This window comes from Simochromis diagramma, unplaced genomic scaffold, assembly GCF_900408965.1.
Source record: "Simochromis diagramma unplaced genomic scaffold, fSimDia1.1 OVJJ01000343.1, whole genome shotgun sequence".
Lineage (NCBI taxonomy): Eukaryota > Metazoa > Chordata > Actinopteri > Cichliformes > Cichlidae > Simochromis > Simochromis diagramma.
The window spans coordinates 6,985,931-7,101,331 of NW_024386831.1; the positions used below are offsets into that span (position 1 = coordinate 6,985,931).

The following is a 115,401-nucleotide window of genomic DNA, read 5'->3' on the forward strand; positions in this document are numbered from 1 at the left end:
ACCGCTGGAGCAAATATGCTCCTCACAGAAGTTGCTGGGGTTGAAATCTCCGAGTCGCCATGCTGCCGCTTACAGTCTGTAATTGCTAGGCTTCAGGTTTTACTGGAGTGATTTTTCCAGTCATCTATACTTCACCCAAGTGCTGAATATCACCCTCCATACAGCTGCACCACAGCGGGGCGTCTGGGTGCACCTTCGACAAGGCCACCCTCTGAGACTTCCTCACCTCTCTGCCTCTGTAACTCCACCTCAACCGAAAATGACTGCAATCAGTCTCTTAGTTTCCCGTTACATCTGCCATTTGAAATTGTGAGGCACCGTGCAATCATTCTAATCAAGCTGTTATTGGATGCCACACGGTGAGTCAAACATAAAGGAGCAAAGTGAAAAGTCCCAGTTTTCTTGATGTCAAAGCTGCTGTGTTAATCTTTTCTGCACCTTTGACACGGAGCAGAGCTTTAGCACACAAACCTTTGAGTGAATAGCTGCTGTATCTGGCTTTCACTTCAGTCGTGCTGCATATGCTTACTCACAGACTGCTCTTTACAGCACATCTTCCTCTTTTTTACATTTCAAATGCACGGTTTTCACTTGGAGCTTCTCTCTTACCCTCAATCCATTTAATAATGCGCGCACTTTAGCACAGCCTACTTCCATGTCCTTAAAATTGTACAAAACCAAGAAGGAGATCCTTTGAAATGCTACTGAAAGGAAGGCCAGCTTCATTGTAACAATCAGTGAGCGTACCATTGCACTTACTGATGAGGTTCTGCTCTTGAAAATGCAGCTCAAGTAAATCTAGCTGAAAAAAAGCTTGCAGAGGATGATGGGAGAGTGCAATTAAGCCAGCCGGCTGAGCAGGTGTCAGTGGGTTGTTTGTTACCAAACAAGCTGCTGTTGCTGACCATGTCCATCCCTTTATGGCCACAGTGCACCAATCATCTGATGGCTCATTCAGGATAACATGGCACCAAGCTCAAATCATCTTAGACTGGTTTCTTGAACAAGACAGCTGACTTGACTCAAACGGCCTTCAGTCAGCAGATCCCTGCAGAGGACCTTTGGGATGTGGTGGAACGGGAGATTCTCATCAGCTGGCAAATCTGCAGCAGCCGTGTGACGCAGTCACGTCAACGTGGAGCGAATATCTGAGGAATGTTTCCAGCAGCTTTTTGATTCTGAAGGCAAAACCCAGCATTCACAGGTTGTACCTAATAAAGTGTCTGGTGTGCATCTGAATGCACAGATTGCTCTAATGAAAAGTAGGACATGCTGTAAAGACCCCAGAGTCCCTGAACAGTGCTACGGCAACATGAGGCTCTGTTTGCTCCTGCCTCAAAAAAAAACATCACTCCTGGTTAATGTATTCAGGTCGCTGTGCCTCAATTTGGTATTTTTCTATTTCCATATAAATGACTTATTTGTGAATTTTCAAACTACTGGGAGAACTTGAGATTTTTGCTATTTTAATTCTGAATTTGTCCATTTTGGGGGGGGATGGGTCCTTGAAGCAGTCTGTGGGTTTGCTCACAATGCAAAGGTGTGCTTGGCAAAGCTTTTGGTACCACTGTAGCGACAGTGAAGTACTGACCCCCAGTGGTGAGCAGTGGTGATGCATTTTAAATCAAAGCAGAATGTGGTTCATTTTTCTCTCATTTATTCATGTAAGTGTGCAAAAAGTTTAGAGCGTCATTAAAGCAGAAACAATCTTCTAGTTACGGCAAAGACGACCTTTTCTGCTTCATGTTCAGATCATTAATGTTGGGGGCATGACTCACTGCTCGTCCACCTGGACTCACACTGAGCAGCCTCTTCCCAGTTCACCTGTGCAGGAACAGGACTATGAATGATTTACATGCAGGACTTCTTTGTGCCAACCTGGCCAAATCCCCCCCGAGGAATTTGGACAGGCTTTTTTTGGCAATGAGGCAAAAGTGAAGCTTTCAGCATTCTCACAGTTGAAGTCGATGGAGTGTGACGTCTCTGAAGATTAATGAGGGGAGCTTCTGCTGAGCGAGCAAGGCGACAGGAAACACGAGCAGCCGCTGAACGCCACTCTGATCACATGATCAGGAGAGTACCGCATATTCTACGGATCCACCCCACCCACCCAAAAAGTGTCTAAAAAGATAAATCACAGTCCTGTTATTTATTTTATTTTTTTTATTGAAATATAATCGACCCCTGAGGCTAGAGAAGAAGGCCACAGATCGTGCCTCGTCTAGCGCCTCAGTCTGACACAGCCAGTTAGAACACAACAGACCTGCCAAAAAACACGTTACACAACTTGTGAAAACTCCTTTTTTGCAAACCAAATGTAAAAGTTTCCACCTTCATTCACTTACAAAGTTTCGGGATGTATAAAACTGAAATCTGTTACATAATTTAAACAGAAGCTCTTCATTTACTCACAATCGCCCTTTCAGGATTCCTCAGGGATTTTGATCAACCCGAGAAAGGCAGCAATCAAATGTTTCTGGACAAAAAACAGATACCAGCAGGTAGTTCGCTTAGTTTAGCACGAGCCTCACCAGGAAATTTGAAAACTTCTTGGACCCAGTAAAGCAGAGCTCCTTATGCCTTTTCAGCTCAGGACCAAACAGGTTTTTCATCTTGGTCCAAAATATGAGACTCAAATGTGAAGAATCTCCAAGATAAAAAAAACAAACACACACAGTGGGGAGCTTCTTTTTTTTTTTTTGTCCAGGTCTGGGACACACTGAGGTAACAGACAGTAATAAATTATTTAATTCCTTATAAAACACACAAGATTCATATCAATAATACAAAATGGTATCAAACACACATGATGCAACATTTTCAACACATTCGGTTTTTCTTCTTTTTTCCTGGAGTCTGTTGCTTCTGTAATAGCTGGAGTCCTTTTCTGGAAACTCCTGATCAGTAAATGTCGATCAGTACTGTCAATGTTGTATTCCTCCTTTGGCAGAGGGCCATTCCCACTTCCACGCTCAGGTGAATTTGTCATTTAATAAATGATTTTTCACAGGCAGCCCTCTTAAATTCAAAACTGAATACCGCACAACGTTTTTTTAAATACCTTTTGAATATTTTTAGTCCCATCCTAGTTTTACTCTGTTACAATCACCACGGAGGCAACAGGCACACAGCGTTACGACACCTATCAGCTCGCTTCGTTTTCCCTATTTTTACATTCAGACGTTGTTACCGTGCTCCTCGCTTCTATTACTGATTCAGAAAGAAAACAACATGCCGATAGGAAAGTGAGAAATCGTATTAAAAGTGCAAAAAAAAAAAAAAGATGCACTCCTTCCTTCAAGAGTCCGTATTCATCCAGAGAGCAAAGTGTCAGCTGAAACTTTAGTGCGTTAACAGTACGAGCCATTTCGTATATTATTAAACTGTACATTCCTATCCACCGCACGACCACGAGCACCGAGTCACTGAGCGTGTTGTTGCTTCTAGTGTGCAGTTTGCCTACACCTAACCGTGGTCTGTGGCTAAGCTAACATGGCTTTCAGCCCTGGGAGCGCCGCGCCGCCGACACATTCCCAGGTTACCGTTTTTACCCCCCCCACACAGATTTATCTTATGACGTAGTCCTGAATTCAGTGGTGCAGTCTGAACAGCCTCGAGACTGAAATAAAGTGACATCACATGGTTTTGGTTAGTGGCCAGCGCAAATCACGAAGCTCTCGTTATCCCTTATTCTATTTCATTAAGACTTTCCTGGAGAGCTTCTGTAAAACAGCACTGAATCTGTTTACATTGCCACAGTTTGTGTTTTTAATATCAAATATAATCATATTTTTCTGTAATATTTCAGCTATAAAAACATGGGAGGAAAAGAAAAGTATCAGGACAGCTGATCGTACAGTACTTAACAGATTGCACTCGTTACCGACGACGACGACTGAAGAGGCAACCGAACCAACCGTCAAACACTTCGAGACAAAGTGGCTCCTGGTGCCGTCTGTTTGCACGTGAGAAACTAGTCCCGCGTAAGAGTGTAAACAAGGCCTTTAACAGATCGCCACGCCAACCGGTCTCAGTATTCTCTTTAACAATAATCAAACACTTGCTGATCTGCTCGTAGCATTCACTGACACATGTGACACGTTTCTTTCACTTGCCCTCTCGCCGCCCTCCAAACTGACATTTCCAAACCACATCACCACAATGTTCACGCTCACTATACTCACTGGGCTCACCGTCCACGTATCGACGACACTGCACAACATCTATTGTCGCCACTCTCGGCTTCGTCCGCTCTGCAGAAAGAGAACAGGGATCCAAAGCCGGCCTCGTCGGGCATCACGTCGGAGCTTTTCCCACCGGAATTGAAGGTGCGTGGGGACAGAGTCAAAACCACAAACACCGCTGCTTTTCCTTCCCTTGCTCAAGAGGACAAAAGGTTCCAAGTCCAAGGTGATTCTGACCTCTGTCTTTCCCGGACAGTTTGTCGTCTTGTGCCACGTTTCATAGTAAGTTCATAAATTAGATAACTATGTATTTCAGGGACGAGTACAGATGGGGAGAGGTTCTCAAAGAAAGAAGAAAAACCTTTGAAAAGGACCATATAGTGAGGGGGGCAGGCGTAGCGCTCAGTCCGAGGCATCGTGAGGGGCCGAGTCCAACATTTCAGATCAATTTCATCCTTCCTGGATCCATCGAGTCATTCCTCAACCAACCCCCAGTCCCTTTTGTGCTCCCGTAGTTTGACCACTGCTGGGGAGTTCCCTGACATCCAAAGGTTTGTTGGTGTGTGTGTGTGTGCGTGTGTGTGTGCGCGTGTGATAGATGATGGAGATGATGAGCTTGGTCACAATATGGCGCAGTGGAACCTGTGGGAGGCCGTGGAACGCTCCGCCCTCCACTTCATCTTCTTTTTCTTCTTCTGGTTTCTCTCTGGGACCTGTTGTCTGCAGGCAGCAAAAAAGAAGAAGAGAAGGCATAAACCTCTTTTTTAATCATTTGAAAGCAAAACTTTAACTTTGTACTTTATAATTATCTCATATAAATGATCATTTTTCTCCAGCTCAGGAAATCGTCATTTTAATCTCCAAATTTTACCCACAAGGTCAGTTTCCCAAGTTTTACTTTTGATTTCCATTTCTGACGCTGAGTAGTGGGAATCAAATTTAAAAACAGCAGATAATTGCAATGATCCCCCTGAACTAGTACATTACGCCCCTTTAATAAAACTCTTTTTATAACCTTTGCACTGTTTTTACTGAGCTCCAGGCTTGTGTGTCTAATGTTTTCCTGTTCTCATGTCTCCAGAAACGAGACAGAGCCGAGTCCACTGCTATAAAAGAACCCATAAATCCATAAATCAATGCGCTGGCTCTTGCTGATTAAGTTTAGCATTTCATGAGTGCTCAGGGCAGATCATTCAATATTCTGTGAACCTCCCTGGTGACTGGATGTCTAAAGTATGACCACAGGAGGGCAGTGTTGATTCATCGAGCTCCAAATGTGTTGCAAAGGAAGAGTTTTCTCATGAGTCAGCTACAAGCTGGCAAACGCACAATAAGAGCTTTCCACAAGTCTAATAATCGTCTTTTTTTAATAACGTGTGAGAGAACGCACTGATCTGCTGCTGTGTAACGAGCACGAAGCCCCGACACCACGAGAGGGATTACTTGTCGCTCTTCGGAGTGTTCGGCCAGACTTATAAACAGGATGTGACCACATACAAAACAAACCAAATTCTTCTGAAATTACACGGGTCAAGACAGGAAGTGGCTTTGGTCTTGTTTCCCTCCTTTTTTTTTTTTTTTTTCCATCCTTCCTAAAAACACTTTCACAGTCCAGCGTTGCGCTGCGTTGCATCACTTTAGCTTTATGGCCAGCTGATGCATTTTTACTGTTGCTTGATATGAGATTTCAGCTGCTCCAGAGTTTTGAGGTTTTCTTTGCCATGCTGTTTGTTATAGGTGACTGCAGATCAGACTCCTTTAATTAGAGCTGCATAGTCATGTTTTGTCTTTTGGTATCATCTATGCCTCTTTGATCCAAAACCCTTTTACCAAGTTTATAATTAACAGCACCGTCACAGATGTGCAGATTGGCCATGACATTCAAACTAATACCCCCTCCACACCATCTCACACGCCTTTAGGACAGAGCGCTGTTGTCGGGAGGATTTTGTAAAAGCATCCGAAATTCATGTCTTGTAAAACAAACCTCACTTCATCTTCAATGAGACGGGAACACGTCGGCGTTCCTTTGCAGGTTTAACCTGCACTCACAGTCGGTACCATGATTTTTGTTCCATCTGTTTTAATGAAGTGCTGCCTTTCACGCAGTGGTGACCCATCTTTACATAAAGTGCATCCCTATCCCAGCATATTTATTTCAAAGATCTGAAGGTCCTCAGGTTACCTTATAACACGAACCAGTTCATGAAAGGCTTTGTCCACGTTCATTGGGGGGTCCTTGGCACTGGTTTCAATATAAGTTATCTGAGGAAACAAATATGAAACATGAGCAGCTCAGTCAGGTGTTTAAGTTTACAGTAATGTGCAGTTCAAGTCTGTGATGGTTCTGAAAGACCAATAATGATTAAGTATTAATCGCATTCAGAACTGTTGCCCGTCTAAACAAGCTGAGAAGTAGCAGCTTGCAGGCCTAGAAATGCCATTTGCTCGTTTCCTTGAACGCTGGTCTTTTCTGCCCCCGTACACGACCTGTGTTTATTACAGACTAACATGAAAACACTGAAACTTAAAGCTTTGCATAATTCAAAAACCCTGATGCTGTTTGTAGGCGGTAATAAGTCATCAGGGACACGTGCTTAAGGAAAGACTACTTACATTATGCTTTGCAGCCATCTCCTGCCCCTGGTCAGTTGTGACTTTTCTTAGGTGGACCAAGTCCACTTTGTTTGCGACCAGCACCATGGGGAAGGCCTCCCTGAGACGATAAGGACACAGAGTAGAGATGCAATGCATCGCTGTATTACTGAATATTTTATCGATGCGTACAGATGTTTCAAACAGCCTTGAATGCTTAGTCATAGGAGGATATGACTAATTCTCGCTTGCATTTGAAACACTAACACACTAAAAAAAACAGACCATGTTTAATTTGGGATAGATCAGCTGCTGATGAGCGCAAATTTTGACAGACTCCAACTCATTCAGTTCCGTTTTTTTGTTTTTCCATTTCCTGCGTGTGACTCAGTTTTATTTGTCAGTCACGGTCGAGAACTGACGACGACAGATTTCAGCTTTGGAAATAACTGATGTTCCGTCGGTGTGAGCAAGAGCGAGGAAAGGAGGAGACCTTCATCTTCAACCGCCCTTAAATCACATGATAACCATACCCCTCAGCGCGGCCCGAGTCAGCGAGGGCAAAGTTTGGTCTTTAATGAATATGATGAACTACTTCCTCTTTTGCTATATTTAACAGAGTGGTTCACACAGACTTTCAGTTGAAATGTTGGTGCTTTCCGAGACTGCTCGTATAGCTTTTGCAAACAAACCTTTTGAACTGCGTACCCTTTGTGTTAATAAGGGCACACTAGGACAGAGACCAAGACTCTCTGTAAGATAACATGTGCCTTAAATGGAAAGGGGAACCTAATCGGATGCTATATATGACATCTAAGGCAAAATTTACTTCACAACATTTCAGTTCTTTGTCTCCCTTTGGACCAAACATGACACCGACAGCCCTGACTGCACATTTATGACACCGCCTGACACAGATCTGTCTGACGGTGTAATGAGACATTTATACTGAATGAGATTAACAGTATAAATAAAAGGTTCAATAAAATAAACTACATACAACTTGCCTCCAACTTTCACACAGTGCAATCAACGTTCGTGGCACCAGTGGTTTCAAGCGTTTCTCATGATTAAATACCTTCTCAGGTTGCTTGGCACCATGTTAGCAGTAACCATCCTCTGACTGAGGACTTCTGAAACCCCCCAGTCCAGCCAAAGCCAAGAAACAGGTTCAGTCACCAACACACTAAAAAGTGATTCTCTCCACCCAAAAAAATACTATCCTCTGTGCTTTCATGTAAGACACTGTAAAAAATGCCCACTTGGAAAAGTGTGGGAGTTTAAACTTGAAAAACTTTAAACTGCCTATATATGGATAAACAAATGCTTATAATGCACTGATACAGTAAGCGCACCATGCATTCATTTCTTTGTATAATCTTCAGCTGATAAGGCTCACTGTTATGACGTAGTCAGCTAGTTATTAAAGCCATGTTTTAATAACTAGCTGCAAAACTTGCTCCAAGAGAAACAAAGAAAAGAGGGGCTGCAAAAGACTTTGCAAGAATATTTAATTTTGTTGTCCAAGTGTTTATCTTTCTGCTCCTACCTGTCTTTGACCCGTAGTATGAGTTGATGGAATCGGTCAACGTGTTCAAAGCTGGCCTTGTCCGTCACCGAGAAGACGATCAGGAAGCCGTCTCCCGTCCTCATGTACTGCTCCCTCATTGCACTGAACTCCTCCTGACCGGCCGTGTCCAGTACTGTGTCCATGTCGGGACAAATGCATTAATACACTGAGAAGGGTCTCAGGGCTCTTCACTTAAATCACACAAGTACACGAAATACTCCCCGAGCATCATCTGATGCAAGGATCGCACTTTGAACATGCATACGTTCATTAAAAATACATCAGACTAAAACAAAACTGATCCACACACAAACATCAGTAGTATTTAAAATGTGATTTTTATCAGAGCCACTGTGGACGTCCTGTCACTACAACATGTGAGTTTTACTTTCATGCCCCCCCCACCAGCACAATCGCTGCACACTGGGAGAAAGACATTTGTCCATCTACGTGGGTCTGTGGGCCACTGTCCTTATCTTGAGTGCATTCATGGCTTAGCTACACGCTTGCGTAACAGTTGCATCACAAAGTGACATTTGCTCTTTGCAAAGGTCAGAAGTTCACTTATAAAAGACTGAACATATTCAATGATAGAAACATTTAGAAATGATCTGTTTTTCAGGTGTTTTTGCATCCTTTAAATATAAATTGAGTAATTATAAAGGGAGAGGATAAAATTATGGAATTGTACACAGTTTCTCTCACATGGAAAAACCACAGCTGATGTTTTATATAAAGCTCAGTGTAGACAGCTGCCGCAGGATTGTAATTACGGGCAAAAGAAGAACAATAACAAATGTTAACTTGTGGCACGATGATGGATGTGTTGTGCTGACTGAAACAAAAGGAGGGAAAAATAAGAAGCATAGAAGATTTACAAGCTGTGTGGTTCTTTGGAACTCACCGTCCAGTATGGCCCACTGTCCGTCTATTTCTGTGTGTTTAAGATACGAGTCCTCAATCGTGGGATCGTAGTCTGGCACGAAGATCTTCTGGAAAAACTGGATGGTGAGGGCACTCTTCCCGACACCCCCATCCCCCACCACCACCAGCTTGTACGTTGGCAGGTTGTCACTTGGCACGGCGCTGGTTGCCATGGCTACCCTCTACAGTGGCGGTAAAGGTGGGAAGTAGGTAGGATAGCAGGTGGCTGACGAGACGCACCTGGCTGGCTGAAATGCAGAACCAAGTGAGGGAGACGAGGGATTGACAACAAAGGGAGGGAGGGAGAGAACAAGCCAGAGATGTGTTAAGATTTTTATTTCCCCCCCCAGGCTGGTTTTACATCACCATGGAGACAGAGCACAGCCAGGAGATGTAGATCAAAGCAGAAAGAGGAAAAACAAAGATGGGAAAACTAGAGCAAGAGAGGCCAAAAGGCAGAGTTCAGCTCGGCTCACGCTGGATTATTTTCATAGCTGAGTAACAGTAAGGTCGTCCCAGAGCTGCACCCACCAGAGGAACAAGCTCAGCGGCATGTGCTCACGGGCTGAAAGCCCAAAGCAGCGACAACACAAGGTGGATTTACACATCGGTGGGTTACAGCTAGGGCTGGGTATCGTCGCCGATTTTTATAATTGATTCAATTTTGACTCAAATGATCAGAATTAGAATATTTCTGTCTCAGTACATGTCTAGATTTTTATATCCATGTATAGAAACAAAGCTGACACGTGTGAGCATCACAGCAGATGACTGTGTCAAAGTAACCAAAGATAAAAACATGAAGGCGATTTTCCTGGCCTGGCTTTTTATAGCAGATAACCCTGTTAAAATATTCTGCAGTAGTTAAGAAAACCATGAATCAATATACGAACACTGAGTCACTTAAGCAGCATCAGGTAGAGCTCTCTCTCTCTCGACACATACACACAATCATCACAACATAGGCGAGTGCTTCCTTTGCAAGCAGCTAAAACCACCACACAGGAAAATCCCTGCCAAGCAAAATACTTCGGTTTCAAATTAAGAGCTTTCCTCTAAAATACAAAAAAGAAAATGCTGTCATTCTGCTGCTGCGTGAAACAGACGACCATTAGAGCGTGCATATGGCATCTTTGTAAGCTGGCACATTTTAAATCTAAGCGTTCCTGCGTGTGCTTCACAAGTCAAAACTAAATGAATGACGACAACAAAGCCACAGAAATATGACGGCTCAAACACAGATGTACAGCTGGAGCTTCTAATTACTTTTTAAGAACAAAAATGAACTTCAACATTAAGGGGTTAAACTGAAGCTTTCTGTGGGAGAGGCGTCAGTGCTCAGTATATCAAATCATTCAGAGGCATTCTGCACTTAAACCACAGGAGAACAGCCTGTTTGCTACTCAGTCGTCGCCTTGTTGCTGGAGCTTTAATATCCACCGTGCTATCTCAGTCTGTCGTGGCAGAAAGTTCAGACCACAGCTGTCCTCGAAGCTCCCAAATCTACAAAGAATGAGTCACGAGAGGAGAGCGGGAAAGCGGGTGAGAGAAATCGGAAGCAGGAGTGAGGCGGAGGAAGTCGGGCCATACGAGGACAAAGTTGACAGAAATGTTGTAGCGTGGTGTTGAGTCGCTGCACAGAGAGCCGCTTTAGTTCGCTTCCTGTTTTTGATGCGTGACACTGACTGCTCTTAACTCCAGGCATACAATTAAAACAGTTTTTTAAAAATAATCTGAGCAGACAAATAATCGCACAACACTTCCTTCATGGAATTAGATCTGCACAGGTTGGAACCAACTTTTCCTCATCATTCACAACACCCAAATTACAGCCACAGTCAGCCCAGACGCTGCCGACCTTCAGTCCAACCCAGAGCCATCGGAAGCTTGGAGATGTGTGTGATAAATCTGGGGTGACCAGAAACAAGTCGATCAGAGGGACCGCTTGGCTCGAGCAGTTTGAGGACAAAGTTAGAGGTTAGAGGAGGAAAAGATGAAGAGCACCGAGAAGCTTCATGGATGTAATGAAGGAGGACATGCACAGGGTTGGTGTGACAGAGGCAGATGCTCAGGACGGGTGAGCTTTAATAAATTTGCATTTTCCTCTGCGTGCCCTTCCTAATGCAACCCTCCCATTTACCTGTGCTTGGAACCATTACTAGGAGTGACCAACACCCATGAGACCGGGTTTGTGCGTCATCCCCTCCCAAACCTAGAATCTTTCACATGTCAGACAAATAACCACCACACCATGGAGCCCCAGAATTTCATCACAGGCTCTACAGGTCGCTCTTCCAACTGCTGCTTATAAAGAAAAAGCATCTGCAATCTTTTAAGAGTGTGCATGAAGATAACCTGCCAAAGAGGCCTTTCTGTCCAGAAAGAGCGTTGGAGTAAATCTGCAGTTTGATCCTGAGGGTACAAAGAGCAGGCCTTTTGAAACAGAACAATCAGAGAGAGTCGTTTTACCAGTAACTGAAGCATGACGATAGGAAATCTTATTGTTCTGGATGGTTTTGCTGCCTCTGGACAGCTCTCTGTCATTGACTCAACTATTCATTTTTTTGTATCAGGAAGCATCTGAGGAGAATTTGAGGCCATGAGTATCAAAGCTGAAGTTGAACTCCAAGTAGACCTTGTAACAGGCTAATGATCCTAAGCACGCTGGCAAATCCACACTGGAATGGCTCAAAAGCAAAAAAAAAAAGACCCAGATATGAATCTCATTAGAATGTTGAAACATGAGGCACGTGCAGGAAAATCCCCACACAGCTCCAAACTTAAAGGATTTTTCCACAGAAAAAAAAAAAAAAAAAGTGTCTGCTGATGTTATAAAAGCTGATTTGATGATACCAGCACTGCTAATCTGTAGATACCAAATATTTTTAAAAATGAACAATTTTAAATAGGATGTACCCTTTTTAAAAACAAACAAAGAAAAAACAAACATTAGTTTGGGGAGCTTTCCTCAACATAAATAAAATAAATTATCCAAATGGTTCTTATTATTTTGATATCATTCCAGACTCTTTGGCTAGAAATGAAACACCTCCAATGTTCATAAAGAGAAATTTGCTCCAAGGTCATTTTATTGGTAACATTAAGTATATGACATTTTATTGCAAAGATATTAAAACATGCACCCAAAGCCATCCAAATACATATAACACATAAAATTAAAACCAGACTTTCACATTACAACGAAGCCTGCAGATTTACAGTTTTAATTAAACTGCAGCAAGAGATAAAAGCATAAAAAAAAGAGAAACATTCACCCACTAGCATCAACACTCCTACCACCCACACACCCATTCCTCCTCCATCGTGCAGGAAACAGCTGTCAGCTGGCTAAAGTCCATCCTTTCCTGCAGCACAATGGAGGGAAGGAAGATGTTTCCTTCCTTTGCAATGCCAAGCCAGGTTAAGCAAAAAGATTCTGAGTCAAATTCCTGATGTTAAAACAAAAAAATAAAAATAAACTCTTCAGTCGTTTAGATGTCTGGATGGCTGTCAAAGCCACAAAATAGGTGTCTATTCCACTTTAAAAGCCATCTATGACTGAAGAAAAACAAATAACCTCATGAAGCACTCTGAAACCACAGCACACATTACAGCTGTGGTTTTTACACCAGTCATACATTTGGTGTTCTCAATGAAACCAACTCACGTCTAAACCTTATCAGGTTCATCTTGATTTCACTCTTAGACTATTTGGTGGCATCTCCCTACAACTGCATCTGTGCCTTAGAAAAACAGAACGACAGGTGACATCAGAAACCACACAGAAGACTCTGTGGAGAATCTGTTTATTACAAACTAGCCAAACCACTTAACCCCAGCACAAAAGAGACAAATAACCCTTAACCTTCGCCTGACTTTTGGACAATAACATGCATCGAGAAAAAGAGAGCGATAACATGAGGACTAAAATGTTTGATGTGTTCAACAGAAGTGTGTTAAATTTGTAAAATAAGGACAACGTGTTACAAACCACCCAAAACAGTATCTGCTGACACTTCTGAGTTATCACTTCACTTTAAACAGACTGTACTTGTGTTTTACTCAAACCTAGCATCAGCTGCAGGACAGAGATGCTAACTAGCCAACTGTAGCAAAATATAATATAATATATGGCCGGGAAGCATTAGCATCAAAGGGTTTGTTTGTTTTTTAAATATAGATTTGTCTGTCTGTGAGAACGTCATCTTCGACTGCTAAGTTAAGTGTTGACGTGTTTTCCAATCAGCTGTGCGAGGCCCTTCTACTCTCCATTCTTGTGTATTTGTGAGCAGCTCGCTCACTGGTCAGGTTGTTGTTGCGACAGTCCTCCATCATCTACCCTCAAAACCAGTTTTGTCCTCAAAGCTGCAGAGCAGGAGTTCAGGATGAGAGACTGTCTCAGTAAGGCAGCTGGTTTACTGCCTACTCGTGTTAAGTGACAAAGAAGAAACATGAAAGTTGTGCTCAGATCACACATGCATTCCTCTGTGGAAAACCATCCCTGTTGTATTTATAACATTATGATTTTAGGGGAGGAATTATGCTAAGAAAGCAGTCACGGTTTATAATCCTAAAGAAATCCTAGAAGGCAGCGTTTAAGGTTTAACAATCCAACTCTAACCCAAACTCATGTCAGTTTCCCACTGGGCTACACGAGAAAGTCGTTCACTCCTTTAATAGATTCTTTCAAAATAAGACACACCTTTGATTTCTCACTTGTTCTAAAAGCATTTCCTCCCACATTCATTCCAAGTTGTTAAAAGTACACCAAACTGCACGTTACAACTACAGTTTTCTACAGTGTGTCCCATTACACGAGTCCAAAAACCACAAAATTAAATCACAACAACTATGATTTCAGTAAATACCCTGTGGGACACAAACAGGAGCACTCGCTCATGTCTTCACCGAACTCGGCAGCCCCAGCTGACCATAAAATGCCGTTTCCCCCCCCTCATCCCTCACACAGCCAGTAAATCTGCAGCACATCTGCTTACACTCTGCTGGTGTGTGCATTTACACAGAAAATGGATGAAGCTGGTGTGTTTTGAGCCTCATATTCTGCCCTCGCAGAAAGTCTCCCTGGGCTCGAGACGTGGCTAGTTGCTGTTGGGAAAGGATCAAGGGATTTCCCTCTTCACGTGGGAACAAAGCAGCTCCATAACTCACAGAAGGAACACAGCAGTGCACGCCCCGGTCTGCACTGTACTGCTGATATCAACGCTCATCAATCAGATGAAGTGTTAAACCATAATTCACCAAGTTAAACATGCGATAAAGTCCACACAGATTCCACTTTAACGTTTTAACTTATCCATTTCGAAAATTTACATTTTGCTGAAGTTGATCAAGAATAATAATCGTTTATGTTGAAACTAACTTTTTGTTGAGAAACAGGGTTCAAAAAGTAGGAAAAGCAGTAATTCACCATAGAACTGCCCGCCACTGAATCCATCCACAGATAACTCCCCAACGGGGTGAAATCAGTGCCCGACCCATATTAACCATGTAATGATCTAATCGCATCACAGTTTATAACAGCCAGTTATATAAAAACAAATAATTTATTTTTTTACTATAAGCTGGGAAAAACTTCCTTCAATCGTGCATGTTTGGAAAGCCATAAAGACGCCAACCAGCTGATCAGAGCACAGAGCAGCAGAGAATAAAGGAGTGCATAAATAACTGCGTTAAAGAAAGAAAACTGCTTATATATTTAAAAATATATTTTTTTTTAAACCCTTAAAACTAACAGCTAATAGCTGAGAATGCCACTACCTCTAATTAGAAATTACAGTCTATAATCAGTCAGCTTAAAATAACAGCAGTGTGGATCTCACCTGTTCAATCTGGGAGAGAAGGCACTGCACAGCTCCCACCATTTATAATGTGTGACAGTCCTGCCATCTAGCCAAAAATCTAAATACACAAACCTGCTCAGGGACAAAATAATAAACATCACGCTGCAAAAAAAACTAGTGCAAACAGCCTGTGAGTCTCATGTTAACAGTGTTAATCCTCAAACAGGAAACGCTAACATTATTAAGGTAACGCCACAGTCCAAGGACAAGCATCACACCGACTGGTTCAGGACACATCTGTGGCTCGAGCCTTTAATGGCGGAGCGAGCTGCTTGGTTGGTAAAATACACGGCGGTGTGTTACCTCACCACCGTGTATTTTACCAACCAAGCAGCTCGAAGCCAGAACGAACAGAGCAGAAATGAAGATGAGAGAAAAGTGAAGTTAAAGCCATGTTATAGCTGGAGGAGAACAGCGATCTGAGGTCAGCTCGCAGGTTACGTTCCCACCAGTGAACTGATCCCCCTGGGTGGGGGGCCAGGGGGAGGCGAGGAGCATTTAAGGGGGTGACTGTGGAATAATCACACAGCCAGTCATGTACACTGGGCACTTTAAAATGTTTGTGTGAGACAGACTGGGTGGGAGTAGTTGCAGTACAGGACTTTTCTGGAAAGGGTCGTGTAAGGGGTGTGGGGATGCTGGGAAGGATATGTAGTGACTGACACCATCCAGCCAGGAAGCACATGAGTAATGGTTTTCAAAAGACTGTCTCTGCCCATCAACACTAAAAACAAGCTCTGTTTTCAAGCTAGAACTGGCTCAGCACCATTTCCAGAACCTTTTCCAAAACGCTGGACTCGTGCAGACGCAGCAAAAGCTGCACAGAAACCGAACGTGCAGCCTCCGTGTGGAGTAAGATGCCATCCCCAAGCCAGCGTCTTATTGCACAGCTGAGACTGCTTCAAAGTAATGATTATTTAAGCAGCAGCAGGCTTTGATAATTACACTTCACAGTCAGATGCTTTAAACTCATTCTGGCAGTCGGTGTTTTACTGTACGACTGCCTCCAACAGGAACACATCAATCAAAGTCTCCCGCCTTCGACGCATTTCCTCCAGTAACACGTTTCACGCTCAGATCTCCAACACCCCACGGCTGAGAGGACAAAGTGCGAACAGCTCGCTAAATGACTAATCACATGATTGCAGGTCACAACCACTTAGCAGCCTCTGGTCTCAGAGCATTGTTGGTGACCCTATTTAAACATAAACTGCACAAACAGATGATGTGCAGCCTGAAAAAACAAAATAATCCATAAATTTTCAACAATGTGTGTCAGTTTGATCCAGAGTCACTCCCAGTACAGAGACACGCTCCTGTCATAAATCAAAGCAGCTCCGGGGCGCGGCGGCTTGGTGTTACCATAACAGAGCATGCAAACTGCTGTCAGGGAGCAGCTTTAAATGTGGATGTTTGCAGTGCGTCTTTGTACTAGAAGAAAGATGAAATGCTTTTAAAGTTTGTTTGGTTTTTTTAATATTTGATTACGCAACAGTTTTAGTGGTCACTACACTGCATACAGCTCATGAAATAGAAGGGCGATCTCAGAAACACAAATATAACGTTGTCTGTGCTTTGTGATGAAATTTGTCAATTTGCTTGCTAGTCAATATAAAATGAGAGTATCTGTGACTAATGTCACCGCCCATCAGTTAGGAAAGTCCTGTTGTGCAGCCTCACGAGTGTTTTCAACATCACCTTCTTGAGGTTTTGAAATCATATGACAGAGCAGGGAAGTGTTTCAAACCGGGCAACCGTGGCCAAGGAGGTTGGGAAGCGCATCTGTAACCGGAAGGTCGCCGGTTCGATCCCCGGGATCGCTCTCTGTCCTGGTCGTTGTGTTACCCTACCGCCTACTGGTGTTGGCCAGAGGGCTGCGATATGGCAGCCAGTCTGCCCCAGCTACATCTGTAGCTGCCTCCACCAGTGTGTGAATGTGAGAGTAAATGAATAGTGGCATTGTAAAGCGCTTTAGGTGCCTTGAAAAGCACTATATAAATCCAATCCATTATTAAATAAGACTGGGGAAGTGTGGCCCAGGTAGGAACTAAACTGGTTTGGGAAGAGTCATTACATCCCCCATTTACCAGTAATACCTTATTTAGTAAGGTAAATAAGTAAAAACATAGGAAAAATGATGGATAATCTGCAAATAATGCAGATTACAGCCTCAATAAAATAGTGATTTTTATTTTAATTGTGCAATTCAAATCATGAGCATAAAGAGAAACTCGGGCTTGTTTTTACACTCGTGTAGCTCCCGTTTCTTCTATCTCAATACGACTTAAAGTGTGTAGTTTATTGCTGGGCTTCAGTACAGTTGCATCCATAAATCAGCACATCTCCAGAGGCGTGCTTTTCCTGCAAGACTCGATATTGTGAAATAATAAAAACATCCACAAGCAAAAATACAGGCAAAACAAGTTACTTTCCAAAGGTTTTGTTCACTTCCAAGTACTTTTTCATTCTTTGTCGCTCAGTTTTATTAATTTTTTTTAAATCCACTGACACTGAGTGCCCACCAGTATTTGGACTTGTCTCACACTCTCTCACACTCTCACACACACACACACACACACACACACACACACACACACACACACACACACACACACAGGATTGTCTTTCATTTCAGGAATAAATCCTAGTTTGCTTTTTTTGTGGAAGCTACTGTTCTGCCTGTGATGGTGATACTGTACATGCACACCGCCTCCTCACTTTTACAGTCTCTCTCTCTGCTCTTTACAACTTGGTGGCCACACACAGAAAACAGCACTGTGTATTTTTATCCTTAGAGAAACTTTTAGCTTCTGTCTCAGATCTCCTTTAAACGGCTGCTTGGTTTGTGATAGATCAACGCATCCTAAACTTTGAATATGTTGCAGAAGCACCTGAACGCGCTTATTTCGAACACTGAATTTAAAGACAAAGGATCAGGCAGGAGGTGGCTGTTTGTCAGCTGATGTTATATTTATTGCATTTTCAGCATTTTCTTTTCATTTGAATTTAGTTAAAAGTAAATAAAATACAACCAACTGTTGAGCATAGTTCAACCTTTTGAATTCTGACCTAAGTGACTTTCAAACTTTATGCTGAAGAGACACCAAAAACAACTGCAACGACATCCAAGACAATTTCGTCTCGTCGGCCGAGGGCACTTTTGAGCGCACCGCCTACGATGACTTTGTCTTGCAGTAAGCTCCAGTAGCATATAACCTGCACTTCCATACAAACACTCTCTTACTTCCTGTGGTCCACATCTAATGTTGGGTCACAGGACACAAAGTTGCTCTCAGAGAGCTCTGACTCTTTAGCTTGCATCAGTTCACTCAGCCCAGTAAATGAAACCCTCAAGCAGAAGTCTGACCTGACAGTTGTGTGTGTGTGCGTGGGTGATTTTGGTCTGAGTTTTCTCTACGGAGTCAAGTGACCAGCTTCATCCTCATTATGGCCTTTCATGCACTTTTTGTGCAGTTGCAATCATTTGGGAATCACTGCTGGACCTCATCAAGCATGAAGGATACCATCTCAGTACATGACAGGGACAGAGGATACAGGCTGTGAAGTCCCACATAAAGCTGGACACCTGGTCAATCTAGTCTGCAGCCATCTGAATGTAATTTACCTGCATGAAACGTCACAAAACTGTTCAGAAAAAGTCAGAAAAGCATCCAGCACTGTGCCCACCATCATCATCCTCATGAGGAGCAGAGGGAGGTGGAGAAGGAGAGAGGAGAAGGGTTTGGCCTTTCTCTGAAGTTCTGATGAAAAGATAAAGAGGGATCTGTCTCCAGACAGCCTAATGAACTGATGATTTCACTTTGCTATTAATAGTGGTGTGTGTGTGTGTGTGTGTGTGTGTGTGTGTGTGTGTGTGTGTGTGTGTGTGTGTGTCTGTCTGCAGGCTGACTGGTGCTTCTGAATGATCTCATCCTATGATTTGATGTATGAAGAATCTCTCTGTTCTCTCTGTCCAGCGGTTAAATCTGCACACGATTTCTGCCTCACAGCCGGACACCACTGTGTGTGTGTGTGTGTGTGTGTGTGTGTGTGTGTGTGTGTGTACACAGCTGCTGGAAATAAAGAAATAGAGTAAGAGAAAAGGCAAACACTGTGTTTATGACTCTTCCCTGCTGGAAACGTCTGACACACGGAGCCAGGGCCTGCCTGAGTGTGAGGACGCCGACAGTAACCGCCCCTGAATAACGGATTTCGGCTGCTTCATCCTTTTCTTCAAGTTTGCACTGAAAAAGGAAATTCCGCAAATGTGATGCGGTAGGTCGTACGCTCATTTACAGCGAGCTAATCCCCGCCGACCGCCTGCCGTGCTGTCATTACTCGAAGTAATCCTGTGGCTGTTAGCTAGGCTACAGTAAGTTGTTGGCTTTCGCGTTAACGGCAGATTTCACCCGCGGGAACACCGACGCCCGCATTCACGACCTCTAGCGTCTCACACTCACCTACAACGAGCTTCCCTCTGGCGCAACGGCGACGTGTCCTCACACCGACATGTTTCTCCTCATCCTCCAGCTCGACTTCAAACCACCGCCGCCCTTTCGCCTCAGACGAGAGTGAACTGCCCACATCTACGAAACAATACGCCGAGTAGCTAATCTTTGTATTGCAACAGCTGATGCTAAAAATAGATGCGCCCCCGAAGGGGTGGACAATGGTTTTACTGTTGAGACGCGAAAGGACTACATGTTGTTTTTCAGTGTGATATTAAATGTGTGTTCATGATTATTACAAAAATATAAGCCCTCTGTCTTTTCCCAGGATGTGTTTCTGGTGTTAAAATGTATAAAAACCACGAGGCAGTGACGGAGTACCCCCTTTTTTTACTGAAATGGACTGTTCCCTTCTTCAGCGGAATCGTTTAAAGGGCTAGTCCTGTCAAACTGACCGTTCCTAATTTAGGGGAAGTCAAACGGATTAATTAGAGGACTGAGTGTTGATGTTGAAGCTTGTTCGGGATTGTTGGGGATCTAATTCGCTTATACGTCCACGTATGTGGGCCTATATAATATAGTTATATAGAGTATAATATAATTTCATGTATATATAAAGTATTAATAAGCATTAATCATGAAGCAAGGGTTTCAAATATAAGACCTGAGGGCCAGAATCGCACAATTCTTTGGACAATGTGAATCACGATATCATTTTTGGACATCTAATTGTATTTTCGTAAGGTTTGCAGCTTTTCCTACTCATGAAGACCTCCCCCGTTCCCATTCATACTACACTAAAATAGAAATACACGACCAATGAAATGACAGAAAGTTCCCGTTTGTCACTATCTGCTGTAGAAAATTCTGATTTTCACAGCAGATTCACAATAACACTAACAAGGTTTCTTTACATTTTACAATTTGCATTTATTTCTTACAATTTAAGCCTAAAGAGTCATCCTCACAGACTTCTTTTATTTACTACAGCAGTATTTCTCTATTAAGCAAAAAGAACTGAGATGCACTGTTGAAATTACACTTTTTTCTTATATTAAAATATGTCAGGGTTTAAATGTGAAATTAAACTTCTTTACACTGACAGAAAGCTGAGTTTTAATTAGTTAAACACCGTGTAAAATGAGTTTGTCATCCCTGCCATGTCGCTTTGAGCAAAGACACAACTCATCCCTTCTTGTTTACCCACTTTGTGTCGAAAATTATTTCATAATGTACAGAAAATATAACACACGATTATATTAAATACTTAAAAAACTTACAATATAATATAATATGAATACATATTATATGATGTCTTATACAATACTGAAGGTACTGTTCCATATGTGATACCATAGCAACGAGCCAAAACACCAAAACCCTAAAACTGAAGGTGTTACTGTTGCAGCGATGTGCAGGGCTTTGACTGCACACTTTTTTCTTTTAGTTTCCGTATCCATGCCCACATACAGCCTTTTCAGATGTTAGTAATTGGCAATTGCAGTATGTTGTTGTTTCATTATATAATTCTCTCACATGTGATAATCTCATAGATTAACTCCTTTATTTTTTTATTACCAAGTCTTAACCTCCAAACTAGGAGACAAACTGAAAACTGTGATAGAAAATATCAACATCGTCCCTTTTTTTCATTTATTTTTATTTTTGTATCTATTGATTCATTTACTGAATATTTACTTTGGTAATAATAATTATTATTTTAATAATGACTTGAGGTTAACCATGAATTTCACCTGTGTCATTTACGTGTATCTGTAACAGTGTATCTGTTAACAGTTTTGTGTAAACATGCCCATGCAGGAAAACAGTGCACTGTTAGCTCATTTTTGCAAGAGGTCAATAAAAGCAATCAAGAGAACGGGAGCAGGACTGTGCGTAAATGCAATGATAATGATTGAAGGTAAAGAATGTGTATCACTGAGAACAGATAACTGCACATGCTCTAAGGTTCATTTCTGGCACTTAGACGTAGTAACCACTGTTTGTTTTATAGATTTAAAAAAAATGACTAGAAGTTACATTTGAGCCATCAGGTTCATTCACAACACTTTGAAAAGACACAGCATGTCGTAATAAAGTGTAACTCTGAAAGGCAAGGTCTACAGGGTTGTCTAATTTAAACAGAGGCTTCTCATTAGTCGCACTAAGCAGTAGAGCTTAAAAGAGGAAACTTTATACCGTAAGCTTGTTTGGAGGAGGTGAGTGTATGCTCTCAATATCAACCTGGAGCCAACAAAGAGTAAACACTCAAAAAAGCTAGTACTGTATCTCATGAGAGAGATCGAGGCTAACATTGTTCATGAGTGGGCACATAGACTGCATATTCAAATACAAGTGTGATTACTGATGGGTCTATTTAGAATAAAGTAATAACTGACTTCCAGTAACCCTCAGAAATATGTGTGTGAGAGAGAGAGAAAGATGTAAATAATTCAATTGAAACGAGGAAGAAGGAGCCGATATGCATTTTACCTCTGAAAATAATCAGATGTTAGACATTTTACAACTCACATTACAGTGAGTAAGTGATGGGAAATGAAGTCGTCGCTCTCTGGCAGCATTTCCAGGAAAGCCCATTTTAAAAGCATGTACTCAGACACACACACACACACAGCCAACATGCACACACAGTCATTCTTTCCATATGATTGATGTGGTGGTAAATGTGATATTGAATCGTTGTTGGTCTTGATAATATCTCATCAACACTTGTGGAAGGAAGAAAGTGAGGAAATGAATTTAATCTCATGTTTTCCTTGTTTTGATAAATGGGCTGGTAGTTAGTAGTTACTCAAGGTACCTTTTTCTATACTTGTAAGCACTCTCTGTCACGGATGCATTAAAGTGTCACGAGCTAACAGAATGATCACCCAGGTGTGAAGCACTGTAAGAGTTCAACAGATTTATTGACAAGTTTTTTTTGCACAGTGAAAAGGTAGTAACAAAGCTGATGGTGGGGCATTTGAGTTCCAGCGGGGGCAGTCAGGCAACACAGGCTTCCCAGGGCGTGCGCACACACACAAAACAGGGCTCATGGGAGTGGGGCTTCATAGCAAGAAAGGTTACACAGAGAGGTTATCCAAGACATAAAACACACAAACCAAACAGAATCAAGGGCGTCTCTTGGCTGGTGCAACGCTGTGACAAGCTTGAAGTAGTTAGCCTAGTCATAGACGAGCAGAAAGTGAGTCAGTAGAGCTGATTGCAGGCAGGTGCGTGCCTGAAGGAAGGCGGAGAGGCAGGAGGAGCTGCACTGAGGCAAGGTGACCACAACACGCCAAAGAGAGAAAATAAGAGAGGCAGGCCAGCGCGAGAGACTCGAGGAAGTTGGCACAAAGTTCAGTATTGTACCCAAGGATGCTTCATCATGCAGGCTTCTTCTTCTGCCTGCTTCCTCTAGGGGTCACCACAGTGGATCATCTGCCTCCATCTCACCCTGTCCCTAGCTTCCTCTTCTGGCACACAAACCCTCTGAACATCCTCCATCCTGTTCCTTTGTATTTGGCCGACAGCAGCAGAGGCAGTCACTGTTAACCTGCATGGAAATCTCATCTTTTATATTCATATATGTTGCAGTTACAGACACTCATTTTAAACACGGTCTGTGTTTGAAAACACGAGATAACTGTATGTGCATTTTAGTCCTATAACCTGTGTGCGCACTGTTTTTTTGTTCTACTCCAGCCTTTATGATGTCAGGCTGAGTACATATCATTAAGAGCAATGTTAAAGCTGTTACACAAAAGCTCCACCAAAGCTTTTATCTGTAAGAGACACCCAGTTAGAACAAACTTGGCTTAAAAGGAGGATGGCCTTAAACAGACACCGTGTAAAACAGCTTGTTTCAGACACAGGATGAGTTGAGGAGCTGCATAAAGGCAGAGTAAAATTTAAATAAGGATTATTCTGAACTGTGAATCATGCAAAGCTACTCTGAAGCACAGGAATAAAATATCTGGAAATAAGCTTAACTTTAATTTAGCCTCTCAGATGCAAGGCTTACATATGTTTAGAAAACAATGGTTGCCCTGCTCATTCTCGATGTGAAATATCTGAGCTCTCCAAGTTTTCTGTGACATATCAGGCATCGATTTGACAGTTTCCATATATCCTCACATGTTCACAAAGGTAAACACGGTGCTGTTCAGATCTACACAAGAGCAAGATCTCCGCTTTGGTCTTACCAGTGTGTTTATGAAGATGTGAGAGTCATGCCCTGTTGAAACCTAAAGATTTATTGATTAAGGCTATAGTCGACTTGTAGGAAGCAATCAAGAGGTAGTAAATCGGTTGGCTGGAATACTGATTTAGTCATTAATTGAGAGGCCTCACTGCGAGCACAGGCAGCAGGCTGATGGGATGTTAATTTGATAAGCGATTGCTTTGCATCTACTAATTTGTCCTCAGATTCTGCAGGTTGAGCCTTTCTTGTGGCCACCCTACACCTCCAGTAACAGATTGCACTTAAACTGCAATGCCGATTTCCTCTGAAGGGGTATCAAAGGGTGTTCTTCATGTTCATCTTGCACAGTGCCATAAATACACCACTGACATCTGTGTGCATGTGTGAGCAGAGCAAGACCTTCACCACCACTTGATGGATAAACACGGATTTATTTCGGGGTCAGAAGGAATGCAGCTTGAAATTAGCTCTTGTTTATTTAATAAAGTGAAAGGAGTTGACAGTACAGGCTCCAAGCCGTCTTTAGCCTGTGTTTAGTCCTCTCGTGCAGATCTTAAATGCCAATATCTGCCTGCCTAAATCTTTCCACAGTCATAGGGACGTAGCTTCTTCCAGCATGTAGTGTGCAGAAGACCTGAGGAACCACCACAGAAGGGCCGGGCATCAGTCAGAGGACTGACACGGTCCTGTGTGACGTGCATCACCATCAAGTAAAGCCTTATTTAGGGTTATAGCTCAGTAGAGGAGAATGTGTATCCCCCTTTAAACCCACATCAAACACACACACACACAAAGACACATACTTCTATTGCCTCCTGCCTGTTGCCATGGAGACACTAGTGAGCCCTTTCCTTATACCAGGAACAGACTGATTACATCACAATATGCAGACGCGAACAGCGCACACACGTGTACTGTAAAGTGATTTAATTTTACCATTCCAGTCTGTGAAACAGTTGCTGTGCCCTCAGTGTGCACACAAGCTTATGTTGTCATCGCTCGACAACATCTATTTATCTCTGTGTGCGTGCGTATGTCATTTATAAATGTTTACCATGAATGGAGTCTTGTTTCCAGATCCTACAGATCCCTGCAGACAGTATGTTTATGTTTGATGACGTGCACTGGTTTCATATTTGTGTTTTCATAAGGAAACCATTACAATAGAGAAGGGGGTGAAATTAGCTCAAAGAACTGAGAGTGATGAGGGGAAATATGAGCTTACTGTTGGGTGATTAAACTAGATAGAATAGTAAACCTTATTAAGAATGAGAAAAGTAGACTGTGATTCTCTTTCAAGCTCCATGCAGATGCAGTGAAAGAGCCTGAAAATGTGCTCAAAGGATGTTCTCTACCAAACTCATCGGAAGACTTCCAATAATGTTTTAACTTCTTCTCCAAACAGTTGTCACATTGGTGCTGGAGCCTCCAACAGGGTGGGCTACACTTTGAGCATCTGAATTAACAGGTGTCGCTTACAGCGCTGGTTTAAGCTGAAGTCTGTTCATTCTGAAGTGGGAATAAGAGTAAGTAAGAATAGACTGTTGTCAAGAATAAACGTTGATGTTGTTGTGTTATTATGATGCACTCCTCAGATTCGGCATCAGTGTTTAATGTAATATTTGGCACTGAGATGTTTTAGCTCAAAGAAAAAACTTGGAGTGCCTTCTTTCCTCACAACAAGTAAAGACACATTTACATAACGCTGCTCTGTATTTATTTAGTTGTTTAGTTTTGGGTTGGTTGCTTAGTGTCTCACCCCCCAAATGGCTCAGGTGTGGGGGGTAGGGATGGGTATCGTTTAGGTTTTATCCGATACCGGTGCCAAACTGGTACTTTTGAAATGGTCCCGGTGCTTAAACGGTGCTCGAACCGCTGCTTAAAGAATGGAGAACACAAACTTTGTCCAAAAACCTCTCATGTTCAGCTGTTTTCCACTTTTTATTTGGTCATTTTAGCCTTTTTGTCCAGGGTGAAGGGAGTATCTGGCATCAAACAAGAAGACAGCTGCATGTAGCTATGATGATGTTTGCTAGTTCACCTTACATGCATTAATGTAATAACGTGGTTAGCCTACTCAACGTAAATTACACACGAACAACATTAAGCTACTCACGCAGAGAAGAACGGCTGCTGCTGCATCATCATCCTCATCATTTCTGCTACACTGGCAGGGCTAGGGGCCAGGACTCTCCTCTTCGGGTTTGTGGGGGATGTTGCTAACTCTGGGTCCGATAACAGGCACCACACCCACAGTAGATGTGCTCGGTGTGAGGTCTCACAGCAAGCTATCAAATACGGTGCATTTCTCGGCTTTTAAAAAAAACGCTATGCGTCGCCAGGTGTTTCATCGGATTTGAGGTGTTACCTCCTTTGACAGTATCACAGTATCAGCTTAAAGCACTTGTTGCTGCTGAGTTTGCATCCTTTGCTGTGAAGTACAGCCAGACTTTTGACCACTTCGCCTTGGGCGTTTTTAATCTGTAGCTCTGCTCTAAAAGAACGTACGTACCTCGCCCCGCCTACTATCCTTACAAAGGTAAAATGATTGGCTAGAATTCAAAGTGTATCACATCTCAGGAAAAAAAAAAAGCACCGAAGTAAAGCACTGAAATGTGCGCTGCTTTTCGGTCTGGTTACTACCGTTTATGTCAGAACCGGTGCCATGATGGAACCAGATACTGGTACCCATCCCTAGTGATGGGTGGAGGAAGGTGACGGGGCGGAGGGCCCAGCTTTGGTCCCACAGGACCGAGGTGAAGGTTCGGCAGCTTTCAGAGTTCATGTCTCGATGTGTTCCCTGTAACTTCTCAACAAGCAAAGTTAGGACATGTTCGAGCTGACTGACACTTTGATGGGACACGACTGCTGAGTCTGCAGAGTCCAACCGGTGGCCAGAACATTCAGTCACATTAAACAAAGGATTGGACTGAATAATCAGGACCCGGGTGCCAGCAGCACTTTTACAGATCTTATTACAAAGATTGAAGAGCTGGTAAGTGCAGGTAGGCCGGGGGTTCTCCCAGAGAGAAGAGAAAAACAACCAAGGTGAGTTTAAGATGATTTTGTTAAGTCTTGTAATTGGATTTAGTTTGGATTGGTTTCCAGAGAGGTGGAGAGGGATTCGATGGAGAGTGGAGCAGGGAGGTAAAAGGATTAACTCAGGCTCTTTAAAGCAGCAGGGATCCATGGAAGCTGAGGAGTAACTCTCTCTGGAAAACAGACGAGAGAAAAGGGTTAAAGGGCACAAAACATGAGGATGAACTAAAGACATGCGAGTCTTAAATACCACCGTGGGGGTGACAACGGCCTGGGCGAGAGCAGATTTTTCCTCTCCAGACTTTTGTGGATTACATTTCATCACCGCCCACTGTCACTTTAATTTGTTTTAAGGAGTTCAGCTCCAATCAAACGTCACATAATTCTCAGAAACCTAGATAATAATTTCCTCCCATCTGCTGAGTCCCCCCTACACTCCGACACCTCCCAGCCATAACCTTGACATGCCTATCCCCATCTCATCTCCTGCTTCACTTCACCTCCTACATGTAAACTTGTACCTTTTGGTTCATCATTCCAATGCTCTTGCTTTTGCTTCATTACTTCACGATAAACAAACCAGTTAAAGTCTATATTTCCTTTACTGACGGATTTGTTTGCGAGTTTATCTGCTTTCTCATTTCCTGGAATTCCTACATGAATATTGTGTTTTTCCCTTGACTAACTAGCCATGAAGCGACTTACAGTACTCCATAAAAAACATGTGGTTATTGGTTACTCCTGTAAAAGCTGAATGTTGAAGCTGAATCACCACATGAGTATTTTGTTCTCTGTCACTTCCTCTGTCTGCTCCAGAGCTAAAACTACTGCACATCTTTACCTCACAGTCAGAGCACAAACCGCTCCTTAAGAACCAAAAGCTGATGACTGAATGTGCTGAATGTAGCACAGGTGAAAAGAACCGTGGCCATTTTATTAGGTTCAACTTTTTAACATAAATATATATTCAGCCAATCACTTGGTGCATTTAAGCATGCAAACGAGGTCAAAACAACCTACTGAAGTCCAAACCAATCATAAGAATGGAAAAGGAAGGTGATTTAAGTATTTTGAACAAGTACGGATCCTTCCCGCCACGTATCAGCAGTTCAGGCTGCTGGCAATGACGTGGCACACATCTCAAACTGGTTTCCTGACCATTTCACTGTACTCACACGACCTCCACCGTCACAGATCTCCAACAGAGCATCTTTGGCAAATCTCCAGCATCTGCATGACACAGTCATGTCCATATGGACCAGAATCTCAGAGGAATGATGAAAGCAGAATGAAGTGGACACTGAGTGTATGGGTGCAGTTATTTTTAAGCATTAAATAACTTTAATTTTGATGGTCACTGAGACAAACAGAACAGGATGTATAGATTCAGCAGTGAAATCTGAGTAAAAACACTTCAGGCACAGAAAGGCCCGAACCAACAAACCTACAACCTTCCCTCTCTGTGGAAGAGTAAAGAGCTATTTTAAGGTAAATAAAGCTGTGCAAAATACTGGGTGCTGAACTTCACTCTAAAAACTATTGTTTAAGCTCAACAAAAAAAATTAACGCAACAGTTTCCATTACTCTTTTTGAGTTATGATAACTTATGTTGAAATTAGATTGAACCAACAAACTATATTGAGTTACGGGAATTAAATTATCCTCCATAATCAAAGGTGATTTTAATTACCATTTACGTAATATTTGGTAGCTTAAAAACATATTTTTAAGTTGTTTACTCATAAAAATTATGTTCCTCCAATTACTTTTTCCACATTATTTGAAATTATTTTTTAACAGTAGGCATTTCAACACTTTGTATTTAAAGAGTGAAAATAAACCAGAAATTTAGATTTATACCATCACAGCCAAGTTATAGAATATGCCTTTTATGTATTTAACACCACAGAAACAAATGTGTTCAATTGGTAAAAAATCTACTTAGAAAACATTTTGTTGCAGTAATACTTCCATGCAAGTGTTCAGTAAATGTTAACTTTCAATGCCTACCAAACTTTACAAGATCTTGCATCTTTCTATTACACAATGCAGCAAACACCTTTAAGATCAATTTTACAGATACAGGATTCAAAACAGTTAACAATTTTTGAAACAGAGTCAACATCTTTAACATAATGATGGTTCCATCAAGGTCAAGGAACAGCTTCTGAACAACTTCAAAAGTATATTTCAGATCCTTGCATTAGCTCAGATTGAGAGCATATATTATGCCCATGAGCAAAACACAGCACCTTGGAAAATTCTGGCCCTCCATGATTTTTGTTTCCTCCACCACAATGGTTGCAGTCTTATGGTTAGATCCAGGGGTGTACCGGTCACTGATGATGGCAGTTTTCATCACCTGCCTTAAGTTCTTTGGTGTCCTTGTAAAGCAAATTTTAAAAAATAGGTTAGTGAATTATAGATTAGACTTTTATACTTACTGAATCTTAATGAATTCAGATGATCAATGGAACACACACACACACACACACAATGCTGAATTACTTACACCAAACTCCATGAAAAGGTCCTCGTCCTTCTCTCCAAGGAAAGTGATAAGGCAGCAGATGGCTACTTCTCTGCGTGTTTCAATTGTATTGTGCTATTTAAGAAAAAATAAAGTATGAGTATAAAATACATGGGTGACTGACAACAAAGTGCATTTCAAAGCTACCCAAAGTCTAAATAGTTGTCCTACCTCAAGAAGCATGTCCTTGATCTGCCTGATTCTCACTCCCTTAGCTCCTCCCCTTGATAAAATGACATCCATCAGTTTTGGGGTGCAATGGTCAAGTGTAGCCATTCAAGGCTTACAGTGGTTATTCTCTTGAACTCCTCCTTTATCTGTAGACCACACAAACAGAAGAATTAAACCTTGCAGACTATTAGCTATACTGCATTAATGAATGCTGTAATACATTATTTAAAGAGGATAGAAGTGATCTAAGGCTACCCCAAGTTTTGAGGGAACAAAAACAATCTTGGTGAAGACAAGGGAGACTTCCCCACCATAACCGTGGTGTAATCTCTAATGTTTTAGCAACCCTGTTTTTGCAGAGGTTTCGAATTTACACATTGTTCACTCCCAGCCCATTTTGTAAAAAATGTGTCCCAACTTAACAAAGCACTAATGACCCTAGATTATTACACTATACTAACTGCTTACATAAAGTCTTAATATTAAGTAGATTCACATAGCCTATGCCAGAATAATGCTATTGGAATGACATTAACAATATTTCACACAATCTGATTTTTAAAAAAAAAAAAAAAAAAAAAAACAAAGATAGCTACAGCTCTTAATATCAGGAACAGTACTTACTTTAAGCTGTATCACAATACTAACCAAAATCATTTACAATGTAATATTACGTATAGGTCATGCAAGCTTTATAAAGACATAAAATAGGTGAGCCAGATGGAAAAAAGAAGCCTCTAGGTTATCCCTCTGACAAAACTATTCACAGTTTAAGGCTTCTAATTTTGGTAAAAAGAAAAACAAAATCAGCCTAAAATCGAAATTAGATTGCACTGTGTAGCAAAACTTTAACCATGCTTTTCCTAGCCACAGTTGCACTCTCTAGCTGAAGACTTTTGTCAAATGAAACTTTATAAGTCTTATCCTCTGCTGTGCTAAAGTTTAGAATGGCTAGCATTAGCTACATGTGGTAGTGCAAAGTATTTCCTTATCTGTATGAGCATCACATCATACACAAATCCACTACAGGTGACTAGCACAAATGCTTTGCTTTGGTAGAACTGTTATTTGTTAATGAAATGTTACTTACCTTGAAATGTCTTTTACAAAAGCTTGCACCATGCAACCCAACATGTGTGAATTTGCCCGGGCTAGTTAAGTCGGTAGGGGAGGGAATTTGAAATCAGAAGTTACAGTGGAAAAAAAATAAGTTATCTATTCAATTTCTTTAAGTAATTACAACTTGAATTTTATTTTGAACCCACTAACATTGGGATTTAATTTCAAATTACATATAAAATTAATTTAATGTAATTACCAACATTATTATTTCAACACAACCCAAAAAAATAAAGTTTGCAACTTAGAAGGTCTATCTTAATCAATAAATTAGAATTTTTATGTTGCAGCCATGGATTTAATCAAGTGGTGGTAAAAGGCCTGATGAATTACTTTTTAGAGTGTTGAAACTAATTTTCTGGGTGAACTGAAATAATTGCTCGGTGTGATCTCGGGCTATACAACTACACCCATCCTTATAAAAGGATGCCCCACCCGAGCACACTTCCATTTCAACACCACCAGCTATCACATACAATCAGCACACAATGTTCTCCCAGCTTTGATGAAATCTCCCTCAACACAGCATGTTTTCACTGTTTAACCAACAGCCCTTTGCTAGTAGTAGTAATAGTAGTAGTTCTTTTTTAAACGATTATCATTAAAGTTCATCACTCTATCAATTCATCACATGAAACCGACTATTTTCTCACTTTTGGTTGCACAACTTTCACTTCCTCCTATACAGGGCAGCCCCTGGATGGGGAACAAGTAACAGTCTATGATTCAGCCTGTGCTGCTGTATATTACTGTAGAAGTACCTATCTAGACTACATTACTAACGTCTGCCTGTTTGATGTTTTACGGGAATTTTCCACAGAGGGCGAACCGAATTTTTTAAATTTCTAATATTTCATAAAATTATTGCCAAGCCTCATCAATCCCAGCTCTTCTCCTGTGCTCATCTCTGCATGTAAGCCTGTTAATATTAATCAGGTCAATATTATACCAGCAGCGTAACCGTGTTGGACTCTTCTGCTAAATATTTCATTACTTTGAATTATTAGATTCTACAGAGGGAAATGTGACCGCATACTGCAAGAGACATCTTTGAGGCTGCTTTCAGGCTGACACCAAATTCACACATGCAAAGTGTCAGCGACACATTTTTAGACGCATGACCGAGCAAAGCCTTGAATAGCTGCTGCAGCATCTCCTTCCTGCCCTTGATGTAAAGTGAGATTATCATTTAAAGCCGTCCTCCACTCCTTAACCTGTGATCCAGTTTGCAGCAGGCTATTTTATTTAGCCGTTCTAGGAAGAGAACGGCTAAATAAAATCACGGCTGGACACAGTGAAGCAACGAGAAATCTGCTGACCCTGTGTGCGGTAGAGCCGCATCAGCTGGCTTAACACAGATATGGTAGCTGAAAAGTTTGTCGTGCACAGTGAGGTTTGGTGATAAAGCTGCAGAAACGTTGTGAGAGGCTTTTAGGCTCAAATGTGGACCATTAGCAAAGGACAGAAAATGCCTGTGAGGTGACCAGAGCTGTTTTCTGCTCTTTCAGCACAGTAACAAATTTGGAGCTTCAGGAAAACAACAGAGCTGGGTTTGGTGTTTAATGTGTGCACAGTGAAGGCTAATTAAGTAGAACTCATGCACACTTAGGTGTAGAGCAACACTTGATTAATATGGAGTTTTAAAGCCAGAGATATTATTATTTAAATCACAGAGTCACAGTTACTCGTGCTGAAATTAGTCTGCGTAGCAAGCAGTAGCGGTTTTTTGATGCGGGCGACACGGGCGGTTGCCCGGGGCGACAGTCACGGGCATCGTGAAAAAAAAATGCTCGTACTCATGCTGCCCCGACATCACGCCAGCGCATATTGGGAATGGCAGAGGCACCGATCGGTTTTCTGTCGCCCATTTGCTGGGAGTAAGGGCGCCCTCCGTTTGCGAGGTGCGCCTGCTGCTTGCTGCACAGGGAGGAGAGGGCGGGGCGGCATCTAATAACCAACTCGCAAAATAAAACAAAATAAAAACAAACCAACAAACACGAAAACACCAGACATCATGACACAGACTTATAATTTGCAGACTTATAATATTTTTTTTCGACATTCTGTACGCGAAAAGTGAGCGCGAGAGCCCTCGGTGCGCCTGCTGGCAGCTGAAGTCAAAGTAAACTTTATTGTCATCTCCGCTACATACAACAACAACAATCTTTGTACAGTCCAGTATATAGAGAGAAGAGACGACGAGGCTCCAGTTACAGCAGTGCAAGTAAACAAACAATAAATATAAGAAGAGTAAGAAAATAAATATACACTTTAGGACTCGGGGTAAAGGGATCAATAACAATTTAAATTTATAATTTACAGTTTGATGATTTAAAGTCTCACACACAACCCGTCGAAAGGGGAGGGGGGCCGGCTGCTTCCAAATAGAGCACATTTCATTCATAATGTTGTAAATCCAAGCCCATTATGTATTCATGATTTGAATCCTGGGTTGTGCGAAATCCCAGAAATAAACCCGAGACAAAGTGAATCTGTGAACTAAGGTGTAGGTCTATTAGGTTATGTTGTGGTGATCCTCGGATTGAGGGATTTGTGTTCATACTGGAGTGCAAAATTAAAACCAGTGGAAGATGGACAAGAAAAGTTCAAAGCCATCAGGTGCTCAGTTTAGAAAAAGATAAAAGAAGAGGAGGAGAAACGAGCAAAAGATGCAGGTAAGCAGATGTGTGATTGGATAATGGCAGCTCATCCTGAAACAATCAGAATCAGAATACTTTATTAATCCCTAAGGAAATTATGTGTGTTAGAGTTGCTCCAAGAAGAAATAGTAAAAATAGTAACAGTAACAAACTAAACTCCAAATAATACATTATGTTACAGATTGGAATATTAATTAGTCATTGTCAATTGTTGATTTGTCCTGTTCTCATTGCATGACGAATTATGATGGCTGTTTGGTAGCTGTTTGCATACTATGCATACTCTCTCTCTCTTTGTGTGTGTGTGTGTGTGTGTGTGTGTGTGTGTGTGTGTGTGTGTGTGTGTGTGTGTGCGTGTTTCTCTGGTGAAATTCAGTATGGTTCTGACAACAGTTTTATGTGGGGGGGCGCCAGAGACAGTGTTCGCCCACGGCGCCAAACAGGCTAGGACCGCCACTGGTAGCAAGGCTATAAATTGGTCAAGGGTTAGAGAGACAATCTTCTGAAGTCTGTTCTATTAAACATGCAAATGATTTCGACCTCTGTCTTAAACGTTTTCCCTGATGTCATGAAGAGCACAATAAACTGGAACAGCAGAGAGGTCATATTTTTGGTTGTGTTGCTTTTTACCTCGCCGCTGTGCAACAGGAAGCAGCATTTCGGATGTAACCTAGTTGTCCAAGCGCAACTTAAAACCAAAAGAAGGGCACTGCCAGCCAACAATACCTCAGCTTTATTCATAGCAGTCAGTATTAACAGAAAACAAAGTGCAAACCCATACAAACCACATACCGTCAGTTTGTACAGCACTGTTTTATCATTTAGAGGAGTTGTTTTTTTATGAAATAAAACAAAACCGGATGATAAAATATATGTTGTTGAATTTTTCTTTTTTTTCTCCTTTGTATCATGTTTTTAATTTAATTTTAATTTCAGCTGAACTAGAAATTCAATAAAGGCTTTTTTTAAACAATTATTATTATTACTATTATTTATGCATTTATTTATTTGTTAGCCAGAAATGTTACTTATACCGTAATATGAGGTGTATAAGCTTGACCTGTTGGTGCTGTACACTCTTTTCTGTCACTGATATCTTTAGTTAGACTAAATGTATAATATGTATGCAAACAGAGCTTTAGAAATGCATACTGATTAAATATGTTCTGCTCTTCTAATGCTTAAAAATCAATTTGAGCACAATGCATTAGATTTAATAATTAATGTTAAGGTTGAATAATAAATAGGAAATGACTTCAATTTAAGTTCATGCAGCTTATTTATTTATTTACTACCTTTAGTAAATGTATTCACAAAGGAACGTTTAGATGTTGTTAAATATATAATTTTTTAATTGTTTAACAAACGGAAATTTTAAAAAAGAATTAATTAGCAAGACCACTTCAGAAAAACAAGTAATTGAAGACAATAATAACAAAAATTCACGTCAAATCAATGAGCCTTCTAACTTTACCGTCGTGAAACTGTCGTGAAACGCCATGACGACAGCTAAATCGCTTTCCGGTCACTGTTATGTCTCCATGCCGTGCAGCTGTCCTTGGAAAGTGTCTCGTGTGCGGCTCGTGGTAAAGATGCGGAGAACAGGTGAGTGTCCACCGGAGCGGAAACTGAAGCAAGTGTTTCAGACGCGCTCGTGCTAAATGGAGAGAAGCGGACTCGTTTACGGCTCTGTGTGTAAACGAGTCCGCAGGGTTAAGGCTGCTGACGTCATGCGCAGTAAAAGCATCATTAACAGGCTCGTCGTTGTTGCCGTTTGCAGTGAAGTACTTCACGTTTCATCAGTGACAGCCTGCCTGTGTGTGCTTCAGAAGCTGTTGGTGTGTCTCCGACGACACGACCGCGGGCAGGTGTGAGGCAGGTGTTAGGTTGTAGGGTTAGCTCGGTTGAATTCATCTGTTTGTTCACAGCGAGTCCTGAGTGAAGACAAGACTGACTATGATTAAGTTTGACCCCAAACTACAAAACAAGTTAGTCTGACTCGTCAGCGAGTTTAAAAAAAAGTGCAGAACTGCTTCTTTAAAGTCCATGAATGATGACGTCATTATCACGGTTGCGGATTTGACTCGATCCTGAACACTAAGGTTGTTATTTGGGACTGTCACCACACCAGGTTGTCTCTGTGTGACTGTAAGTATTCATTTTAATGAGGTACTACAATACTGCATGTACTACTATACTACTACAGACCATAGAAGAAGAATTGTGCTGTCTCTCATCTTTCATTCAGGTAAACAACACTTATGATAGATACTTTATCGATCTCTCAAGGGAAACTACTACATTACAGCAGCATGTTACTCAATAAACATATTTTTAAAATGTAGAGATTTAAAACAATAAACTTACAACATAAACAACATCCTGCTGCACACTTTAAAGGATCTGAGCTTCCTACAGTAACTCCACTAAGGTTTAAATGTTTCCATGTTACAAAATACAGAAGAGATGGAAGTGACCAGCCAATCACAGCCTGAGGCTTCAAGTTTAGTTGATTTTCAGCTTGTTGTGCGATTCTAAGGCAGCTCAAGTTCATTTAACTAACATGTTTTAGGTTGTAGTACACTGTGATAACCACGTCGTGTGCACTGATGTTGCGTTAGCCCGCATGATGGCGCCCTAACCTCGAATGAGATCGTGCTATGTGACATGTTAATGACATGTTAAGTTCCTGGGGGAGGATGAGTCAGCACAGTGTCACAGTTTTTATATATCTGTGACATGCAGCTTGTTTTCATGGATGTATCGTCTGTCCTCTTCACAGATGTCACCAACTGAAGCTTGCTGCTGAAAACAACACGGGAGCCAAAAGAAGGAAGAAAATAAAAGCCATGGCGTCTCGTTTCCTGAAGTACTCCGTGCTTCTCCAGAAGTACCGCACTCCGCTGCTCATTGCGAGCTGCGGTGGAGTCTTCGCCGCCAACATGTTCTACCACGTTTTCCCTGACGTCTCCTACCGTCAGCTCTATCAGGCCTGGCACCGGGGGGAGCCGGTCGTGCTGTCGGAAAAGCTGGAAAATCTTTTTCAGCAGGTTTTAATTTATCTTATTTTTTCAAGATCACACTTCAGATATGTTTAAAAGACTTCAGCTGTAATATGCATGTGATTGTCGCTGGAATGATGCATAAATATTTGTAGTTGCTGATGAGAGGAAAATAGCAGTAAAGATAGACGCAGGCGTCTTAGATTAATAACCATCATTATACACAAATCGTAACAAATTGTTCACAAAACATGAAATTTGTTCTTTCATGAATTTCATAAAATTCACATTTCTGCTTTGTCATTTGTAGGTGCTGAAGGACTATGGCGTCAACTCACCCAAGAATGTCTCGGCCTTTGCGTCCTTTGGCTTCCATCCGGTTGGCGCTGGCATCCCGTGGCTTCCTGCGGGGGCCCAAATCGGCATCCCGGCTAACTTCAACAGCACCGCCGATGACCCGAGTGGAATTACCAATCGCAACATTTTCATCAACGGCAAAACGGTGGACTGGAGCAGTGAGTCCGGTTCGACTCTAAAGGAGGCGCTTGTGTTTTCCCTCGACGCGCAGAAGTTCGCCATAGCGCGCGAGGTGGCCCGCTTGCAGTCCGGGGGACCCGTCATGAGCGCTGCTGTCGCTCCGTTCTGCCTGGGAGGGGTTTGGGTGTACAGCGTGGTGCTGAAGCAGGTTTTCGGGCTGTACGGCGGGCCTGCGCTGCTACGCGGGGCTGTGAACATCGTTGCGCTTGGCATTGGTGCTGTTTCCTACTTCCTCACCTCGGACGCCGTCAGCCAGTGGCTTGACTATAGCTCGGACCGACGTGCGGCCCGAGTGTCCCGCGATTACGCCAAAGGAGGGGTGGAGTTTTACGATAAAATTCTGTCCAGAAACAAAACGCTGCGCTCGCTGATGGGGCAGAAGGGAGAGGATATGTACGCTCCCAGTGGGAACTTGTTTCCTGCTCACGTCTTTCAGCTGAAACACACGCCGTACACCTCCAGGAGGGAGCAGATCCTCGCTCTGCTGAAAGAGGAGAAAGTATGAGAGGAGGGCTAGCGATGGGAACTAAACTAGCAAGACTTTGCATGTTTTTTCTTAAAATTATGTCATCACGGATGTGCTGAATGTAATTTGTAATCAGCAAAGTCCTGAGGGGTCGTGTATTTGCTGACTTTATGCAACAACGATGGCGTGTAGGGCACAGTGTACCAATAAACTGTTTCCCTGCCTGTGTTTGTGGTCATATGTGTGATCAGTCGTATTAGTCAGATGCCGATAAGTGCTATTCCTGTTTCTCTCACCCAGGTGCAAAAACATACTCGTGTACATGCATGCATTTGTATTTTTGTTTCTATAATATGCTCTGGATAGATTTAGACTGTGGGCTGCTGACAGGTTATGCCTCTCTCTGTAAAACAGAACATTTTAAGCACATAATCAGTGCATGTGCAGATTAGTTTCTCCCATGTGCAATAAATGCCTCGACATAGCAACAGGTATTACAGGAAAAGCCATAAAGCCTTTGAATGAAAACAAACGCTGCTGTGACAGTGATGTACGCTGTCTTGTTGGTATATGTATGATTTCTATACATTTTACATCAGATAAAAACTTTGGTTGTAAGATTCAGATAATTATTTTTTAAAAGCGAGACATTTTAAATGAGAATAAGAAAGAAAAGTGCTTCTTTGTGCCCCCCTCTCCCTGTTAATGCCCTACCTGCCCCCCTGGCAAAACTTTGCAAGACCTGCACAGTTTATAGCTGATGTTTGCTGGAGCTGTGGCTCCAGCAAACATCAGCTGATACTAGAAATTAATAGCAAATAAATTCTAACAACAGCTGATCAAGCTTATACATGCTGCTGTTGTTTAGCAGCTGTAAAGCTGCTGGTCATGATGTCGGTTTGGATATGTGGTGAGAGGGAAACATGAAGATGAAACCAGGAGATGTCCTTACTGGATCATCAGAGCTGTGATGGAGAAACAGGTTTACCTTTTAGGTGACATGAATGAGTTGAAGTTATGAACTGTTTCTGAGAGACAAATAACACCAGGATCCTTTTCTACGCAGCTGACAGCTGGTAACTGTGCAGGGGCGGGTCTAGCAAAGTGTTGCCAGGGGGGCAGGTAGGGCATTAACAGGGAGAGGGGGGCACAAAGAAATACTTTTCTTTCTTATTCTCATTTAAAATGTCTCGCTTTTAATAAATAATTATCTGAGTCTTGCAACAAACGATTGATAGATTGATGCATATATACCATCAGAACAGTGTACATCACTGTCACAACAGCGTTTGTTTTCATTCAAAGGCTTTATGATTTTTCCTATAATGGTGGGCCAGTCTCTAGTCAAAATGCCCGGGACGATTTTTTTGTCCCAGTCCAGCTCTGTAAGCAGCTCATCTGCAGTCTGGTGTTACCTACATCTTCCTATTCAGAAGGCAGAATTTCCGAGTTCTGAGTACAATCGAAAGCACCACGACTGCAGTTTTTGTGTTGGATGTAAAAAGCGCACATGACGCTGTGACGTAGGCTAGAATCATGGCGGAGGTCAACGACGGTCCAGGCGTGGGATTTCTCTCGTGGAAATGTGCACATTATCTTTTCCTTTCTGTTGGTAGGTGGCACAGTGCACTGTGGCAAGCAAGCTAGAAGACTGGCAAAGTTATGGAAGCAACACATTAACAAGAGAAGTCTGAGTAAAACCAAAGTTACTTTCCCTAGTAACTAGTTACTTTGAAAGTAACGAGTAACTTGAAGTAACTGAGTTACTTTTGATAGAAGTAACTAGTAATGTAACTAAGTAACTTACCCAACACTGCGTGCACAAATGGAACAAGGTAGTCCTACACATTTGTGTAAAGTGTGCATTGAAGGACAAATCCTGGTCGAGAACGACTCCATGGTTCCTCACAGTGTTACTGGAGGCCGGGGTAATGCCATCCATGTTCTGAGATGTTTAGCTAAGTACAATAACCTCAGTTTTATCTGAATTTAGAAGCAGAAAATTCAGTCGTCCAGGTATTTGTCTTTATGATATGCCCACAGTTTAACCGCTTGATTCAGCATGGATAAACCAACATGGGTATCGTCTGCATAGCAGTGAAAATGTATGCAGGTTTTCTAATAATGTTACCAAAGGGAAGTGTGTATAATGTAAACATTATTGGTACAGCAGTGCCCTCTGTTGGCCAAATATGAACAAAGGACAACCCCACAATAAAGAAGTCCATGTGCAGGGCAAGGTCCACATTTCAGCAGCTTTGGGAAAGATTGTTATGCGGAGTTTCCAGCAGAGGTTAGGGGTGTTTTCCATGGGAGGACATCATGGCTGATAAAACCTCTGAGCAATCACTGCCGATTCTCTTGCTGTCTGCTCTCCTCTGGCCAGTGATTCCAATTTTAGGCACAGCAGTTTTTTTCCTTAGAAATGCATGGAGTCTGTTTCAGATTAGAAGCTCCCAGCATCTCACTGGAAAAGGGGATGTCATTAAAGTGTTGGCTCGCCACCTGCTTCTGTAGCGAGAGTACAGAGCAGGTGAAAGAGAGCCTGGAGAGGTGGAGGTTTGCCCTGGAGAGAAGACGAGTGAGAGTCAGGAGAAGGAAGACAGAATACATGCGAGTGTGAATGAGAGGAAAACTGGTAACAATGTGAAAAAGTTGAAAATTGAAATTCTTGAAAATGTCTTAAAAGTAAAAAATATGTCAAGTGGGTGGAGACGAGTGTCAGAGGTGAACTGTGACAGGTGGAGAGCAGTGGGAGTGAAAGGGAAGGTTTACGAGGTGTTACTGAGACCTGCTGTGATGTGTGGCAGGGACAAAAAGACAGGAGGCCGAGCTGAAGATGCTGGACAAGATTAGAAAGACATCAATCAGATCAAGTTCAGTGTTTTGGAGACACAATTAGAGATGCAAGGTTGAGATGGTGCAGAGGAGGGAGAGTGGATACACCGGGCAAAGGATGCTGAAGATGGAGGCAGGAGAAAAAGAGCGAGACGATGCCAGAGGTTCATGCATAGGTATGATGGAGGAGGTTGCTGAGATAGGGTGATGGAGCAGCTGAAAGGAGAAGAAGAAGGGTCACCATCTGCTGCTGCCTTTGTGCCTTCAAAAGGAATCTGAAAGTCTCAAACTCTATTTTAGGGATTCTTCCAAAAAGAAAACACCTGATTTAATGTCACGATGATAAAGATGGAGAGTCCAAAATCTGCCAAAGCTGCCTGCAAAAGCCACATAATGCATAAAACCTGACATGAGTCATTCTCATCAAACCATTCAGTGACCTCTTAATCAACAGGAATGCTTCACCGCCACATAAAAGCATTGATTGTATACAGAGATCCTTAAACCTGTAAGGGGACAATTACACCTCCCAGTTCAGAATAAATAACTCCTAATGGCTTTAAAGAGAGGGCTACTGTAAGCATCCACAATTTGCGCAACTAAACTGTTTGGTGATAATAATCTTAACACAGCTTACGGTGACTCAGGACTCATCACATGCTCACTCAGATTCCCTCAGGTCATCTGTCTGCATATTAACAAGGTTCACATATAACATTTTAATTACACTTCCAATCTTATGCCCCATGGACTGAGCTAAATATAGAAGCATGCAATTAATCGTGTTGTAGATAGATGTGCAGACAGATTTGTTGTTGTTTTTTAACATCGCTGTCCTTCAGTGACACAGAAGTCTGTTTCACCGTTGAGTGAATGGGATCGTGAGCAGGTGCATGCTCTGATAAAATCCAGACATAAGATGCGTGAAGATGGGAGAAGTGGTGAGGCAGAACGAAAGCGTGGCTGCATTCTTCTCAAAAACATCCACCATCCTCTGTGCATTAGTGCCCTTGAGCAACATGCTGAATTCGTTCCAGCTCTGTGGTTATGCAGCACATTGTGGGCGTTGACATGCCGCAGTATTCATTGGGAAATGTTCTAGCAAATACACATGATATAAAGGTGTTTTTGTTTGTTCTCCATCAGTTCATACGATGCTGGAAAAATGATGAAGTTCAAAAGAAGGCAGGGGAGTACTGAAAACGAGACAAGAAGCTTTGACAATTCTGCTCCACTCCATCAGCTACAAAGCAGCTTTTGAATTATGCAGATCAACAACACTGGGGTCATTGTCTTCTTCTTACTACTGCGCTTCATCAGCTTACCTCATTGTGTTCCCCACAGAATTATCCCAACAATGGTCCATTGTTTGCCACAGCGTGGCTTGTTTCTTTTGCTAACCACTTGAGGGCGGTATAACCCAGATTACCAACCTACTGTCTTTTAGAAACAAAGGATGGGAAACAGATTGATGAATTGATGAATGGGCAGCCTTGGATTTGAAATGAAAGAGAACATTTACTTTTATTCTGAAAAGCACAGCTTTTTGTGTCCAGCAGAGAGATACAGAGCTCCCTGCAGAGCAAACATGGAAGGTGGAAAAGCTTTGTTTGTGTTTGTTTGTGTGCAAGTTAAGGGGTCGGGCACCTACTCCTGGTGCAATTTATCAGTATGTATACAGAAAAATAGAGACATCAAATGCATTTCAGGTATGCAGAACCACCTATATATCCATCCATCCATCTTCATTCGCTTTATCCGAGGCCGGGTCGCGGGGGCAGCAGCCTAAGCAAAGAGGCCCAGACCTCCCTCTCCCCAGCCACCTCCTCCAGCTTATCCGGGGGAATACCAAGGCGTTCCCAGGCTAGCCGAGAGATATAATCTCTCCAGCGTGTCCTGGATCTGCCCCGGGGCCTCCTCCCGGTGGGACATGCCTGGAACACCTCACCCAGGAGGCGCCCAGGGGGCATCCTTGTCAGATGCCCGAACCACCTCAGCTGGCTCCTTTCGATGTGGAGCAACAGCTGCTCTACTCTGAGCCCCTCCCGGATGGCCGAACTTCTCACCCTATCTCTAAGGGAGAGAGATAGGGTGATATATATATATATATAAAATATTTTTTATTTATTTATTTATTTTAATGCAATATAAAACTCTGCATTTAAACATTGGTTATTATTAATCTCTGACTCTCTTCCACAATGTGTCTTTTGTCCTGTCCCCCTCTCTGAGCCTGGTTCTGCCAGACGTTTCTTCCTGATAAAAGGGAGTTTTTCCTTCCCACTGTCGCCAGCTGCCCACTCATAGCGGGGTCATCTGACTGTTGGGCTTTTCTTTGTATTATTGTAGGGTCTTTACCTTACAATGTAAAGGGCATTGAGGTGACTTTTAGTGTGATTTGCCGCTACGTAAAATGCTGATTGTTCTGTTATAGGGCCAAGCGTTCAGGAGTCGTCATTATAACAACTTATGCTGCAGTTACAATTAAGAAAAACTTAAACTTCAGAAACATATTCGACACATGTTACTTTATTCCCAACATTCTATGATAAACATTATTACGTGTCATCTCCTTATGTCAATGACAGCGGAGCTTTTTGCCCGACATTACCACTGTATCACATTTGATATGTGAGTTTTTGTATGTTTTGAGATTTCTACATCATCTGTGTGATTTTTCCCCTCGGATAAACATAAATTAATTGCACTTTATGGTTTCAAGTAATAAACTGGAAAATAAAAGCTGGTAGCAGATATGATACATAATAAAACTCATTTATGGAAATTAATATTGATTTTTTTTATTTGTCAGAAGGTTCAATAAACACTAAAAAAACCAGAGCTTTGTCCATTTTTACTGTGTCCATGGAAACGTCACAGCTGAAACTAATTGTAGAGAGTACACTTCTGTCAGTATTGTGTTTGGTAAAACGCGGTCAAACTTATTGTACTTTTAAACACATTAATATGAAGTAGATGAAAGAAAAATGGTTAAAGATAATATACAGGAAACATGTTTGAGATGCACAAAAGTTGACGTGTCTCACACCAATTTCCATCAATCTATTAACAGACATGGTAGACAGCTTCAGTTCTTCGCTGAAGCTGTCAACCATGAGGCCAACTTCTGGTTAACTGGCAAACAAGCTGACCCTTTAATGTTACACTAGCTGAAAAGAAACTGAGAAGCATTCAAAGTCATTTTACTCTGTGAGCCACATAAAGCCTACTTTGATCTAAATGGGCTGGAACAGTGGAACTCCCCTTTCTGTAGCTATTTTAATATAGGAAAAAGAATTGTAATTTCAGCAGTATGTCTGAGTTTTTGTTCATGATAAAGAAATGATGCTGTAGTAAATGAAAGAAATCTGTCAGCATGGCTCTTTGGGCTTAACTTGTAAGAAATAAATGTGCAAAATTGCAGAAAAAGCTCTGGTATTTCATTCTCCAGACTGTCCTGTCATCATAATATAGAAAGTTTTTCTTAAATGACAGAAAACTTTTTTTTAAAAAAAAATCTGAAATCACCAAAATAAAAAATAAACAACAAATCTTTATTAGTTTGCGAAAAACAAGACCTTTTCTGTAATTTAACTATCACTTTATTTACACTGGGTTAGTGTGAATAGGAATGGGGGAGGTCTTTATCATTAGGAAAAGCTGCAAAACCTTTCAAAATAAAGTTAGAAGTTCAAAATGTATCTCCTTCACGTTTTCCAAAGCAGTCCAACTGGCTGGAGTCCGATACTGGCCCCGGGCCTTATGTTTGACACCCCCGCTCTATGGCATGGTATTGCCTTCAACAAACGGTTTGGTTATTACGCCCTCCCTTAACCCCTTTAGTGTATCATATTTGATAAGTCAGTTTTTGAGACTCCTTGATCACCAGGACGTTTTAAGCAACACGTTTTAAAAAATGCCGGATTTAGAAAATGCGATTCAAATTAAAAGTTGTTTACGCAAATTTATATTTCATTAATTAAAAAAAAGTCGGAGGGTTCGAAGAACACTGAATTTCCTGGTAACTTTGTCACGGTTCAGACTTTAACGGGGTGAAAAGCGTCAGATTTTGCGGCACTTCTACCTGTGTGCGACGCGTGGCCCCGCCCCTGTGCGTTCGCTTTGCGCAATTACGTCGCCGCGCTGCCGCTGCTGTGCTGCAGGGCAGACAGGCAAAGCAGCTGCGGAGACAGCGGGGAGTGCTGACAACAGCGCACAGGCTCGTGCTGGGAAACTCAGAAACGCAACATTTTCCTAATTTGCGGCTTTAATGCGCGGCTTTCTTCGCGCCTGAAACGTTCACTCTTTGTTTCGGTGCATGCGTGGGATTATTTTCTCATTCCGTCGGCCTGAAATGACTGCTGGTCCCCGCGTCTAGCCAATGGTTACCGCTGGGGGTCCTGTCCTGTGGATTATCCGTCGTCGCCGAGCCAGTCGCATGGTCGAGCCCGGAGGAGGCCCCTCTCTGCTGGATGGATGTGCGTGAATCAGCGCGGAACTCTGAGCCACTGATGAGCGCTGTGATAAAGATGTCGCCTGGATTTTATCGGCAGCGGCTGGACTGATCTTGGATGTTCGGGCTCTGTCGCCCCCCCACCCCCCCTGTATACACAGACCATTTCCTCACATAACAAAAATTGTATTCCTTAAAAACTGGACGCCCCTGGAGCAGTTTATGACGGTAAGAAAGACGCTCAGTCACAGCTTTTTCCCCCCTCTTGGAGCCAGCTGACGCGGGTTAGCTAGCTAGCTTAGCGCTGTCACTTTTATCCAAGTTGCTCCCGCACACACTAAATAGCCAGAATTGCGAAATAACAGCGGGAGAGCGCTGTTTCAAAAGGCACGTTTTGCAACTGCGCTTGTGTTTGTTCAGTGGAATCTCATAAAAAGCCCCAGCACATACACATTTTCTCCCACAGCCTTAATAGCCAGCGGTTGTGTAGCTTGCTAGCTGTTTCTTAGCTCATTCGATATCTCGCAGCTTACAAGCTGATCCAATGTGCGCAACATTAGTGCGCATTTAAAGGCTTATTTAATCAATGAAACTTTGTTAGCAGCCTCCCCGGATCCGTTTCATGTGTTAAGATAAACGGCTCGTTTATCTGCCAGTCACCGGACAGCGCACAATAAGCCCTTTAATGAGCAGTTAGAGCTCTCTGGAACCAGCGCGGCGTCATTTAATGTTGTGGCTTTAAATATGGCACACACCTCTTATCGAGCGATAGGCACCAGTGAGCGCTTATTACACGGTTCCTGCGTCCCGTGTGTTGTTTGACGGGCTCCGTGGATTTATTTTAACGTGTAACTTGGTGCATTCAGCGACCACAGAGCTGGTTGTGTGTTTTTGGTCAATCGTTGCTAAATAATTGTTGGTGAAGCAGCGTTTGTGTACATGTCACATTCCTGAAATGTCACGGGAGGGGGGCCTGCGTGGACGAGCTGCTGAGACGCAGCCCGTGCATTCGTATTTATTCTTTTTTTTATTTTTTTAATGTGAATAAAATGATGGAGACGATGTGCTGATCGGTAAGGTTTTAATGTAATGGATGTAAGGGGGTTCGCTGGGATGAGGCGTCCTCATTTTTTCGATGACGTAATCCCCCACCATCCGTGCCACATCTTTGGGTCGCAGTCGGTTCCTCTGCTGCCTGCTGCTCCCCAGTCTGCTGCCGCTGCTGAGATCATATGTACCCTGCTCTGTGCTGTTTATCTGACCGTGTCTCCGTCTCCCTTCGCTCCCTGACTAAACTGTGACATGACTTTAGAGTGATGTCCTCTGAATGGGAACCAGGAGCTGGGCTCAGTGTTCTCCAAAACAAACCCAGGCATCCAACCTGCACGGCATACTGTGCATAAACAGCAGTCATATAGCAGTTCGTGAAACTGTCATTGCATTCAGTCTGTTTTGTGTTCCTGCACATGAAATTTTGTATGATGGTCGTATATATGTACTGATTTGTGTCCATGTACGCAATGTGAATGTTTTCACTCTTTTAAAGGGTAATAAAGTGCATATTTGGGGGGTTTGGTGAGAGAGCCTCCTCTGCTCCCACCAGACAGCACAACTACAATCCCATAATTCAATTAAGTTATATTTGCACAGCGCCAAATCACAACAACAGTCACCTCAAGGTGCTTTATATTGTAAGTTAAAGACCCTACAATAATACATACAGAGAAAAACCCACAATCAGACAACTCTCTATGAGTTAACACTTGGTGACTGTGGGAAGGAAAAAATCCCTTTTAACAAGAAGAAACCTCCAGCAGAGCCAGGCTCAGGGACGGGCGGCCATCTGCCACGACTGCTTGGTGGGGATGGGAGAGAGCCAGAGATTAATAATAACTTGAGAGGTGTATAAGCACATAGTGAGTGAAGAAGAAAGACTCAGTCCATCATGGGAGTCCCCCAGCAGCTTACACCTATTGCAGCATACCTAAGGGAGGATTCAGGGTCACCTGGTCCAGCCCTAACTATATGCTTTAGCAAAAAGGAAAGTTTGAAGCCTAATCTTAAAAGTAGAGAGTGTCTGTCTCCTGAATCCAAACTGGAAGCTGGTTCCACAGAAGAGGGGCCTGAAAACTGAAGGCTCTGCCTCCCATTCTACTTTTAAATACTCTAGGAACAACAAGTAGGCCTGCAGAGCGAGAGCGAAGTGCTCTAATAGGGTGATATGGTACTACAAGGTCATTAAGATCAGATGGGGCCTGATTATTTAAGACCTTGTATGTGAGTAGCAGGATTTTGAATTCTGGATTTAACAGGAAGCCAAAACAGGAGAAATCTGCTCTCTTTCTAGTCCCTGTCAGGACTCTTGCTGCAGCATTTTGGATCAGCTGAAGGCTTTTCAGGGAGTTTTTAGGACATCCTGATAATAATGAATTACAGTCGTCCAGCCTGGAAGTAATAAATGCATGAACTAGTTTTTCAGCGTCACTCTGAGACAGGATATTTCTAATTTTAGAGATGTTGCACAAATGGAAGAACGCAGTCTTACATATTTGTTTAATCTGCACAAATATGGACAGATTTTCAATTGTTATTTGAAGTACTTTATTAATCATCCTTAGGAAGTCCATTGTTGGGTTTTGGAATTAAAGGAACGGAGTTATGCTTAGACAAGAAAAACTACTCCTGAGGTTTAGGCTTTAGAAGTACTAAAATTACTGGATTAGGATTAGCTAATGGGTTAGGTTTTAGGTTTCTTTCTTAGTTGCCAGGGAAACAGGACCCTCTAAATAAGCCGGCTGATACTAGACAACAGCTGTAGTTACAAAACATGCTTCCTATTGAAATACATGTCAAAGTCATGCTGACTGGCTTTGGGGGGAAAAAAGGAGAAGTCATGTCCATGAGCTCTTTCTTTTTTATGTATTTATTTTTTGGGACTATTTCATGTTTAGATTTAAGGGCAGGCTGGCATACAACACATGACTTACACTTATTAGACACAGAGCTGTTTCGACAGGAGCGTTTCTGTGTGTTTTTGTCCCCTCCAAAAAAAAGGTAACAGATTGCTGTCCAGAAATGTATGCGAGCTGCTGTTTGGTGTTGGTCTTGACCTGAATCCATGTGGGAATCCCTGCTCAGGCTGCTAGTTTCTGGAGCTGAACTACTTATCCTGGGAATTAGGCCTGTCATGCATCACATTTTTATTTGGGACAGTATTCCAGGCTGTTGATTGCGACCATATCGTGTTAAGCCGTGGAAGCAAGGATTATTTGGCATTAGAGACTTGCTGGCTTGTGCAGTCATTAGTACTGCAACTGATGCTGGTTTTGTTATGAATTGCAGGTAGCAAGATTTAGTTTTAAATATGAAACGTAAATATGTGATACTGCTTTGAAAACAAGCCAAACCACGATGGGGTTTGAGCTGAAGATGCGAGTGTCCATCCGTTTACCGGACAATCCATAATCACGAAGCAGAATCCCACCCCGGACGCTGGTGCACACGGTGGGAGTGGGTGCTGTGCCGTGGTTGTGTTAGCATCTAAATACGACTAAGTACAGCAGAGCAAAGTTTGCTTCCATAAAATAAAAATGCACTCATCGTTTTTATTTTTATACACATTATAAATTCATGAGCGGTGTTCTGAGGAGAATCCTGCTTTGACCCCGTCTGCTCTGCCCGAATCTGAAGAGGTTTAAGCAGCGGATAGACACAGTTGGTGGAGCTTAGATCGCCTGCGGCAACAGCCCTGCTTTACTTGAGCGCCACACCTGAACCTGCCATCCCTGCGGTGTACATTAGGAGGGTGTGTGTGTGCGAGGAGGAGAAAGACATAAGGGGTACAGGTGTGGCAAGGGTAATTGGGATAAACTGCACCTGCTAGCAGAGGGCAGGGGGCTCCCGCGGGAGCACCTTTGGTGTCAGGAATGATCAGATCCCCAGGTAACCTGCTCAGATTTGTGAATGATTCAGTGAATGTGATGAGGAGGCAAACTATAATTTATGCATTTATGGGCGCCACAGACTGGAAGACTTTGAAAAGACTTGGAGAAAACTTAAGCCTGAAGACGGTGTGTCAAAACTCAGAGGTTTAATCATAGATTGTAAGACTGGAGATGCTGCAGGGTCAACATTTGCAAGAGTACAACAAAAATTCCTCTCGGATTATTTCCCATCATCCTCCTGGTGGAAATTTACAAGATGTCGAACAATAGAGCAGAAACAGAACAAGCGCTTGGCCACAGCTGTGCGTGTGTGTGTGCGTGCATGCATGTGTGTGCACGCTCTATGGTTTGTTCTGCAAAAAAAGAAAGAAAAAGAGAAGACGCAGCAGAATGCGTGCACGACTCTGGCTGAGCGAACAGAGAGCGTGCCATCCTTCTGGCCGATGACAATATTTACATGGCTAAACTTCATGATTTACATGAGCCAAGATGAAAAAAAACAGATATTAAACATATGTTATGATTATCATTAGAGTTTGCAACGCATTTATTTTGCTCATAATTTTCTATTGTTCAATAAGACTTTAAATATCTGATGGTCTTTTTACTGCAGTGAGTGCATAAGCGTATCCATGTGAGCATAGGGCTGTTTAATTTCACTCGGGAGCTTTATTGTCAACAAAGTGACAACTACGTCAACCTCTCATGCTGTGTGACAATCAAAACAAGCCAGTGATATGGATGAGGATCACAAAATGCTTGTGCTGGTGATTGCCAGAGTAACCACCAGCACAAGTGTTGCACATAAGTCAGAAAAAAGTGACGCGCGGAGGTCGGAAGTGCAGCAGATTTGCATCTATTTCAGCTTGATTAGTCCTCTCATTGTCAACTTATCATCACATCATTTCTGTAACTACAGGGAAGGTGCATAAAGATGTCAGCCCCTCGGTTAAACATAGGTCATAAACCAGCCCACCTAGCAGTTTGGCCAAAGGTCAGCTGTTCTTGTTATGTGTACAGTCAGGGTTGGGCTGGGAGCAGCAGAGTGTTGGGGAAATGTGATTTTAAAGAGCCCAGAAAACTCAACAATTCTTGAGGACTTGATGCTGAGTTTCTGTGCTGTCATAAAGTCATGTCTGTTCAGGGGAACGTCCGTCTGACTTTATCTTTCCAGCATTTCTTCCATCCTCGCCTTCTCCTTTTGTCCTTTCCTTATTTTCTTCTGCTTCCTTCCCTCCTCCTCTCCTCGTCCGGCTGCCTGCTCTTGTTAGTCTCAACGTTGGAAAGCACACCCTTTCTCTCAGCGTGGTGCTTCTCCACGCTGACAGCTTAGCGTTGCTGCTAACTGAGAGTATTGGTAAGAAGATTGCTGGCTGGGTGCTGCAGGCGAGATACGTTATCATGCTTTAAAGATGCTAGCATTTGCAAGCCTCAGATAAGTAGGCTTGGAAATGTTGCCAGAAACGCTGTGGAAAAAGCCCGTCAGAAACTTTTTGTAAAACTCGAAACATTTTGAGGCCATATATGTAGTTATTGTCATTTTTGCCCTCTTTATTTGATTGACACCAGCTTCCTGTAACCTTTTGCTCACAGCCCTGTTCATGTTTAGCCAAGAGGACCAGCGACCTTTCGTTATGACCCTTTGGACAGCTCGCAGTCCTGTTTGCACACATGAAATGGAAGTTTAACCATTGATCCACAGAGTTTGGCCGTTTCACTTTGGAGTATCATGCCAGCTTTCTGCAGTTACCCGTACGCCGTCAGCATTATCGCGCTGGACTGAACTTCCTTTAGTCTGTCAGACTGGCTGTGCACAAGTGAACCAGCAGCCATTCATTCACACAAATATCCAGCCAGATATCTCTCAGAAAGGCAGCTAGTTAGTGGTCTGTTGCTTGGGCGGATATGGCACGACTTTTTAGCGAAAACCGTCTCCCGAGCTCCAAACACAGCTGTGTTTATTTGGCGCGAGATACCACAGCTACAGGACGCCAGGATGAAGGTGCCTCGGCAGATCCAGACTTCCAAAATGGAAAGCGGATAGCGGCACATTTACAATGACACAGATTTTTGATTTTGATATGCTGCGACGAACGAGTTATCAAATGGTGGATGAGTGTGACAGGCTTCTAGCCATCTTGTGTGAATATCAATGGAAAGTAAAGCGGGAGGTTGACATGCACGAGTTTTTCAAAATCGAAATCCCAGACTAAAAATAATAATTGTCTGCTTGTGAACAGCGGGACAAAAATAAAAGCTGCCTTGTGGATTGGGTGTAGCTGTTCTTGCACTGAATATTATTTGCAAATGAATGCTGTATGTTATGACTGGATGCAGGTGTTGTAGCGGTTCTTCGTGATATATTTTGTTGGCCATGTTTGATTTACTTCTGAGAAATCTTATTCTTTGTCCAGCTTCGGTGTGCTTGAGTCACGCATAACTAATCGGGTGAAACTGCATATTATGATAATGGTGCTCTCACTTAGCGGGGGGGTCATAATGGTTTGATTAGCTGGAGCAGCATGCTGTCCAGGCGAAGGGGAGGTGGATGCAGACCCCCTACTGCTTAGGCAAACGCAATTAATGCCTCATAGAGCTGCATCGATTACTCCATTGCTTAGTTGAGGAGAATGAATTGAAAATGATGATGATTTTAATCTTTAATTAATCCATTTGAGTTATTTAAAAGACATCCAGATATATTCTAAATGTAACACTTACTTATCCTGCAGGCTAATGGACAAATAAAACTGGACATCACCGATGGACACATTTCGAAAGTATCTATTAGGTGATAAAATTATTGTTTGCAGAAATGCAGACGGGTTCATTTTTAGGGTTCAATCAGAGCAATCGCTGATATTTGAGTAAGTAGTAACTGTCTTTGAGCTGAGGTTGGCATGCAAAAAATAACCATCACAAATCAAACGTTTACTTTTACAAAGTCAAAATGTTCCGTTATTCACAGCATGTAAGTTGAAGCAAAGTCTAAGCTTTGTCTTTGTTGGATGATCTGGAAGCTTTAAGTGGCTGTCGTGCTGTATCATCACATCAAGCCGGCCTGGATCATCCACAGTCCTTTTTTTCCCAGCGGAGGCCCTAGGATGAGACTTCAAGGGATAAAGATCTCATGAAAAGCCTCCCTTCACTGCATCCCTAAACTGTTCTTGGCATTAGTTGACGGAGGAGAACGCAAATGCCCGATACAGCCTTTAATCTGCCAGCGCCCTAATTAAAAGTCTGTGTGATGACTGGTCTTGTCTAATATAAGAATAGTGCAGGTAATACTCTGCAAGTATGTGGTCTTCTCGCTGCATCCTGCGTGCTCTACCCAGGCAGCATGTTCACTTATACCAAACTGAGCTTTTCCCAGAAGTGAAAACGCATCTAAACCAAACGTATGAGGATGATTTGTAACAGTTCTTCAGACTTGTTCCAAATTTTGTGTGTTTTAATGGCTTTAGGAGAGGATCCTGTTTTTAAAAAAGAAAAAGGTACTTGAGGATTTTGGACAGTAACGTGTTTGCGTACAGGTAGGACTGAGTTTTGGAATCATACCCGTTGTTATGGAGGACCACAGAGTGAAAATATGGAAAAAAATAATGCGCTGGAAACACAAACTTTTCTGTCTTCTTACCGTCTTCAACGTGATTCACTGTGTTCTGACACCCACACTGCTGTAGACTTTGGAAACATTGTGACTCGAGGCGTCTATTGTAATTCAGCATCCTTTATTGGCCCTATTATGAGTCATTTGTGTTCTAATAGGGCTGTGCAATTTATCAAAAATCCTATTCAATTAAAATTATGATTTCTAACAATTATGAAAACAAAGATGGAAATAAAGCAATGATGGGGCTGCCTTGCTTTGACAGTACAGCTGCTCTCATTTAGTCTTGTGTTATAAACCCAGCTCACCTCTTTCCTTCGCAACGTTTGAACCTCTCCGAAAGGCCAGACTGACTCCCTGAAAGGCTGAGGCCAATTTAAACCAGCCTGAGACACGACAACTTTGGGCAACAAGACCGATAAACCAATCCAACGGCCTGGAAACTGTTTCACAGGGAGCCCAATTAGAGGGTGAGATTATAGCTGTGAGACAGAATGACTTGGATACATGGAAATCTTCGTACAGCCACTGATCACTTGAGATGGATAAACAGGCATAAACAGAGAAATGACCGTTTGATAGGTGTGGAGACAGAAAGGAAAGAGGGTGACTTCCTGGCATGAGTGGGCGTGTCTAATGTGTGAATTGATGTTTGTTCTTATTGGTTACATTCATGAGTTTACCAATACCGGTAAACTTATAGCTCTGAAATACCAGGAACTTCCTGTGATCCTTTCCATAAATAAACTCAAAAAATGAACTGAACTCCTTCTAGAACAGTCCAAGTATTACCGGGGAGGTACTCATCTAATGCAGCTATTGGGTGTCTAGAACCAGTTGTAGATGATTGTGCTCGTTATTTATTTATCTGTCTACTTCTCTGCAGTCTTCTTGTTCAGACTGCTGTCGTTCAAATTATCGGGAGTGTTGGCGAACTTTGTCAAACCAGTTAGAAAATGCGATGTTAATCGTACTTGTGGGTAATAACTCCGCGATGCCCTCAATCTGCTGCGTTTTGGGAACGTCTTTGTAAAACGACTGCTGCACCGGTGAGATAATCGTATCTGACGTTTTGGGGAAGTTGTCTGTTGAATTTGGAGAGCGCTCTGGAGCGAGCAGAAGAAATGTAATTCACGTTTGCCCTGGCAAAAGGAAGTTTTATACCAGTTTATGAGTAAATCTGCTACATCCTAACATTATTATCAGGATTCCTCTTCAGTGCTGCCCCACCCCCGTGTTTACTATCCTCAGGTATGTGAGCACAGCTGACTCCCTGGTTATGTTCCAGTGCTTGTTCAGACTTGTGTTTTCCTTCACTCTCCTCCATCCCACATCCATTTAACCCAGCAGCAGGTAGACACGTGTGCGCTTACACATACAAGCCAATGAACATTTGAGTTGTAGATCGATTGCCACGTGCCCATTTTAACCTGCCACCTGTGCAACCTGAGCTCGGTGTGTGCGTGTCACCTTCAGATCCTCAGGTCTGCCTTTGAAACAGCTGCTTAAAGAGCCTTGAATACCTCGGGGGGTCAGAGGACACAGTTGCTTAAGAACAGTGGGTCAGAGCCAAAAATGGATTGCTCTTCTTCTGCTGTGCCCTCGATGTGAGAACTGCATTGAAGGGCTTCTGGGCTTTTGTACTTCCTCTGTAGACAAAGGGAATTTTGACGTGACTGAGTTGCAAAATCCCAAATTTAGCCCGTTGTAATGTTTATCCTGAATATAATGTTTTGAGCTATTTTAAAAGTAATGAGAACGGGTCATGGGAGATATTTAGCCTACCTTAGTGACAGTAAGAGTGCTGTTATTTTGGTGACATAGCTAACATCTCCAACTTTTCAGTCTTATGCCATCTTTTTTCAGACATGCAGCGTTATTTTTGTGCTGCACTTGACGGGCTTATTTCTGGAACGTCAACGGTTTACATGGTAAAACCTGGTTTTATCCGCTGCTTGTTGTTGTTGGAGGTCTGTCGAGGAAGCCCGGAGTGATTCCGTATCCAACCTAAACACTCACTAAAAGAGGAGTTTGAAAACCTGGGACATTACTATTTTTACTTCGTGCTACTTATTTCCTCACCGTCAGGCCTGTTTTCTGTCCAAAAAAATCCTCGTTGGTCTTGAATCATATTCCACAGGACCAGCTTGTCCAAGACAAAGCTGTTTGTAAATTCTCTCTCTGTAATTTGGTCAGTTTTAGCCAGCAGATGGCTTGTGCCAAATGTAAATTTATAAATTTGTGCTGTGAAAATGTTTTCACTGTGCATATGAGTCGATGCAGGGACGACAGCGATGGGGGATGTCAACATGCTTAAGTTGCTGCGCTCCTTTGTTTATTCCTGGGCCTCCGCAGCCTTTCTCAGCTGGACTCAAAGCCCGAGGATAGAAACGGTCCCTTCAAAGAGCCGACTTTGTTTTTTGTTCGTTTGTGACAATAAACCCCGATTATAGCTGACATACACTAAGTACACACATCAAAACTGTTTACTCGTATGCCTTCACACACACACACACGAACTCGAGTGTCATCTCATTCTTATTCCATAGGGTTTAATATGATTGGCTGTAACAGCTTCAACTCTTCTAGGAAGGTTTGCCACAAGGTTTAGGAGTGTTTACGGGACTTTCTCCCAGAAGAGCATTTGTGAGCTCACACCTTGATGTTGGACAGCCTGGATCGGCGTTTCAGTTCATCCCAAAGGTCTTCTGTCAGGTTGAGGTCAGGACTTTGTGCAGGCCAGTCAAGTTCTTCCTCACCAGTCTCGCTCATCCTTGTCTTTCAGGACCGTGCTTTGTGCACTTTGTTCCTTTCACTGCACCTAATGGGCCGAGCCCCACTCCTGAAAAACACCATAAATCCCTCCTCCACCAGACTTTACACTTAGCAGCGCAGCCAGGCAAGTACCGTTGTCCTGGCATCCACCAATCCCAGACTCGTCCATCAGATTGCCAGAGGGAGAAGCGTGATTGGTCGCTCCAGAGAACACGTCTTTACTGCTCTAGAATCCAGTGGCTGCGTCTTTACACCGCTGTATATGACACCTTGCATTGCGCTCGGTGATGTAAGGCTTGTGTGCAGCTGGTCGCCATGGAAACCCATTCCACCAACACATCTATGCATGCGCTGTTCCTGACTCTGCAGAAAGCCGGTAACCTTTGTGCGGCTCAGCATCCGCTGACCCCGGTCTGAGATTTTATGTGGCCTACCACTTCACGGCTCAGTTGCTGCTGTTCCCACTCACTTTCACATTGTTATAGTACCGCTAACGCCTGATTGAGGAATAATTTATATATAATTTCAGCAATTTAAGCCTACGAGGCAGCCTCTGGCCATCCACAGTCCAGTTTCATTGACCTAATGCTGTGTTTCTGTCATTTTGGCTTGAGCAGAGCTAAACTGTTAGTGAGCTGGGACTTTTAGGGAGGGCTGAAAGCACACCGCAGTAAAGTAAAGGGATGTTATTGGTTAGAAAAATGAGGCACGAGAGCTTTTTAAAAGTAAAGGTTTTATCCCAGTTTTCTTGTTTTCAGGATCATAATTTAAATTTGATGAAAAGCCTCCTTATAGATACTTTGCAAAGAGCTAATAAAAAGCTAAAATTGTCAGATTATAACCAGTTTGGAAAGTACAGCTTCCCATATTTTACTTTATTTTATAGTTATTTACATGGACTCTTGAGGAAAAATCCCTTGTCTCCCGATTCTGCACATTCATATGCAGAGATCTGTTTCTGCAAATTAAGCTTGGTAGTAAGTCTATGGAAACAGATTGAGGCTATAGCGAGCGATTTCCATTTAATCCTAATTGTTTGCATTGGTGCAATTCTGTCCAAACAAGGCAACAGGTCAACACTCGTCACCGGAGAGTTTGAAGGGCTGCTGAGTCAGCCTCACGCTTTACATAAAGGCTGCTGAGTGTACGCGGCTCTGTGCGGCTTCATTTCAACAAAAGGAAGTCTCGTGTCTGCGACGGTCGAATGATATTACTGTGAGCCGCTTTAGACAAAAGCACGTGTGCCGCATGTATGCAATTTATCGACTACGCTGCGCTCGTCACTTGTTAGCAGTGTTGCGACTCATCCTGCTAAAAGAGACCAATGTAACTGTGGTCAAACACTTTGCTGCTGTTTAAACCCTCCTCAGAATACCATTAAACCCAGATGGTGTTGAAATTTGGACGTATATCAGTTAAATTTTAAGTGTGTGTGTGGAGAGAAAGCTAAACAAAATGGACAGCCATAGCCTGAGAGAAAAATGTGTGTAAGATTTGAGAATGAGAGGATCGAGAGAACATGAGAACAAGAGTGTGTGAGTGAGAGAGAAGCCAGCCTCGCTGCTATTTTCTGGGGCAGGCCATCAGGCTGCGAGGCAGCAGGGAGGGATAATAACAGAAGCTGTTACATTCTTGTGGTTTCTCTGATTTCAGCATGAGGCAGGGGGCTGGCTCCGGCTGACTCATGGCCGCTCTGCCCGCTCTTTCTCTTTCGGCCTCTCTGCCAGCACTGGAGCCTCTAGCCAGAGGACAATACATGACATTTCGTCACTTTAATCTCAGACATGTTAATTACAGGACCATAAATCTGAGCTTTTTTTGCAACTCCCCTGAGCAGAAACCTACCGACTGATTAAAACTGGCTAAGCTTCCACTTCCACGGTGAGCGGTGGCAGTAATTTCTCTTTATAGTTTGGTTGTTCGGGCTTGTTGCTCGGGCTGATTAAAGGCTGATTTTTAGTGGCTGCAGCTGAGGACAGGCCCCTTATTTAGATATTATGTATCCTAGGATATGACTGTTCGTGTTTCGTTCGTATTGATCTTTAGAGGAGCTGGTAAATTGTTATATGTACCCTTTATTGATCAACAGCACTAGATTGACACTGAGCTGTTTGTGCTTGTTGGATGTGAGTCAGAATCGTAGAGCTGAGGCTTTACTGAACAAGCTAGAAAAACAAAACCACAGACATGTGTTCGTATGGATTAAAGCCAGTCCTTCTACATATTAAAAAAACAGATGTGCATCCTTTTTGGGACATTACATTTCAGACGCTAAGACCTTAAATCATTAGCGGCCTTTAAAAACCCATCGGAAATCATATGCCTCTTTGAAGTCATGTGTTTTTAGATGCTTGGTTGCTTTCAGAACCGTTTTTTGTCATTTCTCTTGTGCAACAGCTTCGCTCTGAAGTTGAAGCTCATTTTTAGGATCCGACATCTAAGTATCAGGTTGCACTGATCTCTTTTTGTGAAATCAAATAAATGCGGGGCAGGTTAAATCGAGTGCTCTTTTGCTCTTTTTCGTACGTCAGGCGTGCATCGCAATACTCGGATCGGTGACACGGCTGCAGCTTTATTGTCGCACAGTATTCCACATCAAACCCGAGCGAGTGCCGTCTGAAGGCTGTCCCTACTGCGTCAGGACATTTACAGTTCACTGGTTTGAGCGATGCTAGCAGAAATAAAAATTCAGGGGAAAAAACTCGCTGCTTGCAGATTTGGATCAGCTGTTTGAGTTTAGCACATAAGCATGCGTCACATTTTTTTCTGCAAAGCAGATTGTGGCCTGAAAGGCGGCTCATCCACACAAAAATTCAAACTAAAGCACCTCAGGAGATGCAAAAAAAAAGGCAACAAATTGCTGTCTCAGTATTTTTTCACCAGCAGCTAACCTTATTTTTTAAAGCGTGGCAACATTTTACAGGCTCTGAGGTGACTGTCAGGTAGGCCCACGCTTTCCTGTTTTGGCCCTGTTTACCAACCGCAATGTGTTCCACCCACCTCCATCTCTTCATCTTCACCTCTTCATACAAGCCGTGGTGGAGAGACATCCCCTAACACCTCTCCCACACACATGCTTCGTGTTATTTAAGCTATATAATACATTCAAACAAGCTGTTTAATCATCAACACTGCTTTTGAATCACATCTTCCGCTCGAATTGGCCGTATCGCAGCAGAGCGTTTGGCTGTTTTTCGGCGCATCGAAATAGTTTGAAGTTCTTTATGATCTCCCCCAAGCCCACTTATATTTAAATTACCTTTAAGGTTTTGTGTCTTCAGCGCTTACCGTACGACTAGCCACAGCCCGGCCTGTTGTCACCTGTCTTCACATTGAGTTCGAAAGCCTAAACCACAGCACTCGAAGGACAAAACCATTCTCATGTAAATGTAACGTAGCATGCAGAGGACATCCTGAATTTGTGCACGTGGATGTATACACACACACGCCAGAAACCACGAACAGAAGCTCAAGCTAAAGGTGTTTAGCTCAGAAGTGCACGTATGTGATAAAAAAAAAACCTCTGAGATGTTTTAAAGACTGCATGGAAGATCTTGCTTGCATGTCCCTCTGTTTCACACTGTTGGCCATCACTGCAACAAAGCGGCGAGTGGAAGTGTTTCACTTTACCCAATTTTTGTGCCCTTGTTTGATTTAAGCCTGTGTCTGCAGAGAAGCATAGACAGTAGATGCACAGCAGTAGTTGGTGCTGAGGACTGCGGCTGCACTCATCTTTCTTTGTAAATTCCAGCGAATGCAGAACAGGCTAAATGAAGCACCGTTTAACCAGAGTTTGTGAAACCCGGTTTGAGGTTGTTGTGCATTAGGCCAGGCCACAGCTGAGTGACACAAGGCATGCACATCTGCACTCACACTCCCAATTTCAAGATTTTTCCCTCTCTTTGGTGCCATCGCTGCGTCGCGACAGGGTGACAGGCGAGATGGCAGAGTGTAGTTTGGAGCATTCGACTGGTGTCCTCAAGAAATAAAGTGTATTATTCATGTTATTTACATTATTTATATGCAGATGTTTAATTTGCATGCACATCATCAGGGTGGGCTCAGTATCAGCAGAGCCCCCATCGTAGCGCTTGTTTTTACAGCATGACCTAATGGTGTGGCTGGATTTTCTGCTTCTCACCTTTGTGTTTGTAAATGAAATGCATGCTGCGGGGGGTTAGGCCTGTATGTTTGGGTTTGAAATGCTAGTGCATGTTAGTGCAAGAGTCAGCCGCTCTGAAGGTTTTGCATTAAAGCAGCAGGTGTTTTGTTTTTAATGCGGTGTGCTTGGGAATAAGGAGAAAAAGGAGTGGTTGTATGGATGCACATATATGGAGCGGCACTTACGCTACCTGGCTTGTTTTGCATTAATATCCATTTTGGCTGTTTATGTGCTGATGTTTGTATGTTTGCTGCATTTGCATAATTTGGTGCGGTGAGAATCCTCTAGGTGCAGGTTTGCATAAATCTTTAGGGCCTTTTGTCTCTTTTGTAATAGGACCTTAATAACTCATTAACTGTGGGGGGGGATGATCCTGCACACTGATAATATGATAATATGGTCACATTTTGGTAAAGCTGCCGTAATAGTTGCAGAAACGTCCAGGGAAGAGAGAGCTGTGTTGCATCTAAAGGCTGTGCTCAGTGCAAAAAGCCTTTTCCTGTTTTCTGAGCTGCCTTTGTGTCATTTTGAATGTCAGCCGCTGTTTAATTAAGTTCTCAGCAAGGAGCAAAAATAAAACATGCGCATCTTCTTGGAGAAAAGGCTGGAGTAGTGTAAGGGGACACCTCTAATAAAGAGGTGGTTTGAACTTTGATGAGATGAGTAGTGATTGGTTTGGTGTTTGACTGTTTTGACCTGAGCAGCTACAGCTTCTGAGAACAGAGTACAGGCTCGTCCCGAGGGTGACGGGGAGTAAGTGAATCATGTCGTTTTCCTGACTGTCACATGCCGTCCCGTCTGAGAGGCTGACACATTATGTTAGTTCCTAGCTGACAATGAAAAATCTCGTGCCTCAGGCTGACTCCTCACATCTGCGTTTTCATTTACAAAGTGGTATTTGAAAACAAAACTATCGCCACCTACACGACCATTTTAACACCGTTTTAGGATTAATCCCAGCTCTGCAAAGCTTTGCAGACCCACATGTATGTGTTTTGGCTATCTGCTGTTACTGAGGGTCAGAAATACTGTATGTGGAGCGACCGGTAATATGGGCGACTCTCGTTCATGTTGTTTGCGTTAGCTCTGCACGTGCTGCAGTCGCCACAGACCAACAATTAGTTTGTTTTTAACAGGTTTGACTGAACTGCAGCCGTTTCTTCGTTTTATGCTGGCCTTCTTGTTAACGTCTACAGGAACATGTTTGTTTGTTTTTTAACTCTTTCAAGTCTATCATAGGCTTTATATTTTAGCATGGATCTATCTTTATATTTTACATGCTGTAGTGCCATATCTGGGAGCATTTTAAGTTGCTATACATCAGTACAACCGTTATATCCCAAATTTCAATAATACGCCTGCATAAAGTCCATAGTAACTGCATAGCTTGCAAAAAAGTGCAGTAAACTACAAAAAATTGAAAATCTTTTTTGTTTTTTTTCACTTATTTCTAGTAAGAGAAATTTCAGAGGTGTAACCCTTAAAATTGTAAATGCAAAAAAATTGCCCAAAATAGTTTCCAACCACAGGAAATTCATTTTGAGTGTCTTCTTAGTTTCGTTTTTGAGATACACCAATTTTTATAAAATGCAGGAAAAACAAAAATAAATATTGTTGTACACAATTTGCAAAAAAAACAGCATATGCATCAAAATAAAACAAAATAAATTATTTGCATCAGTGAAATTAAGCCTCTCAGAAACTATACAGAAAGGCTTAAAGTCAAACGTGACTTTTACAAACACCAGTAAACCTTTGAAAGGTCACTTCCAGTTTTTGCAGATAATGGCAGACATGCGATAGTTCGCACTGATGTAGGAAGTGCTACTAACAGCTGATCGAATTGCGTGTTTCAGGACGATTATGTTTTAGTTGTTGCCAGCGCTTTGTATGCGATTTTTGCAAAGTTGTGGTTGCAGTTGTACCGGGATTTAAAAGTAGTTACACAAATTGGAGCGTGCCCGCTCCGATGGGCTTAGGATTTGAATATTTACCAAAAAAAAAGCGATTTTTACCTGCCTCCAAATGAATATCTTGGAATATGTTTTTACTTCCATGACTTACTTTGAGGCAGTTTCCACTTTAATGAGTCAAAGATCTGCCCACTAACAGCTTCACACTACAGTATTTTGTGTTTTTGGACAAAAGCTGCTTTCACACGATCAGAGCATCGGAGCACTTAATGCTGCATCTGTTCATGTTTTCAATGTATGCATGTTGTTGGAATTTGAGCTGAAGTTGTCACGTGAAGATATTTTCAGATGCAGCACAAACAAATATGTTTCAGACGTGTGTCAGCTTAATTGTTGTGGCAGCAGAGTTTGGTGATGAGGCCACAGACGCACACGGTTCAGATAATCTCACACTGCTTATACATAAAGAGCCTGCTCCTGTCTACTGTAGTGTGCTTGGCTTCTAGCGGGGTTTCTGCACCTTAATGAAGAGAGGCTGATTAACTTACAGCTTATTGACTCCACAGACTGTTAAACACACACTCGCTTACAGGACCAGATTCAAGGAACGGGGTTCAGCTTGGCACAGACACGGTGAATGTCAGCGGTGGTTTTACTGATATCAACATTAGATGCTTGTAGTTTGCTTATTTACTCATTTATTTATATTTCAATGCTTTTGGGTGAGGACTGCGGGTCTGTTTTACCTTATTTTACACTCTGTTATTTTTGTCTGTCTTACAAAAACACTTAATTCAAGCTTATGTAAAAATAAAGGCTCAATTTAAAAAAATTATCAAAATATTTAATCAGTCCTGGTGATTAATCTCCTTTTCATGGCTCAAGCCTGTTTGGTGGGCACCAGCATATATTATATTAAAATAAAACCTGCTTATTTTTTATTGGTTTATTTTTTTTTAATTAATAATTTGCACAGAAATGGTTTAAGTCCATGTTTAACAATTATTTTAATAAAATAGTTCAAACAAATCCTCCCCTGTGTTTGAAAATAAATTAACTTCAGATGAAGTTACAAATTTGAAACAACTTGACCCTTTTTAACTGTTAAATGCACGATGTGGAGATGTGTTGAGCTGTGTTTGCCACTTAAATCACTGGGATCTTTTGAAGGATCGTGTGAAGTGCTGCATTGTCACTGAGCTAATCTATCTGCCTTGCAGCAGGAGGGCGTGCGCTTGCTATAGAACACCTGGCCTCCCTGCTGGTGGGGCAGGAATGTGCAGGGTTGAGGTGGATGCGGGTGGAAATTTGCAGAGTGTTCAGAAACCGACCCCGGTTGCACGTAAAGGCGCCGGCGTCAGCAGGAAAGGAGAAATGTGCAGCTTTAATCAGACCTGCATCTCTCTCTCTCTCGTGTGTGTGAGAATATTACTGCACAGAGGAGGGCCTGCTGTTGTATAAACGGGGGCACGGGGGCCCTCCCCTCTCACATTCTCAGTCCAAACTTTCCGTGGTGTGTTTAAAACATCAGTGACCACTCTGACAAACCCTAAGTGGTATTTTATTGTTGTCCAGCTAATTCATTAGTGCCGGTGACAGACAAATGTGGTCTTTACATCACCCACTCCTGGCTTATCTCCACTGACTTCCTGTATGTGTTTACAATTGATTTTGTGGATCTGTTTTAAAGCGACGCCTGCGTCTGGCCCCGAGCCTCAGAGCACAAACGATGACCCGGCGTGATCCAGTCTGCAGCCGTACAGCCTGAGGTGCCCTTTTACGGCCCTTATATCTCCTTTTTTTTTTCTAGTTTCCTTCCATATTTTCATGTTTTAATATTTTTATCTTTATCCATTTTTAATGCATTGTTTTGTTGTCTTTTCTTCCGCGCTGTTTTTTTTGGACCCGTCCTTCAGCTGTTGCTCGTCTGTTGTTAAGATTGTTTGTTTGCTTTCACCTGTTCATTTAGTAACACCTGTGCTAATGAAATCAGTTTTTAACCACGTGTAGGATATTTGTTGGCATTGTTTCAGTAATTTTCTCACACAGAAATGCTGCTGTGTATGTGATGAACATTATGAATAGATGAATGATTATTTGGACTGTTAGCTAAAAGCAGGAAACCTCAAACCTGAGATAGTCGCCACTGATACCATTGCAAAAATAACAAAATGCGACGTGTGTTTGCATGACAAGAAGAAGAGAACCCCAGATGTGAATGTCTACTGTAATTCATTTATTTCTTTTACCGTACTCAGACTATGACATGTTTTATTTCTCCTCAATATTTTAAGAAAGTATTCAGTGTGCACTTTACAGATGCAGATGTGTTCACGGCTGTTGTGCAAACAACAAAGCGATTATTTGTCTCCAGGCCTTGAAGAGTGCCGTAGTTGAAGCTAAATGTTGTTTTGCAGACAAATCAAGTGGACAGGATGTGCTGCTTTTGTGCATTTGTGGTGGAACGACCACTGTTTTGCAACCTTTCTTTATTCCAGCGCAGCTGTTGAGATTAATCTGTCCTCAAATAACTCACAGTGACGCAACACAGAGAGTAGATGTTACTCGCTCACACTGTTAGCTCTTCTCTTAGCAGAAAATGCACGTTAGCGGCTTCTAAAGGGGAGACGGTGGCGCCAATAACTCGGGAAAAGAAGCAGAAGAGAAGCGAGAAGTGAAAGATGGAAGGGCCAATGGGAGAGGGGAGGTTGTGAAGACGATGACATTATAATAAATCTAATAGGACGATGAGATGTCACTCGAGATGCTTGGAGAGACGAGGGACTGCAGCGGGAGAACGAGCTGAGACGTCTCCTCTGTGTTATCTTTGATTCAGCAGGAATCTGTGACAGGTGTTGGCTTTTATCAATGGCTCTGTGTGTGTTTGTGTGCAGAAGTAAATGGCTGCTCTCTGGCACTGATGACTGTAATTTGCATAATGGACTCACGCTCCATACTGACACTTAAAGACAGGATGAAGAGGAGGCGAAGAAGAAGAAAAGTCAGGGATTTGGTATCAAAGAATATCGGAATGTTTCTGCATTGTTTGGAAAATCGATTCACAAATTTAGGATTTATTCTTAAATTCATTAGAAGGAAGTTGCTCAGTTACTGCTCCGCCCTCATGCAGTAACTGGTGGACTTGCAATAATAACAGTAATGCTGTGATTGATACTATGAAGAGACTTGAATGCTTCAGTACTAACGAGGTAAATTACATGTATGTTAACAGTGCTGCTCATTAAACTGGTGCAGTTCTGGAGGATAAAGTTTTATTCGCTTTTTCTACGTCACAGTCTTGTTTCGATCACATTGCCCGTGCACACAGCTGGGACTGACTCTGCAATTTTTTAATAATGTCATATATAAAAACGCTCATGTGCAAATAAACGTGCGCCCACTGTGTGACGCTCTGGGGAGTCCTTCATCTGTTTGGACCCAAACTCCAGTTGGCGGGCGGTCATCCTTCTCGCGCTCCTCAGCGACCCCCTGAATGGACGGGCAGAGCAGGTTAGCAGCGGCTGGATCGAATGTTCAAGTGTAAAATATTCCTGGGGAGGTAAACCATCTAAAAAAGTGAACAGACTCTGCTAGTTCGCCTTTAATAATTACACGCAAATTACATCTGAATGTTTTTATATGAGAAGTATTGGGCATGACTTTCCCATTTTTGATAGTTCTAATTATTGTTGATTGCCTAACACTCGACCTTTAACACTCGGCTTTACTGACTGAATGACCTCGTTTTATCCTTTTGGCAAAAACCTATTAAAATATGTTTTTATTGTTATTAATTTAGTAGGTTTTCTGTAATCGCGTTGCCCCGGGGCTCGGTAGGAACGTTTAATTCAGCGGTTTCTCATTCATGTCTCAGGAGCAGGTTATTTTCCTCTTTTTCTTTCTTGTAACTACAGGTGAAAGTGCACAACTGATGTGTGAATCTTCAAATGGAGCTCGTGATCTCAAAAGCATTTTGTGAGGTTTAAATGCGAAACGCTGAATCTCTGTTAGCTCGACTAAAATCACAAGCGCTTCCTTTTTCATCAGAAAGCTTTAGTGTTGCTGAAAGTCTGTGTCGTGTCAGGTTATTTAATATAATTCAGTGATGAAATATCGAGTGTGAAAGAAGTTAATAAGAACTGAAGCGGTCAGGAAGCTCCAAAATATAAATAACTTTGGTTTTTGGTTTCTATGAGATGCTCTTTGCGCAGCAGATTTGTTTGCTCTAATTATATTTTTACATTTTCATACAATCTGTAACGTGTGAATCCTTAAACGTGTGTCTGCTTTAACTGTGCTCCGTGCTCTATACGTAAAATGAAATGTCCCCCTCTCAGGCTGTTATTGCTCTTTGGTTTTGTAGCACACGTTGGTGCACTTGTGTTGAAATGCCCGATGAAGTGCTTCTGGAAAGCTGAGAACTAGAATGGACGGTGTAGTTTTTCTAATCAATGCAGTCGGGCCGGCTGAGTCAGGATTTTCATTCATGCTCTCCGAGAGGTTTATTCCACAAGGGCTCGGTAAGGTTCAAGCAGAGGTTTGCAGACGTTTGCAACTCTGCACGGCTGAATGATGATGGGTTTGAGACCAAAGGGGGCAGAAACTGAACCGGACATTTATAGTTTATAGTTAGCGCAGTTGATTTGATTTACTGAATCTGTGGATTAGCAGTGTCTGTTACAGGCAAACTGAACGCGTGCAACACAAAGTCTGACTTGGCTCTGGTACTGCTCAGAGTTGCTGTTATAAATGATATTCTAGCTTCTTGTTGGGTCTTCATACATCTCTCTTCTCAAGGTTATTTGCTGCCTCAGCTTTCTCGCCTCGACTGGCCCGAGTTTTTGGACTCCCAGACCATCAGAGACGCGCAACAGCCCGATGCTGTTGCTGCCCTAAAATCACAAGTGGTTCCTAGATAGAAGAAGTAAAATCAAAGGGTTCATAGTGGTGGTCTGATGGGGGAGAAGGGAAAGGATGTAAGACCTGGTATAGGAAGTGTTTTTCTGTCTTAATGCCAAACAATAGTTTATTTCCTCATGTTTATTTATATAGCACCAAATAAAAACAGCAGTTGCATGAAGGTGCAGGTGAAACCCTCCAGTGTTCAACCGAGCGCAGAGCCACTCGTTCTTATTCTGATTGAAATCGTCCACGAGGGCTTTAAAGTAGTTTTTCTAATCATTTATAACGAAAACGGAAATCGCAGGCTGTCTCCAAACACGCACGCGCAGTGGCACACATCTGTAATTGACCACCTGTTTGTGTATGACCTAGTTTACGCTGTGCTGTGAAGCTGTTATGCACAATTCCTTTGGGATTCCTAACTGCAAGCCTCTTATTTCAACTGTTCCAAAGCAGCACAAAGGGACAGAAAAACCATACGTAGCAGTTCCTTTGAAGGAATCGGGATTATAAATAGAAATGTAAAAGGCAAGCAGAGTTCAGCTGTGAGCCCGTATTTGAGCTGGAGCAGACGGCGCCAGTTGTGAAGCTTTCGCTTTGAGGACTTCGGCGACACTAGTATAAATAAGAGGCACGGGGAAGGACGGTGCTTCAGCCCTGTTGGGATCTGCTTTATTATGTACACAAGTGGTGTGCATGCTAATAACAGCAGAGCCATGTATACAATGTGGAGCAAAGGTGATACTTTGGTCACTTTTGCCTGAATGTGGGTAAATGCTCAGTTGTTGGTGAGCCGACTCACTGAACAGAGACCTGGCGATTGTGTGGCAGCACTCAAAGCTCAAATTTATGCAGCTGCTATTTAAAAAAAAAATCATAATGAAGCTGGACAAACGAGGTAAAATTGGGACACTGGAGCCGGGTGTGCTTGCAGATGCAGAGAGGATGTTGGGAACTGCTCTGTGTGGAGAACGAGAGAGAAGAGAGACACAAACCTACAGAAGAAATCACGAAACGCAGCTTTAAACTAGAATGTTTGTGTGTGCATGCTAATATCAGCATGTTTATATATGCGTTTACATTAAAGGCTCATTTTCCTGTGCATGGACAGGAAGGCTGCAGGAGCGTCTGTGTTTGCAATAAGCCGAGGGAGCCGCAGGAGCCCACCAGTGAGGGAAGCTTGAGGGTCAAGGGCCCTTGGTTAGACACACACACGCATTTCTGCCTGTTTGTAAGCTCCGCTGACTTCGGAAGCACGCTACAATAATTGCTTCCTGCAGTTCCGGAGGCTTCTCTCAGGGGAGAGTGGCTGTCCTGTCCAGCTCAGCAGAGCAAAGCTGGAAGGACCACAGCGGAGCAGAAAATTTCAGTACGGCGAGAAGAGAAAGAGTGGAAGAGGAAACGGTGTAGTAGGACAGGAAAGAGATGAATAAGGAGGAAGAAACTTTTAAAAACCTATGAAAAACAAATGAGCTTAATCTATTATCCAGTTAGTCGACTCATTGATCCGTACCACGAATACTACTCAGACAAATTACTTTATCTATGTGCAACACTTTTAACCGTTCCTTCTATACGCCAAGGGCTGCAACCCCGGCAGATGGCTTTCTGTCACTCTGTGACAGGAAGTTGTAAAGAAGCCAGGTAAAAGCAAGCTGCACCACCCTGCATGGTCCTGCAGCACTGTAAAGATGGAAAATGGACTGAACAGCAGACGAATGGAGCGACGTGTAGCCACATCCTGCACAGACATATGGATGCTAAGGCTGATGCTTATGTCATAGCAACACTATGCAAACTAATCTAGTTTGATATGTTTGAGATGCTGTGCACGAAGGCACCGATTAACCAGTTTAGACTGTTTAAGTGGGTTCCTACTTTTATACTAGTTGACCGGTTAACTAATGAGCACCTCCAGTTTAATCCATCCAGTCCTCAAATGTGTCCAGATTCTGTGTGTGGCTCAGGCTGAAAATAAGCCTGCTCGCTGTGGCGGCTCAGAAGACAAAATAAAAGCACTGTTGTTGAAAGGAAGCAGGCACGATAATTGTTTTATCTCTTTTATCTCGTTTTCCTAATCCATGGAGGCCACAATTTTAATTGAATAGACATTTCGATTAATTGCGTCACTCTAGTAAAAGTTCATGAGAACAAATCGAACGAGATAAAACCTTGATGAAAATCATTCTTGACAAACTATTTTCATTTATATTTCAAACAATGGTTTTATGCCGGACTTTAAACTGATCATTAAAGCTCTCAGGCTCAGGTAGGTCACGTGAGAACGTGATTCAATGGTTGCAGACAGGATGGGATCATCCTGTCTGCAGTTTTGAAATTGTCTTCATGTGGATAAGCAGAAGAACGTTAGGACAGGAAAAGGGCAGGGCAAGGCGATACAGCCTGTGGAGTGTGTGTGTGTGTGTTTATCCCACAGCTCGTCCTCGGAGAGAGCCAGCGATAGGAGCACATTGCTCCGTCCCTCCCTTCCTTCTGCATGGCTTCATCCCTGCATCCGTCTCCCTGCTCCATTCGCTCTGTTTCCCAAGCTCGCAGCGCTGTGGCTGGCATCATCGCGCATGCTTGCCCACGTCCGCGTGCGTTTGCCCGCACTGAGGCCAGCGTGCTCGTTCCGCTGGCAGAATATACCGATCCCACCAGGAGCACCTACAGCACGACCAGCTCTGCATCTTGCAGCACTTTGTGCTCTGATGCTGTGGCAGTTCTTGCCCAGGAAATTGTGAGCGGACGTGGTAAACTTTGTGACCCGCTGATATGATTAAGACCGATACAGACCGATGTCTTTGTGTGATCAGTTTGGTTACTGTGACATCATAAACAATCAGCTTGCTGCACATTGTGGCTTCTTTTTCCTCGATAGGCTAATGCTTTGCTAGTTCTTCTGAGATTGTTACTGAACATCAGAGATAAATTTATGAATTTAAAAATTCTTTGTAATTAAGTAGCTGGAGGCATTACATACATGTTCCGGTTTAAGATGTCAGCAAACGGTGAGTAGGCACAAGAGATCGCGCTTCTGGGTTTGGTCAGGTCTTCGGGGATGGCAGAGGCGGTTGTGCTTTTGAATCGTATAATTTTGAAATTGTTATCAAAGACATGCCTTTCTTTATCTTTGCATGGAGGAGGGGAGCAAAGGGCAATGAGTTAACTGAAACTAAAATAATAAATGGATATTTTTCACCAGCCTGTCATTGAACAGAGGAGTTTGACATGTGAGAAATGCTTAGCTGGAGTTTCTGAGGTTTCCCTGTTAGTTCAGTGAAGGCGAGATGCTTTTGAATTTGTTTGTATTAAACACCTGCAGCGTCATGCTGTCTGCAAACACGATAGCTATAATTTGACTTATATCCACCAAGGTCTTCAAGTCAGCTTAATGATTAAAAAAATGACCAAAAGAAAAAACACCTCATAGCTTGAGCTTGTGTATTGAAGGTCAGTAGATTGATCTGATCATTTAAAACTGTGTGTCTTACTGCCAGTGTTTGGACTGATGAGATGTAGGCATATAGGGAAGGATAATGTTACAGTAACAGGTTGTAACTGTTTCAATCAAAAACATTTTTCACTTTATTACATTTACAGACATTTTACCAAAAAATGATCCTATACATGCATGATATCCACATAAATTGTGTCAGGTATATTAAAATGAGTCTCAGCAGGGTAGAATTACAAAGTTAAAGTCCATTTAAGGAGAGCAAAGAAAGCTAAATGAATATATAGAATAAACCATTGGCCCTGGTGGACGTTTGCCCTCTTGGAGCACTTCTCATATTTTTATGCTTTCCTGAGTTGTTCTTAACTCACTGGACGTTCAGCACGATGAAGTAATATAATGTGACCACAGGGTGATAGATGCTTTCTTGAGATGTCTGTCACATGTCATTGTGTCTATTTTTGGTCTATTTTTGGATGAGGCGACTGTCAGAACTTCCTCTGTGCATATGACAGATAGATTATTGTGTGTCTGTGTGTGTGAGAGGGAGAGTTTGTTAGCGGTGACCTGAAGTATAAATGTGCATTTATAGAGAGCGCACCATCTGTCAGTAGGTCATCCTGGTTTGTGCTCGTGTGTAGTGATGAGCAGCTCGGAGAGCTCTCCCCATCCACAGATCCGTCGCTACAGACACAGCAGCCCGCGATGACAGCACCGTGACCCCTGTGGGTTTGTCACGTCTGCAGTCATGCTAGATGACCTAAAAGTAAAAAAGCAGGATGTGGACAGGAAGGGCTTGGAGCTCATTGCAGCATCACATCATTCCTCTGTTTCATTGACCAGCCTCTGACAGACGGCTTTAACGACGACTCCAGACAGTCTGCGAGCCACCGACTTCTCATCAGAAGCTTCACAGAACTAAACTGTTACTCACTAATCAGATAATCGGACAGAAACACAGTTTATTGTAAAGGAAAAGTGAAACACTGTGGGGGAAACGGGCCCGTCTGATTTCTCTGAAGCAGCTCAGAAAATTCAGAGTCGCTATTTCACTTGAAATTGACAAACAGGAAGCTCAGCAGCAGCAAAGGTGACGAGGTCTGCTTATCTCTTCCTGTGAAGCTCTCCAAGTTACATCGCAGGTCTCTTCTTTGTGTAAAGTGAACCAATCATCTTTTTTTAAAACCCTCGGTTTGCATGGAGCAGCCGTCCAGAACAAACGTGGCTTAAAGGAAAATAGAACTGGTCTGAGATAATGAAGACTTACTCTGGATAAGAGCTGCTCTAGAATCTGAGAATATGCATCATAATGTATGAAAATCATGTGGAACAGGTGCCCGTGATCTTGTCTTTACTCTTTGAAAGAACTGTTCATCTACGGAGATTACAAACACATTTAGAGTCACGTGAAAGAGTCCTCAGCAGGGTGTAAAAGCAGAGAAATCCCACACCTTCATGTTTTACCTTCAGTCGACATCAGTGACTATAGGAGGTTTACTCATTCGTCGCTTTGTGTGAAGCAGGTCCGTCATTCGCTGCTCTCGCTCTGCTGTAGCCTTCGTGTTTTTGTCTTCATGTTGGAAGTGAGAGCTGCCTCCTCCTCCTCATCATCATCAGCATCAGCATCACCATCAGCAGTGTGTCTGCACAGATCACACAGTGAGAGCTGCACCTACTCAGCTGTGCTCTGCCGTCACAGGGCGCCTTTTTTTGTTTTAGATAGCGGCGTGCTAACAGCGTGCTGCATTAATTCTCCCCACTAAGATTAAAACTGAATTGTTCTTTGTTTGGAAAGATACCATCACGTGTGCTGTGGTTTTTGAAGCTTGTAATAAACAGGGCAGCATGGCCCCGGTTGTTGCATTATTCTTCACTGACGAAGTCTAATTGCCTCTTAAAATAATAAAATGTGTCATCCTGGGTTGTCCCGTGAGTGTTTGAGGTGGCGGGCTGCGCCGCATCACCCTGGCAGGGAATCTGCCGCTTGCGTATTGACATTCTTTTCCCATGAAGCACTCGCTCGCCGATGCTTCGACCTGCTTGCACGGGCTTGCGCGGCTGCCGTCGCTGCGTGCCGTATTGTGCATCTGTTTGTAGATGGATCGAGCCTTGAACAAAGAGGTTTTTGTCCCCTAAAGCGCACCTTAAGTTTCGTGGTGTTATGCATTCATTACAGGCAATCTTAGATCTTTGGCAGATCGGACCCTGATCGAGCCCCGTTTTGGTTTTGCTCTCACTCATCGTTTTCTCCTCTGTGCTGTGTCCTCTCTTGTTGCAGACCCTGGTAGGAGCGTGATGAGCGCGCGCTTCCGCTTGCCTGCTGGCAGATCCTACAATGTCCGGGCGACTGAGCTGGAGCGAGACAGGCAGCACACACAGGTTGTGTGCAACGTACTGCTGCTGGACAACACAGTCCAGGCCTTCAAAGTCAATGTAAGTAAACCCCCTTCAGTCCCAACCGCCTTGTTTCAGTTGTGTGTGCGAGTTAAAAGCACATGGCAGAACATTACATTACTTGTTTGTTTTTTTTAAGTGTTTTCTCAATAACACTAAAATTGTCCCCAGACGAAGACGATCTGATGAAGACGGTGGTCTCGTCTGCTCTTTCTTTTTTTAGAATTGAAAACTTCCAGTATCAAACCCCTTCCCCTTTCTCTCAGACCAACTTTCCTACATACCTTTTTCCGTTACTGTGAATTTCCCCTCAAGCCCACCTCAGATTCATCTGAGAGTCGGTGGGGGGAAAAATCCCTTGTGTTTCGACACATCGGCAGACATTTAAAACGCAGCCCACTCTCTCTCTCTCTCTCTTTCTTGTGTTCTGATGATACTAATGGGTAGGGTTTCACTTGTCCCACTGGCTTCAGTTTGTTCCATTTCTGGCTTTGAGGTTTGATCTCAGCGGTTGATCAGTCGGTCTTTATCTCGCTTTACAAGCATTCGGTCTCACGCAGGCGAAGCTCGAGGGGAAAATAAAGCAGGGTGTCTGTAAGCGAGCGCGGTGCGTGCGCTTCAGACCAGGTGACGAGCCAGCTTGTGACTGATGTTACGGCCGTCTGTCTCGGCTCTCCGTCTGATCAAGCACCGTGACAGAGAGACACACAGTCAGTCGGGAAATTCCCTTTGAGTCACAGCGCAATTCTTCTAATAACATCCTCTCAGACGCATCACTTCCTGTTAGCGTTGAGATTTGTGTTTACTGAAAGAAAAGCACGAACGACAATATGAACATTATATCTGATGAGTGCTGATGTGATAATGAAGTCGTACTTTTTACTCTGTGCGTTATTCCACGCTACTTTGTAACTGCTCGTTCACTTCCTGTCACTCTTGTCATGCAGATGAGTCTGAGCCACGTATGTAAAAGACCGTCTGTGTGTTCAAGCTTAGCCGAATGTGAGAACTTCAATGTAGTGTGAGCTCTGTCGGCCTCTCTGCCAGCTTCATTGATCAGGCCCCCGCAGCAGCAGTAACTTCCTGGAAGGACAAGCCATCCCGAGAGCAACAATACTTCTATTGATCCTCTCTGTGGCCGACTGGCCGTGACTCCGGCGGAGAGTGAAAATCCAGAAGCAGCCTCTTATTGTCATGGGAACCGTGGGGGCTGGTGGTGTGCGAGTGTGTGTGGGTTGGCTGTGGGAGGCACATGAGGGGCTTGTATTGATGATCGTATAGATGGAAAGCCGTAGGCTGAAATAATATCAGTGTAAAGTGTTATTCCAGATATTGTTGTAGCGCCGAGCGTAATTTAAATGTCATCTAAAGAAGGGTCGATGAAATTTCAAGCATCGAGCGCTTGGTTTCCATCATTTCTTGTCAGTTTTGTATTTGTTGCGCTTCAGTTTAGGATGGAAAATTCAAGAAAAGCACCAACGATCAATGCGACGACTGTATTTTAGACAATAACTCAGCGAGGAGGTCAGGTATTCAGATTTACGTTCAGATATTTATTCTAACTTTTGTCTCTTAATTGCATTCATGCTGAGCATTTTTTTTTTTTAATGATTACGTTTTAATTTGTAATTTTGAGTAACTGTGGAATTGCCCTGTTTTCACATTTAGTTTGGGGAAGAAGCCTCGTTAAATGTCAATGTGTCACACTTTCATAAATTAATGAACAACAGCCTCTGGACTTACAGTTTCTGCACAGTCAGAACATTTCAGACATTATCTGTGTAGTTCTCACCTACGTAATTGAGACTCACTTAAAAACTGCCTAGCAACAACACTCAGCTTACTTAATTCTCAGGAAGAAAAATATCAGATCGCCTCCTCCTTTTCCTTCGGGCTGTTCCATCCTGCACGCCTGCACGGTGCAGGTACCAAATTTCATATTCATAGTTTGCAACCCACTGCAGAAGTAGGAGAGACCTGCCAGAGGCATTCATCGCTGAGTAATAGCTACACCCATGTCGTCATCGGAAACACGATCACTAATAAAAGCAGTTTGATCTGCGTTCACCTTACGTTCAGACACGGCGTGGAAAATGAGGCAAAAACCCACAGCAACCATCAGTCACACCAGTCAGTCACCACTGCAGCGTTTAATAAAAAAGAAAAATACAATGATATCACGCGTTATCCTCACACATCCTCACATGCGTGCTTGGAAAACCCACCTCCCCACATACAAAAGCAGGGTTAGCAGCATGGTCAATTCACAGGAAAGCAGAACCAAAGTAACCACAATACCCAACATGAATATTCAGCTGTCTGTAACAGCTATTTGGTAATCAGGCAGCTCTTAACAAAGACCCAAGTTACTGGGTTTTTTTCCCAGGCTCACAGTCAGTCTTTCGTTTGTCACACATGTATAGAAAGCACCACGAGTCCCAGTTTGCATCATTGAAATCACTACATTTGGATATTTCATAAACAAAAATGTCTGTGATTAGGTAATATCCCTCTACTCTACTGCTGTACTACATACGGAGATCGATGAGTTGAGATAGCACTGGGATCATCTGCCCAGTAGAGAAAAGTACAATAACAAACTTAAAGTATAAACCATCAAACTGCTTCTTTAAAAGAGCCAGCTGCTGCAAACAAGCTAATCAGAGCTACACACTACTACTGTTTTCTGTTTTTATGTGTGTACCACAAGGGCAGTCCTGTGAACTAAATGTACTTAAACACACTAGTAAGCAGACCTGACTTCAATGTAACAGCAAAAGCTGAACTGGCGTTAGTCAATGAAGCGCCCGGCCCACTACAACTGATTTAAATGGCTTTAAATGGGGCTTATTGTGCTCACATTTCTCTTGGACATTCAGTATTAGCCCAACATTATTCCATACCATACCCACTTTATTTATAAAGCACTTTAAATGCAGGCACGACAGATACAGAGTGCTGTATGCACACAATAAAAACGATTATGAAATAAAAACGGGTAAGTGCTCACACTAGGTGGAATAATGGACAGGCTCCGCCCCCTCTGAGCTTGGATTTCTGTTTCTGCTGGTCAGAAACTTTGACATGGACTCTGCACATGCAGGCAGTGAAGCGCCGCCACGACAGGTGTGCTTGTTCTTTTTATTTACGCGTTTCATTTTGAACCAGCTGCAGGCGTGACTGGAGTGTGCTTCTTTAACCCCAGACGTTGGTGTAGATCCATCGTTGAGCTCAGCTTGGTAACTGCACTTTTCTTTTTTTTTTTTTTATTGGGATTTTAGAGGCCAAGCAGAGTTTTTGCCACCTCTCCCCCCTTTCGGTTATTGTATTTCTTTTTTCCTTTAATGGTTGATTCCTGTTCTTTTATTAATGCGTCATTTTTGATTCCTGATCAGTTTTTCTCTGTGGAGCCAAAAAGATTCGATGAGCTTGGAGATTTTATTCTGATGGAGTGAACAACCACTCGCTCTCGACTTCTCACTTCCTCCGTGTGTTTTGGTTCTTGCAGCCAACGACAGGACAGCAGAATTTGCATGTGTTGTTGTTGTAGTGCTGACAGTTTCATGGAGTTGGTTATGCTCGATGGTGAGAAAAATGAGAGCGTAACGGTAAATGGTTCGCTCCACCTCTGTGACTGGAAGAGCCAAAATAGTGACTGCAACCACGCTGCTTAGAAACCAGGGAGGTGTGAGGGAGGTGTCACACTGCATGTGTGGGCAGGATGTGCTATACGTGTGCGCTCTCGCATGTTTCTTGGCCTCAGCACGACGTCCTTTGTTTTAGGGCTGTTTAAAATCAATATTAGCAAAACAAGGCTGCCCACTAATTTTAAAATGAAGATCACTGTTTGCTCAGACGAGTTTTCACCTCCGTTGTGCATCAAATGCCGTCGTGCTTTTTGGCGTTGACTCGGTGTGTTAAACGAGAGCTGGTGCTGCTCATTCAGCGAGGTGGACGGACGTGCAGAGATCACAGATCGGTCCCTCGGTTCTCATCCTGAAAGTCTGTGCTGAGTTTACTGGAAAAGGAAAACGGCTATAGATGTCAGCGCCTCCACCTTCACGTTGTTCCTTTCCTGCCTGGACAAGCTGCCTCATACTTCCTGAAATTCCGTCATTCTTTAACACACACACACCCACACACACACCCATCTTGTGGGGACATCTAATTGACATAATGCTTTCCCGAGCTTTTAGAATAGAATAATCCTTTAATTGTCCCAGAAGGGGAAATTTGGTTGTAACAGCAGCCAAAAAGACAGATATACAAACAAACAATACACAGGAAGTACACAATTTTTACATATTTACATCAAGGACAGTGGTTACTATATACAGAGAGTATTGTACAGTTATTAAATTAAATAAAAATAGCTACAGATAAGAGGCAAAGCAGGTTGTAGTGCGAATCGGTTGATTAACTTATTGCAGTTACAGCGCAGATGTAAACATCTGTTTGTTGGGAGCAGTTCTGATTGTACAGTCTGACAGCTGCAGGGAGGAAGGACCTGCGGAAACGCTCCTTCATGCATCTAGGATGCAGCAGTCTGTCACTGAAGCAGCTCTGCAGCTTTACCATGAAAGATGAATGCCTAACCCAACTGTAACCCGTCACTAAAACCACATTTGGAGTCTTAAAAATGCCTTCAAGCTCGTGGGGACTGGGATTCTGGTCCCCATGAATATAATAAACTTCCTATTTTTGGTCCCCACAAAGATATGAATACACGCTCATGCACACACACACACACATTGACACACTCAGTTGTTTCCTGTGGAAGGACTTCAATAAAAATGTCACATTTTTTGTTAACCTGTCATAAAACAGTGGAATTTCCCCCCGAGTGTTTGATGTTCGATGGTCCGCTCCCCTCCAACCCTGAAGACGAACCCCTCGGGGTGACAGACTTATCAGAGCATCTTTTTTCCCCCCTCTCTCGCGCTCTCTGCCCCTCCTCTGCTCTCAGCCAATCTCTTGTGCTCTGATTGCTCTCTATCACCATGTCTCCTTCCTCTCTCTTCATTCTCACGCACACAGACGCTGTTTCAGTCCGCGGTGCGGGTGAAGGGCACAAAGAGGGTTTGTCTCACCCGCTCGCATCGTCAATCACTCGGTTTCTCTTCTTCCATGCTCCCTCTCTCTTTCCCTCTCAGTGACTTTCTCTCTTCTTACGTTTGCATTCTCTTTCTTTTCTTTGAAAGTCTTTCTGCATTTCTCTGCTCTTTCTGACTCGTCTATCCAGAATGTGGAGCTGCTGTTGCCATAGTCTGTGTAGCTTGTTGCGTAAAAGTCCAGAGGAAGCGTGTGTGTGTGTGTGTGTGTGTGTGTGTGTGTGTGTGTGTGTGTGTGTACACGCTGGTGCTAGTCTCTTCTGGTATTCTAAAAGCGTACGAGCCAAATGTGCGATTGCTGTGAGAGCAAACAGACATACATTGTTAAAAGTGAGCCAGGAATACACACAAAAGGCAAGCATGCCCGCTCACACACACACACACACACACACACACACACACACACACACACACACACACACAGGCGATGGGTTTCCTGGGATTGCAGTGTAAAAGTGCACAGAGGGCTCCCACATCGAGCTGAAAAGCTGCTTCGTACAAAGGAGAAGCGTACACACAGAGTTTCTCATGGAGGCAGCAGACACGTTTATCAAGAGTCTCCGAAGGAAAGTGTCACACGAGAGGCTAGCATCGCTAGCTTCCTCATTCTTTCGGTTAGCCGCTGTCAGCTGGCTGTAATCATCAGACTTTTCAGGCACTTGGGATTTCCACCAGATACTTTAAAGCAGCCAGAATTTAAAAACTGATTTTATATCATCCTAAAAAAATTAGTATATATCAAAAGCCCTTCTAATGTATTTAAAGAGGCATTAATAGAGATTTAAAATGTCCCGTTTTTCGAAATTTAAGGTGTGGTGATGATGGAAGGGAAATGTAAGAGCCTTGATGTTGATGAAGCGCTGCTCCCTTCATCTCTCGCCACAGCAGATCATCTGCATCCATCTCACCCCATCCCCAGCATCCTCTGTCCTCCTTCACTACGTCCACGAACCTCCTCTGAGCTCTTCCTCTTCTCTTCCTGTATTTTCTTCCCGTCTCCAAACCATGCATCACAGCCATCTTGTGCCTCCTGCAGCTCCCCAGACACTCGTCTCCTCCAGCTCCACTCTGCCTGTACTCTCTTGTTCACCACAGTTGCTTTGGATTGTTTCCTCCTCTCTCTAGTGCATACCTCCACCTCTTCAAGCTCCACCTGCTCCCGATGCACACTACAGATCAGTGTTGTCTGCACGCATCATAGTCCACAGAGACTCCTGCCCGACCTCATCTGGCAGCCTGTCCATCAACACTAAGAACACTTTGTTTGATTTTGAGGAAAACATGTTTCATTTGTTGGTTAACACATGAATTCAGGAAGAGACAAAATATGGATGAAGGACAGCCCACTTTTCTTCCATGTTTAGCCCATATTTCATATTAAAATCACAGGTACTGGGAGCTAGCATTGGTCGCTTTCTAAGCAGCTGGGCGCAGTTACCTCAGTACGAGTTTGAGTCACAAGGCTATGAGAAGTGAAGGTGTCCCATGTGACTAATATACTTCAGAACCACTGCGCTAGCTTGTGCCCTTCCTCCTGTTGTGTTGACGCCTGCATCAAGCTCTTTATAGCTAACCTCCCAGCTAGCCTTTTATAATCAGGGAGACGCTAACATCGGAGACGTCCCGGTTTTTGCATTCTCCCATTTCTCTTTCAACTCTCAAAATACGTGCATGCTGAGCTGAGGCTGTATATAAAGCATCTCGACGTCACTCCTCGACATGGTTGTGATGCTAGCAGATGAGCTAACAGTATAGAATACCAAATATACCAGCTAATTAATGCTAGTGAGGAAAACGTCAGAAACTTGGTCAACAAAACAGCAACACTGTCTTCTTGGGCCTTTAGTGGTGTTAACCTCACAGGTAACAACAGCATGTGTCATTTGAAAAATGCTCCAGAAAGCAGGGATGAGGTCCGGTTCAGTGACTCTGGCAGCTATCGGCTAAAACCAGGATGCGTCTGCCTGTTAGCAGATGAGTGATGGCAAAAATGATCACCCCTGCAGACTTGCGATGAAGGGTAAATGCATTATTGGTAGCAAAGCTGTTTCTAGAAACGTGTTTATCGGTGATGTCAATCTGGGCTCTTTAATATGGGAGGCAGCCTCGGGTGCGCTTTAGAGGAACAGCAGCCACAAAAGGGCCGTTTGACGCAGTGAAATATGAATTTGCTACTAGAGTAAACAGTTGTTTACCAGGTTTTAATGCATTATTAAACTGCAGATAAATATTTTTTTAATTAAACCGCTCATGCTCGTTTCCAGCTCATGCTGCCTGATAACACTTTCTTATTTTTCTGATTGGTGGGCTTCTTATTAGGGGATATCCCTAATGTGGTCATCCTATCTTCACGTCCTTATTTTAAACTTCTTCTAATAAGCAATAAGCACGTAACTCGACAAAGACAAGGAAAGCCTAACCGATCACCTTCGACAATGTTCTGACCAAATTGGCTTTGTCCACAGGTTTTCCTCTCTGCAGCGCTCCTCTTCTTAAATGTAGCCATGTTGAATTTTTCATGTTCACCTGAGTGTGACTGGAAAGGCCAAAAAGTCACCAGTTCTCTCAGTACACCAGCAACTCACACATAACAAGGCTTTGACATTAGTAGATTGCACACATGCAAGTTGTCCTAGAGGGCTGCCATGTCAACTGTCAGCTAACATTGTGTCTGTTTGCCCCCCACACACACAAACAGTGCGTTGTAAAACTGTGTCAGCAGGGCAAAGGGGTGTGTGTGTGTGTGTGTGTGTGTGTGTGTGTGTGTGTGTGTTTTCTCCCACGGGAGCTCTGATGGAGCCACACATTTGTGCCCTGCCTCCTCCTCCTCCTCTTAAAGTTGCAGCAGATCAGGTGTGACTTTCTGCCCCACTTGTGATCCCGTGGCTTCTCCTCTCACCCTCGCTGTTTTCTCAGGAAATGATGTGATATTAATGATGCGTTTGATAAGTGATTTCTCACATTTTACAGCCTTTTAATTGGCTCTCTGTGGACTCTGTGTTTAGGGAGAAATCCCCCCTTTCCTCTTCCTTAATCCCGATCAGAAACCATCTGTAAACGAAACCTGCTCACCACTTCGCTTGAAACTGATGTTTATCTTGACGTCTCGTGGAAGCTCGAGTGCAGATGGGTAGTTTCTGTTTCTTGTTTTGTTTTTTTAAACCTGTCAACATCAGTGACTCTCACATGAAACCTGTTTCCAGGAAGGTGAATCAAGGAGATCGTGTATACAACTTTTGTCTATCATTATATGTTGGTAGTAAATAAAGCTCAGCGTGGATGACCATGTTTTCCTTTGTTCTCTGCAGAAGTCGGATAATGGCCAGGTGCTGCTGGATGCTGTCTTCAAGCACCTGGAGCTGACCGAGAGGGACTACTTTGGCCTGCACCTGACTGACGACTCATCAGATGCACCAGTTAGTATGACAGCTGTGTGTGTGTGTGTGAGTGTGTGTGAACTGTTTTCACTCAGGGATCGGCACTTCTGTGGAGCACTGATGGGCACTGAAACTATGCAATGTGTTGCTGGGTAAAGATCAGCAGCAAATTAAACTTTATCAGCCTAAAGTTTGAGTCTCGCAGGCCAATAGACTGATCCTCTGTGATCCTCTGGGCGCTCTGAACACCTGTGGTGAGTGGTTCCTAGCTGTCACTGTGTAACATTGATTGCAAAGAGGGCGCTGCACCAAAATCCTCCTCGCGATTGCTTTGATCGATTGCAGATTGCTGTGGCTGACTAGTCTTTAAAGACTAGCACTACAGAAGGTTTGCCTTCAAAGTAAAAGTTCACCTGACTGCTGCAACCAACACGTTTAAAAAGGTGCAAATTTCACTTTAACATTCAAATAGTCATGCAAAGTACGGTAACAGTTGCCATGACAACCCGATGACGACCTGATAACAGCCAAAGAAATCACAAAAGAGTTTTTAGTGCAGCATCTTATGTCTCTTAGCAACCAATTTCACCTAGCGACTGCTAGCAGCCAGTGACGGAATGCTCACTTTACCTTAGCAACCAGTCGTTGCCAGGAGGTTGCCGACCGGTCTCTGTGAAGCACGCCTGAGAGAAACCAGTATCAGTTTAATGGTGCTGTGTTTTTAGGGGATTTAATAGAATTACATTTGATCTTTAAAACACGACAGACCCGCCTCCTGCCGCCTTACTCGGTTAGCTAGTTTCATTATAGTTTGACTTTTTGGTAAGTTAGGTCACATGTGTTTACTAAAGAAGTGATTCATGTAAAGCAAATTTAAACTGTGCTGATCCTGATCCTGTATTTTGTTGGGAAAGTTGGGAGTTGATAAGAGCGTGTTTAAGGGCCAGTGTGATGAAATTAAATCATGTCTGCCTGCGAGTAATGATCAGTGTGTGTGCGTGCGTGCGTGCGTGGCCACTGGTAAATAATTGAAGTTGTGTGTTCATGCTTCATGGTGTCTCTAAGTGTCTCTCTATCAATATTTTACAGCGCTGGCTGGATCCCAATAAGCCCGTCAGGAAACAGTTAAAAAGTATGTGAAATCCTCCGCACACACCAGCTCAGCTAATTCACTTCATCCTGCAGCCAAACACGTTCACTCAACTCAAACTTCATTACACGATATTATTAATTTTCTTCCCAGCTGGTTGAGGCTGCAGCGTGCAGCGTGGTCCCAGCAATGGTTAAAAATCCACTCGCCACCTGAGGCTGATGTCTCTCGTCCACGCTGCCATTTAAAATTCTGCCTGTGCTTTGAGCCATTATTAAACTTAATTTCAACTCCGCTCTTGTTTTTAGTAACGAGTAATATAATATGTGACGTGTGGAACAATTAAGCTTGAGTGGAATCTGCAGTCCTCCTCCAGCCATGTTTGAACTGCGCTTCAACTTTATTTCATGTCGATTGGCTCATTGACAAAAAACACTGCAGCTCTGTTTCTGAAGCAGCATGAGCGTATGTGTGTGTTTTACACTTATTATTAATTATCCCATTATCTGCATCACTAGACAAAAATACACATGCATAATGTTTCCTAAAGAAGCCCCTGAATAGAGAGCACATGTTCATTTATATCACAGACTGACACTCTCCGATGAACATTTCTCCCCTCTAACTGCTCGTCTCTGTTTCTGCAGGAGGGTCTCCCCATAACTTAAGCTTCAGAGTCAAATTCTTTGTCACAGACCCCAATAAACTTCAGGAAGAATACACACGGTAAGAGTTTCTAACAACACGACAGGCTAAGAACAGCAGCAACCACTCGGTTTGTTAAACGCTGACATTAAAGTTCACTAACAGAGGAATAAAGGCTCAGTTGTAAACGAGATCCGCTCCTCACAATGAATGAAGTGTTTTTGTCATTTGACAGAGCGTCACAGAAAGTGCTAATCAAAGCAGAGCAACTCGAACTCGCTGCGTTGATGTCGTTTCATTCAGAAACGGAGCAGTGATCTCTGCGAGCAGGAGCTTTGCAATGGAAATGGTGTTTCTGTAGATTTGTTAGTTCTGCGTTCAGGGTCAGTCGTCAGTAATGGCATCAGCATCAACAAAACGCACACCATCAGTAGCTCTTGTAGTAGCAGGTGTTTAAACACACTAATGCAAAAAAAGTCAACTTTGATGCTCTGAAGTGTTTCAGTCTGAGCAGCAAAGAAAGAGATTTTCTTGGTCCAGAAGATTTAGGGACAGGTTTACGTGTTGGGACATCCCAAACTGGGGTTTGGCATTTAAAAAAACAAATAAAACAGAGTACTGTCTGATTGCGTGTAAAAGGTGGGAACTCTTGATGCTTGATGCTGAAATGAAGCGATCTATGAGCGCTGTTTTGTCCCGTTTAGTAAATCTGACCTGGCTGCAGACCATTAAAGGGAAACAATGTGTGCAGTTTTTAATAGGAGAAAGATACCTGTACTGGCTGAGATGCTTTTTTTGAACCACACACAGCAGGAAACATCAGTACAGTCCCGGAGTTCCCCCCCCAAAAATGTCATTCTGTTAAGTGAATCTGTACAAAATATGTGACGTATGCGTTTAATCTTAAGTGAAGGAAATAAACAGTTGAAGATTTTTTTTTTTAAGGTCGCCCACATCAGTTTTTCTCTGATTCTTCAAAAATTCTCACATGAAGAATAAAAAGATTTAAAAACAGTGACCCTAACCCCAATAACAGCTGTATTTTCTCTCTTAATGCAGATCAAGAAATATTTTTTAAAAAGCATCTTTTTCTAAGATAAAATGTTCTGCAAATCCACTGTCTGCTTTGTGCACGTGCAGAGGAGCGATCGCAGCTCTGCAGAGATCGTTTCAGCCTCTCTGAGCCTTATCTCGGTTTTGCACAGAGCTTGTAAAAGTGAATAGAGAGCCTTGGATCTGACGTGCCCGTCTGATGCATTGTACATTCAAGTCACGTTTAACAAGCACTCCTGACAGCAGTGTAGTACACAGAAAAACCTTAACAGTGTTCACGTTCAGGTTTGAAACCTAAACTATATATAGATATATACACACACACTTCACATCCACCCCGCAGAAGTTGTAACTGTGATAATGTTCCCACCAGGCCAGTGCTGTGTGCTCGTCCTTACATGACAGTATCACTGCAGCTGTGCTGGTGTTTCACTGATGACTTGTCCTCATGCTCTGTTCCTCCCCCTCAGGTACCAGTATTTTCTGCAGATCAAACAGGATATATTAACTGGAAGGTGAGTGTGTTGTTCTTTGTGTACACAGTGTTGCTGACTCAACTAGGTGGAGCATTCTGCCTCAGGCCAAATGCACTCATACAGGTGTGTTTACGGCATGAGAACCATTATGTAGATATTTTTAACAAGCCTACGCTTTAAAGGGCATTTCCCATGTTTTATTTTTGACCAGGGTAACTTTGCATGACTTACAGTTAATCTGTATTTTTATGTTACTGGGCCTTGGTGCAGCAGCGTAGGTCATCTGAAATCTGAAACAAGCCGCTTTAAGGTTCCCCTCCCCTGTAAGCCGGGGGTGTCAAACATGTGGGTCGCGGAACAGGTCCGGCCTGCCAAAGAGAATAGTTCGGCCCTCTGAAAGTCGTGAATTCATTATTAAATATTTGTAGATCAACACAAGCTCTTTAAATCATGAAGGATGTAAAAGTCGTGCTGTAGTTTAATTCCAAAAACACACGGAGGTAAAAATAAAAGTCACCTTGCGTTCATTTCGGGGCGTTTTCTCATTAAACGCTCATTAACCGTGAGAAATCGGCACAGGTGAGCATCCTCTTCTTCGTGGAGGGAAAACGAGGGCGTTATTATGCGATGGTGGCATTTGTTCGACCCCATAGATCAGATGGCGTTGTGCGTGAGTGAAATCGAGGTTGACACCTCTGCTTTCAGGCAGCCTTCTGATTGTTGCACAGTGGGTCCTGCTTTAAAGCCAAGATGTGGGTGACTGGAGGAAATATGAGTTAATGCAGCGCACGTAGGCTCATTGGGCAGTCGTACAAGCACTCACGACACGCTCATTATCCTTTTTGTCAGTGAATATAAGGCTCGCTGCTTCCTCTTACTTGGTTCTTCACACAAACTCGAATAGATTTTTCCCCCTCCACATTTCTGTTGCTGTTATTGATGATAGCTAATCTCTGCTCTTTGAAATGAACTGTAATAACTTTTGTATTGATCCAAGGCTGAAACGTCTGTTTAATCTGTGTGAATGTGTGTGTGTGTGTGTGTGTGTGCGCGCGTCTTCCTTCGACTTCCAGATTGCCCTGTCCTCACAACACAGCCGCGCTGCTGGCTTCCTACGCCGTGCAATGTAAGTAGCGCTCCCTCGGTGCTCCAGTTCTACTTAACAATGGAAAGGCAATTCATTAGGACTGTCTTTAGCTGCACACGCTCTTAAATGTAATGACTGTGGTTGCCTGAGTGCATTTATAACTGCTGCTCTGAAGCCATTACATTTCAATTAAGCCACGTGCTGATATTTGATATTAACACCAGTGGTATAAATATTCGATGAGGTTGTGGCTTCTCTTTGCAAAAATGGCTGCTCATAAATAACATGCAGAGGTGAAAGTGGTGAGAAAGCCTGCTGCGACGGCGCTCCTCTGCAGCGGCACCAGCTCCGTCCGCTCTGAGACGCTGTGGGTGCATCAAACGGGGAGAATATATAAACTAGACTCTCAACATGAGATGTTTTACCTGAAGGTTTTTCTTTCTTCACCCTCTCCCATGATGTGCTGCCACAGTTCTAAAGCGTTTTTCTTTGTTATTGCGTTTCTGTGTCGTAGACTACTTTTAAGGAGATTTTTCACTTTGCCGTGTGAGAGCATTTTAGGCTCTTTGAGCGTGTTTTTTGACGCCGTTGAGGCCCCATTTTAAAGAGGGCCTTAAATTAATTGAATTGTGACAAATACCAGATACTGGACAGGACACTGTGGCGATTTCATACCCGAGTTTCCACATCTGAGAAACTGATGACCTTAAACCAGAAGCTGATGGTCGAGGAGCTGCTGGAGACATGGAGGTTATACGGAAACCACAATGGAAACAGTCACCAGAGAAGCCGATGTCCATGTTTGTAACACTGCATGGCTCAGAGACACGGCCACTCAGTAAGAGCCTCAGAGCCCGGTTGGATGGATTTAACTCTGGAGCACCCAGAACAGTTCAGCAAGCCAACCAGGGAACACAGGAACGTCTGATATCTGCTTTGTGGTTTGGACATCTTCTACCTCTCGACCGTCCTACAAGGTGCTGCTGGATGGAAGCAACCGATGGATTCAACAGAACGTTGGCGTGGATCCTGAAGCTGCTCGGCCGTCACTCAGGATTGTCTTACGTGGAAACCTCTAGTGTCACGTGCCAATGTACTGTTGCAGCAGTTGTAACGGGTCAGCTTGGTGGTATTATATACAGCAAACACGTATTAGCACACTCCATTAAATAGAAGCATGCAGCTGTATAGCTCAGAATGCTGATGCAATAGTCAGTACACTACACGCCAGTGGGACCAGGCTATTTTCTGGTTTTCATTGCTCTGGTGATGCGTGCATAGACTCAGTCGCTTCACCCTTTCATGCATTTCAGTAGCTGTTGTTCAATATTTATTAGCTTCAGGCTCAACACGGTTAGCTCGGTTTCACTGGTGATGGCAGAGCAGTGCAGATGCTCTGCTGCCAACAGCAAAGCAGAGGTTCAGCACACAAGTGTAAATCAAGCTTTATGCAATAAAGCACATACGACTCGGTCACTAACAGCATTTCAAATCCAGCCGTTCTCAAGGGAATTTGATATAAAAAATTAAATAATAATCAAGTTTCTCTGTCTAATCAGATCTGTTAAATCCACTTCTGCACTTGGCTTGATGTGATCACCTTGTGCCTTACTTTAGCTGTTCTGGAGCCTCATTTAACCACTATAACTGTAAAACCCACTGACTGCAACCTGTTCATTACTATGCAGACCTGCAGACTAGGCCATTGCAGTCGATGTGCAGCCCCTCCTCCACCGATTTATGCGCTCATAAACCCCCTCTCTTACCTCGTTCCACTCTGCCTCCCTCTTCCTTTCAGCGCTCTTCCTCTATCACATGTTTTGCTGGGAATATCCTCAGCTTCAGTATGTAGGTCACAGAGCAGATTTGGCCTAGTCTAGCTGAATCACACTGCTACTGCTTTTACACACACGCGCACACACACAGATACAGAGTGTAGCGAGGTCCGTGTCGTCACGTCGCTCAGTGCCAGCATAGATTATGAAGATACATGTGCACTTTTGGGGAAAAACTGTTCGTAGCAGCTGTTATGCTGCTAATTCAGTTAGCTCAGCCCAAATGCTGTACTCACAGCTCTAAATCCAACTCCAAAGCTCTGAAAGAAAAAAAGGCAGAAAATGACTGCCTGAAAACCAAAAAGTTCAAAAGAATTTGAATATCATCCTAATCTTACCGCAACTTGTACCAACACAAGTATCCACATTGACATATACACACTTCTATTAATTACCTGCAACGCGAGTAAAATCATCAGTAGCATCATTATAAGACCCTTGAGCTCGAGCTAGTATCTCCCACTTTGAGCCAATCGGCAGCTGAGTATGGATTTCACATCAAGAGATGGATCCACAAAGAAAGATCAGGTTGACGAGTCTTTGAGGTTCATTGACCTTCGCGCTGAACCTTGGTAAAGAAAGAACTGCAGCTTAAAATAAAACTAAGCTTAAACTACTGTATGAAACAAGAGCTATTGACCGCACACACGCGTCCCTGGTGGTGTGTACACATCAATAAAAGGGAGAGCTAGAATTGATTGGTTGGTCAATATGCTCTGGCCACCAGGTTTGCAGGTTAGTCGAGAGACTGCTTGAGTGAATTGATGGTTTTAGCCTAGTGAGCTCGCTGGATTCGCTTTGAGCTCTTCATCTTAGAGCGCTTTGAAAGCTATCAGAGATCTGACAGTTATCATTGCACTCATCTGTTACTGATGTTTTGTTTTTGAAGGATGCCAGCTATTCCCATTTCCAACTCTGTGATGTTTCACATTTGCTCTTCACTGGGGCTTATTGCAGTATTTTAGTTCGGCCTCTGTTTGAAAGCAGATTTAGCTCCTCTCCCTTTAATGACTCTCTCACTGCTCTTCTGATTGGCTGCCCCTCCTGACAGAATATTGAAACATCTGGTGGGCGGGGTTTCTGGGCTCAGAGGCAGAGCAAAAGTTCTTCACACACTTAGTTTAATGTGTTTAGTGTGAAACCCCAATTGTGACAGTGTATATAACAGAAAAGAAGGTCGCTTTAAGATATTTTACGTGTCGAATGATGAGGTCATTTGATGTTATTAACAAACATCCTCCTGATGTGTTGTAAAACTAAGTGCACCGTTAGTACTTAGAGTTAGTGACTCCACCAAAGTAGCTTTGCATGTTTAAGTGTTCAAAATAATCCTTATTCGTCTTGAAACAAACTCTTTTGCCAACTTGTTCCTGATTGGCTGCCCCTCTCAATCAAAAGGTTTGAACAGCAGTTGGGTGGGGCTAGTTGACAATAGACGGTTATATCCACTCCCACAGATGGATATGTCTGAGCCAAGAATGGGGAAAAACTGAACATCCTGAAGCCTAACGTGCGTCTCTCTTCTCTTTCTAGCTGAGTTGGGGGACTACAGTGAAGCAGAGCATAGTCCGGGCTATCTGTCTGAGTACTCCTTTATCCCAAACCCCCCTCAAGACTTTCACAAAGAGGTCGCCAAACATCACCAGCAGCACAGGTACGCTGAGACACGCTACAACACACCTGTGATTTGGTACAGCTTCCTGCATGTGGAGGCGGAAAATCGAAAATTGGTTCTTTATGTTGATTTTCAGCACCTACACCATCATACTGTATATTACGGGCCACGACTAAGGGCGTGGTTCCCGTGTAATTAAATCAGATTTAATTGTTATTTATATTTACCTGCAAACACTTAAATGTAGGTACAGTCGAATGACTGAAACCAGCCCATTGTTTCCTCAGTGGGCTGGGCACTTGGATGACTGACGTTTCTTCCACTGTAAACGCTTCGTCCAGATGAACAGAATCAACCTTTGGAGCTTAATTTATTTTTCTTTCATGATCGCTGCTCAAACTAAACTGACAAAAGGAGTGTACAGAAAGGAGTTTCTGCTTTCCTGTAACATACCTGGAAGTTAGGCGAGGTTAAGCAAAGGTTAATCCATAACACTGAACCTTAGAGTTCAGTCACGATGAAAGATGGGGAAATATTGTTTGTTTTTCTGCAGCATTATCAAGAAATGATGCAATACTTAAAATCACTTGCATCATAATTGGTTTCTATAAAATACCTGTAGTTATGCAATGTTTAAAATTACTCATGCATCCCTCAGCAGACTTACAGTATCATTATTTCTTTGTTTCCTGTCAAACCCTGACCGGTTACGACAACCTTTGAGCGTTTGCAGGTAAATTTAATTACTTGTAATTTGATTACAGGGGTGTTACACTGTTAATTATGGGCCCTTATTATAAGGTGTTACCAAATACAGTAGAAATATGAAAGACTGATTACTGTCCCTGTATAAAAGCACACATATGGCTCACATGCTGCAGGTTTAATGACCTTTTCCTTCTGCCTGGCTCGTTTGTTTGCTGCTTTTCTTTGTGTATTTTCCGCCTCCATATGTCTAACACACACCGCGTCGTCGTCGCTGCTCCGCACGGCCTCCCGACGGCTGCTTCACCCTCTCTCACTCTGTTTATTTTTTCCCCTCTCTCTCTCTCAGCGGTCTATCTCCGGCCGAGTCAGAGTTTAATTATCTGAACACAGCACGCACGCTGGAGCTCTATGGGGTAGAGCTGCACTATGCAAGGGTAAGTCTGTTAACGCCTGTGTGTTAAAGACTGTGTTACGAAGAGTTTGTCCTTGCTTCTGGAGCATTACGGTTCATCACCTGCAACATTTTTATTTCTTTTTTTAATTCCACCAAAGCTCGGAGGCCTGTCAGACATGTCCGCTGTCTGCGATCTCACTCTAGCCGTCTTGCTTCCTTCCCCCCCCCCCCCACAGCAACCGCGAGCAGTTAGGTGATAATCCAGACTCCGGACCCACCCTCAGCCGTTGTGCTCAAAACTGATATCACAACGTTTTAATCTGTAAAAGGTTTCCCTCTTTCCCGCTGTCACAACGTGGTTCATACACTGTTTTCACAGAGCCAATCACGTCTGCGCTGGGACTGAGATCAGGTCTGTGGAGCTGCAGCGTGTACAGCTGACGTTGTTGCCCACACCCTGCAGAAATGCCACACATTGGCATTCAGCTCTCATCATGACACCAACACATAGAAGCAGAGCAGGAAAACCAGCATTTAATCCGTATTTGCGATGCAGTTCTTTTTATCCACGAGCTTCCTGACTAATTCATCTGCATTCTGTTAGATTCATGTAGTTTCACTTCACAGCAGCGAGCTAAAACACTCCTATGATAACTTAAGAGCTGCTCTAGCCTGTTGTAATTTCTAGCTGAGGCAGTAGAGAGTGGCGCTCCAGCTGCTGAAGGGAACGAGAGCAGTGATTTTTCAGCTGTGTTATTATGGGATGTACAAACGGGACTCGAGCGTGGATTAAATGTGACGGGCAAAGTATGAAATGCGTATGAGAGCTATAATCATGAAGCTCAGTTTAAAACTGTGACTCTGTGTCAGATTTAGGAACACATACTTTGTTTACATCAGTGAGGAAGCCAGTTTTACTCTCCTCCCTCCCACCTGCCTCCACCTTTACCACGCCCTCCTTCACCTGTCCCACTCTCCTCTCCTCAGGACCAGAGTAACACAGAGATTCTCCTCGGGGTGATGTCTGCTGGAATTGTGATTTACAAGAACAGGGTACGGATCAACTATTTCCCATGGTGAGTGACCCACACGTCAAGAAGAGAGGATCACAGACATCACTGTGTGTATGTGGGCTCAGTTTCTGTACTTTCCTGTGTCCTTTAAAATACAACAACACAAAGTAAGAAACGCGTGAAAAGCAGAAGTGACAGAGGTAGTGCTATGACTGGATTTACATGGGGTTTTTTTAAAGCGAGGTTTCAAAGGGAGCTCTGGGGAATCCCTGAGGATGACTGGGATGCTCCCCTGAGTTCTGCGTGACTTCCAGGGTGTTTGCCTTTCCAGTGGTAACAGGAATGCCAGTATGATGCTCTGTGAGCATAGCTTCCAGCTGGCAGCCAGACTACAACCACAACAAGTTGGAGGAAACCGAGATCAGAGTTGATTGGTGGTTGTGTGTCATGGGTTTTGTGATAACACTTGAAATGTGAGTTGTGTGGTTGGAAGAACCTGTTTTATCCTGTTTTAAGTCGTATAGCATAACATTACAAGTGACTTGTAAGTAGTAAGAATACAAGGAGCACTGAGCTTGGACGGAGCTTTTCCCATTGCTAGCAGATGTTGGTGTGATTTCTGAACTTGACTGGTTTATTTCTTACCCTTCACAAAGCCTTTAATGTTACTGGATCCAACTGGTTTTAGAGTGGGCACCAGCAAATACCCAGCCGATGAACCCTCTGTGCTCTCCTTACCAGACTATGCCAGTCTGTGGCAAAGGACAGCATCTGACACCTCTGAGCCGTTGTGGTTGAAATCGTGTTTCAGTGTCATTTTCGGTCTCGATAGCTTTACAAATTGAGAGAAAGTGCCGGGGAGGTTCCTCTGCGCAGGCAGATCAGATCCTTTGGGGCCAGCCTTTTGACGCCACTGGTCTAGACTGTTCCTCGTGGATTGGCGTCACTCAAAGATGCCTCTTTAGTACCTGTTTACCCGGTAGGATTGCTTAATATCACCCCCCACACAACAGGGAAATAAGAACTTTTAGTTTCCAGTTCTTTAATTCATGTGTAGACTTGCATAAAAGGAGGACTTCCTCTATGATATGTTTAAAAATGTGACGAGGTTCCTCTGGTCAGAACGTGTCCAAATACGACTCTGAATCTGAGGCTGTGTGGATCTGTGGCATATGGGATTCACAGGTGACTCCTCTCCATCGTGTACTTTCAGTAAAGTGGTTGGTCAGGGTGGAATGAGGTGCATTATCAGTGAATTTGATGATGAATGAGAATATACAAGATGAACAGGAGAGGACTAAAGAGTACTAAACCCCGAGGGACACCACGGGGGGGAGAATCTTTCCCTCGGCACACCCAGGAAATCGGCTGGATTTAAAAACATAGAAACTACATGTGCTTTTCGAAACATGTATGTATTCCTGTAAACATCGTGTATTCCACTTATTATTTTCGGAGTATCAAAAAACCCAAAAGACGCTTATGATCTGAGGCTGCAGTTTCACCTGCTCGCAGCCAAAGATCAAGGTTGTTTGAAAGCAGCTCTGCAGCCAGCGGAGAACCTGGCACGTATCCGATGTGGATGAAAAACGGTGCGCTGCTGGGGGAAAGAAAGAAAGCGTACTTCACTGCTATTTTCATACTCTGTCATTTCCTCCTGCCAAATTTGCCCCGAACTGGGAAATCAAACGGTGGATGTTCTTGTCACAAATCCACCTCTGCGCCTGTCGGTCTGCAGTTCCTCTTGTACTGCTTCCAGGAAGCCTTTTTGCTGAGAAACGGGCTGCATAATATTTTGGAAACCCTTCACATGGTGATTATTGACATGGCATATTAATGTTTAAGCCCCTGTTGAGCTTTTCTAGAATTATACAGATGATTTCACCAGATTTTTCTGGGAAGTGGGGGGAGGGGGTTTGTGTGAAACTAGGTTTCCTGAAAATATTACAGGCGTCAAATCTGCTCGTTCTCTCTTTGTCCTGCTTTTGCTCCTCTCTCTCTCTTTCTGTGTCCAAGTCGCTTAATCTCATCGCTCTTTATGCCTTTTGCTCTCGTTCTCTCTGTGAAGCATCAGTTCTTGGAAATCTCCCATTCTCTGCCGTAGCATTGTGGGTGGTTAAATGTTAATGGGTGCTGAGGGTGGGAGATGAACTACTCAGACCTCTGTAACGCTGGAAGATGTGTAGGCTTAATACATCCTGAACACACTCGCACAGCGGCTGGTGTGTGTGTGTAGGTGCATCTTTGGGGGTTTTTCTAAGATGAGTTTGATTCGATGGAAGGATTTTGTAGTACAGACATTGCGAGGCCTATATTCATAAATCTGAGGTCTTTCCATTTGGGCCACAGGAAAGCCAAACCATGAAATCGTAGGGTTAAGACTCTGTTTCCGGTTTGAGCGAGTACGGATAAGTCTCCGTGGAATGAGCGCTTAAGCGAGAGAAGCTGATGCAAAGTCGTCCTGAGTGGAGGAAAAATAGGCTAAAGGAAGTGTGCGTGTGCATCCAGTCTGTTGAGCTAAATTTAGAGCCCAACAGCGGTGTCCCCAACAGCTGCTGACTACCATGTGTGAGAGAGGGAGGGAGCGGGAGAGAAACATTATAGTCAACAGCATCTCTCGGCCTACGCTCGCCGATTTTTCTTCCCGTTCCTCTTCTCTCTGCCCTCCTTTAACAGAAGCTCGCCGTTTCTGTGTCCGGTTCCCTCCAGTCACACCTCACGCCGCCTCCCCTTTTGCCTTATCGCAGATCGATCTGTCAGATGAGGAGGGGTCAAGAGAGACATTTAGATTTCTGCCTCTTTCCTATTTCTGTTCACAGCAGCCTGACAAATGAGCCACACTTAGATGGGGCATGACTCACGCTCTGGGTGTGTGTGTGTGTGTCCATGCACGTGTGTGTGCGAGCAAGTATGTAAAATATATTTAGCAAGCAGCGATGAGTCACAGCAGCAACAAAACTAGAGGAAGGGATTAGGTTACTCTGCTCCTGCCGCTCATCAGCAGACTTTCTTACTGTGGTCACGCGTGTGCGGTTTCTGAGTCATTTTTATAGCGTGTGCGTTTCAGGTATCGCACGGATTGATGAGGTAATATCGGCGTGGTTAAAGCCTCGGACTCTCTGGTGTTGGCACGGTCTTTTAGCCCACGCCTTCAAGCTCTGGCAGGAGGTCAGAGGTTAAATGAACAGTTGATAGGACACGTGAGTCAGCCAGCTGAGAAGAAATGAGAGATTTGCTTTTCAGAGCTCGGGTCAGACTTACAGAAGATTGTGGTGGAGAAGCAAGCAGGAGTACAAAAGCACTGTATGAGAACCAGAATCGGCTCCAAATCAATTTAGTTAATTCAGTTTCTTCTTAAAATGTAAATATTCCACAACAGTTTAAAACTAAACTTGACTAAACCCTAAAAATCACCTGACTGTGGGACCAATCCCAAAGGATTTTATCTGTACACTCAGATCTCATCATGTAAGTCCACGAGCTGTGACTGCTGTCTGTTTAAAGATGCACTGATTGTAAACAAGCTTTCGCGGCTCACCTGCTTTGCTTTCGTTGAGCGCTTGTAGCTGCCGTGTGGTCACGTATTGGTTTCTGGACTCGGTCATAATTTCAGTGTCTGCATACATCAGTAAAAGTAGGTTTTGTGGTACTTTTTCCCGCAGTGCTCTTAATTTTAAGCCTTAATGGTATCCTCTAAGACAGGGGTGTCAAAAATAAGGCTGGGGGCCCAGAATTAGCCCGGCAAAGACTTGAATCTGGAAATGTGGATGAGGGGATAAACTTTGGACTTTTAACTGCATTAGGAAGTTTTCCAGCTTTTCCTGCTGATAAAGATAAAGACCTCCCTCGTGGCCAGTCATACAACACCAGACTAATTAAGTCAGAGATTTGGCTGGATGGGTGGAAATGAGAAGAGATGACGAGGCAGACGTGACAGCAGAGAGGAGGCTAAATGTTGTGCAGCGTGAAAATGTGTGACGAGTGGAAAAGAGGAGAGTGTGTCGCGTTGTTTGAAAGTGGAACGTCAGCGTCTCAGGACTGAAGATTTAACTCCGCTTTTCTGCTTCCAGGTTGAAAATAGTGAAAATCTCCTTCAAGTGCAAACAGTTCTTCATCCAGCTGAGAAGAGAGGCAGTAAGTGTACACACACACACACACACACACACACACACACACACACACACACACGTTAACCTCTGTGTGTGTGTGACAGCATCAGATTAACCCCCTGCTGTCCGTGTCCTGGGCGTCTCTGTTGTAATCCCTCCCCTTTGTGTTGTTTCACCCTTGAATGTGTTTCTGCTTTCAACACAACAAACAGCATGTTTGTCTCCACCACAAATATTTACTCTCCTGTCCTCATTTAGCCCTCTTAAACCCGACGTAATATCTTAAGCCCAGCGTTATTACAAAACAAACAATTACAGCCGCTGGCAACTCCCGTTCTCAAGCATCGTTCTCAAGATTCGACGTTAAGCTTCCTCATTTTTCAGTGTGTTGTTGTTGTTGTATCAACACATTTCATTCCAGGTGTTTCAGATCATAGCTCAGGAGATTAGTTGTTATTATTGATGACAATACAAATTATAACACACAGGAAAGTTTGAGTGTTGATCATGTGAGAGCGCACACAGGACCAGTATTTCTATTTGCCAGCATGAGACACTGAGTCAGGTAGAAGGTGGAGCTCGGGTGTAGGTGAGTTGCTAAACAGCTTGGTTTCATGGCCCGTCTGAAGTTACGCTCATGTTTCTGGTGTTGGTTGTGTGTGCATTATTCTGTCTGTAAACACAATAGTTTAAAAACTTAATTCTAATAAATCTTGTAGGGGTGTCGAGTGGGCTTTAAATTTGCCTTCCACCCACCGAGGTCTTCAAGATCAGCTTCATGAGTTATTATTGGAAAATGGACAAAAAGCCTTCGAGCTTAGAAACCGTGGTTCTGACACGCGAGCTGTGGATTCTCAACATAAGGAAATGATCACATATCAGGTCAGATTTGACCTCTGACCTCTCCAACAAGTTCAGTCCGGTTGATCTGACTTTGAAAGTCATAGTAATGTTAGTTTAGTATGTTTGTATTTTTAATGAATGCACTATGTCCACATCAATAATAATTATACTCAGCAGTGCAGATAACAAAAGCTCGCACTTTTACGTTTAAAAAGAAAACTAAATATAGAAAATAAAAACAGTTTTCTTAAAAGCTGCCTTGGTGGAGTTTGTGCTCTCTGAGCGCTTCTTGTTTATTTATTTCTGTTTTTTGGCTCCGGACCAAAAGTGTTAACAAGCTAAATGTTTGAAATAGACTCAGAGTACTAAAGACAAGCTTATCTCAAAGTAATGAAGTGTGACGGGGCTTTTCCTGGATTTTTGCTGCTCTCTGAGCCACACGATGTTTCTTTCTTGCACAGTTATCACCCCCTGAAGGCCCTTTGTGATTCAGGAGAAAAGAACCTGTCTGAAATCGCTCAAAGTAGAGAATAAAAAGTAATAACAGGGCGGCAAACATGTGCAACAGTTTGTTACTGTAGCTAACAGTTATGGATGATCGGAGCAGGTCACGAACTAACCCCGTCCTCTCCTCGCTGCACACAGACCGAGTCTCGTGAGACGCTGCTCGGCTTCAACATGGTCAACTACCGGGCCTGTAAGAACCTGTGGAAAGCCTGCGTGGAGCACCACACCTTCTTCAGGCTGGAGCGGCCCATCCCGCCGCAGAAGAACTTCTTCGCCTACTACTTCACCCTGGGCTCCAAGTTCAGATACTGGTGAGAACCGCAGGCCACAAACACGAGCTGTCAGAGAAGCGCCGGAGAGCCTCTGAGCATCCAGGGTCTCACATGTCCAGCACACACACAGATATGTGGGTGGATGCTTTGTCTCGCCCTCCTCCTTCGCTTCAGACGCTGAAAGTGGCCGCTGTTTGCCTTTGAACCTTCTCGCACTACCTTGCCCCAGAAAAGCACGGCTTAATTATTCATGGTTTGCCTGAAACAAAGTAACCGAATTCGTGTTTGGCCTTCCGATCGTGGTCTTTCAAGTTTTGCGGGAAGTGTTTGCGTCCACGTGAGAGCCAGCCGTGCATTTCATTTCATTTTCCGTCACGCTGCCGCCGCCCTCCTCCTTTCAGACAGAGCATTCCTTCCCGTTTGGTTTGATAGTTTTTTGTTTTTTACTTCAAGTTGGAACCGGCACCGAAACATAAAATAAAATGAGGTTTTCTCCTCGCTGCTTTGTGACATTGCACTGTGTCAACTTTGTTTCACTTCACTGGCGCCATGTTTTTCGTTTCCTTTTTCTATGAAATGTGAGCGAGAGCTGAACTGAGAGCTGGAGGTCTTGTGATGCATTATTGAGCAGCAGTGATGCAACGTGAGCGAGGCTCGTCTGATGTTTGGCTCCGCTGAGTGCGCGCGCGTGTGTTTGGTTGAGATATTGACTGACTTTTCAATAAGCACAGACCTGAATTGTGAATTTGTGCTGTTAAAAATCTTATTAACTTTGTTTCAGAAGATGAAATATGCTGTGCTTGTTACTGGTTGGCAGGCCGCTCATGGTGTTTAGATTTCTTAAAGATCGGAGGAGCTAACTCACTGATGGGCCTCTTGTTATTAGAATAAGGCAGCACGGTCTTGTTGTGTTAAATAAAATCGATATGCATGTATGGATTTATCACATTTGTCGCAGAAAACCTTCGATAGCTGCTTTTTAAAACTGTCCTAAACTTAAGAGTTGTTTTTGTCGTCTTCAGCGGGCGGACGGAGGTGCAGTCTGTGCAGTACGGGAAGGAGAAAGGCATCAAGGACAGAGTGTTTGCCAGGTAATTCTCGGGTTCTTGATGGTCAGCTGATGATTCATGTTGATTTTGTGCAACGCTGAGTTAGTGCGTCTGTCTGAGCAGGTCACCCAGCAAGCCGCTGGCCAGGAAGTTGGTGAGTGGAACCGACTGGGAGTCGGTCAGCAGGAACAGCCTATCGGACGAGAGATTGGAGACCCAGAGCCTGCCCACTCGCTCCCCGCCCGGCACACCCAATCAGTGAGTTCTGAGTACACTTCAGCTGTCTCCGTAACTCTTCACCTATGTCCCGCAGACCTGGACTTATCTGGGATTCAGACAGCAGAGATGTGAGAGCCCAAATGTTCACCTGACAGCTCCTGGTGCAAAGTCCATGTCAGATTGTGCCGATGTGGGAAAAGAAAATAGTCTGGCGTGTTCATCCCAGCACATCTAAAACCTGCAGCTCCCCCACCCTTTCCCTAAACGATATTCAAGATCACTGCGTAGTTTCACCTGTAAAGAAAACTAAATGTTAAAGTGCGCGCTCACTGATGAGGAGTTTCTCCTTCGTCAGGATATATCAGATATTTCCCGTCCACTCCTCTCTCACAGGGCTGAGGCTGTGTTTATTTTCAGGTCAGCTTGTGCTCTGTTATTATAGATTAACGAGAAGCTTATAAAGTAAATAAAACTGCTGTATTTCTGCAGGTAAAAGTCTGCTTCACTGTGGAGAGAACAGACCAGGCACTGGTCCAACTTCTGCTTTCTTTCTCTCCTTTTGGACACCTGTTTGTGTTTTTATTGAACTTGTCAAGAATTAATTGGTGGGTGATAACGAGTTTTTCAAGAGTCGTTGCTGGTTCTGAGTGGCTCCGCCTCTTTTACCACAACGTTTGTTAACTCAGTATTCAGCCAGAGAAACATCGGCTTCAGTCTGAGCAGCACTGCTGGGATCTCCTCGACCATAATGGCCATTTATGGCTTTCAGCCTTACATGAGGAGAAATCGTAAGGCAGGCTTAAAGATGACAGAGAGCAGGTGAATAATCTTCCAGTTGTTCAGCATCTGTTGTGAATCAGATGAAGGCAGAGCGTCATTAAAGTGTCAAATCTGGATGTTTTAATAAGCAATGCCTCCTTGCAGCCTTACAGCTGACATAAATCCAGACGCGAATGTAAAAAGAGTTAAATTGTAAAGATCACGAGCTTTAAATCTGAACGTCTTGTTGGTAAATAAACGAATGATGCGTTTGGGGTCACGTTTCCATCGCTGCCCTTGAACACTGTATGTCTGCGTCTGTTTGCCAGGAACTCGCTGTTTGTCCAAGAAGGCACGCGACTACGGCCGTCGTCGGTCGGCCACCTGGTGGATCACGTGATCCACGCTTCACCCAGCCTGCCCGTCTTCTCCTCCAATCACAAGTCGGCGTCGTCCACGCAGGCTAACAGCATCAGCCTGGACTCCACACCGTAAGTCATCTCCTTCTCCTTTAACGCACATCCCACTCACGTTTCTTCAAGCTCTTTGTATTTGGGCAGCAAACATCAGCTTTGGACTCGGTGGCAGAGCGGTGGTTGGATCATAATTTGACTGCTTCGTAAATAGAGCGTCCCCCGAACACAGACACCCTTTAATTTACATTTTGCTCATCAGATTTAGTCTGAGAGTACTGCTGAGTTGACAGCTTTTGTTTTTAGTCTGCCTGTCGGTGTCTGTGGCTTCTCCCGACAGTTCACACCCTCCCAGTGTCACTTAGCTGGCCCCAGTGGAAAGATGAACCCTTTGAAAAACAGCCCGTAAAATGTGTTTATAGCGCATAGCAGGGCGGAGCGCTTGTGCAACAGGGCTGAACTAGGAATTAGCACGCGCGTGTGTGTCTGTGTGCGCGCGTATCTGTGCTTTCTGGATCTCCTTAAAATGCTCTCACACTGTGAAATATTCGTCGAGTCGTTTAATAAAGTTCCACACGGCTGCTTCGGCGTCTGAAATCTTGCATGGAGCTGGTAGGAGAGATGGATGTCTCAGTTGGACGTCAGGATGGTTAAGTAACATTTAAGTGGTAGTTCCTCTGCCTACAAAGCTGCACACGCAGACGAACACGCCAAGTCAGTGGCTCATCGCTCTGTTACGGAGCCAGAACATGACATAATCACCTGCTCTCCCTTCCTCCCTCTCTGTTATTGTGCGCTTCGTCCATCGTGGTAGTGGAAATAAAAACAGGCCAAAACAGCGTTTTATGAGGTGAACCTCAGATGCTTTATTTTGGAGTTTGCATGTTTAACCCTTCAGACTTTAGTGTTTCCTGATGAAAACAAGTCTTCACATTTAGTGTCAAAGCACCTCAGGTCCGTGAGTAAGAGACATTCATGATCCATGTTACCTGTTCAGGTTAAAAGCAAAACACATCACGGTTTAGAGAATATATAAAAGCTATGAATTCACTGATAATATTAAACCTGGTGAATTATTTTGATTACACTTTATAATGCTGCCTGTGAAGTATTTGGAATTATTTGAATGCATTATTAAAATTTAGTTACAATGTAACATACGCGAGGTTCTACTTAAATGAGCTTCCAGTACAATTCCTTTGTTTCCTGTAACAGTTGTTAGTGTTATTCTACCCAGCTTTGAGTCCATATAGGTAAATATCATTTCAAAAATTGCTGTGACGTTGCACGCTCAGTTGAAGGTCGAATTATTACAAAGCGTTAGCGTTGTTTTAAAATTTGTTCTATTTTCAGCTACAGTTGTTCAGTCAGAAATGAAGCACATCTATCAGTTTTAATCACAGCGCTATACTTAGTATTAGCCACGTTCCTTTTGCTGTGAATGTTTTCTGCAACTGTGCAGAAGAGAATTGGGACGCTAACCATTAGAAGAAATGTTTTTAAGTACGTCTTTCAGCTTCAGTGGTTATGAACCTCAACCGTGAATCACTTTTTGATATCAGCCGCTGGTTGGAACCGCTGTGGTTTGGCTTTGATATAATTTATCAAATAAATTCTGCCTTTTCGAGTGAATATTTGCAGCATTGCTTGCGTGTTTGCAGGTGGATCACTCCTCGGCATTACGCGTTGGAGATTTTCCTCCAGTTAAACTAAAAGGAGAATGTGCTTTTTGTCACCACGCCCTTTAAAAAAAGCCCTAATGTTCTGTTTTCTAGTGACGTGAAGTTGAAAATGATCTGTTTAGCTAACCACAGTACACTGGAGGGATCCTTATTTTTAATTGCAGTGTCTTTATTTCCTTGACAGCGTCAGGGAAAAAGCCTGGCGTGATTATGCCTTTGGCCGGAGCTGGGAGTTTATGACACGGTGGATTTTCTTTCGTTTGTTATTGTCGGATTAAACGTCGATTGGGTCATCCTCTTTACAACAGCGCGGTGCTGCACACGCAGACTTCTCGCTGCAGTGCCAGAAGGCGTGGCGTTGTTTTCGCGTGCACCCAAATTATGTGCTGGTGCACCTAAATGAAAGTTGTCATAATAAATTATTTTCTGTGCTGTAATCAAACTCTTTTCTCTGAATTCAAAGCAAAGGCAGGCTTTGGTGAATTATTTAGTTGGAAAATAAAAACTGGGTGTGCACTGAAACAGGTCTTAAATTTGTCTTTTTGTGGTTTCTAAAGCAACATTTTTCTTTATTGCAGCTCCTTTTAGCCCTCTCGTGTACCCGCATATGATTTTTCTGTCACTGCACACTCATTTGGTTCCCTCTTACACCGTGCTTTCAAAAATTTATCGAGCGATAAACATAGATCCAGTATGGAAGTATTTGATAGAAGGAAAGCTAAAAAGCAGGGCTTAGCCGTGTCCTCATCCCGGGGCTGGCCTAAGGTTGTGGCTGTCGCGCCGAGCAGATGCATAATGCAGGATGATGTGCAGCCTCGGCTCAGGCCTGCTGCGCGCTGCCCTCTCTCTCTGAAAGCCTGACCTGGTTTTGACCCATAATAAATGTTAGTTTGCATTCGTGTGTTTAAGAGACAAAGTGACAGCGGTAGCAGAAGCCAAAACAAAGGCAATGCTCTTTGACTTGTGCTTCTGCCCCCGAGGAGCGCCCGTACGCAGCAGTGCACACGCGTGGATGCAGACATGCACTGAAATGCTTTTACGCAGCAGAGACCGAGCCCTGATGATGCTGAAAGCCTCACCTGGCTGCTGATTCGCCGTACACGCCGACTGCTTCTTTATTGTCGGGATGATGGAGGGGGGATGTTTTCCTTCCTCCAGCAGCCCTTTTATCGAGGTTAATGCATTGTGACTAACACAGTGCTATTAAGCCTCCCTGTCTCTCACGGTCTCCTCGTCTGCTTTTCTCCATTTGTCTTCACTCCACCTCTTTAACAAAGAGGAAGACCATTGTTGTGTAGTTATCATGAATGCATGTTTGCGGCTTTGCTGTCCGTCCTCGAGCGCTCACAGCAGCTTCGCAGGCTTCACAAATCCTGTGTTACTAACGGTATCGTAACAAATGGCGACACAAAGGACTTTGAAACGTGTTTCTCGCTGTCATCTCGCCTTCATTTTTCCTTTATTGCTGCTTTCTTCTTCTTCCTCCCGCCGTTTGCCTCCCTCAGGTCTCCAGATGGGATGGACGGCCAGCCTCCAGCTCTCCCGCCCAAGCAGCTGAGCAGGAAGACCCTGAGCCAGATCATCCAGGCCCACTCCCAGCAAAGCCTGCTGGACAATCACCTCAATGAGATGTATGACGTTCCCGTCAATGCCGACAAGACCACGGTCAGTACGAAGGTGTCATAAAAGAAAACTGCAACAGTTTCTGTACAAGTAAATGGAAACTGTGTTAGCTTCAGAAGTCGTCTGATTCTAGATGTTTGAATATCTGAATAGATGAAGAGAAATTTTATATTTGTGCCGTTTTTATATAATCTTTCTAAGCTGTTTAGAGTCTTTTAGCTCATTGTTTTGGCTGTTAAGCATCTACCGGCATCATATTAAAAAGGCGGGGTCGTTGCTGTTTTTGGTCCCAAGACTTATTTCTTCTATGAGTCTCTAAATCTGGGAAAATGAGGATGAAAGAAGGCGGCACGCTCTGCTTGGACGTATGTGTAAAAGGGACTAAACCTTAGAGGTGGTTTTAAATGATTTGGAGACGGTGACATATACCTGCAAATATTATGACACCTGTTGAAGTTTCTCATTCTGTTTCATTCTTTTTATGTGTTTCAGACTTGAATTTACTGGTTACATTTTTTTAAAAAGTGACGTTTGTGCTAAAAATGCAAGAAAAGTTGGGCTGAAGTGAACCACTTTATTCTGGTGTACTGTGGTGCATTTATAGCCGTCTGCATTGTAATGTATTTGCAGTTGTACTCGTGTAACAGGAAAGAGAATGAATCTATTAAGCTTACAGGATCGGCCGCTGTTAAAGTCTGAGCGCTCGGAGCTGTTGTTTGACAATGTGCTGATCTGTGATGTTGACGTGATGACTTGTGTTCTTTCAGCTGAACGGAGTAGTCCCTCACGATAACTTGGTCCTGATCAAGATGAGACCGGATGAACACGGACGCTTCGGCTTCAATGTCAAGGTGAGAGCTGAGGAGACGGGAGTGAAAACTCCCCTCGCCACCTTTTATCTCTCCTGCAGCCGCTCAGTCTGACTTGTGTTTTTCTAGCTTATTTCTATGCCTGGTGTAAACCTTTGCCCGTGGGCACGTCATCTGTATGCACGCGGACACATCCGCGCTGCTTTCCCAAATGTTAACTCGACCCTAAATATAAAAAGGACGTTTGTGTAAGACGCTGTTAACGTGTGTGTGTCTGTCTGCAGGGTGGAGCTGACCAGAAAATGCCCATCATTGTGTCTAGAGTGGCTCCGGGAACCTCAGTAAGTCAACAAGAACCTCATTTGTCTTTACTCTCTAGTGAGTTGCACATTTTTTCCTCTCACTCATAAAAACACGTCTTCAGCCGCCCAAACTCTCTGAGGTCTCCGTGGTGGAGTCAGATTGATGCTGACTTTAGTATAAAACGTCCAGAAACACAAAACTTCAGCTATCTTATTTTTTTCTTCTCTTTCTCCTCTTCAGGCTGACCTCTGTGTGCCTCGCCTTAACGAGGGCGACCAGGTAGTCCTGATTAATGGGCGGGACATCTCTGACCACACCCATGACCAGGTAGTCATGTTCATCAAGGCCAGCTGTGAGAACCACTCCGGGGAGCTCATCCTATTGGTCAGACCTAATGGTGAGTGGTTGTTAGAGTGCCCAGTGCATTAAACACCGATCAGGTGTAACATCCTGACCGCTGACAGCTGAGGTGAATAACACCTATCTCTTCATCATGCCATCTGCTAGTGGGCGGGATATATCAGGGAGGAAGTGAATATTTTGTCCTCAAAGTTGATGTTAGGAGGAAAAATGGTCGAGTGTAAGGATTTGACAAAAGGCCAAACTGGGTCAGAGCATCTCCAGAACCTCAGCTCCTGTGGGGTATTCCCAGGGTGTCCCCCAGGGGTCAGTGTGCATCAGCGACAGAGTCGTGAGTGGCCAACGGTCACGGATGAGCAAAGGCTGACCCGTGTGGTTCGATCAAACAGCAGAAAAAGTTGATGCTGGTTCTGATAGAAAGGTGTTAGAATACACCGAGCATCAGAGTTTGCTGTGTCTGGAGCTCCAGACCAGTCAGGGTGCCCATGCTGACCCCTGTCCACCACCGGAAACGCCAGCAACGGACACGTGAGCGTCAGAAATGAACCACAGAGCAATGCAAGGAGGTGTCCTGGTCTGATGAATCCCACCTCACAGCTCACATGCCTCACAGGTATCTGTTGCTAACATCTTGGTGCGGATACCACAGCAAAATGGGGACCAGCACAATATCAGGCAGGTGGTCATGATGTCATGTCTGATCGTTTACACCGACAGGCAAACTTCTGGTACTTAGGCCTTTACAGAAAGTACTGAAAGATCAGATTTTTAGAGGATATTTGTACACGTATAAACTGTAAGTACTCTCGAACACTAGTACTGTAGGTATGTGAGTAACTCGTATATTTTCTTCAGGCTTTAACCTTCAGAGTGTCTTTGTATGCTAGTGAGCTTCTTCTGCCACTTCCTGGGTTTGAATATTTGCTCCTGATGAGACTTGCAGTTTGTGCGGTGCGGCCGGTTTTTAATTTAAGGACCGTAAACATTCGAATGAAGTGTTTTACAGGCTGAGTTTAACGTATTAACACATGGTGCAGCACACTCCTGAAAATGAAATGTGGTCAGAAACTGGTGGAAACGAGATCTGCGAAGCCGAACGTGGTGGTATCCGTACGTCTCGGCCGTATGTGTGTTCACCACATAGAAGACTCGTGCTGAAGCGTCTCCTTTAATCAGCGGAGCGGGGAGAAGCGCTCTTAAAGATGATGAAACAGAGAAACTGTTTGGTGTGTGGGTCAGAAACAGATCAAAGCAGATAGAAGAGTCCATCGACGTCTTTACGTTATTCAGTTTTGCTGTTGAAATGTTGGACTGTAAGTATTTACACACAGAGGACACGTCTTCTCTTTGTGCTCGAGTTTTTGTTGTATTTAAAAGTTTGTTGTTTAACTCCATGTTTTTATTCTTGGGCTCTACTAGTGTAGCTTTGCACGACTTACAGTTGAGCGTTAACGTGTCCTCTGTAAGTCCTTTATCTACTGTCTTAAACGAGCTGTTTGGACTCCTCTTCCTCCTCTTCCTCATTCCTGATTGGCTGCTTCCTGCAAAGGACAGATTTGAGCAGCTCGTGGTTTGAGCCGCATGCTCGACACAACCACTTTCATGCGGATCCAAGATTAGAGCCTTTGCCTTACAGGGATGTAAGCTGAGCTCATTATTGTGAACTTTGTTTAATCTTAGCAGCGGTGATCTGTATATGTGCCAGAGTAGATGGAAAAGCTCATAGATTCCTGTCACAGTTTGTTTCCCTCTCCTCTCCTGCTCAGCCATCTATGACGTGGTGGAGGAGAAGGTGGATCCAGAGCCAGATTTTCAGTACATCCCTGAGAAATCCCCTCAGGACCCGGCCCAGCTAGACCAGCATGCTTTGAGAGACTCTATGGTCGCACTGAAGGAAGGCCTGGGCGGCGGAGCCATACTGGCACAGTTTGATGTAAGAAGGACACGAAAAAAGTTCACACGCTCACGCACACGTGAAATTGCAGGCTCGAGTCGGTGGTTTGTCATTTATTTTTAAATATTTTGTTGATTAATTCTTTCCTCCACGTTCCTGATTTATGCGCTTTTAAAATTTATAATACATAAAAACGCACAAAACAAAGACAAATGCTGATATTTGTGTTCCTTGTCTTGCAGCAACTGTACAGGAAGAGGCCGGGGATGACGATGCTGTGTGCCAAATTACCTCAGAACGTTTCCAAAAATCGCTACAGAGACATCTCTCCCTGTACGTGACCCCTCAAACTTTCTCCCTTTTCTCATCATTTCCCCTCGACTTCTATTTTCTGACTTTTTTCAACAACTTTTAACAGAAGTAACAAAGTAACGACCCGAGAACAAAGGATAAAATCCTCCTTAAATGCAAACATGCATTAAAGACACAGTTTGGACTTGTTGCTGTTTTTCTTTGCCTAATCTGACCCTCTTCTCTTGTTCGTCTCTCCCGACAGATGATGCCACCCGCGTCATTCTGAAAAGCACAGATGATTACATCAATGCAAATTACATCAATGTGAGTTATCTTTAATGTCTGCAGTTTTGCTTGCATGTTACACTGATGCTGAATCGCAGCCGGTGCATTTGAACAGGACTATCATATCACACGCTGCTCCAGTTTCGGAGCCTTGAGTTTGGGTCCTTGTGGCCATATTTGGACGAGGGGCTTGAGTGCTAGTTTGTCAGTGAATCCTGGAAAGCTGCACCCATCATCTGGTAGTTATGCTAAGTAACTGAAACTGGAGCGCAGACTTCTTGGGCTGGCTCTGCCACATGGCAGGCTGTGGTATCGGCCCGCCAGGCCTTTATTTTTCAAAGCTAACGGCAGCTTGCGTGTATAAGAGGGTTACAAACAGAGAACAGGTGCTTCTTGGTAAGAATTTAATATAAGAGCGTAATATTTTAATGAATTGAATCTCCTTCCTGTGGGTGGCTCTCTGTCTGTTCATGTCATGCCTTCTCAGACCTACTGGAGGTTTGTTCCCTGCAGCAAACACGAAAACCTTTGCAAACAGTGTTTCAGTGTGAAGGGCAGCATTTTAAAGCCTTGTTCACTCTGTGATCGGTAGTTGTTCAGCGTGAAGGACACAGGCCCTGCTTCCTCGCCGTCTAATCAGCATGAACAAATCCAGCTTCTCATCAGTGTCATTATTAATTCAGGGGCTGTAGGTAATCTGATAAAGACCTGGGATAATTTGACTGTTATTTGATTTGATAGAGTTGGGACGCTCATGGAGAATGACCATTCATTTATTCTCTGTTAGCTAGACAGTGTAGTTAATGACATGTTGTATTGGGACAAGCGCTGATCCAACAAAAACAACAAAATAAGTTGGAGTAAGATGCAAATCTAATGCAGTCTCTGCTTCTTGAACCTGAACCTCTGATGTGTGTGTGTGTCGTCCTGTGTAGATGGAGATTCCTGCGTCCAGCCTGATAAACCGCTACATCGCGTGCCAGGGCCCGCTGCCCAACACCTGCCCCGACTTCTGGCAGATGACGTGGGAGCAGGGCTCATCCATGGTGGTCATGCTGACCACCCAGGTCGAGAGGGGGCGGGTATGTAAAAGATCTCTTCAAGGACGAGGGCAGGAAACTGAAAATGTACTGTTAGAAAGAGCCGTTTGAATTTAACGTTTCGCCGGTAAACGGCACAGGTTACGACGCTGAGGCGTCTGGTCGAGCTGCGTCGTAATGCCTCAGTATATTTAATTATTTATCTGCAAAGTCTCACACGCTGCAGACTTCTCTGCAGCTCAAGCCGTTGTTAGTTTTGGAAAGAAGTAATCCTTAACACAACATTACGTAACAACGAAGCTTCCAGACACGGTGCAGATAAAAAAAATCTCTGGACTCGATCTACAGTTTACATCCAGGGATGAGAAATTGGAGAAACTGGACATGTTTAATGGTTTGAAATGTAACGGCGAGGACGCGATGGGTAGATGCTGAGAGTCATAAGGTGTTTGATGTGTTTACAGGTGAAGTGTCACCAGTACTGGCCCAACCCAGACAACAGCGCCACATACGGAGACTTTAAAATCACGTGCCACAATGAAGAGGGCAACTCTGCCTTCCTGGTCCGGGAGATGACCCTCACACACACACCGGTAAACTCACTCACACACACACACACACACACACACAGCCAGATCACATCAGAAAGTAAAGCCGATGACCCGGGCGGGGAGGGCGAGGGCGCCCCAGAGGAAGACTCCGGGTCCAATCTCAGAGAGGGAACCGCGTCTCAGGAAGGATGAGCTGTCGAAGGACCCCGAGGAGGTGTGTTGCCATAGTGACCAGTGTGGGCTGTTCTTTTTCTGGCTCCCGCTGCAGCATGCGGGCCACATATTGGGATCTGGTTGCCACGACAACCCAAACACCCCAGTCGGCCACATTGCAGAAAAGGAGAAAGACGGAGAGCAGAGGAACAGAGAGTGGGATGAGGATGGTTTGAAGAACGGGGACGTAAGTTCGGTTCGATCGTGGCGTCGAAGCCTTCGGCGTGCTGCGGCGTGCTGCGGCGTGCTGCGGCGCACTTTTAGTTCTTTCATGCTTTTAAACCACACACAGCCAGAGTACAGCACGGGCGCCAGAACGAGCCACGGCGGCCTGAGAGCAAAACAGAACCACCCCCTTTAACTAGATTCTTTGTTGTTCTTTGTTTGATACTTTAATTTATTATATTTTTTATGGTCATTTCAAAAAACAAATAAAACGAATACTAGAACAAATAAGTCTCGGTCGTTGTGTCCTTGGGCGAGACACTTCACCTGTGTCTGCTGGTGGTGGTCACAGGGCCCGGTGGCGCCAGTGTCCGGCAGCCTCGCCTCTGGCAGGTTTGTGGGTTTGTTTTCATCACTCTGATGATGTCAGAGAGCGTAGATATTCTTAATATGGTCATCCACACCACGCTCTGGCTCCACCTACCCCTCTGTTCTTATCTTTTAATCTTAAGGAGGATGGTTTGAAAAGAATGAGGAGCACGAACCAACGGATTTCTCCAAAGCTCCTCTGACTCCAAGTAAACATATCTTTCTGGAAATGAGCACAGCAGATCCCACCTTGAGCTCCCTGTGAGGAAGAGGAGGGGGAGGCCAGTTTGGGGTATTCAGTGCTATAAATCAGCTGACCCAGCTGTTCGTGTGCCTCTTTTTGAAGGAGGTGCCTCTGAATGTGCCAGAGATGCAGAGTGAAGCATGAGCCCAGGCTTTTTAAGTGCAGCGACACACACACACGGGAGGTGGGCGGGGCTTCTGCGCCTGGACGTCCACTCTCGGTGACGTCATACAGACCCAAGAACAGAAAAACCTGCAAGAAATGAAAGTTTTGGCTCACAGGCATTATTTGTGTGACCTCACTGATTGTTTAATATGAGCATTCGCCATGGAAACGGTAAAAAAAGGATGATGGATCCCCTTTAATAAACCACATGCTGCTGTACTGTCTCCTGTTAAATGGGCACTGTTCGGGGAGTTGATATATAAAGTTGGTATGAATAAGTAAACCGAAGGCTTTTGTTTGTTTGCTGCGTGTAACATGTGTGATGTGTAAACGTAGCGTCCAAACGGCGAGCTTTCGTGCCGGATCAGCTGTCTGTTTTTCCCGATCGCTTCCCTGCGTGCGGTCCGCGCAGCGTGACCTTTAAAGTATACGGCTATAAGAGGAGCCAATTAGCATTCTCCTCTGCCTGTGATTGTTGCTATGGAGATAGATGTGTTACCATGGCGATACGGCGAGGCAGTATTAAAGAGGAACACAGCGGCTCTGATTCGCACAAGAAACGGTGGTCAGTGCTTGGTTTCTTCTGCAGGGTGTGTGTTTGTGTCACGGTGATCCCGTGGGGTTTAAATCCTACCAACTTCGATTTTTCCATCATGGTTGGACCTTTTTTTTTGTATTTTTCTTCTCCCTGATGAATCGACGAAAGAGAGAAGATCTCTTGTGTTTATTCAGTGTCTAATAGAGACACTAAAAAATGTTCTCATAAGATGTGATTTACCAAATGTGTCCAGCAGAGTAAAAAGAATTAAACTGCTGTTACTTCTTCGCTCTACCTGTTTCATAACATAATTACACAAACAGGGTTCTGTGTTGTGTATCCCCAGGATGCAGAGCTCAGTGAAACATGCTTAGCGGTCTCCCACATAAAATACAATTCCTTGTTTTGGCGTGAGTGTGGTTGACATTTGAAAGTGAGGAATCCTTTGTGAGCTTTAGGCCTTCACTGAGATCAGGGTGAATACCCTCAGTTGGTCTTCAGTGCCCTCCATCATGAAGAAGAAGTCTTTGTGTAAAAGATTACATAAAAACATAAAGGAGCATTTGTAGTCGGGCTAGTATCGGCTGGCTGTTGATGTATTGGTGTAAAGACGTTGCAGAAAAATGAGCCCCGGGATAATCGGACGACGGTATCATCGGTGTTTGTTCAGCAGAGCAGATCCGATGTCGTCTGTAACGCTCGCGGCCTGCAGCACATGCAGCAGAGCAGCGTCACTGCTGCGGAGTCGAGCCGTGTCTAACTTTCCCTTTTAAACATGTTGTATTTACACCGTTGCTCCAGCCAGTCGGAGAACCCTGGATGCAGGACCTTGGGAGTGTCCGGTGGCGTCTGGTGTTGGGAGGGTAGCCTCGGGTCCTGTAGGTCGAAAGGCTGAAGCTCTGTGGATCAGACTGACGTTACACCGTAGGTCTGAGTTTGCAGAGCGGGCCTTTAACTGGGTGGTACCTGACAAATTATTATCCACGAATGCTAGACGGCAGGATTTTCACTGCCTGTCGGGAATTCTGATCCCATTGCTCATCAGCGTGTGCACAGCTCAAACATCTTTACTGTATCTGCATCTCCAGAATCCAGCACTGCTCGTCCACTGATGATCTTTATTTTGTGTGTGTGTGTGTGTGTGTGTGTGTGTGTGTGTGTGTGTGTGTTCAGAGCGAGCAAAAGAGGGAAATCACTCAGATTCAGTACGTGGCTTGGCCCGACCACGGCGTTCCCGACGACTCCACTGATTTCCTGGACTTCGTGGCTCTCGTACGGACCAAACGGGCTGGACAGGACCAGCCAATGGTGGTGCACTGCAGGTACGGCCATTCTGTGTGAACCATGTGACCATGGCGAGCCAAAGATTACAGGATAAAAGTTAACCTGTCTGAGCTGGAAACGATGGATGTAGTGAAACGAGTGACTCTTCCAAACAGGTTTACTTCCAAGAAAAGTTCCAGTTTCCGTTAGCAGAAAGTGATTTCTCTCCTTTCCCAGGTCTCAAATGTTTGAACACCTCTCACCTGCCCCTCATTACTTCCTTCAGGGCAATTTGCTATACCTTAAGTCCCGCCTCCTTCACAGTGTGCACAAATGATATCCATAAAGTCTCAGAATTGTTGGAATTTAGCTTATTTGCTCCTTACAGAGATTTTTGTTACTTCGTTAAATAATTAGTGTGTGTTATTAACAATCAAATGATCTTTCTTGATTTTTTTTCCAGCGCTGGGATTGGTCGGACGGGCGTTCTGATCACCATGGAGACGGCGCTGTGTCTGATGGAGTGCGGTCAGCCGGTGTATCCTCTAGAAATTGTGAAGACCATGCGAGATCAGCGGGCCATGATGATACAGACGCCTGTGCGTACGCAGCACCGTCCGCTTGCTCTCCGACGCTGTAAACTTTAAAAGCTTAAACTCTGCCTCCGCTTTTCTTTTCAGAGCCAGTACCGCTTCGTGTGCGAGGCCATCCTCAAGGTCTACGAGGAAGACCTGTTCAAGCCGCTGAAGACGGCCCTCTACCAGCAGAGAGAGAAGGCGGCCGACGAGAAGGAGGAGGAGCGGAAAGAGCAGCAGAAAGCGGGAGAGGAGCGAGACGAGGTGACCGCGGCGACGGCAGAGAAAGGGGAGGCGGCCAAGGTGGAGATGCTGGAAGAAGAGCTGGACGGAGAGGATGACGACGAAGTCGAGGTGCTGGATGTGGGAGAAGTGACAGAAGAGGGGGAGGAAGAGGAAGAAGAGGAGGAGGAGGAAGTGGAGGAGCCGAGCGTCGCCAGTGCCACCAGCGTGACGAGCGAGACCAGCGCGAACCCCGACCCCGACCCCGCTAACCCGTGACGTGGGTGGGCGGGGCTCACCGGGAGGAGGCCGGACGAGAGAACAAAAGCACTGTTGCACTTTAAGCTGACAAAAAATGAAACGAACAGACAAACTGACATGAAAACCTTTGGACGTGATGAGTTAAAAAACCCAGCTGTGTCGAACAGGTACCTTTAGGGGGAGTTAATGTTCAGGGTAACGAAAAAAAGAATCAAAGAATGAACGAGATGATAAAACGTGGATGGGGAGTTGCTGTAGTGCCATAAGTACGAAGGGGAAGGGCCGCCACTGTGGATGGAAAGCCTCCCCTCCGCTCTCTCTCTTATTATTTTAGTTTTTTAAGTCCCAAAGGGTTGCCCTGTCCCCTTCGGAGTGAGTCTGCCAGACGGACCTGCCTTTTTTTTTTTTTTTTTTTTTTTTTAGTGTCCTTTTAGCAGATAAAGAGAAAAACCTTATCTTTTGTTCCTCAGAGTATTTATTGTGTTTTAGTTTGTGTCAAACCCTGTCCACTGAACAAAAAAACGCTGTATGTTTTGTTTGTACAAGTCTAGAGCTTCATGCTTTCCTGATTAAATCTTAGGTAGTAAAGTAGTGTGATTCCTCTTCTTCGAACTACTTCTTTATTTCTTTTGATTTTTGTGGTTTTGGGGGGGCAAAAACAACAACAGTGATTTAATTTATTGTACTTGCTTTGATCTTTCTCGTCTCGCCTCTCGTTCGGCGCTGGGGGGAGTTTGGTACTCGATCCTTCTGTGAGCGGTGTGTTTGAGCCCACAGACGCACACGTGGACGTCGTTTGGCGGGGTTTTTGATCCTCGTCACCACAGCTCCCGTCCGCTTCCGCTCACTTTTCACGCTCCTGCATCGATTCGCTTCTCACTAAAAACCCCGGTGTCCTCGAGCCGGACAGCGTCCCTCCGACCAGAGGGGCGCACCGTGGATTAGGATTAATGTGGAGCCTGAAGTCTTCATCGTGGCAAAGATGGTTTCTTTTAACCGAGCTGGATCCCGCCGGGCGGTACCTTCTGCTGAACCCGGTCCGAGCAGGTCACGTCAGTGTTTTGGCTTAAAATCATCAGGAAGCGCCACATTTTCCTCACAGTCTACCTGAAAACGCCATTCATGTTTTATATATGCAACCTGTAGAGCCCAGTTACAGATGTGAAGCTACAGCAACATAAACTCTGCTGCAATGAATTTGAATGTGTTCATTTGGTGATTAAGGTTTTTTTAAATTACACTGCGGGAAGTGAAGACGATTAGAAAATTCTTCAGGAATGTTCGATTTTGCCACGTCTCCTGCAGTATCCTCTCGTGTTTCACACCTCTAATCTCTGGCCACATCAAATTCTTAATCAAATATAGTCATTTGAGTTAATTGGTCCATTGCATTTTTGCAAAAGAAGAGTCAGACTATATGTCTGTATGCTTTATGTGCGCCTGAAGCAGAGATCCTGGAGAAAGAAAGCCTGGATATGTTGACCTTGCTTCCTCAGGCTGGAAATACTGGTCTTCTTTATGCAACTCAGATAGTTCTTGCTTTCTTTGCACAGGTCTTTAATGTTTAAAGGAACAGGTAGAGGGTCAGACATCTGTGGGTGAAAGCTGCTACAAGTTTTGTGCAATCAGTATTGTTTTTTCACCCCCCACAGCGTTTGCACAATAGTAGCAAACTTTAATCGCTCCCTCCATCGATCTCCCCGCGTTTAGTCTTTTGTTTTTTCAGCCCAGACCGGAGCAAACCCGGGTACATGCTGACAGTCCAGGTGGAAGTGTGGTTACTCTGAGCAGTCACGCGATTCAGCGTTAACCTGAGAAAAACTCGCTGTGAGCTGTGAGAGGTCTGACAGCAGCCTGTGCGTGAGAGTTGTTTACAGAAGCAGCACAAACACAACATTCAGCCGATATTTCCCTTTTTGTTGGTTCTCTTTTCCCTGAACGATACCTCATCTTTGTAAGACATGTTTAGATTATAGGTGAGACTAAACGATTTTCGTATTTTCATTTCACAGAACCCAGGTAGTCGGTTTTATTTGTAAAAACCGGTGATGCTGCTGCGCTAGAGTGTGGCGATGAGTTCATCTCGGCTCTCGCAGCGGATTCTGCTGGAAACAAATACCGCTGTGTGTGTGTGTGTGTGTGTGTGTGTGTGTGTGTGTGTGTGTGTGTGTGAGAGAGAAAAATACGAATGTGTGTTTTCGGTTTTCGTCCTCCGTTACCTCTCCCTCTCTGTTCCTCAGCCATCTCTAACATGTACTTTGGCAGCTGTCTGCTCTCAGCCTGCTTGCCTGTAAACTGGAATGAAAGGTTGAGCCGTGAAGCCGCAGACCTGCTCGAACCTGATCTCAAGTTTCTGGAAAAAACAAGACAAAAGAAACAAAATAAGAAATAGAAAGGGAGCCTTCCTGAAGTGTGGTTTAAAAAAGAAACTGGTTGAATCTTCGCCTGTGAAACAATTCACTTTGTGCTCATGCCTCCTTTTCAAACAGCTGAATCATCCTTGGCCACATGTAGAGGTGGGATTAAGAAGAGCCTGGAAACTGCTTTCCTCTTCACTCTTTTCTTTCTTCCCTCCTCCTCCTTAATCTCTCCCGTGTTGCATCCCTCTCCCAAAATTGGCCTAACACACTTCAGTCATTTCTGCAGAGCCCACGCAACATCCACAGTTCTCTCCTCATTGTTTTCCCCAGCTGCCTCTCTTTTTGGATCATTATACATGGATCCCACTCTCTGCACGGCCTGGAGGCGAGTGACACATCCGTGCAGAATACCGTGGGTACAGTATCAAACAGCCTGTTTTCCACAGAAGGACAAACTGAGGCTAGTCATGGGAGGGCCGGCGATTTTTTTTAAACTTTTGCTTTTATTGACAAACGCGCCGCAGGCCCACATCTGTGAGTGTGCACTCTGGAAGAAGTGAAGCGTTTGTTTTTGGCAGCGGAATTAAAAGTGCCACCAAAAAAAAATAAAAAAAAACTCGTCATGAGACGAGAAAACGTGCGGTGAGAGGTCGATGACGGAGGATTCGAGCCGTCTGTGTTCGACGTGTTTTTGTTGACACGTAATCGGTACTGTCTGTGTATCCAAGGTTACTGAGCTGAAGTAGTGTGGAGGGGCGCGGGGAGGGCTCGGGGTGTATTTTTGTAAAGATAACGAAGAAGAGACAGCACTTTGTAGAAGGCTGATTGGCAGGTAGTCCTACTGAGAGAGAAAGATGAGGCATAAAGCATTGTTCAGATGTTCTTCTTTTTAATTTATCTTTTTTAAATTTTGTTTGAAAATAAGACACCTGTAGGGATCAAGAATAAAAAAAGAACTCCTAACTACACAGTGCCACTTGCTAATTTTGTGTAAATAGTACTAGAACATGTAAATATAATGTTGTATATGAAAAAAAACTTTAAAATAAAAGGGAAAATCATTTGTGAGCAGAAAGATTTTGTTTCTATTTTTATTTTTTTCTCTCCTTTGGATGATTCTAATGTGACACATGGTGTGTATTTCAACAATGCTCTTTCCAACTTTTTTTTTTCTTTCTCATTTTATTTGAAAGGTAATCTATAACAGCGAGTGTTATATATAATGAACCACAACGTCATGAGAAATGTTTTACCGTATTATACCCTTGGTTAACTTCTACCTGTGTCATAAAATCCTTTGTCCTCAGTTGCTTGTTCCTCTCTGGTATCTTGGTTTTTACAGTGCTTTGGACATGTCTATAAGCTTGATTATGAACAATTAAAGCTTGTCTGTCAAAGCATGGAGATGTGGCTTCGGATCACCTTGCTTTTCCACACTGTAAAAGTGAGGTTGGGCAACGTTAGAGCGACTGGAGGCTGAAGATCTCGACTAGAATTATTTGGTGCCGTTTTAAGCGTAGAGTGAAGCCATCAGTCACACGAGGGAGACACAGTGCTGATGCTGTTAGTTGTAGCTGGAGAAAATGATGTTGGACCCCAAATGCACACAGTGTTAATATAGATAGACTTTCTGGGGTATAGCACCTGCCTCCATCTCCTCCTATCCCAGCATCCTTGTCTGTCACACCAACCCTGTGCATGTCCTCTTTCACTACATCCACAAATCTTCTGAGGTCTTTCTCTCTTCCTCCTGCCTGGCAGCTCCATCTTCATCATCCTTTGTCCAACATATCCACTGTCCCTCCTCTGCACGTGCCCTGACCATCTGTACTCATTTCTTATCCAACAGAAG

At 43.6% G+C, this 115,401-nt stretch overlaps 3 protein-coding genes and 1 long non-coding RNA gene across 6 annotated transcripts; 2 read left to right on the top strand and 2 right to left on the bottom strand.

The window, feature by feature from the left end:
- Positions 1 to 2,148: 2,148 nt before the first annotated feature.
- Positions 2,149 to 19,771, bottom strand: mrasa (muscle RAS oncogene homolog a). Its single transcript, XM_040027741.1, has 6 exons — positions 19,595 to 19,771; positions 9,254 to 9,521; positions 8,329 to 8,482; positions 6,801 to 6,900; positions 6,370 to 6,449; positions 2,149 to 4,904 (listed from the first exon to the last, which is right to left on the bottom strand). Exons 2-6 carry the CDS (start codon positions 9,444 to 9,446, stop codon positions 4,805 to 4,807), a joined length of 627 nt encoding a protein of 208 aa, XP_039883675.1. The 5' UTR covers positions 9,447 to 9,521; positions 19,595 to 19,771; the 3' UTR covers positions 2,149 to 4,804.
- Positions 19,772 to 28,720: 8,949 nt separating this feature from the next.
- Positions 28,721 to 29,646, bottom strand: LOC120731020. The gene is made up of 3 exons (XR_005695260.1): positions 29,527 to 29,646; positions 29,338 to 29,430; positions 28,721 to 29,209 (listed from the first exon to the last, which is right to left on the bottom strand). It is a non-coding gene; the product is annotated as an uncharacterized LOC120731020 (long non-coding RNA).
- A 5,143-nt stretch (positions 29,647 to 34,789) lies between these two features.
- tmem177 (transmembrane protein 177) lies at positions 34,790 to 37,538 on the top strand. 2 transcript variants are annotated; one of them, XM_040027742.1, is made up of 3 exons: positions 34,790 to 34,910; positions 36,088 to 36,355; positions 36,618 to 37,538. In XM_040027742.1, the coding sequence occupies exons 2-3, from the start codon at positions 36,155 to 36,157 to the stop codon at positions 37,347 to 37,349; spliced, it is 933 nt and encodes a 310-aa protein (XP_039883676.1). In that variant the 5' UTR covers positions 34,790 to 34,910; positions 36,088 to 36,154; the 3' UTR covers positions 37,350 to 37,538. The 2 variants fall into 2 exon arrangements, with proteins under 2 accessions (XP_039883676.1, XP_039883677.1); XM_040027743.1 differs by lacking the exon at positions 34,790 to 34,910 and adding an exon at positions 34,921 to 35,453.
- Positions 37,539 to 44,290: 6,752 nt separating this feature from the next.
- ptpn4a (protein tyrosine phosphatase non-receptor type 4a) lies at positions 44,291 to 114,617 on the top strand. 2 transcript variants are annotated; one of them, XM_040027744.1, is made up of 27 exons: positions 44,291 to 44,829; positions 71,643 to 71,797; positions 80,178 to 80,285; positions 81,336 to 81,378; positions 81,984 to 82,062; positions 83,505 to 83,549; positions 84,584 to 84,636; positions 87,966 to 88,086; positions 89,102 to 89,189; positions 90,137 to 90,225; positions 94,233 to 94,296; positions 95,760 to 95,932; positions 96,916 to 96,984; positions 97,066 to 97,200; positions 98,250 to 98,411; positions 101,521 to 101,680; positions 102,406 to 102,489; positions 102,732 to 102,788; positions 102,991 to 103,147; positions 104,877 to 105,043; positions 105,247 to 105,337; positions 105,561 to 105,622; positions 106,519 to 106,665; positions 107,088 to 107,216; positions 110,042 to 110,190; positions 110,595 to 110,730; positions 110,812 to 114,617. In XM_040027744.1, exons 2-27 carry the CDS (start codon positions 71,660 to 71,662, stop codon positions 111,205 to 111,207), a joined length of 3,102 nt encoding a protein of 1,033 aa, XP_039883678.1. In that variant the 5' UTR covers positions 44,291 to 44,829; positions 71,643 to 71,659; the 3' UTR covers positions 111,208 to 114,617. The 2 variants fall into 2 exon arrangements, with proteins under 2 accessions (XP_039883678.1, XP_039883679.1); XM_040027745.1 differs by lacking the exon at positions 44,291 to 44,829 and adding an exon at positions 71,052 to 71,056 and having other exon boundaries at positions 71,653 to 71,797.
- The last annotated feature ends 784 nt before the right edge of the window (positions 114,618 to 115,401 follow it).

Excerpts from the sequence above, each read along its gene's own strand:
- tmem177 (XM_040027742.1), top strand. The coding sequence starts at position 36,155 with ATGGCGTCTCGTTTCCTGAAGTACTCCGTGCTTCTCCAGAAGTACCGC. Across the intron at positions 36,356-36,617 it reads TGGAAAATCTTTTTCAGCAG|GTGCTGAAGGACTATGGCGT; the intron begins GTTTTAATTTAT and ends TGTCATTTGTAG.
- ptpn4a (XM_040027744.1), top strand. The coding sequence starts at position 71,660 with ATGAGCGCGCGCTTCCGCTTGCCTGCTGGCAGATCCTACAATGTCCGG. Across the intron at positions 71,798-80,177 it reads TCCAGGCCTTCAAAGTCAAT|AAGTCGGATAATGGCCAGGT; the intron begins GTAAGTAAACCC and ends TGTTCTCTGCAG. Across the intron at positions 97,201-98,249 it reads CCGCCCGGCACACCCAATCA|GAACTCGCTGTTTGTCCAAG; the intron begins GTGAGTTCTGAG and ends TCTGTTTGCCAG.
- mrasa (XM_040027741.1), bottom strand. The coding sequence starts at position 9,446 with ATGGCAACCAGCGCCGTGCCAAGTGACAACCTGCCAACGTACAAGCTG. Across the intron at positions 8,483-9,253 it reads ACAGTGGGCCATACTGGACG|TACTGGACACGGCCGGTCAG; the intron begins GTGAGTTCCAAA and ends ACATGGACACAG. Across the intron at positions 6,901-8,328 it reads ATACTACGGGTCAAAGACAG|GGAGGCCTTCCCCATGGTGC; the intron begins GTAGGAGCAGAA and ends TTATCGTCTCAG.